The sequence below is a fragment of the Glycine soja genome, chromosome 20 (genome assembly GCF_004193775.1).
Source record: "Glycine soja cultivar W05 chromosome 20, ASM419377v2, whole genome shotgun sequence".
Classification (NCBI taxonomy): domain Eukaryota; kingdom Viridiplantae; phylum Streptophyta; class Magnoliopsida; order Fabales; family Fabaceae; genus Glycine; species Glycine soja.
In genome coordinates, this window is record NC_041021.1 from 27,329,042 (window position 1) to 27,473,220 (window position 144,179).

Below are 144,179 nucleotides of genomic sequence, written 5' to 3' on the forward strand. Positions count from 1 at the left end.
AACGCTTCCCACATGATGAGAACACGCGCCACGACTCGGGGTGAACATCACCAGCGTAGAACTTCGGAAGAACCGCACGTGCCACTGACTCTATGCTCGACACTTTCATGCCAGCCATTGAGGCAAAGATGAGAACCTGAATGCCAAAAAAAAATGGTATAGATCGAAGAGTTTTTAATTTAATATAAATGTAATTAAATCTCGAATCAAAGATTAGTATTATTGACTAAAAAATCAAAAACTTATGAATATATGAGAGATGTAAAATAAAAAAATTATAAATATTGTAGATAATATTATGTAATATAAGGAGAAATAGAAACAAATAACGACTGTTAACACGGGTATTTGGAAAAGTGAAATGTTCAAAAATCTTAGTTCTAACTTTTATAATAATTCTTTTTAATCAAGTTCTCCAAAAATTAAATTATATGAGTTGATTTTATCATGAAAAACTCAATATAGTTTATCTTCTAATTTTCTTCTCTGATAAGTATTTACGGGAAAAAAGAATTATCTAACAATCATAAACAGAAAAGAAAAAAGATGATAACCTGAATGCCTGCGGACTCAGAGATGAAGTAATAAAGCAAGGCAGCAATAGGGGAAGCCAAGACATAGAACAAAAGCCTAAGAATTCCACCAGCCTCAAAGGCCACGAGAGCAAAATAAGGGAAAGAACTTCGACCTATGAGTAAAGTTCCATCCATGTCCGCAACCACCGTGTGCTTTTCCCTACCAATAGAGGTACACTTGTTCACCGTTGGAAAGGTTGAAAGTGCCATGGTATGGAGCACCTAATTAATGTTGTAATCAATTTATGCTCTTGGTATGTGTACCAAGAATTAATTAGCAACTAATTATTGAGATTGGTTGCATGGTTTTGTGTTTTGCGGGTATATATATATATGTACACTTGGTCACATAGAAACGTACGTGGAGAAGGTTAGAGGGTGAGAGACAAGTTTAGGTTTGGTATGAGTGACTGTGTGAACAATGACAATGGTGGCTCGGAGATTTCCAAAAGCGATTGATTGATTGATACCGATCGATACAACCGAGGGTTTAATTAGCTATTCTTGTTTTTGGAAAGGTAACATAAGGTGGGAAATTTGGGCATAGTTTGCTCCGTCAATTTTGTCTTCCATGTTCACTTTGCCATTGCAATTGCCATAGGTTATTCGAATATTTGTTTTGATTTGAAGGGTTTCTTAAAGAAGATCTGAGTACTCAAAGACCAGGAGTGCACTTTAGTTAAAAACTAAAATATAAGTATAAGAGAGTTGTTATCATAGCCACAAAAATATAAGTTTTGGTATAGTTATTTTATGGATAAATAATTGAATGAGTTTGAACACAGGACTTGTCAATAGCAATATCAAAATTTTTAATTCTTAAATGTTTGGAAGTATACCATAAAGCCTCTATAACTATTATCACCGATTTAGATAAGTTAATATTGTAATTATTGTTATTTTATAGAAAAGAAATTAATATACATGATAATTAGAAAATTATTAAAATAATATTTTTCTCGACTTTAAACTAAATTCTTTTTTTTAGATTCAGAATTAGATTCAAACATATCTATCATCGGTGGCCGTAAAACTAATAATCTCTCAAAAATGTAGAGTACTAGTTAATAAAAAGAACTCTTCTATTTATAAGTGTGTTACTCTCCTCACATACCCAGAAATTTAATATAATCCATATCAAATATTAGCTTAAAGAGTTCAAATTACTAATTACTTGTGCCATACACAACAGAAGGGTAACCAAAAATTATAAAATACATAGCATAGGCTAAATTCATTTCATGCTATGCAAAATGCAATATGCGACACAGAAAAATGCTCTACGCGTTTTTCATGCATGGGGCATGACGCTCTTAATCAAGGAAAGCTTCTGCATTTATTATATTGTGTTGGCTAACTCCACACGTTCCTTTCGCGAGTTAGCAGTCCTGTGATTTAGGTACATTGAAAAAAAAAATATGTAAATATTGGGATTCAAATCACATGACGGCTTTTCATGTTCCATTTCAGTCCCTCCAATTGAAAAAAAAAAAAAGAATATTCTATTAAAAAATTCTCTTTCAGAAGAGGACGTTCTTTAGCTTAACATGCATTTTCATTATTTAAACATTAAAAATTTGGTATTATAATACCATATGCTATACAATTATTTTTATCACTGTTTTCTTTATACTAATACATCTTAAATATAATTTAAAAATCAAATTTTGTGTTAAAAACATTATCCTTAACTACGTTATTTGTTTTACACCTTTTTCGTCAGATATTTTTAAATTAGAAAAATAAATAAGTAATTTGGTCATTTAAAAATAACCATCGCATAAACTTAAATTTGTGTATTATAAATGCATTTAAATTGATATAATTGAATTTTTTAAAGCATAAATTTAAGTTCTTTTTTGAAATATTCTTGCATACCATACCATTTTTTAAATATTTTTTCTTTAATGTATGATCCAAAAACATATTTATCCATTTTCAAATGACAAGATGACACAAATATCTTTTAAAAAAAATAAGACTTTCCCATGAGTATTTATGATTTTATACCTATATACAATGTAAAAATATAAATTTATATGCCATGTATTTATAAATATATTTGTGCAGATGTTTTCAATTTTTTAAAGCATAATTTCTATTGTATATTTCTTCATAAATTACTATTTTAGTCCCTAAATTTGTATGATACTATTATATTAGTTCTTGAATTAAAAAGATTGATGAAAATATATTATGCCACACATGGACCGAAATAAACAATTAAAAGTAATTAAGAAAAAACAAACTTTTTTCTTCAAGCTTTTGACAGAGGTTTGTGGAGGTTTCTGCCTGTATCCTTCAAATCATGGTTGGCAGACTAAAGTGATTTTTTTTCTCTTCGAAACAAATGTGCCTTTCTAATTAAAAAAATATGCTTACAAATTTTTATAATAATTAGATGGTTCTAAAAACAGACATAAAAACTGTTTTTGATTTACTCAAGTGTTTTTCAAATCAGATAATAAAGAAAAACCTTAAAAGAAACATTGTTAGTGTTTTTCTCAAAAATTTTATTTAAAAATAATAAGAAATAAGTTTAATTACTCATTTAGTCTCTATAGTTTTTAAATTTATCATTTTTAGTCCTTGTGAATTTTTTAGTTTCTGAAGTTTAATAAGTAAATTTTTTTTAATCCCTCAAGTTTACATTTTAAATTCCAAAAGATCTTTGTCGTCAAAAACTTTTAACCCTATTAGTTAAAAAATTTTAAAAATAGAGATCTTTTGAAAATTAAAATGTAAATTTTAGGAACTAAAAAATCCACTTATTAATTATATAGATTAAAATGGATAAATTTATAAATTTTAATATAGATTAAAATGGATAAATTTATAAATTATAAGGACTAAATAGATAATTAAACCTAAAAAATAAATAAACTTAATTCTTCAAAAGTGATATCTACTTTGGACAATACGGAAGCTATAACCTAATAAAAAGTATTGTTATACATGTATGTACATATATTTAATCACAACATTTTTTTTTTGTTTAGATTTTTCAATCCACAGGATTATAACTGCTCACTTTCCCTATAAAGTGTATGTCTTACTTTTGAAAAACTTATTATTATTATTATTATTATTATAATAAAGACTCTTTAAAAGACTTTATCCAATCACCCCGAGCTTAAATACCATCCCTTTTCACACACCTTCTATTGTAACTAAAAGCAAAATCACTTGAAGAGAAGACATCAAGAATCATGGCCTGCACATTTTATGAAGCTACTAATACGTACCGACAGCTCCACAATGCAGCTAAAATCATTTTTTTTTATATGCAAGAATCAAAGTGTTGTTAAATGGAGGCACTATGGCCGCCATGGAAAAATGATATGACAGCTTTATGCCAACCGCCAAAAACAATTTGTGAAGGGAGGTCCATTATGGTGACGCCATAGGCCGCATTGGCATGCTTATATGGCAGAATTTTGTCCTTTTGTTATGTTCTGTCATCCATCATTGATAACATTATCAAATACAGGTATTAAGGATTTACAACAACTCACATATTCTACTCAATTAAATGAGTTAAACTCTCTTAATAGTTAAAATCTTTTATTATGACTTATGAGCGTGCCATGATTCTTGTGCTATAAAGATAATAAAAGCTGACTATTTAACTGAAATCTCTAGCACACAAGCCAATTAAGTAACAATTGGAATCATAACAAATGAGATAACTACTTAAGTTATACAATTTCATAAATAATGACAATTGTTGTTAAACTAATCACATAGTTCATTGGTCTATGTCATGCAATCCTCAATGGAGGGGAAACTAATATCACCCTGTCTCCCCTAACAAATTGGAAAGGAACTATCCGCTTTGTAGTCTGCAATACGAAGGCATTGATGTACTTCCAAAGAACACCATCACTAATTGGGCCCAATGTTCCAGCCCCTCTCTTCAAAGGTGCTTCTCTGTAATGAAGACTGATAAGATTCAAGGGGACATTAGAAATTTGACTCAAAATGAGCATGAGAATTTACTAGAAGTCTGGGAAAGATTTCAGGAGTTGCTCACATCATGGGTTTAGTCAATAGAGGATAATGCATATTTTCTATAGAGGAGTGTCGTCTCAAAATAGGACTAGTCTTGATGTTGCAAGGCAATCTAATGTTGAAGCCAACACCTGATGCCATCAAGATGATAAGGGACATGTGCTCCAATCCCTACAACAATTATAGGAATAGGAGAATCATGAAGAGGTCGATCAACCAAGTGGAAACTAAAGCAACTACTTTTGCCCTTTGACAACATATTCAAGCATTGTCCAAGCAGATTAAGACTTTGATGAAGACCTAGTCTTAGGTTTCTAACTTTGCACCTCCCTACCACACTTGTGGTAGGTGTGGATGTGTCCATGGGCCAAGAGAATGCATAGTGGGTGGTGAGTTGTCCTAAGCCATGGATGTGATTAACTTTGTGGGAGGCATAAATGGTGGTTATGAACAATACTCCAACAACAACTACAATCAAGGGTAGAATTACAGGCAAGGTTATAATGAAAACTTGTATAGGCCACCACACTTGCAAAATCAAGGGCTTATACAAGAGGAGAGGCGACCTAACATGCAGGAGACACTAATGCAATACATAACTCAAAATGACCAACAGATGAAGCTCATGGAGGCTTAACTCTCTAACATACTAGCCCTTGTATCTCAAAGAGTTCTTGGCACACTTCCTTCCCAAACTGAAGTCAATCCTAAGAAGGAGGAAGTGAATTTTTTAAGTAACAAGAGAGGAAGTCCTATGACAAAGTTGAAAAAGAAGGAGAAAGTCAATCCACCATAAAAAAAAAAAGAGGCTCTTACTGAAGAGAACCAAGGGGAAAACTAAGAGGGTGTGAAATATGTATTAACATCTCATCAGGTAAATGTTCCCTTCCCTCAAAGATTAAAAGACAAGAGTAAGGATTGGTAGTTTTCTAGATTTATTGAGATGCTTAAATAGATGCACATCAGTTTCTCATTTGCTGAGGCAATTGCTCAAATGTCAAAGTAATCCAAATATTTAAAATAAATTCTTTCAAATAAAGGAAAGTTGGTGGACTTTGCTACAATTGGTCTCAATGAAGTGTGTTCTGTTGTGATTTTAAGGAAGTTCCAACCTAAGTTTATGGATCCAGGGAGTTTTTCAGTCCCTTGTACTATTGGTAACTTGAAAATTGATAAAGCTTTATGTGATTTAGGTGCTAGCATTATCTTATGCCTTATTGTGTCTATAAGAAGTTAGGGTTACAAGAACCCCAACCCATTAACATTTTTCTTTTGCTGGTAGGCATGACTCTTACTTATCCACGAGGAATAATGGAAAATTTGTTGGTTAAAGTGGGAAAATTCATTTTTCCAATTGATTTTGTGATTCTAAACATGGAGGAAGTTGAAGAAATTCAAATTATTTTGGGATGACCTTTCCTCTACAAAGGAGGGGCTTTGATTGATGTCCAACAAGGGAAACTTATTTAGAGGCTAGGTGATGAGGAGAAAGTGTTTAGAGTGTTTGATGCAACAAACAACTCCTTCTTCTCTCTTATGTGTAATATTGTGTAAGCCACAAACAAGATAAAGACTATTGTGGCTAAGTCTCACCCAAGTGTGGAAAAAGAAGACCCTCTAAAAAGGAACATCATTCCAAAAGATCCTGGAAAGACTATGATGAGTATGAAAAAGGGAGTTGGCACCACCATTCAAGCTCTTGGCTATGAAGTGGGTGATTATACTAGAGAATCATTGCAAAAGGGAAAATCACCATGTTCAAGGGTGGTTTAGTTTCTTTGCTTTTTAATCTGTTAGGCTCGGGACGTTAAACAAGTATTGCTCAGGAGGCAACCTGTGGAATTATGGGTTTGGTTTTTATTTTAGTCTTTTATGTTTTTGTCTTTGTTTTAGTACATTTTCCATTTTCGTGCTTATTTTCATTTCTAATTTGAATGCATTAAGGACACTACATTGTGTAAGTGTGGGGAAGGTATCACTATGTTCCCCAACTTTAAGCCATACCAAGATGATACTCATGCATTATTCTGATTTCATCTTGGTTTGATGTGTCAATTTTTGCATGAATTCTGTTTTTAGAAACCTCATTAAAAAAAATCTAACTTGCAACTTGGCATTCAAATTTTCTCCAAGGGTAGAACATTGAATAGGCTAAATGGTTAGTTTTTTTTTCCATTGAGTCTAGCTACATAAAGGAGAGCTTTGAGTTTGTAATCCTTTTTCAATGTTTGCAATGGTCCACTTGATGGCACGATTCTATTTTCTATTATGACTGCATATCCTTGAATGATTCTTAGCATTTTTTTTTTTTTGAACTGTTGAGCCTTTAGTGGGCATTCTTTTGAACTCAGATTTTGTTTGAATTGTAAGATGCAATTTCCCTTAGTTGCCTAATTTGAGCCTAGTGAATATTTGTTGGCACCTGTTTTGAATTGTGTTGAACTTGATGATGTAAAGAAAAGGGGGAGGATAATCAATGGCAAAGCATTTTGTCCCATAAAGAGTGTTCTTCTTTTTTTGAGAATGAATAAAAAAAGGGTCAAAGACCTGTATGAATTCCCTCTCAATAAAAAGAGAGGGAAAGAGAGAAAGAGAATAAGGAGAAGAAGTGAGATTTGAAAAGAATTGACAAAAAGTCAAACTAAAAGGTTAACTAAAGAAACGATAATTGTTCCCTTGGACCTTATGTCATTCGTAACTATGCCATGGTTAGTGGAAAAAAAAATATGTTACCACTTTCATATGTATTAATAGTTAATTTATTTTATATCTTTCGTTTATTGTGAAGTCTATCAATTAATTATATATACACTCATTTTTCATTAAAGTTGATGCATTTATTAGGTATTATAACATCCTATTTTTCGTAAATAAATTAAAAAGTTTTTTTAGTTAAAAAATAGTGAGGTTTTTATAATTAAATAAATAAGGAGAAATAACTGTATTAAAATAATAATTTGAAGGAAAATAAAAAAATATTTGATTTATTCATTTGATAGAAAATAAAATAGAGTTCATTTTTATAAAATAATAAAAATAAATAAATAAAGTAAATAATAGATTGTGAGTATCCTAGCTATAAATAGAGATATGTTAGGTCAGTTTTCAGACTCACATAGACTCTACGCTTCCTTTTCCTCCCAATTTCGTTTTTTTTTCCTCCCAAAACCCTCTCTTTTTCCCACATGCACTCAAACCTGTCTTAGTAAAACAATGATCTTGGACTGATTAACCGTTGGATCGTCGTACTATTTCAGCAGCAGGTTGGCAACTCATTTACAAGTATTCTCACCGTTGAAGATTGTGAAAAAAAAGTCATAGCTAAGATAAATGTCCTTCGCATCGTAGCTTTCTCTTTTCCCGCAGAGACTCAAAACTTATCCAATAAAACTTAGATCCTGGACTCGTTAATCGTTGGATCGTCGTGAAATTTAGAAACCTGGTTCAAAATTTATTTATGCACACCTTCACCATTGAGATTTACGAAATAATATTCATGGAGAGAGAAAAGTGAATCGCACGAAGACAGTACAAAATGAAGGCTTTAATCTCTTCTCCTTCTCTCTAACACTTGGAAACCCTATGAGAGCAAATTAGAGGAAAAACTTGAGGAATCTCTGGAAATTTTTAGGGATGTCTCTATCGCTATCAGAATACACACGTGAACCCGCTTAGAGGTATGAGATAAGTTTATCGCAATTGGGGTTAGAATGAACATGTGTAGGAATTCTTAGGGGATCAAATTGGGATTTATTTTGGGATGTTTATTAAATTATAATTTTTCCTTTGTGATTATAAATACGATATTGTTGTGTTTGATGCACCAATTGATGTCCTGATTCGAATTGGTTGATAAAATTGAGTACTCTTGGTGTTTTCGTGTTTTTGACATAAGATTTTGATTCATTGATTTTAACATGATTATGTGAAATTGTTTGAGGGGTTGTACTCCCCATGTTGTGAGAAGAATTTTTGTATAAACTGTTATATTGAGATTATGAAATGGTGATTCAAATTGTGAGTAAGTGACAAATTGAACATATGATGAATGGCGAAATACGTGTGTATTGAGATATTGTGTGTATTGAGTTGTGAGCTATGAACTGTGCAATCACACAATTGTAAGACCCTTTAAGGGCGACGAGTATTGTGATGGGATCCACTATGGAAACCCGACGAGTTTAATTACAAGCATGACGAGATAAAATTATTTTGAGAACAATTGAGGAATCGTGTGTATTGCAAGTTCATAAGTAAAGTGCATATGATTCATGAGGTATGATAACATGTTAAATTGAGATTATACCATTGTGATTGAGACCGAGTGTATGTGATAAATTGAGTATGTATTGACTTGTAATATATATGTGCATTGAAATGTTGTGTGCATTGGGTTGTGAGCTATGAATTGTACAATCATACGACTATAAAACCCTTTAAGGGCAACGAGTTAATGCGCGACGAGTATTGTGATGGGAACCACTGAGGGGACCCGACGAGTTTAATCATAAGCGCGACGAGATAAAATTATTTTGAGAACAATTGAAGAGTCGTGTGTTTTGTACGGTTCATAGATAGAGTCTGTGTGTTAAAATATTTTCTGGGTTGGACCTGAATTAGGAGGGACAGGCCCTGACGAACTCTTTGGAATGTAGGCCTTGGGGGTAAATACACCCGATTTGAGTGCTCCTCTAAGCCTATGCCTATCCCACATGGTTGGAGCATTCTCACAAAACAACGTGACCCTAACTGGTCTCCCTATGATTTTACCTAGTGGGAGTGACCTGACTCACTAGTGTGTGATTTGTCTTGTCATGTACTCCTAGGCGCCTGACGAGATTTTTCATTGACATAGTATCACATTGCATATAGGATTGAGTCTTAGTGTATCTGTTGCATAACACTTGTGTATTGATCGATATTGATTGACTTAGTGATGTTGTGTTTTGATCATTGAGTATGTGAATGTTGTGAAAATGAATGAGACGTGTTGTGTTGTGATGTGATGTTACGCGACAAAGTGGTGGAATAACATGAGCTATGTTTAAGTAAGTTGTATCTCATTTATATGATATGTATATATATGTTGTCCCGTTTCTCTCTATTAGTTAGGAATGTGATAACTCACTCCTTGTGTGTTATTTGTGTTTGGATCCTATGATGATCTCGAACTTTGTGTTCGTGAGAGCAGATGGTTAGGTGAATGGCTATGGAAAACCTCATGCTAGAGGACGCGGGAACACAATACTCTAATAGGATGTAACATTGGGGTATATGTTCCTATATTAATTGCATGAAGTCTTAGACGACCTTGTTTGAGCCGAGATGATTTTATTATGTATTTGGACAAGTTTTATTATGATGCGAGAAAAGTGAATGTGAGTTTTTTACCCTTTTGAAAGACTTTTATTTAAATGTGTTTTAAAAACTTTTAATTAATTATAATTTCTTATTCATTTTATTATTAGTACATATATGTATTGGGTAGAGGGTGTCAAAAGTATTAACAGCATGTCATATTCATTGTTTGAAAAAATTATTTCAAATAGTGTTATTAAATATAACTAACACCAAAGGCAGACTTACACTTATTCGAGGGTGGGCAATGCACCCCTCATTTTAATAAAGTTGCATATATTTATCTTAAAATTTTATATTTTGTACCCTCTAATTTTATATGTTTGAATCCCCTTACCTATTTTTATTGAGAAAAATAAATGCATCCCTTATTTTAATAAAATTATAAATATTTATCTTAAAATTGATAATAATTATTAAAATTATTTTTTAAAATTGTTTGCCACCACTAACCTCAGGTCTTAGATCCTCACTAACCACCACTAAAAGCCATTGGGAAATAAAACTCTACTAAAGGTGATTAGACAAATTTTTAGTGGAAATTAATCATCAAAAGAGCTAGTAAATATCCCACATCAATGCCATGAGGATAAAAAAAATCATTATCTTTTTATTTAGAGGATATAATTAGCACTTATATATAGTTTATTTCTATGAATATTTTTAGAATAAAATTAAAATTTATGACATATTACTTAAAATTAGCTAATGTAATTGTTTTTATTGATTTTGATGAAATAGATATTTAATTTTTACACACAAGATCAAAAGTAGCATTATTGCTATTTAATTCTTGCACGGTGAGTATGGGAAGGGTTATAACAATTTTTTTTTTCATTTAATATAAAATTTTGTCAGAATCATTTATGGGAATCTAAACCTAACCTGGTCAAAATTCAATAATATAATTTTTTTTAATTAAAACCCAATAATATATGAGATAAGAAGAGATTAAAAATTTATTAGTAAAATATATCAATAATAACATTATTACATATTAATGAAAATTCGCTTTCATTGATAGAATCACAAAGAATATTTACGATTGGAACATTATTAACTATTTATAATATAGTGTTTTGTATTTTAAAATGTAAATTATGTTAGTTTCAAAATGATAGAAGGACAAAATCAACCCAAGTTTAAAACTAAATTTTAGTGGAAAAAAAATGAAAAATCAAATTATATTTTAGTGATGTATTATTAAACTCTTACAAACTTATAGTCCTTTTAAAATGGAATAAAAGAACGAGGGATGTGTAAGTACGGCCAAATCTGCTAATCTAGAGTTTACCTTGTCTTCAATGATCATAGATTTTGCAATTACGAATATCTCCTTAAGCCGCCTCTTATTCGCAACAGAGGTCATTTTCCCTTGCGCTTACTCTTTCTCTTTCTTCGATATTCATCAAATACGAAGTTTATACATAGTAAAAAAAAAAAAAAAGAAGACGAAAAATAATGAAGCATGGCAAATGAGACGGTTCTGGTGTGGGTTTCTCTCATTTCATTAAAAAATAAATAAATAAATCAAGTGTATAAGATGCAAACCATGTTATTTCCATATGTGCATCTATTTGATGGCAATTTCTGTTGTCGCTTTAACAATTTAGATTGAGAGTTACTACTAGTTAAGGATTTTATAGGTTAGATGGTTTAAATTTTACATTGAGCAGTTTGGAACATGTTATTATGGTAATTGATTTTTGTTTTAAATTGTTGCCATATGATATGTTCATGTATCCTTTCAAGTTTGAATAATCAGAATGTTAATGTGTTTCCTGTAAGTCTACAATTTGTTCTCTATTTTTAAATTTTCACAGATCACCTTTGATTGCCCACAGTGTGGAACTTTATTGCAGATTCAGTGTATGCATAAATCTATTTGTGCAGATGTTTTGAATTGTTTAAAGCAGGTAGCGTCATGCTCTTTCTTCTTGTATATTTTTTAGTATTTCCCTTTTTCTTCGGATGATTTTTTAGTTTTATTGATATTTTGACTTAAGATCCCTGTTTTTTGGAGGGGTTGAGTTTCTACATTTTCAATACCACATTGGGTATAACATATATGGTTAATTAATAACAAGCTTGAAGATGAGCTCCTAGGGGTATTCTATTTTAGGGTTGAAACTTGAGTATATTCTTTTGAGTTGTTACTGGTTTCAATCCCAATTGATGAAGCTGTTGTAAAATTTATATTTTTGCCTTGATACCCTACTCAGATTAGTTTTGTCTTTTATTTGTTAAAAATATTAGAGTATTCAGTAGTAAATAGTATTAACAATGTTATTGAACATCATTTATACTAGTAATAGAACACTAGTAATTGACCTAGATTATTATCAAACAATTAGAGCTGTGAAGCCTGTGTTTTGTGCAACAATCCTGAATGTTTCTTTATTGTTTTTGTGACAGCTTGTACTAGTTATAGAATGCTTGTACTTGACCTAGATCATTAGTGAAGAATTAGGGGTGTGATGAAGCCTGTGTTTTGTGCAACGATCTGGGGAATGTTACTGTACTGTTTTTGTGACAGTTTTTTGTGAGTCTTTGTTCTTATACTTGGATTAGAATTTAGAACTGGGTATGTTCCGGATTCTAGAACAACAAAGCTTAGGACTCTGAAGCCTGAACTACATTATGTTGAACCTAAGCTAGTGGAGAATTTGCAGGTGCCTACTCGTGAAGATTCTTACCAGGTTAAGTTTTGGGGATTTCCAGTGGTGTAAAAGAAAAGAACTTATGGACCGACTCAATGGTTCTGCCAATCTAATGATAGTGTCCGATCTTGATTTCACAATGGTAGACATCATAATTTTGATATGTTTTTGGAATAATGCTTGGGTGAAATCTGGTGAAGTGTGTGTAATCTCACTGCAGGTAGACCATGATGATCCGGAAAATCTTGCTCTTCTCAGGTTCAATGCGCTATGGGAAGCTTATTATCGTCATAATTCTCTTCTAGTTTTCTCCACTGGGAGATCGCCTACTATATATGGAGAGTTAAGAAAACAGAAACCTTTGTTGACTCCTGATATAACAATAATGTCTGTGGGAACTGAGATTACATATGGTGAATCCATGGTACCTGATGATGGTTGGAAACAGTATCTAGATCATAAGTGGAATAGGGACATAGTTATGGAGGAAACAGCCAAGTTTCCTGAACTAACTTTGCAGGTATGTATCTATCTTATAATCTATTTAATTTATAAAATTTAACACATGTATCTGAATTTTTATATGTTGAATCATGCTCAAGAGAATGAGCATAAATGAATTTATGTATTATCTATTCAAGAGAAGTTTTGGTGTTTATTATCAACTTGTTTTCTTTAAAATTTCTGGAGTAACTGCAGTCAGAAACAGAACAACGGCCTCACAAGGTTAGCTTTTATTTGGAAAAAGGGAAAGCCCCGAATGTCACGCAAACTCTCTCAAAACGTTTGGAAAACCGTGGGGTAAGATTATAGTTCATACACAAACTTAATGACAGAAATTGGTCTACTTCATTTGAAAGCTTTACCTACAATTTTTTGGATTGGCGTTTAAGACCCTCCATCCTTTCTCATCTGTAAAGACTAACAAGTATACATAGATAGCTGATCAGGTAGTCTTGATCTAATATTTTATTGCCATGATACAATTTCATTATATTTATATTATTGTGACTTGTGAAATTACTCTTCTCTTTTCCAGTTAGATGTGAAAATAATTTATAGCAATGGTATAGCTTTAGATGTATTACCCCAAGCTGCTGGAAAAGGACAGGCCCTAGCTTTTCTACTTGAAAAATTGAAGGCTGATGGACAAGGACCAATCAACACTCTTGTTTGTGGTGATTCAGGGAATGATGCTGAACTGTTCACTGTACCTGAAGTTAATGGGGTCTTGGTTCGTAGCATTATAACAATTACAAACTTCACCTTACAGCTGTGTGTCTTGTCTACAAATTGTGATTGTACTGTGAAAAATGATCATTCATCTCCTGAATTTTCAGGTCAGTAATGCACAGGAAGAATTGCTTCAATGGTATGCAGAAAATGCAAGGGGAAATCCCCGAATAATTCATGCAACTGAAAGATGTGCAGCTGCCATTGTGCAAGCCATTGGTAACTTCTCTCTAGGTCCAAATGTGTCCCCAAGAGATATTGGAGATTTAATGTCCAACAGGAAAGTTCATAGTCCTAGCCATGAAGTGGTGATGTTCTACATATTTTATGAGAGATGGAGGCGTGGTGAAGTTGAGAATCCTGAGCAGTATATACAAAAATTAAAATCAGTCTTTGTAAGTTTCATCCAATTTTAAGATTCTAATTGCACTCGCAAAATTGGTTAGAAATCCACTGCTAAGCCTGACCAGAGATGAATCTTTTGCATGCATGAGTAATAAATGTGACTTTTGGAATTGGAATAGCTAGAACTGTTAGGGTATTGAAACAAAGCAGAGATAAGTTTAAATTGAGTGAGAAAAGACTTGGTGGCTCTGACCAGACATATTGTTTTATTGTAGTTAAAGAGTGAAAGGAGTAACATAACATATGAAGTTTGAGTTGATTGTTGGTCTATGAAGTGAAGACTTCTATATCTCCAATTATTTTCTATCTGATTATATGAAAATTTAAATACGGGGAGATCGTTTTACAATTTGAAACTAGAGGGACCTTTTAATTTTATGTAGCTTTTGAATTTTGATAACCTGAAGAGGTCTGATGCTTTTTTTCTCAAATTTTTGTTTATCTGTAGCATTCTACAGGAAATTTTGTCCATCCTTCAGGAATTGATCAACCTATGCACCAAACTATAGATACCTTAGCAAAGGCTTTTGGTGACAAGACGGGCAAAGACTTTCGAGTGTGGGTTGATTGTATATCTTTAGCAGAGGTTAGTTTGGGTTCGTGGCTGGTCAAATTTGACAAGTGGGAGTTATCTGGTGAGATTTTGTTTTAATTTTAATTCATTAATCTTAAGTTCTATTCTTCATGGTCTTTCTTTTTATATCTTTGCTTCTTTATTTGCTTCATGACATTCTGTTTAATATGAGAGCATCTGGGCTTGCAAGAGCAGGTCTAGTGTTGTAAGAACACTGGGAGTTTCTGTGTTAAGATTTGAGTTTTTTTCATTTTTGAGACATTAAATATTAAAGTAAGTGAATATGAAGAAAATTTATTCAATAGAATTCTCTTGTTTTGGTATAGGTTTGTGTGGTCAGCTTGCCTCTTTCATCAACATTATTAAAGTAGTATTTTATTTTAATTAAAAATCTTGACATTGTTAAAATCCAACATAAATCGAGTAATCTTCTCTCCATAATCTAGCTTTTAGGGTTGAATTAAGTCCTATTTGTTCTCAATTGTAAAAGATGTGAACAAAAGATTACATTTGGCCACACTATTCATGACTTTAGAGGCTTACCAATCTATTGCCACTTTGATATGCGTAGGCCTATTTTTAGCGATTCTACTTTTACAACATGAGGATATGGTCAAAGATGAAAATTTGGAAGATATCTGATCCATTTTATAAATTTCATACGATAGATAGAAGTTGGAAAATTCTAGAGGGGACAAAATTCCACCATAAGTAAAATGGATGTACTACATTTTTTGTCATCTTCTTGCTGCATAGAAGCAAAGAGAAGTGATAGTTCTTTCATTCCTTCCACATCTTCCCTTTCATAATTATCTGCCCTTGTGACCATTTAAAGCATTTTCGCATCTATTTCAATGTTTTTCCATTGGAGTTCAACAATTAATCCCAATTTTCTCATCATCATTTAGATAGATCTCAACTTATTTGTATATGATTACCTGTTGTGTATACAAGTGATAGAAACTGGATCAGGACTACAGAAAGAAAACTGTTTACTTGCAAAACTTCGAGGGTCTGCACCTCCCAATGCCCAAAGGCCCCAATTTTCTCACAAATAGACAAGATAAAATCTCTCTCAACTACTCTTCCTGTTTAGGGAACTGCCATTGGAACTACCTGCTTTTGCTAATGGCACTACTCACATGGTTACTTTTTTGTCCATATTCCAAAATTGCCCCCTTAAAAAATGCATAATGGAAGTATGTTTCCGTCGTGCTAGTGCACAACAAAAGCGTACTTCCTTCCGTTGTGTATTTTTTTCACCCCCCAATTGTACAACAGAAACACGTTTCCGTTGTAATTTCTGAAATAATTGTAAGATCGTAGTTTGCTAGTTAATATCTTACGAAGTGATGGACAGATAAACTACAAAAGCATACAGTTATTTTATCACCGATTACACAAATTTGTTATAATTATCAACAAATCGACATTTCAAAGTACCACAGCCAAATTACATAGAGTAGTGTATGTGACCATCAATTTTTTATACATGAGAAATACATCTTTATCTAGTATTTACTTTCAAGGTATCAGTTATGGCCAGCTCTGTGGAGAATATGCAGTACTCAATCTGCAGAAACATATACTGGATTTTATTGCACAAAAAGAAAATGATTGCATGAGTGATAGTGATTTCCTGATTTTCATATGTGATTCTGTTTATAAATTGCCTAACTCAATGTACCATGCTGAGTTTCCATTTCTTGTTTTCAACTTTTGCTCATTTGCACTGTACTTCTTTAGGCTACTCATCTAAGGCACTGTTTAGACAAGTATTGGAAAATTTTCAGTCCTTCTATAAAGTGATTCTATTAATACTCTTTCTATTACTTGCTCTTCATTGGCTTATTAGACTCTTCCCTTTCATCTAATATCAGGTAATGAGTCACGGGGTTGTTCAACAAAGGCTCTGATGAATGCAAAGGTAAGCGCTTGCACTCAGTCTTTAGCTCGTAGTTTTAATTTAGCAATTCATTTTACCTTAACATTCCTGATATTTGTTTACCTATTAATAAGGTTTTGGATTTTGACAGGTTGATGTACCAGATGAGTATACCTGGATGCACTTACATCATACTTGGTTGGACGACGTAGGAGGACAGGATGATGTGTCTTGGTTGTTATAGTTTCGAATCACTTCTGTTAAAAAGTACTCTTTGCTGTCAAACTATTCAGCCAAGGCATGAGGCACGGCAATATGCACTCAAACCTTACATAGCAATAAGGATTTTTCATTTTATAACAGTTTTCACTTTATGAAGAGAGAAGCCATGAACCGAAACACTTTGCAAGGAAAGTAAACCTAGATGTGCAAATGTGGCAATGGAGAGAAGAAATAGCTGCTCAAAGGTTGTGTTTGGTTTCTAGATAGAAAAAATACGTTTGTCATTCGAAGGCAGCATGAACCCATAATACAAAGATAATTTATATCATTCATTATTCTAGCTAGATATTATATTAAATAAAAATAATTTATACCAGTCATTATTTTAATAGTAAATGTCTGAATAATATTTTGTTTGTCCCTGAAGTTTGAGCCAAGTTTTCTTTTGGTTCCCTAAATTTAAAGGTGAATATTTTTGTCGAAAATAACCCACTTTTGTCTTTAGCAGGGACTAAAATGAGTACGAAAAAATAACCTTAAGGACCAAAAGTGGACTATTTTCAAATTAGGAGACAAAAATAATCACTTTTAATTTTTGGGACCAAAAGAAAATTAGATCCAAACTTAAAATTCAAAACTATATTAAGTCTAAATGTTTCAATGTGTGTAAAAATACATAATAATATTATATATTATGTTATAAATTTGAATTCTTTTATTTAATTAGAACTTCAAAAATAAAGTATGAAAATCTAAAATGTGTATATTAAACAGTGCATAAAAATTCTTGTGGCTAAAATTAAATATGGTTAAGAGAAGTATTAAATAACAAGGAATCTGTGACCTATGAACATTTTTATGACCTCATGTTGCAATTGGGTATGAAGAAGTTCTCATATCAAATATAATTTGAAGACCACATAATATTCTAAGAAGACAGGTCTATATAACAGTTTGTTAGCTCTAGTTTATTTTGATTTCCAATTAACTGATACAAATCTTTTCTTATATAGCTCTTTGGCACAATGCGGGTATTACTTTGTGCACCCAGCAAATTGCTGGTACACTCAGCACAAGATGGACAATTCCGATATTTCCTTTCCATGAAGCTGATACGGATTGTGAGTCTTTTGCATTATTAACACGACGCTATATCAACTGAGCTAATAAGTCAAATACATTATAAAATGATTAATGTCACTATATATAACACTAAATTTGTTAATGTATATTCAATGTACATGTAAATTTACATAATAAATTTTATGAAAATTAATTTTGATCTAATAATTAATTTGTTTACATATATTGGGCTTACGGATTGACAATACATATTGGGCTTATGGATTAACAATGCGGATTGTTAATCATTTTGGATTGTATTGTGATTTAAAATGAGATTGTGTGCATTATTTTGGACTGCATATATCTCACATAAGAATACAAAAAAGCACAAAAACAAATTTCAAACCATGAAATTTTCTCCAATTCAAAGCTAATTTGTGGAAGAGCAAAGGAGTGAGTTCAACAGAGATTCCTTTGTTTGATCATTTATCTATGAAACTAAATAAGAAGTGTATAGTTTGTGGGTAATTAATAGAAGGATGTCTCAATGTGTTGCTCGATCTAAGACCATGCAAGTGCATCGCTCAAGGTTGTCAAAATTGAGAGTTTACTTAATATAGCAAAAATGTCAAACCATGCCCTGCATTTTTTTTAGGTTTCATTTCCTACTAATATAGCAGCCAAACACACAACAATTAGTTTTCAGTAATTCACACTTCATATCTGAGATTAACATTATAGGAATAAATGCTTTTATCAAAAGACTTATTTACTCTATCATGTCATATGTATCAGCTACACAAAGAAACCGTGCAAATAGGGACTAGCTAGGTATACACTAATACACAATTGTACTCTATCAGCTAAGCTAGCCAATCAAACCACAAAAGGATCTGTTTATTTACACACAAATTGAATTGAAAGAATAGTCACTAGCTAAACAAACAAGGACTTATTTATTCAATTAATTGGTACTAGATTCCTCATCATCTGCTTCAACATTTCATGTGATATCTTGCACCATTTCTTGTGACTTATGTGTTGCATTCTGCTTGTCTTGTTTCCTATCAAATATAACAAAAACAAATTAAGGGCATGTCAAATTATGTACCTTTTTTCTTTTTTTCACACATACCAATCTTTTAGAAACAAAACTAAACATGTAATAATTTTCTATTAAAAGCTTTGATTAACTCCTTAACGGTGGTTTGAACGTTTTGGACTTAGAAGGTCAAGTGTTCCTTCAGTTTTGGAGTTGAAGGGCCAAATATTGAATGACATCAATGGGTCGTAATGGCTACTAAATACATTCTTGATTGTAGAATGCCTATATATAGCACATGTGTTTGATCCCTGAGCTCACATCTTTCATTTTCGTTTGATACACCATCTACAGCGAAAGAGTGAGAACTTGAAAGAACCAACACAAAGTAGCTTTTTTCATGTCAAACCATGCATTGCATTTCTTTTGAGGTTTCATTTTTTTGTTTGTCATATCACAGGTTTGATCTTTTAGTCTTACATTTGGTATTAGAGTCTTAGTTGCCTTGTTTTCTAACTTTTGAATCATGTAAAACGATGTCCAAATGAGTAAGAATCGACCGGGTTTGTATATGGATCGGATTGACCTACCAGATGTTGAAGATGATGAATAGTGAATTTTGTTTGTTTTAAAAAAATGAAAATAGACCATTTTTGCTCTAGCTGGGTCTCAAACCAACAACCCACAGCTTACTGGACGTCGCATGAACCACTAGGCAGTTTAAGGTTCTTTGATATTTATTCGTTTTCATGTATCTTATATGGTTATGCATTTTTGTTTACTTTTGCAATTTGTGCAGTTTTGATTTATTTTATGCATGAATATATTCTGGAAAAGTTTATTTTGTGCATATGAAATCAAATGCATAATATTATGTTTCAGTTATGCAATTATATATGAGAATTTTATTCATCATTTTATTATATCTTGATCTTGAAATGCATAATATGATTTATTCTCATATGATTAAGTTTTATGTCTAAGTGATATTTATAATTTTGATTAATTATGGATTAGCCACAACATCTATAATTTCATTAAAATTATATATTAAGTTGTTTAAAGATCATATAAGGAATTAGGCATAATATTGTGATTAATTGTACTTTATGTAATGAATTTTATCCCATAGTAATTTTTATTATATATGTATAGTTAATTAGGATAAAATGTCATATTATTTTTCATGGTTTACCCACAGGGATCATGAGACGATGTATAATTTGGTAGTTTTATCATAAAGTAAATATTTGTGAAATAAAATCAAATTATTTTCATGTTGTACCCATAAAGCATGAATTTGAGTATGTAATTTGATTATTCTATTATAAAGTTTAATGGTATCTTATTGAATTAAAAGTTTAGCCCACGGGCAATTTTATGTCACAAGATTCAATTTTATGGTATATTTACATTGATAAAACATACAATTAAGATTAATATGCCTCAAAGTTTGACATAAGCCTTTAGATTTTTGCAACTTCTCAAACGGGAAGTTTTTCTGATATTCAATTTGATGTTCCCAAACTCAAAAGAGATAACTATAAGATACGAGAGAATTTTTCTGCAATTTGGGTGGATGGACATAGACTATGCTATAAGGAAAGGCAAATCACCTGCAATCACTGATTAAAGTACTCCAACTGTTGTTGCACTATATGAGCGGTGGGAGTGATCCAACTGGCTCAGCGTGATATTCATTAAGACCAAAATCTCGACTGGGATATGTGGTTCTGTCGACTAGCATGAAAAGGTTCGATACTTGCTTAAGGTTATTGATGACTAGTTCATCACTTCGGATAAGGCTTTAGCAAGCACCCTGATCATGAAGTTCTTTTTTCTTCGGCTCACCAGTGTGAAAGGTGTGCATGAGTACATAATGCAAATGCGATATATTTTAGCTCAACTTAAGAAACTAGAGGTTGACATGTTTGAATCCTTCCTGGTGCACTTCATTTTGAACACCCTTCCGTCAGAATATGGGTCGTTTAAGATTTTTTACACCACACACATAAGGACAAATGGTCTATCAATGAATTATTGACCATGTGTGTTCAGCAAGAAGAAAGGCTTTTAATGGAGATGGGTGAAAGTGCATTACTGACAACTACTTATGGGAAGGACAAAGCAACTGAGTCCAAGCTAATCAAATGTGGAATAGTAAAAATACCACCTCAAGCTTATATTAAGAAGGTGGCAAAGTGTTTATTCTGTAAGAAGAAGCGAGACATGAAGAAGAATTGCCCCAGATTCTAGAAATGGGTTAAGAAGAAAGGTAAATCAATCTAATTAATATGTTATGAATCTAATATGGCTAGTGTTAATATTAACACCTGATGGATTGATTCTATATCAACAATCCATATTGCAAATTCTTAACAGGGTATGCAAAACCTAAGGAAACCAGTGGGAAGTGAGCAAAGCATTTTATCAAGCAATAAGCTAGGCTTACTTGTGGAGGCTATTGGAACTTGCATTTTAACTTTAAGTAGTGGCTTTATTTTGAAATTATAAAGGACCTTTTATGTGCAAGTTTTTCTCGAAACTTTATTTTTGTTTCTAGACTCATACCTTTTGGATATTCCTTTAATTTTAAAGACATGTTGTTTGAGTTATTTTATAATTCTGAATGTGTTGGGAATGATATCCTGTTTGATGATCTTTATCTTCATGGTTTACAAAATGATGTCACTTATAGTTCAATGCATGTTCAAACTGGTATTAAAAAATGTAATATTAACGAAAATTCCTTTATGTTATGGCACTAGAGATTAGGACATATCTCCATTGAGAGGATTAAAAGGTTAATGAAAGATGGGTACTCAATACTCTATATTTTTCTGACTTTAAGACTTGTGTGGGCTGCATTAAGGGTAAGCAAACCAACATGTCTAAGAAAGGTGCTAATAGGAGTTCAAGCATATTACAAATAATTCATATTGATATTTTTTGTCCATATATGGATGCACGTGGTCAGAAATATTTTATCACCTTTATAGATGATTATTCACGATATATGAATGTTTATTTGCTTCATAACAAAAATGAAGCATTGGATGCCTTCAAAGTTTTTAAGGTTGAAGTTGAGAACCAATGTGGCAAGCAAATAAAAATAGTGAGATCGGATAGAGGTGGAGAATATTATGGCAGATATACTGAGAATGGACAAGTATCAGGTCCCTTTGCAAAGTTTCTTCAAGAACATGGGATTGTTGCCTAGTACATTATGTTTGGTTCTCCAAATCAGAATGGTGTTGCAGAAAGAAGCAACCGAACATTATTGGACATGGTACGGAGTATGCTTAGCAACTCCAATCTTCCTAAATCTTTGTGGGTTGAAGCACTAAAGACAAACAGTGTATATATTAAATTGTGTTCCAACCAAGGTTGTCCAAAAGACGCCATTTGAGTTGTTTAAAGGTTGGAAACCGAGTTTGAAACATATGTGTGTTTGAGGTTGTCCATCTAAGGTGAGAATATATAACCCACAAGAAAAAAAACTTGACCTAAGGACTATTAGTGGGCATTTCATTGGATATGTTGAAAAGTCTAAAGGTTATAGGTTTTATCGTCTATATCATATTACTAGGATTGTGGAATCAAGAAATGTCAAGTTTCTTGAAAATGACTTGATCAGTGGGAGTGAAACTTGAGGGACTTAGGTTCTGAAATTGATCATATAGAGTCTCAACCTTCTAGATCAAGTCAAAGATTGGTTGTAATTCATACCCTTCAAGTTCAAAGGGATGATGAACAACAAATGATTGATATTCCATAACCTGTTGTTGATAATCTAGTACATGAGTTGATCATCAAATTCCTGAAAATGATGAACAACCAGTTGAACAACATGATCCACAAGAAAATGTTGATGCAGCATTAAGAAGATCTACTAGAGTAAGAAAATTAGTTATTCCTAGTGATTATATTGTATCTTTGCAAGAATCTGATTATAATATTGGAGTTGAAAATGATTCCAAAACTTTTGATCAAGCCATAAATTGTAAATAGTCAAATTTATGGTATGATGCCATGAAGGATGAGATGAATTCCATGTAGAGTAACGGAGTTTGGAACCTTGTAGAGTTTCCTAATGGGGAAAAGGCCATTGGTTGTAAATGGGTATTTAAGACCAAAAGGGATTCATTAGGCAACATTGAGAGATACAAGGCAAGACTCGTCGCTAAGTGATTTACTCAAAAAGAAGGAATCAATTACACACAGACTTTTTCTCTTGTATCTAAGAGAGATTCTCTTCATATTATCTTGGCATTAGTTGCTCATTTTGACCTTGAGTTGCAACAAATGGATGTAAAAACAACCTTTTTTAATGGTGATTTAGAGGAGGAGGTTTATATGAAACAACCTGAAGGCTTCTCCTTTAGCAGTGGTGAGCATTTGGTTTGCAAGCTTAAGAAATCTATATATGGTTAAAAACAAGTCTCCTGTTAGTGGTACTATAAGTTTCATGGAATAATTTCTTCATTTGGTTTTGATGAAAACCTCATGGACCAATGCATATACCACAAGGTCAATAGGAGTAAAATATGTTTTCTTGTTTTATATGTAGATGATATTTTACTTGTAGCCAATGATCGAGGTTTGTTACATGAGGTGAAACAATTTTTCTCTATGAAATTAGGCATGAAGGATATGGGTGATGCATCTTATTACATTGGCATCAAGATTCATAGAGATAGACCTCGAGGTATTTTAGGTCTATCACAAGAAACCTATATTAACAAAATTTTAGAGAGATCTCGAATGAAAGATTGTTCACCAAGTGTCGCTCCCATTGTGAAAGGTTATAGGTTTAATTTGAACCAATGCCCAAAGAATGACTTTGAGAGGGAACAGATGAAAAACATTCCTTTTGTATAGACAGAGTAATCCAGGTATGCACAAGTCCTAACATTGCTTTTGCAGTTGGAATGTTAGGAAGATATCAGAGTAATCTAAGTATTGACCACTAGAGAGCTGCAAAGAAAGTGTTGAGGTACCTTCAAGGGACCAAAGGTTACATGCTTATGTATAGACAGACAGACCAGCTAGATGTGATTGGTTATTCAGACTCAAACTTTGTTAGTTGTGTTGATTCTCACAAATCAACATCTGGGTACATTTTCATGATGGCTGGTGGAGCTATTTCGTGGAGGAGTGTTAAGCAGACTCTGACTGGTACTTCTACCATGGAAGCAGAGTTTGTCTCTTATTTTAAGGCTACATCACATGGTGTATGGCTTAAGAATTTCATTTATGGGCTGAAGATAGCTGGTACTATTTCAAGGCCTTTTGGAATTTTTTGCAATAACTCAGCTAGTGTCTTTATGACTAAGAATAACATAAGTGAAAGTCAAAGTAAGCACATCGACATTAAGTACTTAGCCATTAGAAAAAGAGTAAAAGATGAGAAAGTGATCATTGACGATATAAGCACTCAGCTAATGATCATTGATCCTTGGACCAAGGACATGCCACCATTTAAGTTCAAGGTTCATGTAGAGAAAATGGGACTCAGTTCAACTTTATGATTTTATACATACAGGTTAGAGTTGAAACTATTATATTGTGATATTTTCTCATATTCATGTGCACATTGATTTATTTGAGAAAATTTATATTTTAGACCAAGAATAAACATTGGCTCCCTGAAGATACATATATAATTTTAATTTTTTAATATATAACAGATCAAATTGAACCAATTACTGGTTCATTGGTTGAACTACTGACCCACTATCTTGGTCAGGTCAATGACCGGATCGAGTTTTATAACATTAATAGCAAGTTCATCTAAAAGACATTTTAAAAATAATCATATTTTTTACTTAATATTAAAATTAAATAATGTCAAATAACTTTTTTAATTAATATAAAATTAATTATTTTTATTTATATATGAGTTCACTGGGAGTAGTTACTAATAATAAATGTATTTTGATTAAATTGAAATTGAATTCCCATAATTTTTATGTGTATTGTACTTGTCTTTCTATTGGTACCTATCGAAGAAACTAAATTAGAGCGGAGGTGACTAATGCATGAATGTTAACAAATCAATGGTGAATTTTATAATAATTAATAAGTAAATGTTCGAATATATATTAGTGTAATCGTAAAAAACATTATTTACTCAAATACTCGTCCCTCTAAAATATGTACCAAATACACTCATCTTTTCTTTCCAAGAGAGATTTTGGCTTTGCAAAAAATGATTTAGTTAAAAATTATCGGCAAATCTGTTTAATTAGCTAAAAACAATCCACATCCTCTTAATAGCACTGTGCTGTCATCGTTCACCCCTCTCCACCTTTTTCTTTTTTCAAATTTCTCGTATGATTTTTTTTTTTTGGAGAAACTATATATTAAATGTTCAAGAACAATAAAACAAATAAAAATAGATAAATTAAAATACCACAGTTCATATTTCTTTCTTTCTTTTTTGGCTTAAATGCACTTTTTGATTCCTCAAGTATCACGGTTGTGCAACGTTTGCGTTCTGGATTTCAATTGTGTCCCTCATGTAACACAAATGTGTAAATTTAGTTCTCAACTCAATTAGGTCCCCCTAAATTGCAAATTTTATGATTTTTGTTTCCAAATCAGTTAGAATTTGTTGGCCTTGACTGATAACATATCATTTGCCATGAATTTGTGACAGACTAAAACAATATAATTATTATGGAAGACTCAATTGACGTTATTAGAATATAAAGAATTATAATCACATGTTTGTGATACATGAGAAACTCAATTGACGCATTTAAAACATTAGACAAAAATCATCAAATTATGATACCTAATCGACTAAAAGTGTAATTAAGTAATTTGAATTTGAATTTCTTTCTACAAATTTTTAATAGCAATAATATAAGAATAAAAAAATAGTTTTCTTCATGTTGACCACAATTTTTAATATAAAATTTACCTGAAAATAAAGATAAAAATTGGAAATATTATTTCTTGATTAAGTGATAAAAATAAAATATTAAAAATCGTTCTTTATAAAAGAAAATAAGCTATGAAGTGTAAAACAATTTTAGTCAAACACAAATTACTTACCATGCATAATAGATTTGTTGACTTTTTTAATAATTATCTCAAAAATCATAAAAAATGAATTTTAATTTTATTTTATATTCATAATTGATTAAAAATATTGTGATTGTGATAAAATAAATAACACAATATTATAAACATGATATTAAAAAATTAATAACTAAATTATTTAAACTCCGTGCATGACAGATAATAATACTCGGTCATGGTATTGGATTCCTAGCATAAACTTCTGGCGGTTTGAAATAGCTGGAACCTAAATTTAATTTTAAACAAGGCTCCAAAATTTAAGTGTCGGTGACTTAACAAAACATGACACTAAATAAAAGGGAGAAAATGAAAAGGCCTACCAGCTAATAATCATTCACAGATTGCTAGAATTGTAAGTTATTTGACAATCAGCTAAGCCATAATAAATTCATGCCTATTTCTGGCTATGATACAAGTAACGAGAATACAGGGATTTTGTGAACGTAACTGACCAAATCTTTTGATCTGGTACTATATGACCTAAAACCATTACAAGTACAGCAGATTATGTTCAACCATATCATACTATTACAAAATTGTGAAAAATTATGCCTTGCACTCTAAGAAGCAAGACAAATGAGACTGACAACCTTCCATTTGCATCTGATGATTTGCTTTTCGTAGCGTCGCTTGTCCAGATTCCTCCTAACAGGACACAAACTCAGGAACCACTCCCCTTTAGAGCTTATTAATTCGTAGCATTAATGAAGTGCAGCCTGCAGCAGCGACAGAAATAACAATTTTCATAAACAAATAGTCTTACTTCTTCCGCGGTCTATTATGCCTAACTTTCACATATTTTCGACCCGCCTTGTCAGCCCCACCAGTGCCCAATGAGAAACTCCCTCCAGCATTAAACTCAAGACTGCCAGAAGCCTGAAATGGAGATGGATTCTGTGGAGCAATGTTCTGTTGAGTTGCGAAATGGAAAGGACTCACTCCTGTTGGAGCTAATGCTCCAAATGCAAAATTTGATTGAAGTGGGGCAGGTTGTTGACCAAATACGGGAGTTGCGGGTGGAGTTGCTTGAACTGTGTCCTCTGCCATACTGTCCTCCATGCTCATCTGATCATTATTAACAGGAGCTAGAGCTGAACCACCAAATGTGAAAGCAGGAGTAGAACTTCCAAAAGCAGGCTGTGTGTTGGTAGTAGCTGTAGCAGAAGTGAATGAAAACTGAGGAGTTGATGCAACAGCAGATGATCCAAACATCATGGGGGAACTGGAAGAAGTAACAGAAGATGTGGATGTTCCTCCAAAGGAAAACCCCGGGGTAGATGAAGACGATGAACTAAAAGAAGAACCAAAGGAAAACCCAGAGGAAGGTGATGATGATGAACTAAAGGAAGAACCAAATGAAGACTTGCTGGGCTGCCAACTTGAAAGCCCAAACACAGAAGAACTCATGCCACTACTGGAGCTAACAGGGTTGGTTTCTGAAGAAGCAGCAGGGGTACTTTGCCCAGAAGTTGTACCCGCATTGAAATTGTTTGGGACGGAACTTGAAGAAGAAAACAATGAACTCCCTGAAGAAAAAGTTGTGCTCCCAGTCAACCCAAACAATGAGGCTGATGCAGATGAACCAAATGCCACCGACTGACTCTCAGATGAAGTGGAAAAACCACTAGTACCAGAAGATACCTGAGTACCAGGGACAGACCCACTTGTAGTGCCAAAGACAGAACCCAGAGACTGGCTATTTCCGGTCATTGCTGGGGTACTAAACCCAAAAATGTCACTCCCTGTGCTTCCAATTGCAGCAGAAGAGCTTCCAAAAATGACACTCCCTGTGCCACTCTTGTTTTCTAGCGGTTCTGAGCCAGAAGATGACACAAGTAAACTTGTTGGTGCTGAAGGGGTAGATCCAAATTTGAAAAATGAAGTTGTGGGAGATGAAGATGAGACTTGAGTGGAGGAACTGCTATTGCTGGCAGCAACTACAGCAGGGGTGCTAGTTGCCGTGTCAGTGCTAGTGGAGGTTACATTTGCACTAACGCTGCTGATGCTTCCTGCAAGGGATGAGCTACTGAATATATTCTGACCCGTAAAATTGTTTGTCAGAGGGGGGAATGGAGAGGAAAATGTAGGGCTTGAAGCAGCAGGTCCGTTATTTTGATTTGAATTGTTGCCAAAGGTAAATACATTTGCAGGTGATGTCAATGACGGCATCAATGCTGCAGAAGAAACAGCTGATTCAGATGACCGATCAGAGAAACCAGCTATTATATTGGTCTTAGCACCAGCATCATCTAAATCAAGAGCTTTTGGCATTGAATCAAAAGCACCAGCAACAGTAGTTGAGCTGCAAATGTAGAGGACATTTAGTAAATTGATTATTGCAGTAGCACTTCAGCATATGTGATGTAGCATGCCCCCATATCTCTTTTCTAATTTCATTTCAGCAGTGAATCAACATAAATATGATAAAGCAAAGAAATCAAAATCAATTTGCAAAAAGTAGACAAAAAAAATTCAAAATTCACTTTAAAAATGAGACTATACAGTATACAACCAAAATTCTAGATATCAGAAAAACATGGCATGATACATTAGGTGAATCGTCTACCCTCCAACCTAACGCAAAAATGTCTCTTGTAAATCAACCGATACCAGAACAATAAAAAGGGAAGAATGAAAAAGTATTAAATGAACATATAAGCTACAGTAGAAAACACAGTGAAAGGTAGAAGTTATCTGTGATAAAAAAAAAGATATACTCCAAATGAGATTTACACATTGAGACAGATTATTTTTATTACTGACAAAAAGTAAACAGAACAGGCAGAACTGAGAACACAGACACATTCTAAATAAACGATAAAATAACCTATATGAGAGTAAAGACTTACTTTGAGAGTTTTAAAGCAAGCAAAAATTACATACACTAACCTGATTGAGCTTATCGGCTTTGAGTCAGAAGAAGAGCCAAATTTAAACACAGCAGATTCACCAACAGATGAAGAGAAAGTAACTGGTACTTGTGAAACATTGCCAACATTTTTGTTGAACCCAGAATTAACAAAAGGAGCATCAGTCCCTGGCTCTTTTGACAATGGAACCTTCTCCAAACCAAATAGTGAACCTGACTTGGTAGAGTCCTGTGGTGGAGCATCAGCAGCCGTCAGCTCCATCGATGGAACAACTTTATTCCCAAAGTTAAATAGGGGAGGATTAGCAACTGATCCATTTGGTGTAGTAGATTGGTTAAAGCCTAAACTTGTGTTAGAAGCTGCCGTAATTGGCTTAAAAATAGGATCAGAGACGGATGAAGTTATAGAGGTTGGTACATCAACCTTCTTTTCAACTTTGGACCAATCAGCTGTCCTAACTTGAGGTTTACCATCTATTGTAAAACTTTTGGATGGCATTAGCACAGATGAACCTGGGGGCTTTTCCAGTACAGCTGTTTCAACAGCAGAGATAGTTTTATCAGCCACAGCAGTGGAGACTGTTGTTTCTTTCCCCGAAGTAGAGAAAGGAGACACAGCTCCATTAGGAAGGGCATCATCATCCAGCTCCAAATAATCCTTTACAAGAGATAGAGTAACAAAAACAAAAATGAATAATCATGATCACAGATTGAATCATATTTTTTTCATTTGAAAAGTCAATCACTTTATTCTGTCAAATCAAAATCAAAAGTATCTAAGGAAAAAAATCCTGACAGCTGCTTAATCATCATTATTTGGGAGTTAAATGAAAGAAAGAAACAGGTCCCTATGAACAAGATAAATAGTACCAGCTCTGTCAGCTAAGATATAAAACAATAATCACATTAAATTTGCAAATACTGAAAATCAAGATAACTAAATAAAACTATAACAGAAAATAATTAAGTAAAATCGCAAACCTCAGGTGCACTCATATGGAATGCCCTCTTCTTTTGTGGAGGATGAGAATTGGATTTTGTTCCAGAGGAATCTCCAGATTTTAAAATAGATATATCTTGCTTCTTAGGGGCTGTAGCATATGCATCAACAGGAACTAATACATCAGTAGGAGCAACAAGTTTCGATTGACCACTCTCAGTTTCATCTATCTTTGATTTTAACTTTTGAGCACCAGCAGACAAATTTCCATGTGTGCCATCCAATCCATTATCCCATACATTATCAAGGAATTTTGATGAATCTACTGTCTCCATACTTCGAAGAGCCTGTCCTCGTAACATGGATGAGGACAACTTTGTTGGAGATTTTTCTTTAGGAGAAACCAACTTATCAAGCTGCATCAGTATTTTTGAGGCCATCTCACTAGATTTTGAGGGTAAAGGAGGAATACTGGTACTAGGCATGATGTCATCTACATTTTCTGCAGACAATTTTGTATGCCTATGCTTAGCTTCACCCAACAGATTAGGCTTCTGCATGGAAGATGAAGGTTGCTGAGCAGCATCAATGCCAACTCCACTCCTATCTATAGCTAGAGCATTTCCCGAATAAGGTAAGGTCAAGCTTTTAGTAGATAGAAGATTAGACTTGTGACGGATTCGGCGTATAGGACCAAAGGATCCTATATCATTATCTAATACAGAACTTCTACGTTTTAATACCTGCAAAAATGGGGAAGGAAAAAGGAAAATCCAGTAAAATATCTGAGAACTCTAAAATATACACTAAAAATTATAGGACCTGTAATCACAAGTATGTGTACCCCGTGTTTAGATCCAGAAAGCATATCATGATCAATCACATGCTGAGCTGAAGATGACGGATCACCTTCAACAGCAACCCCAGCACCCTAAGAGAGACCACATGTAAATTTCAACACTTTCAACATCATGATAAAAAAATATCATTCAGTCAATGGCAAACCTTGGACATAGAGCCTGGATAAACTCTTGCATATGGCGTTCGAGCCATACTATATATGGCTGATCTTCCATGAGATCTTGGGGTCACAAAACCATTTTCATGAACCCTAGCAAGGTTAGTAGCCTTCGGCACAATTGACTTAACAGGGGATTTCTGAGCAACATGCTGATTTTTTAGTAGAAATGGATCCTCCCTGGGAGAACTTCGCAATCCTAACATTGAAGGGGACAACTTTGAAGGCCTGCTACCCATGTAAGCCTTGGCAAGCTCCGCAGGGGAAGCAACATCGTCAACAGAAACCTATAGACATTATGTATACATGTCAAATGGATCATGACAGGTAACTAATAATTTCACAAAGACAACCAAACATTCAAACATATATATGAAAGATAGGTATGAAGCAAATGGTCATACAGTGGAGATAGCCTTAGTAACGTATGGGGTTGAAACAAGCTGGTTTTCAATCGCATTTTCTGGATCTGGAGTTTTGGGATATTCTTCCTTTTGTTCACGAGGCAAATTTGGATCTGATGGAACCACTTCTGTGCTCGTCCCTTCTTCCACAACAGATGAACCCACAGTTCTTGAACGCATAAGTTCTGTCAAATGCTCTATCTCTGATCTGTGGAATAATAAAGACTTATCACATGCAGAATCAACAAAACACTAGTCCCAAAAGGAATGCTGTCAAAGAATACAGAATGACATGAATTTAAAATGGACAGTGGAAAAAGCAAATTGCAAGTTTCAAAAAAAAATTATACAGGAAGTGCAAATTACACAACAACAACAATAAAGCACTATGAATGAGGTTGGCTTGGCTATATGCATTAAGCAACAACTTTGGCTCTATCAAGAACCAAAAGATTTTACCATCTTTCACCAATCCACATCATAAAGACACAACTAAGTTATATGTTGGCAGCAAACTACCAAACACAGACCAGCCAACCCAATACCAAAATCAGTGATGCCACATAAAGTCATGCACATCATACAAAGGATACCTGGTGAAAGTCTTCTGCTTTAATAGCTTCTCAAGTTCAGTTAATCCATCTCCATCAGAACAGTTAATTTGGACACTAGTTTCACCTACTACTTGCTTGGCAGAGGATTCATTTGCAATCTGTTCCTCCTCAAATAGCAAACAACAAAAAAAATGACAATCACAATAATAATATTAATAATAATAATAATAACAGAAATCAATATCAATAAACTTGGCATAATAGACAAGAATCAAAATACTAAGTAACAACCTCAAATAGCAAACAACAACAAAAAATGACAATCACAATAATAATATTAATAATAATAGTAACAGAAATCAATATCAATAAACTCGGCATAATAGACAAGAATCAAAATACTAAGTAACAACCTCAATCCACAAGGAGTGAAGTTATTCAACCAAACCAACATATAAAGTTTAAGAATTTCCGGTGGAAATTATCCATCTTGTCAGAACTTTACAATAAATACTATTGTCTTGACAGGCACATTTAAAATTAGTCCTTTGAAAACAAAAAATAAATTCATTGAACTGTTTCAGAGCTTTCAAAGATGATTTGTCAATAATAACTATTTTTTATTTAGTACTACTATATTAACTATCAAGAGAGAAAAGTAAAGCTTCATTAATACTCAACCTTCATAACTGCCTAATTTTAAGTTGTAATTTAATAATGGAATCAAAGTATTATTAGTATCACAATGGAAGCATAAATGATACACAATTTAATTTAAAAACAAATGCATGCTCATTAGTCATCACACCCATAATACTATTCCTAAGGAACTGATAAAAAAGATACTATTCCTAAGGAGATGCAAACACAAATAAGGTATGTTAAGCATGCATACTTACAATGAGAGCTGTTTCCTGGTGATGGTCCCTCACTTCCTGTACTGCTTCTGTGCCAAAAAAACCCATAAAATAAGAACATGGAATGTCTTACTTAAATATCACAGAACAGCACACAAATAAAAAGGAAATTTAAAAAAAAAAAAAAACTGAAAATTCACATTACAACTATCAACAGAGTCACAGACTATTACCATAAATTGTATTGTACACAGAAAAATAAGGAAAGCAGCACGTTGAGATAAAATTTTCATAGCCATTATTGGTTCCCATTTACACTATCCTACTCTCAGCTTCACAAATTAGGATATGTAAGCCAAAAACTTCATTGCTGATAAACAATACTGTTTAAGTGCGCACATTATACCATGTTAATCATGCTATCATATATGTTGTTTACAAACTAATATCCTCACATAACGGGTAGGAATAGGAAGGAAACCACTGAGGCACCGACTGAATCAACAACTATACATCCAATCCACCATTTTAACTTCTTGTCATGCACCAACCTGAAGTCAAGTCAAGCCAAGCCAAGTCTGTTCATTGATGTAGAGCAGTCCAAAAAACCGCACACGCACTCTTCACGAGAAAACAATGAATTCCTATAAACTAGAAAAACAACCTCACACCCCGTGCTCCATCCTAACATCCAAAGTAAATTTATGTGTTTCCCACTTTCCCATACCATTCATCTCCATGTTTCCATGCTGAGTTCCATTCTATCCTTTCACCCACATCATTAAAACGCCAGGCTCAATTTAATGTCGCATTTACGTTACATTTAATTACAGCACCCTCTAATTACAAAGCCGAAAAACGTACAAGACATAACACAAGCCTCTTTATTTACTATCAGAACATACATACATAACAGTGCTATACCTCAGCAAAAGTCTCAAGCTTTCAGAAACATGCATAACGTAACACACCCCGCAGCACGGGAACTAAAATTCAGTTAGTTCCGAAACGCACACACGGTGACAATAAATATCCAAATGCCGCCTTAATTGCTTTCAAAATTAAACACATTGACATTATCAATTATCAGCAACAACACCGTAAGTATTATATTCACAAAATTAAAAATAGAAAACCTAAAATTATAAAGTAGCCACTTCCGATTACAATGAATCGAAAAATATTTTAGTGAGAGAGAGAGAGAGAGAGAAACCTTGTGGTGGAGGAAGGCGTTTGCGGAAAACGGAGGCGAAGAGTTTGTGAGCACTGGAAGCGATGAGCCTCTGTGCGGGATCGACGAGCTTTGATAACCAACCGTTGTTTCGGTTAGGGTTTCGGAGCGCTGTGGGTGGACGATCGTACGGCGTCGTTTGGCTTCTGCGGAAAGGCCGTTTTCTGAATTTGCCGAATCCGCCGTCGCCGCCGCCTTCATAAGGGTTCTCTTCACGGGCTGGCGCCATAAGAGAGAGAATCGCAGAGAGAGAGAATAGCAGAGAGCGCTTCGAATTCGAGAGAAATTAGGGTTTTAATCACAGAGAGAGAAAGCGGAAGAGAGAGAAAATAAAATTAAAATAAAATAAAGGAAAATAGAAGGGGAAATAAATAAATAAATGATAAATACGGTACTCGTAACTCGTGGGAGGCAAGACAAATTTTGATGATCTAAAATTTAAATTTAGTTTTTCAATATATAAAAAGTATAATAGACTAGTTCTGTAAATAATTTATGATAAATTAATTTTTAAATTTTATAATTTATTATTAAATTGATTTTTAAATATTACGACTGATAAAAAAAATTTAATAACAAAATTAATATGTGACACATTTGTATATTTAAAACCTAAATTTAAATAATTTTTCATTTTTCAAAAAGAATTGATTTATGATTATTTCACAATTAAAATGGCGATGTACATATAAATAATAAATAATTGTTATTGCAGAATAATAAATGGACGGATATCCCATGAGAAAGGAAGAAAATCTCACACGGTACTTTTGTATTTTTATTTTATTTCTCTCTCATTTTCTTTGTTTATATGATGACTTTTAATTGGGTAATTCATTTTAATCATATAATTGAAATATTTCAAGGTAAAATTACACATTTTGATAAATCATTAGTGTGTTTGATAAGATAATTTAACTAGTTAATGTATTTTTTATAGAGAATTAAATATTTTTTATTAAAAGTAACTGTTTGGATATTTTAGTAAAAGGAATTCAAAATTTTAGAATTTTAAAAGTGATTTTAGTTAGTTAAAAGAATAGAATTTCAAATTCTATCTTCAAGGAAGTGAATTTGGAAATTCTGACTCTTGAACTTCCTCAATCTGTCGCCGCCATTCCCCTCCTCTGCCACCTTCACATCGACAGTAACTTCTTCTCCGGCCAGATCCCTCCCGAGTACCACACCTGGCAGCACCTCCAGTACCTTGCCCTCTTCGGCAACGAGCTCGCCAGCAATATCACCCCCGAGCTCGAAAACCTCTCCGCCCTCCACGAGCTCTACATCGGCTACTACAACACCTACTCTGGCAGCATCCCGCCCAAGATTGGAAACCTGTCCAACCTCGTCCGATTAGACGCCGCCTACTGCGGCCTCTCCAGCAAGATTCGGGCAGAGCTAGGAAAGCTCTAGAATCTGGACACGTTGTTTCTTCAGGTGAATGCGCTCTCTGGCTCGCTCACCCCCGAACTGGGGAGCCTTAAGAGCCTCAAGTCCATGAACCTCTCCAACAACATGCTCTCCGGCGAGTTTTAAGGAGCTGAAGAATCTGATTCTGTTGAACCTGTTTTGGAACAAGCTCCACGGCGCGATTCTTGAGTTTGTTGGAGAGTTACCGGCTTTGGAGGTGTTGCAACTTTGGGAGAACAACTGAAGAGAGGAGAATTAGGGGAGAGAGGAGAATTTGAGTTTGACTTGTTGGTTTTGGTTTGAAATCTGGGGCGGTCATTTGGTGGTAATTCTGTGATTGTTGAAGAGAGAGGTTGTATCCAAACACATAATTTTAAAAATAAAGGAATTTAAATTGAAATATTTAAAATTCTCAGAATTTTAGAGAAATTGAATTCAGTCATTTTAATAAGGAATTTTATTCAACAGAGAATCAAAGAATTGAAATTCTTTGCAAAAATGAGAGAATTTCAATTTCTTAGAACCTCCTCTCTTCAGGCTGGTCTCCTTCATCACTCTTCACCTACACCTCACTTGCTTTCACTCATTCCTCTCCATCCCACACGCTCTTCCTTGTGACCCTAATCGACTCTGACGACTTCGAATCGAACACAACATCGATATTCGGCATCAAATCCGTCAAGGCGTCATGCAAATCCAGAATCTTGAACAACTTCTCCGATGACATACGACTTATGTTAATCACCTCGGCTAAGTTGAAGAGCTGAATCGCGAGACCTTTCACCATCTCCATGAAGAAAGCATCGTCGATGGAAGTTCCGATATCGTCGAAGATTTGCTCGTAGAGCTTCTTCTCACTCGCAAAGAGAGTTCTGACGCAGACCTTGGCGGCTTTTATCCAGCGTCTGATTTTGTTCCCGACCTGCTCCCACTCGAGGCTCTGAACGTCTCCGATGCTGAGCTTTTCGATGTGGAGCTTGAGGAAGCTCGTGTCCATAGAGGATTTTTGCACGCTGCCGTAGACCTAGATGCACTCGCGGAGGTAGCCAGAGGAGAGCATGCGCTCGACGATGCAGCGGAGGTCGTAGACGGTAACTGCTAGTGGAACGGTAATTGCTGCTATTAACAGAGTTGACGAAGGTAATATAAGAATTCAAAAATAGAAGGAATTTAAATTGGTTTATCTAAACAAGAAATTTGAAATTCAAGGAATTTAAATTGGTTTATCCAAACAAAGAATTTTAAAAATCCAAGAATTTTAATTGATGCATTTTAATTTCCCTGAATTTTAAACTCCCTAGAATTTTAAAATACTTCATCGAAACAGACACTTAATGTGTTTGATTTTACATTTTAAACTTGAGTTTTTCATGGGTTTTTTTATCAATCGAATGTAATTTTTTTCGCTTTTTTTCAAATGGAAGTACTTTTTAAACTATTTCCCAAGAGGGGATAGGTCTAATAGACTTAAATCATAACACCTGTTACGACTTTAATTTTTTAAATGAAATCGTAAATAATTTTTCGACTTCAGTATAATTTTTTTTTATGACTTCAAAGTCGTAAGTTTTTTTTTTGCTTTTACAACTTTGAAGTCGTAATTACGACTTCAAAATCATAATTTCTTTTTTTCATGCTATTTTTTTGTTTGTATTTTTTTGGTTTCAATTTTTTAAAAATTGTAAAAAAAATTATTTATTTAATTATTAAATAAATATTTTTAATTTTACTTGTTATTAGTTTTATTTAATATGTTGTATATTTTTTATGGTTTTATTTAATATGTTATATATTTTTTAATGTTCTTTTATTTATTTATTTTTAATATTTTATTTAATATATTTTGTATATTTAAAATGTAGATAATCTTGTAATAAAAATAGATACTAAAATTGTTTGAAGTTGGAGAGAGAAAGCTCTAGCTTATGACAACTTAATCCTTATGACTTTGTGATGTCAACTTTTTTACCAAATTAGATGATTTTGAAAATTATTTATCAAAGATGAGTGATTTTGATTCTTGACATCAATTATAATTAAAATTGATGTAGAAAAATAATTTTCTACATTGATTCTGGTTATAATCAATGTCACCAATCACTTTTCTACATCGATTATATTTACAACTGATGTTGAAAGTCAAAATCACTTATATTTGATAAATAATTTTCGAAACCACTTACTTTAGTAAAAATGTCTTGTGATGTCAATACTCTAACATTAAGTAACTAAACACTAAAATATTTATGGCCTTTTAAGTATGACTAAGTCAACTCATAAGATTAATCTCTTTCCTAATCAGGTGGGTTTGATTTTATTTTTTTCTTCATAAAAAATCAAACCCACCCATTCTTATGTTATAAGCTATTTTTTTACACCAATTCAATTTGGATTCAATTTGAATAACTTCAAATCGACCTACATTTGAAATAACAAAAGGAAAAGAAAAGGTGTTCTGTCCAACTTGATCCAACACCTCTCCTTTTTCCTTTTGTTATTTTAAATGTAGGTCGATTGTCAAGTTGTTGCTCATTCCTAAATTATATATTCAAGACTTAAACTTAAGATCACTACTTAAGTTAAAAAAATTCATATCAATGGATTCACGCACTTCTCAAGCCACCTGATTTGCCACATCTAGATCATTGCAAATGAAACAATTTTTTTTTTTTTTTATGTATGTACATAATTTTAGCTTATAAAAAAATAGAATTGTTACCTCCGTAACTCATTTTCTTTGCTTTTATTTCCCTATAAACAATTATTAAGAAGTTTATCTTAACTCACTTAACATAGCAAACATTAGAGTGTTGTATGAAATTCATTTTGTAGAGTTTTGTTCCTTTCTCGAATAAGGATCCCTATATCATGTTCACCATAACACCTCTTTTATTTCTTGCATGATATAAATATTCCCTCATAGTTAAAAGAGTATAATGAAACTGACCATGTTAAACCATCATTTCAGGTGTTTGCATTATTATGTGTCAATTCCATTGACAAATAATCAATTTCCTTTCTCACAGTAATACTCCACCAGATATCTCTTTTCAATATATTCTCGTAATTACAAAAATCCATTTAAATTGGACAAACAAAATAAATGCAAAGATGAAAAGGCCCACCTAAATCCCCATGCAAACACTTTGCACAATGAATAAAAAATCTTGAACCTTCAAAGTGAAAAGGAGGGATGTGTGGTAATAAAGAACACAAAAAAAAAATCTCAATGCTGACAATGAACACTACAATTTTAATGCTTCCCTGAATTTAATGCTGAAGCTATTTTCTAGGCCCTTCTTACCAACCGCTGGAAGATTTCCCTTCTGCATCATAGCCACAAACTCATTGTAATCTATGCGTCCATCCTGCATATGATAAAACATAGCTGACATTAATCATAACTCATAAGTGTATAGATTCTATAAAAGCATCAGATTCTTGCTAAAGGGAGTTCAATTTTAGAGCAAAACATTGAACATGGCACAATACATTAGTGTGATGGGTTTCAAAGTACACGCTAACAACAGGAACATCTGCATCATGATGCCACATTAATGATGTCCAAAATAATTAGCAACAGTGATGAATTCATTCAATTGATGCCTCCTTGGTTTTTTGTAGGTCAAACCAATTCTCTAAAGGAAGAGCGTTAATTATTTTTTCAGTCCTTCAATTTGGGGGTTCTGTTTTTTTGTCCCTGAAATTAAATATTTGGTTTTTAGTCGCTAAAATTTGAACATTGCACTTTTTAGTCCCCCTGTGATAAGTTGACAATTTGTGATGGTTTTAAAATGTAAATTCCAGTGGTTAAAAATAAAAAATCAAATCTTGTCATATAAAAACTGCCACAAATTGTTAATTTACCATGAGAATGACTAAAAAGAGCAATTTTCAAAAAATCAAGGACTAAGAAAAACAAATTTAAATTTCAAGGACTAAAAAAAAATCAGGATCCTCAAATTTAATGGCTAAAACAATAATTAAGCCAAAGGAAAATAAGATTAACTGTCAGCTGCAATAAATCTACTACAGAATTCATCAGTGTTCCTTTTTCTTTTTTATAATACTAATGTTCCTCTATTTTATAGGGTTAATGATGTTTTTAGTTCTCGTAAAATTTTAAAATTTTGGCTTTAGTCCATATATTTTAAAAATACCCAAATTTTGGTCCATGTATAAGGGGAAAATGTGTTGGCTTTGGGAACTAAAGGTTATGTATTTTAAAAAATACTTGAAAGTAGGAGGCTAAAAGAAAAATTTAGAAACTTTTAAAGGACTAAAAACTAAACATCATTAAACTTTTTTTTTAATAATATTAGTGTTCCTTTTAATCAAGGGAAATCTTGAGCTGAAGATATTAGAGGGGTTAGTTAGAAAGGATAAGAAAGTCAGGTAGTTCATTTGTACTCAAGTGAAATGAGTAGAAGAGGAACCATACAGAATTGTAAGGCACTTACATTGTCTTCATCAATTTCCTTGATTATCTCCTCCAGGCGGACATCTTTTATGCCAAACTCATCACAAGCCTGTTGAAGTTCTTCCTGAGTAATATAGCCACTTCCATCTTTATCAAAGTAAGAAAAGGCTGCAAATAGATTATCTTCTCTTTCAATTTTGTTGCGGTGCAATGTTGCAGCAAGGAACTCGCCGTAATCAATTGTCCCACTGTTATCAACATCAGCCTACAGTTTCAATGCATGGCCATTTGTTAGAGATTTGAGTTAGCCTAATAAACCAAATGCATTATTACTATGAATCTATGATAAAGTAAAAGTTCTAAGAGGCCATAACCCTTCTTCATACAACTTTGATTCAAATTTTTCTTTCATGTAAAAAAACAGCCAAAATGTATGGTGAAAATTAAGGCCACGTTTAATTACAGAAAGCTTAAATATTGTAAAATATATTCACTTCTCATTTATTTTGTGCACCATAATCTATGTAATACCACTTGTTTCTTTTTATTTTATAAAATAAGCTTAAAAAAAACTTACCGCTTGCATTAAATCATAAATTTCAGACTCCTTAAGATTAGCACCCACTCTTTTCAAACCAGCTTTAAGTTCTTCAAAAGTGATTTGACCACTGTTGTCTGCATCTATCATCTTGAACATTTCTTTTAAGCCAGCTATTTCTTCTTCAGATAAGCTCTCTGCGATAATCTGCAAAAAGTAAAATGATTAAATGAAAAGGTGCAAATTATAACATCCCATTTTCATCTTGCAGTCAGAAATTCATATTGGAGCACTATATAGTGCAAGTATCTCCATACTCAATTATATGTATCAATTAAGTCCAAATCACATAACAAATGACTTTCAAGCTTCCACATCCAGATACTTACTATAAGGGCCATTTTCTTGAGCTTGTTCATAGCAGAAAATTGCTTTAAGCGACTTAATACAGCAGAATCAAGTGGTTTGTCAGGAGCTACACCATCAACTTGAATCCAAGGATGACCTACAGAGAGTCAAACATATATAAGAAAGAAAAAACAGTGTTTCTTGGAGTGCCATATTATTTCAAATTTGGTAATGACGATTGTAAAATTTATGTCAGCTTGGGCTTTCCTATGAACCATAGAAATGGTTAATCCATGATAGCACCGAAGAACTATTATATTTCCCCTATTAAGGAGAAGCCCCATCAATCTTGTGATACAAAAAGGGCATAACCAATACACAAGCATCGCATGTTGCAGAGACATTATTTTAGCGCTAATAATACTAGTAAATGTTTCTATTGGTATATACATACACATATTAGAATGTTCTAATGTACAGAAGTGTGTTAAAATGAGCACTTGATCTATTATCTATGTCAAACATACTATACTTTTTTTAACACTGATAGCACTATAAACAATTAGAATGCACTGTTTACACACACACAATATATAATAGTCTTTATTGTTTCTTCTAACTACCATCGGATGATAAAAAGTGTTCAACATAAATTAAAGATCCAGAGGCAAAAAATGTTATGATATGACATGTCAAGAACATGGTTTCGGAAGTTAGTATATTACACAAATAAATCTTTTCATAGTTAGCACTTCTGGAATCTGGAGTACTGAGACTATTCAATGTCAAAGCATATTAAGACTTGTATGCTAAGAATCATAAATGGTAAATGTTAATATAGCTATTTTTCCCAGGCAGATATCTGGTAGCTATTTTACATAGATAGATAATTAGGATTTTGGCCTGGAACATAGAAGTTAGAGACAAACATGGAATATAAGACCTTTTCTTCATAAGTGACTAACAGCAATTGTCACAAGAGGTCCTTGCCAAACCACAAAATTTAACATCAGTATTGTTCAACACTTCAACCAACTCCTGCATCCTTGTATATAAACGAAAGTAATGCCAAGCTCATGACTGAATAATCAATTAGCAAAATAATACTTACATAATACTTGATGTGCAGTCAGCCGCCTTCTAGGGTCGCGAACAAGCATTTTCCTTACTAAATCTTTTGCACTTTCAGAAATTGAAGGCCAGGGATCAGAAGAAAAGTCAAGATCACCACGCAGAACTTGTTCAAATATTCCTTGTTCATTTTCTACACAACCATATGAACCACACAAAGATGGAGGGAAAATTAATAATCATGAAAAAAGGCATAAATTTATAAGAATAAAGGTCAAAATTACACTGTCCAAATAAATACAAAAGATCTCACCAGCCCAAAATGGAGGTACTCCACTCAAAAGAATGTAAAGGATAACACCAGCACTCCAAACATCTGCCTCAGGACCATAACGCTTTCGCAAAACTTCAGGGGCAACATAGTATGGGCTGCCCACCACATCATTAAATATATCACCTGGAAGTGAAAGATCATCGGTTTTTCTCCATGGAATCAAATTACTTCTTCAACTTGTACAAAGCTTCAGTTAAAATAATGAACAAGTTCATGACTCACATGATACTAGAAACCTGATAAACTGTATATCTATATCTATCTATCTAAGTGTTATTCATATACTTAAATTAATAAAAAAAAAGTAATGAAAATAAAAAAATTTCAATACATTTTAAACTAATGCCTAAATTGCATTTTGGATCTTCTTTTAATTTCTAATTCACGATTTTAGTCTTCAAATTCTTTTCTGCAATATTGGTCCACACCTTTTAAAAAGTGTGCAATTTTGGTCAATTTTTATATGTATGTTTTTCTTATATTTTAATTAATTAAATTATTTATTGATGATACTTTAAGTGAGTATGTTAGATCTAGGGTTCAATTTGACTAAAATAAAAGAAATAAAATGTATGCAAAATTAAAGATTGGACCAAAATTATAAATTTTTTAAAATTGGGATATAAAATTGTGTAAAATAGGAGACAAAAATCATAGATCATGATTTAAAATGAACAAAAATTACAAATTAGGGTAGATTAATTTAATAGATAAAAGATATTTCATGTAATTAAAATAAGAGACAATAAAAATTCTACATTATTATAGATTATGATTCAAGTTGTCAATCTACAATTTGTAAAATAATATATTAAAACAAGCACAAACATAATTTTACAAAACTTAACAAAATATAATTTTTTTTATTCTAGATACATATAATCCTAATTTATAAGACAATAATAATTAATAAAAACTATATACCATTTAGTATAGTGTCATGTTAAGAGTTTAGCAAATTCTTTCAAAGAGATTTAATTATTTAAGAGAGAAAATTTGTCTTATCTCTTCGAATAGATTGAAAAAACCTTGTTATTTTCTTAAAAAGCACTTATCATTCACTAAAACTAAATATATATTAATATATTAAATAATATAACATGGAAAGTTATGTTACTTCTGCCATCTACATTACGCATATGTTCACTTTCATTTTTATAACTCAGCCACAAAGTTCCCTTCACTTTTTTGTTTAACCATATGTTAAAAAAATATTATATGAAGGTGGGGGCCAAGTATCCATACTTATATATAGTTGGAGATTTTTTTGAGAAGGAGGCCACCGCCTATATATATATATATATATATATATATAAAGAAAATATGATTTGCAGTTCAAAAGATTTCATATTATATATGCTAAAAAATAAATGAAGAAAGATTTGGAAAATTAACAGCTCATCAGATCTAACACTAACTGCAGTATACAGAAGTCTACTTAGTGCATGTTTGGAAACCCTGCAGAGTGCAGAATCAATTCCAGCAGCAAAAATATGGTGGATAATTGAAAAAACAGAAGCAACAAGAGTTGCTTCATTGTAACCGTGAAAAAAAATTGCAGGCTTGACAGTAAATCTCAAAGAAAAACACATTTCAAATTTAAACTAGATAGTAGATACATATAAAATTACGGTAATTTTCTATGAAAAATCCATAGCACTTTAGCAAGTAATGCTCACAGAAGTCCTCAAAATCTAAGTAGGAGTTTCTGTTCTTGATAGGAACCTAGCATATAGTAGATGCAGAAGTCTTCTAAACTTCAAAAGATTTTGAACGGTCAACAAAAATTACTGATCCCTTTGAAAACTAAAAATTCTGTAGGACAAATGCAGTTAACAATTTCATATACAAGCAATAGCAATGCCTAGCATATCCTCAAATGCCAAGCACCTTGAAATATTAATTTAGTTCTATGAAAAATATTGCACATAAAAGATTCAGCAAATAAAAAAATTCAGCATCTGATGATATCTCCATCCCCACCTGTACTCCAGTCCTGTCTGAGTGTATGTGTTCAAATAAAAATTTATTGGAAGCTACCATTTAGGTCTTCAAAACGTATGCGTTTTCTAAATTTGGTCCCTCAAACTTTTAATTTTATCAATTAATTCTATAAATGTTTCAATTTATTACAACCTAGTCGTATTACTTGAATCTTAATGTTTCAATTCATCTCATCTTGCCCATGTTCATATAAATTTCCTACTCTTCTTATAGATCTTACACCATAAATTTGCAGTCAGACTAAATTGAGATAAACTAAACTTTTAGGGACCAAAATGGTAGCTTCTCTGTATTTATTTAAGGGCATCGTTAACATTAGCACTAAGGACTAATTATAATGAACTAAAATTGGAAGTTTTAATCCAAAATTTTTGTATTTCTAACATAATAAATGTTTTATTTCTCAATAAAACAGTTTTACTTTTAGTTGCTTAAAACCATCCTTAAAGACTAATGTTAACAAAACCATTTATCTAATCACAATAATATATAGTAAGACCATCCGGAAATACCTGGCTTAAAGAAGACAGATAATCCAAAGTCAATGGTTTTGAGAAGTGAATCCTCGTGCTGATTGATGAAGAGAAAGTTCTCAGGTTTAAGGTCTCTGTGCATAACACCAAGAGAATGGCAAGCTTCCACAACCCCAACTATAGTCCTAGTAAGCTCCGCTGCCTGTCTCTCGGTATAATGCCCACGCTGAATAATCCTATCGAAAAGCTCTCCACCTGCACATAGTTCCATCACAACGTGGACAGCCATGGCATCCTCATATGCACCCTTGATGGATATAACATTAGGATGCCCAGCCAAGTGGTGCATTATCTGAATTTCTCTTCTCACATCCTCGACATCATCATCGGTGACGAGCTTCCTCTTTGCAATAGATTTACAGGCATACTCCTGTCCTGTTGCCTTCTCCACACACAAGAATGTTGTCCCGAACTGACCCTGTCCAAGTTTTCTCCCAAGAGTGAAGAACTCCTTGAAATTATCTGTCTCTCTTTGCAACACAGAATCAACACGAAGCCCTGCACTAGAAACTCTCTTCACCGAACCACGTTTCTTCTGTTTCTTCTTATCCTGTTCCGGTTTTATTTCTGATTTTCCCTCTTGTTTGGCTTCTGGTTTCGGCATAGTTATCTGCTCAGGAGGTTTGTTTTGGACAGGCAAGGGAGATTCGGGAACATTAGTTGCTTCCTCTTTTACAGATTCTCTATTAGACACTGAATCTTCAGGCAATTGGGACCGCCAAATCGCCGCAGAAACTGATTGAACAAAACCATTTTTTGAAATGCTTGGACCAACACATGTGTTTCCCATATTGCTTCACACTGAATAAATTTGTGTTACTGCTAAAAATATCCAACTTTCATCCCTCGGATCTAAGAGCCTACATCACCTGTCAACACAAAATACAAGATCTGAATATGAACTTCAAGTCCTTGTTAATGAATATCTAAGTCAAACCCCATATACTGAACCAAATTTTTTGCCCCAAGCAGCAATAAATCCAAAGATTTAACACCATCCAACAAAAGGAGAGATATCTTGGACATGAAAGAAAATCTTTTTAATAAATTCAAAGATTTAACACCATCCAAAGAAAATCTTTTTATCTTTAGAAGAAGATTAAAAAATATTTAATAGCTAATGATTGATATTAGCATAAAGAAGGGATAAAGTAATGAAAATAAAAATAAAAAATAGCCAAAAGCAAGTAAGACTTGAACATCCAAGTTAGTGAAACGAACAAAGAATCGAACTTTATAGAACTTCAAGAGTAACCCCTTTGAAAGAAGAAACAAAAAATGGCATAAGAGAACAAATCAGAAACTAGTAAGACCAGAAATGAGCTGAATAAATTAGAGAGTAGGGTGGCTAGAAGAGAGAGAAAGAGAAAAAAGTAAAAGAATGAAGCATAAAGAAAGGGTAAAAAGGTGGGAACAAACTAGAGTTTACCTGGTCAGTTGAGGTTGATGATTGGCTTAGATGGATAGATATACAAAGCCTTCTGGTTTGGTTTGTTTGGTATACTTTGGTTTTGTTTGTGTTGTCTCTCTTGGACCAGGCTCCACTACTTCGTTTCGTTTATTTCTATGTCATGTTGGCTCGTCATTTTTATATATTGTTCTTTTTCAACGCTTATTTTGTATTGAAACGAGAAAAACTAAATTGGAAATGAATCTTCTCCGGATTCACTTTCTCTTTTTCTACAAAAAGTGAGATGTGAGATAATGAGTAAAAAGTGCGTTATTTTCTGTATAACGATGAAGGGATATTAACACATATTTTAGTCTTAAAAAAACTTTATTTAATATTTTTATTTTTAATTAGATTAAAATTTTCATTATATTTTATAAAGTTAATTGAAAAATTAAATGAAAGTTAAAAAATTATTTTATTGAATCACAAATTTTTGATAAAATTATATGTTAAAATAATTAAAAAAATATTATCAAGTTAATTTATTCCTAATTATAAGTAAAAATGATCAGTTTTTAAACATGAGTTCAATATTTTTTATATCTTTAATTTATTGTTAAACTCACTCATTGAACTATGAGTAATAATATTAATGATACTATCACTTATACTTATAATATATGAAGATTTTGGGAATAAAATTTATAATATATGAAGATTTTAGGAATAAAATTTAAATTTATGTTAATATTAAACGTGATCACTACTTTTTTAGTCTTGATAATATGTATTATGTTACTTATATAGAATTACATGAATAAATCTAGAATTTTACATTTAAATAAAAAAGATTAAAAATAAAATTTAATAAATGTTCAAAAATAAAAAAAAATAAGTATAAATATTAAAACCTAATATTTTAAAAAAATATTATTTTAGCATCTAAAAAATATTAAAAGTTAGTCGAAAAAATTCGTTTATCAAATCATTAAAGTAAAAAAAAGTTAAAAGCTAATTATGTCTCAGCAATCACCTCTATATAAAATAATTTATGTTTACTTTAAATCTACTTTTAACTTTTATCAAAAAATAAATTAACTTGATAAAAATGTAAAATTAATTGATTTTTAGTTAAAAATTACTTTGATAATTTATCTTTAAGATATTAAAATGTGGCATTTCCATTTGTTTCTTATTGTGAAATTGTCCTGATTATTTCTCTGTGTTAAAAAAAAAGTGCATGAGAAGCTAGTGGCATTTCCATTTGTGATATTCTAATATTTAAGACATTTGACTTGTTTAGATTAGCCTCACCTCATTACTTGTTTTTTGTTTAATTTAAGGTACCGCGTCCACCACCATGCCATGGCCCATCACATTGCATTTTCAGATTTTCCCTACAAACTTCGTTCAATCAAATCAATAACGGTGTATTTGACAGGAGGAAAAGAAACAAGTTAGATGAAAATAAGAAAAAAAAATAGAATACAATGAATAAAAACAAGTGAAAAATATAGTACGTTTGAAAAAAAGAAAAAAGGAGATGATAAATAATTTTTTTACAATCAATTTGATAATCAACGATTATGTTATAAAATTGATTTTTTTACATAAGACAATCGATTGTCGACAAAAATAATTAATTATTAAAAGTAAGAAATTAGGGGTATGCACTATGCACAAGTTGCACTCATTTGGCTTATGTAAAATTAATTCTAAATCAAATATAATTATCACTTTACATATATCATTAATTTCTTCACTTAAATATAATAAGAAATTTAATAATAAATATTAACAAATTAAGACATTTCATAACATTAGATAAAATCATAAATAATTAAAATAAATAAAAAAGAAAGTGTTCACGTTAGAGAACGTCATTGCCTAGGAAGGAGACCTCAAGTGAAACCTCTTAGTAAGCTTGTGTCCTAATGTGAACCTTGAGCAGAATATTGGCACCTCTCCAATTATCGTGGTCTTCCTCTAACAGTCAAGTGTGATCCCCCTATTCCTAGAATGCCAAGTGGTTATTGTTCATTGGTAGAGGATAGACAAGTGGCAATTATTCATTGGCAGAGGACGTTTATTTGTGGGCGATAGGATTGTTCTTTCACCTCAAGTGTTAGGATCTTGTATCAACCTTGCTTTGCTGCCACGTTACCATGCATGTACTGTGGAGTCGTTTTGTCACTAATGTGTCAGGGTTTATAGGAGTTAGAATGTACTATTTGTCAGGGGGGGGGGGGCGACTCTTGCTATATGATAGGTCATCCTTAGGGTCATGTCATTTTGTGTGTCTTTATCTTGTTTGTCCTTGTGTATTGAGTCAGCCTCCTAGGGATGGGAGGATGTTCCACATTCCCTAAATTGCTAAGGTTGCTAATATGAAAGAATTTAAGTCATGAGTTGGTCTCCCAGGGAGGGAGGATGGTCCATAGTACCTTAAGTGCTAAGATTACTAAGGCATAAGCACTTTAGTTGTCCATTCTTACTGATGAGTTGGCCTCCCAAGGACGGAGGACAATCCATAGTCCCTTAAGTGCTAAGACTACTAAGGTGTAAGTACTTTAGTTGTTCATTCTTACTAATGAGTTGGCCTCCCAATGAGGGAGAAGGGAAGATGGTCCACAATCCCTCAAGAGCTAAGATTGCTAAGGTGCAAGCACTTTTAGTAACTATTTGTCACTACCTTTTTTTTTTAAAATTTGAACTCTACTTTTATTCCCTGTGCGCATTTCGTGTAATGGTCGTCACTTCATTGTCCCATCAATTTGCATTGGAAATTTAAATCTGTCTCATTTTCTGCTGATTGATTAAGATGAGCATTAGTGGGCTTTTGAAGTTGGGCAAGGGTTGCTGATTTGGTATTGGAAATTAAAAGGGAACTGTTGGATTTTATGTCGTTTGGAGTGGGAAGCATGGATGACCATTGGATTGTTCAATGTCCGCTGAACAATAAGTAGTGGTCTAATTAAGGATGTGTCTTTGGTTCTTTGAAAAGGAGTGAGAGAAGTGCTTGTGTTATACGCTTTTGGATTTTAGATGGTTTCACTGCAGAAGGATTTGTTTCTACTGGTAACCATGGCCAAAGGTGCGTGTTTAGTTGTTTGTTTTTGGTTGTTGGATTGTGTTATTGGTTTTGTGAGGTTGATCTCCTCCTTCTTTTTGCTTTTTTTGATGGTATGTTGGAGTGGGTGACTAGGTTTAGGGTTCGAGTTCTCTATTTTTAAATGCTTGTAATGTAAATTTTGTTTTTAAACTCCTTGGGTCGTGATGTTGGATGGTGCACATTTTTCAGACGACGTTGTTGTGGGTAGGGGCGTTAGTAAAAGCGACGAGTCTAGTGGGAATGTCACAGTGTCATTTTTCAAATCGATGGTGTAGGATTCTGCTATGAATGATGATGAGTAGATGCCTAGCAGTGGAGGAGATGTCACCGATGAGGAGAGAGTTCCTTTTAGTGTTGGTTTTTATGAAGGGGGAGAAGAGTGATAGGGAGGATGATTCCGACAAGTATGGATGGGTAGATAAGGCTATTTTGAAATTCATACGATGTTTACATCAAAGGGTCTTTTAGTAGGTATGAGGGAGCAGATAAGTAAGGGTGGGGATGTTAGGGTGTGTGTTGAGCCTTGTCGCCTAGACGAGATAATATGTGAGATGCCACCGAAAGGCTCTGATGATTCCACACACATACACACACACACACATGAAACGTTAAGGCAAAAAATTAGGTATTCTACTTCTATTTACAAAGTTTCAATATTCTGTTTAGGAAGTGTTGAATTTTGCACCCATACAATTGCTTTTGAATGCTTGGGCCTTTGTTCGTGCTTTTGAGATTTTGTGTAAGGATTTAGGCCAAGTTCCCACTGTAAATGTGTTTTTCTATTCTTTTTTTTTTTTTTGTGAAGGATATGAGGAAAGTTGGTTGGGTCTCCTTAACTAGTCGTCGTGGGAAGGGATTATTGCAACCTTTTCATGGGAGTTTTAAGGGCTATAAGGATAAGCTTTTTAGAGTGAAGGATGGAAAAGGGTTGTCCTCTTTTGTTTACTGATATTGATGGGCAAAGGAATTTTCCTTTGTAATGGACTCGCGATCCTATTGTGCGCATGGATGTCAATTGTCAATTTTTGGAGGATAGTCAAAAAGTGTTAATTGCTACTTTGAAGAAGCATCCTATTGTGTCATGCAAAAATTTGATTAAGTGTGATGGCAATTTATCTTTGCTCTTGTGCATTCTAATTGTTTACGTTTTGACTTGACTTTTCTGTGATTTTGAAATGTGATTATCGTGTTTTGTAGGTGTTGTTGCTTCGGTGATCAACGATGCAAGGTTAAGAAAACTGAGTAGAAGAAAGGAGAAGGTCACTACCTTTAATGCAGGTGCTACTGTGAAACAACATTCAATAATTGATTTTTCCCTTTCGCGTGTTGTGGAGGAAAGGAATAAGAGGAGGAAACATAACGACTCTATTGATCGTGAGGTGAATTCAAGGTCTAAGCCACATCTTTTGCAAACTCAATTTTCTTTCCCTATTATAGATGGTGATGTAAGTTGGCGTGAGGCTTTTGCTTTTGAGGAATTTGAAGGTGAGGAGGGTGTGCGCTCTATATGGAGTAAGACTTTCCCTATTCGTGAGATCTTAGACCAAAATTTTGTGGGGGTTAGTGATTTGGCTAAACTGGAGAAGGTTGGATTTAGTGATACCTATAAAGCCTTGCAACATATTGGTGTTGGCGTGGGGGTTATGTCTTGTTTGATGGAGTAGAAGTATGGCGACATTGAGAATCAGAGGAAATTGGTGACAACTCAAGTTGGAAAGTTAAATGGTGAAGTGTCAAGGATAAAAGGAGAGGTTAAGAAGTATAAGGAGGAGGCCTCTTCTTTGTCTAATGAATTGTCTACTTGTAGGAAGAATGTTGCCCGAGTTGAAGAATTAGAGCAATCATCGGTGGAAAGGCAAACCAAGTTAGAATTGACCACTGAGGATTTTGAGAATTATTCTACTAAAAAACTTCGTCTTGAGGGGAAAGAGGCGAGTTTATATATATATATATATATATATATATATATACACACACACACACACACGTAATAAAAATTTCATTTGGAAAACTATAAATCTTTATGTTGAATTAAATAAGTGCAAATATAAAATGATGTATTAGTCTCCATACATAAATAATGTAACATAAGTAATGTCACAGTAAGATAAATACAGATACAACTCATAAGTGTCTAAAAGTAAATGAAAAAGTTATACATAGCTGCTACAACAAAATGCATACACTTGGAGAAACCATCCCTTAAAATACATCAAAATAAGGAAAAAAAAAAACTAAGACCAGAGCATACTACTACCAGCCTTAAAGTACCGAATTGTATCTGGAACATGTCCTCGGGAAGATTGTCATACTCCTCAAATGAAGGCTCTATTTGACACAATAGTTCTTTGTACTCCTAAATCTCCTCGAGCATCATATTAGAATGGTCTCCTTTATCCTTGATAACTTTAGCTATGCCCATTGGCTCATGCGGTAGTTAAGAGCGTTGCCCTATTTTTTGCACCACACCGGAGTTAACAAGAACTCCAAGTCATGACAAGGCTCCTTAAGTCGAAGGTAAATGTGAATGTCTTCATTGTAGCGAAGCTTTGAAGAAGATGTGAATCCCCACAAAATGTAGTAGGTTATAGTATAGTCAATAGTATTGAGTGTCGCATTTCGATGTTCTACTAGCACAACATGTATTTGGGTGTGACATGTATAACACGTAGTACGTGTTACCTCACACATGGTCATACCTATTCCCTTTGTGAACTATGTTAGGCTTGTAGGGGCACCAACATTCTCGACGTCATCGATACTTGAAAACTGTTGGTTGTAGGGGTGAGTGCTCTGCTCCTCAAAACGCCACAAACAAACAAACAAGGAAATACAACCTACTTAAGCACTACATGTGGTTTTTCTAGGAAAACAACACTCTCGAGATCCTAAGTGCATAACTAACACGCTTGCCACATAATAGGGCCTAACCTTTACAATTACGTGGATGACAGTTGGAGTGATTACCACATATGTATACAACTCCCAACTCCCAACTCAAAAAGCATAGTCTCAGAACCCGTTAGGAGTAGCAAAGTGAGGCTTGTGAGTTCCCTATGCCAAATGAGTGCATCAAATGTTGGATGGTCACCACTAGCTAATTCCCTTAGGTTCTTTGAACCTCTCCATCCACTATAGTCCAGTGTATCTTTATCCACCATCCAATTTCTCAATGAAATCTCACCTACTCACAAATGGAATAGAACCATCAGTTCCTTACTCTCGATTTAGTGCTCTTGACTTTTGCCACCGCATCGTGTGTGTAGCCCTCATGTCACATACATCAACAATCTCATACATCTAAACAAAAAAAAGAGAGAGATTAGACTCAGGCCTATGTACAACTCTCAAAGAACCAATCTTTGCCCTCAAGTGGTAGAAACCACTTGTCACACAAATATATTGAACAACATAATGGCTATAATTATAACTATCTAACATTCATAACAAATAATTTGCCGAGGATTGGACACCCCCTAACCTAGACCACAACACGTACAAATAGAATAGCAATATACGTATACAACATAATGTAAATTCGCACACCACACATAATTTGTCAGAGTTCACACTCTGCTGGTCTTTATCATTCAACAATAACAACAATTATTTATATGCATTTTGGTAGCTCTATTAGCAGAGAACTACCACAATTCCAAACATACAACAATCATCAGGTTTTACAATTTATCCCAACAATAATCTAGCAAGTTGACAAACAATTCCAGAATAGATAATCATAAGGTCACTTCATAGGTACAAATTACTAAGCTTTCATGTTACTAGTTATTCTTCCAATTTCAACAATTGTTTGTCTAAGACTATTAGTTTACAAATATGTTTGAAACTATTTTTAGCCCTCCCTAATATTTCCTTAAGGATTTTCTATGTTCAAAAACCATTTTTGAGCTTAGAATTACTAAGAGAGTCATCTACTGTCTGAAATTAAATTGCTGTCCAATTTTGCAAAGTTTTGCTCCTAAACTTATTTTCAATTTTCTAGGTGTTCTGAGATCGGGTTTTCATAAATTTTACATGCTACCCTATATTTTCACACCTATTAAACTCATTCTTGAAGGCAAATATTTAACAAAAACAGTCTGTATAATCATAAAACCAGTTTATTTTCGTGGCAATTTAGTCCTAAAAAAATATTCCTTAAACTTGTTTCATTCATAACTTTTACTAGAAAACTTTGATTTAGGAGAAATTTAAGGCTAACCCTAAGTTTTGACATTCAAGGAACTCATTTTTAACCTTAAAATTTCAAGAAAAACAATACATCATACAGTTCCAGCCAAGGCACTAGCTACGAATTTGAACATCAAAAAAACATTCAATGAAGCTGTATTTGACTTGACCTTTCTTTGACTCTTATTTTCTCACCTTAACTCAGTTTTGGTATTAGGAAAATAATTGGGCTTAATTGATAATTGTTGCTTATTTTCATAATTTTGCTAGACTTATATGCCTTGTGTAGGACCTATAGGATGCTATAAAACTCCAAGTGGAGCATATGAGTAGTCCATGGAGAGATAAGAAAAAGAGCTACAATTATGTTAGAGATGAGCTTGGGCTAATTCTTCCGTTTTTAGGGTCATTTTGAGCTTGGAATTCGGATCCTCTGCACTTGGATTTTGGGCTGAAAATTTTGGGCCTTTGCATTGTGTGATTAGCTTAATTTGAGAGATTAGTTAGGCCTAATCAGAACTTATCCATTACTTCTTATTAGTTAGAGTATATATTAGTTTACTTAGTATATTTTCAAATTTAGTTAGTTAGTTAGAATCATTTTGTGCAAAACTGATTTTTAGAAACTTTTAGTGGAAGTTTTAGATCAAACTCTTCTCTCCTTTTTCTCACTTTTTCTTTGTATTTCTTCATCTCTTCAACTTTTTTCTTCTATTCTCTTGCTCAATTTTCGTTGTTCTTTCATTGGTGATGACTATGGAAGGCTAAATAACTAATTAATCCAAGGATCCGATTCAAGCAATGATGAATTTGAGTTCTAGTTAAGTATTTCGAATTTTGTTGTGAATGTTCAACCTCTTCTCTCATTCTATTTTCGTATTCATTAATTTGAATATGTTTAAGACTGGAAATGAATTAGCTAATTGATTAATTTCCTAATTCAAATCCTAATTACAAATTAATTGGATGATACTTCAATTTGATTTGTGATCTCAATTTAATTAGGGATTAGTTTGATTGAATTACCTCTAATTAGATTGACTAAACCTTCATAATAGGATCATCATCTTTAGAAACTATGACAGTTCAAATTGCTTGGATTTGTTGAATTGGATTTATGCTTCTTAAATCTATTTCATAATCCTATCAAATTTTGTGATTCTATTTCTGTATTTCAATTATCTGCAAACTACTCGACGAAATCCCTTGCTCTGATTTATAAGTGGATTGAAGTTGGATCCTAATTGGATTATGTCTCTGAGTCTACCTAGGTTATGCCTATACTGTAGAATTGTTGGAATTCTAGTTTGTTTTGAGAGGATTCGACAATCGTTATCAGGTAGGCCTAGTTTTTATGTTGTATTTCTTTTGTTTACTACCTTTTGAGTATACTTGGGAAGTATTTGGCATTATTTGTTTTGTGAAGAAACCTTTGCCTATTGTTAAGGCCTCTTGTACTTTTATGAATTCATGACTTGCAACGACTGTGTTTTTCTACTTCTCGCTAATGTCTTTATTGACGTTATATCTGCCTTGCGATACTTTTCTTTGGGTGAGTGTAACAACCATCAGCTACCCATTAATTCTTATTTATTGTCGGTAGGTGTTAGGACTTTTGGCAAGCATACCAATTATAGTTGTAGGTTTCACATTTATAAAAGAGTTTGTCTCCATAGGGACTTGAGTTTACTTAATTCATTCGAATAAAGGTGTTTAATAGTTATGTACAAATTTAATTGAATGTCATTGGTTTTGATTTGATTAACTAAAGACAACTTAAAGTAAAAATAATGGGCTTACGGAAATAACGGATATACAAAAAATACGGAAGTTAGTGTGTTGGAAATACGTAAATTATGAAAATAATAATAACGACTTGAATCAATTTAAGAAAACATAGGATTAGATTTCATTGTTCATACCCTTAGTATCCTAATAAGATTAACATATATAAATCATTTTCTAACATTATTGATGCACACATAGTTATCCCAAGTTGATCCCTCGCACTTGGAACCCAAGAATATTTACTAAATATCAATCCCTCGCATATGCAGTAAATACCCCAGCTTTACAATTATATTCTCACGCTTTTTGCAATCAAAACGTTATGCTCTGTTCCTATCAACGTAACGTAAAGAGTAAAATCATTCGGTTCAAATTCTAAGATTACTCCCTAGTCTCACTTAAAATCGAATTTCATGACACTAGTGATCAAATAGAATCAAGCATTACGAGTAGAATGAAATTACCAATAATGAGTAGAAAAGATTAATACATATATAATATCAAAAGAGATACATAAGGGTACAAAGATTACATCCAATTCTTAAGAAAAACTAACTGATCATTGCGCATAGCACAAGACTAACAAGAGAAATGACGATGGAAGTGATCCACGGTCATAACTCTGCAGTGCCTTAACTCCATTTTTCCTCTTCTCTTTCTTTTTCTGCGTTTCTCTATGGTTTTTACTTCAGCTGGATTTTGGTTCACTTTAACCATGCATGGCTATTTATAGAAAACAACCAAGGAGTGCAGGGAAATTCGCCCAGGTGAGTTGTAGCTTGCCAGAAAAATTGTGGCTTAATGGTGAAGGTATCCACTCGCCCAGGCGAGTTGCTTGCTTAAGGCTGAAGTTACATCTTAGCCCAGGCGAGCTGGATGCTAGCCTAGGCGAATTTAGTGTCAGAAACCTTCATGAAAAGACCATTTTGTCCTTCCTTTTGGCTTTGTTTTTGAATCTAACAAACAACCTTCAAAACCTACAAAATCATGAATGAATCTTTGATAAGTGCCAAATTTTAGTTTTTTTTTGGGATTAAATTGTTAGCACTTATGCTTTGATTGTAATAGTTTTCTTATAAACTACCCTTAAATCTAGTTGTTTATATATATATTGTACATTTACTAATATAGTTGTTTAAATATGAAAGATTCATCCATGACTTTGTAGGTTTTGATGGTTGTTTGTTAGATTTAGAAACAAAGCTAAAAGGAAGGGCAAAAAAGTATTTTCATGAAGGTTTCTTACCCCAAATTCGCCCAGGCTAGCATCTAGCTCGCCTGGGCTAAGAGAAAACTTCGGCCCCAAGCAAGCGACTCGCCTAGGCGAGCTCCAGCTCATCTAGGCGAGCTAATACCTTCAGCCCTAAGCAAGCAGCTCGCTTGGGCGAGGTTCCCCTGCACTAGATGGATTTTTCTATAAATAGCCATGCAGTGGAAGAGAAGAATATATACCAGTAGCCTGAAAACCAGAGAAAAATGTAGAAGAAGAAGAAGAAAAGGAAAAGTGAAGCTGATGCGCTACAGAGTTGTGACCGTGGATCACTTCCTTCGTCATTTCCCTTGTTAGTCTTATGCTCTGCATAATGATCGGTTAATTTTTCTAAAGGATTGGATGTAATCTATGTACCCTTATGTATCCCTTTTGATATTATATATGTATTAATCTTTTCTACTCATTGTTTGTAATTTCATTCTACTCTTAATGCTTAATTCTATTTGATCACTAGTGTCATGAAATTGGATTTTAAGTGAGACTGGAAAGTAATCTTAGAATTTGAACTGAATGATTTTACTCTCTACGTTACGTTGCTAGGAATGGAGCATAACGTTTTGATTGCAAAAAATGCGAGAATATAATTGTAATGTTGGGATATTTACTGTATATGCGAGGGATCAATATTTAGTAAATGTTCTTAGGTTCCAAGTGCGAGGAATCAACTTGGAATAATTATGTGTGCATCAGTAATGTTAGAAAATGATTTATACATGTTAATCTTATTAAGATACTAAGGGTATGAATGATGAAATCCAATCCTATGTTTTCTTGAATTAATTTCCATAATTTCCGTATTTCTGGCGCACTGAATTCCGTTATTTTCGTATTTCCGTAAATCTGTTATTTTTAGTATTCTTTTACTTTCAGTTAGTTAAACCAAAACCAAATGAAATTCGATTGAATTTGTACATAACTATTAAACTGATAACTTTTATCTGAATGGATTAAGTAACTCAAGTCCTTGTGGAGACGAACTCTTTTATAAATGTGAAACCTACAACAACAATTGGTATGCTTGCCAAAAGTCTTAACAAGTTTCTGATGCCGTTGTTGGGGACTTGAGTCATCCACTTAGTTCTTTCGGATTTAAACTCTTAGTTTGATAGGCTAATTTCCTTTGTAAATTTCTTTTGATTTTGTATAAATTCCTTCCTTTATTTTTTGTACCTTTGTACTTATTGCTTTCGCTTTAAATTTTGTATAAATTTTCTCTTACTTTTATTTTCACTAACCTTATTGCTTTCGGGTTATTGTAGTGTGCTCTTTTTTCCTTTATGCGAGGTAAAAAGCTAGAGGATAAAATGCCATTTAATCCGGAAATTACCAAGACTGGAAGGAAGAATAGAAAGAAAAAGAAACAAGCAAACACTAAAACACTAGGTAAGTCTTCTTCTTTTGATTATCTTTCAACTGATAAGCCACTAGTAGAAAATAACATGGCTAAAGATTTTGGCACAGACATTTTGGCCTTAGATTTAGTTTTTTCTCAGTACTCCAATCCTGTGGGGGAATGGTCAGGGACAGATTTATTTGTAGCAATGGGAGCCTTAGCCACCCTCACTTTCTTATCGTGCATGTAATATTTCTTACTTTAGTCAGAAAAATACTTTATAATTAGAGTGAGTTTGGTTATAAATTAAGAGTATTTTGCTACCTTTTGTATACTATTTTTTAATAGGTTGTGTACCTTTTGTATGTTGTGTATCATCGCTTTTCAATCAATGATAATTATTTAAATCCCATTTTTCTTTTTTCACACTTCATATTTCTAAAACAACTAACTAATGAAGACAAAATTACTTTGATATTACAAGTTAACACAATTTTACTCAGCCAATTATTTGAGTTCAAAAACACTTAATTTCAGTTTCAAAATTTTGAAAAATAAGTTAAACATTGTAAATAAAATAATTTTACATTATTTTCTAATTATAATTCAACATATATAATAAATTAAATTTATTAATTTTTATGATAACTATATTATACTAATCAAGAGCGGAACCAGGTGTATGTGTTTAGGGGCAGCTGCCACCACTAGGATTTTAAGGCTCTTAATGTTTATAGTTAAGAAAAAGAAATCGCCCCCCCTAGGCAGTCCCTTATAATATTTATCAACTTCATTGAGACTTGTCTTTTGTGTTATTATAGTATATCTAATAATTCGGTTAATATTTTTTTACCACAATTTTGTTTTACATTCTATATGACCAAATGGATTAATTCCAATCCATTAACTCAAACTCTTTTTTTTTTACTCTTAGACACTATTTCTTATCTTGAATTTAATCTACTTTATAATTAATCAAATATTTAATGTTTTAGCAATCATTTAAGTCACCGTTTCAACATTCTAATCTAATTCATATAAAAGTCCTTTGCTTAACGTTGAATTTACATATAAATATTACATGCTTTGATTTTAATAAACTTCTATATGAAAAATGGTTTACGCAATATTTTCTTAGGACCTAAATATTATATTCAACTTGCTATTCTAAAATAATTAAATATTATTTCAGTCTCAAATATTGGTGTATTTAGACTAAAAAGTTAATGTTATTTTATCTTGACTTACTAAATTAATGTTTAGATGTTAGAATATCATGCTTACTATAAATTGTTGATGATGATTTCTGATATTTCAAACAGAAAAATTAGTTTATTGGATGCAGTACTTTGTGCATTATTTTGTTTTTTTTTTTGGCTAAAAACAATATTTTCAAAAGTATCTAATTTGGTAAATGACCATTTGTTACAAACTTGGCAATGTTTTCAGGAGAATATTAGACGTTGTGTTTGCATAATATATGATCCATCAAGGTCCGATCAAGGTGTTCTAGCGTTAAAGGCCTTGAAGCTTTTTGACTCATTCATGGAACTCTATCACAACAATAATTTTACTAGAGAGAAGTAGTAATTTTTTTGGATGTCTTGTGTTTAAGTTGAATCACTTGATTTCTTATTTTTCTATTTTTTGAAATAGATTGAGGGAGAAGAACTTATCATGGGTGGATATCTTTGAGGAAACACGGGTAAGCTTTTCTAAAATTTGTCTTTCTCTTAAGTGGGTTTGACCAAATAGTCCTTCATATAATGAATTATTGTTTTTTTTCTTTTAATTTTTTTTAATATGGAATGCTTGTACTTACTAAATCTTAAGAAGTAAGTTGATTGAAATTTTGAAATGATTGTTAAACACATCTTTCATGGTGAATTAGAATGATAATAGTATGTCACTTTTGTTAACACAACAATTAAGACTGAATTAGACATGCTATTGGCGTTAAGATTAATAACTTTTTCATGCATATTATTGTATGGAAGTGTATTGATTAGATTTGGAATATTTTTGTAAGTCGTTTACTCAGTTTGTGATTAATTTTGATAATGCTTCATATATAGTTTATATCTAATCAAAGGTTCAAATTCTGCTTTTATCAGTGCCCTTATGACAGAGCTTGAACCTAATACTCTAGTCAACCAGGTGATTTATGATCTTTAGTAAAAATTCTTTTTGTCGTTTTATATTTAGTTTGTGTTTACATATGTTGTGCCATTGCAGTGTGATTATGATCATTTGCAATTGTCAACTAGTTCATTAATGGAGAGGAATACAATTTTTTTTATTCAATGCATGGATGACTTGTCACTAGAACATCAAAAGGTTATATTAAGTCTTCATTTATTTTGTGTGTTATTGTATTTAAATGGATTTTTTTTAAAAAAAATCATTCTAAGACGATTCTCTGAAAAACTATCTTAGAAAGTGTATCATTCTAAGATGATTTTTTAACTAAGAACCATATTAGAAAGATACCCTTCTAAGACAATTTTTAGCTAAGAATCGTCTTAGAATCATATCTTTTATTCTAAGACGGTTGTCTATGGAACCGTCGACATCTCCTACGACAATGATTAATAACCGACGTAGAATGCACAATTTAACCGACATATAAAGTCTTTTTCGTAGTAGTGAAACAACATAAAAACTCTTTATAAATAGGAACTTTTCATCAATATTCGTCAAACAATCAAAAACCCCAATATCAAAACCCAAACTCAAACTTTCATTTTAAACAACATGATTCATTCTGAAGCAACCTTGAAACCAATCCATAACAACTAAGCATAGAAAATAATAAAGTTTCCCTTACCTATCAAACCCAAAGAACTTGCTTTGAGATGAACAAAAGGAAGAAATGAAGGAACTTTGGATTCGAGGAGGAAGCTTTCTTCAACTCCACTAACAATTTCACACCATCCATACCACCCAAACCCCAAAAACCAACAGAAACCACAACAAAACCATGAAATCAAACACTTTTATGAACTTCCAAAAGTGCTCATAGAGGGAAGATGAAAATAGGAAATGAGAGAAGAGGAGGAAATTTCCTTACCATTGAACTAGTCCCAAAACCCGAAAAGAGCACCACTACAAGGTCCCTTAAGTCAAGAAAATTCAAGGTCTCACACTCTTTAATGGTGGATTATCTTAGAGAGGAAGAAGAGAGTGAAATGAAAGAATTTTGTGTTTTGGATCAGATTTACAAAGGGTTTGTGAGGAGTGTATGACTCTCTCACTTCCCTCTCTTTACACCTCACACTTCACTAAACTCACCCTTCCATTTCTCATGACTCTAGGTCCATCCACTTAGGTCCAAACACTCTAAAACTCATCAAAACATGCATGACATATGCATAACATAGACATAAATAAAACAACTCATCATCTCATAATTAATTACAGACACTTAAATTTAATTTAATTGCTTTTGCAATATAATTAAAATGCTTAATCAAACATTATAGAAATTACAGTGTTACACTTCCTTAGTCGATAATACACTTTTCAAATTGTGTAGAAATCTAGGAGTAGATCTTGAAGCAAAATAACTACCCTGCCTATCCATCTCAATTGTAGCTTTCCTTTTGCTTTGCGATGTCGTTTCAACATTAAAAAAAATAAAGATTTAATGTTTTTTCTCTGAACCATGTGAACCGTCCAAACTGCCGATTTTCACAATTCTTGGATAGTTCATCTGGTTCTATAACAGTTCGTTACTATAGCATCTTGAGAGGTTGAACGAAATAGACAAGCCATCGGTTCCGATTCGGTTCTGACAACCATGGTTTAGGTTGCAATTTTTGGGTTGGCTTGCTCAGTGATGGCTTTTGTTGTTGGGAAGGTGAAAGGAGAAGCCACAACACTGAGCAATGCAACCTAGAAAACACAACCCGAAAATTGATGATTATTCTTAGTCATCACATTTGTCATTTGGCAATAATGAAGACATGTTGCTTATTTTGACACAATACGTCAATGACACACCACTACCAAAACAGAACTATCATCATCGCCCTCACATGACTATAGGGAAGAGGAGGAGAGGTTGCAATGTCTCCCCCCTAGTCTTAAGAAGATCTCAAAAGACATTGGCTAATTGCTCATGACTCTATAGCAGAAAAATGATGATAATAATTGATATAGGTGAAGGCAAAGCCAAAACCAAAATGGCAAGGAAGTGGTGGAGGAAGATTCATTATTTGTGGAAACTATGGTATAAATGTTTTTTAATTTTAATTTGGCTTAGATGTCTTTTTAGTCCTTTAGTTTAGGTATTTTATGTTTTTAGTTATTTTGGTCATTTTAGTCCCAATGATTGTTTTTATTTTTGGTCATGATAAAATTATTTTCTTCATTTTTAATCTTGGAAATATATGCCTACATACACAATTATTTAATGGAACTTTACTAATGACAAAGACTAAAAAACTCCAAACACATTTCATGAATTAAAATGACAAATAATTTTTTTTGAACAAAAAAATAAAATACCCAAATTATAGAATTAAAATGATTTTAAGCCTTAAAAATATTTATTTCTTTTCTCTCTTCTCCCATCTTGTGTCTCTCTCCCTCACAATCAACTTTTTTTCTCTCCTATTACTCTCTTTCTCCTTACTCTTATATTTATTTCTTTTCTCTCTTCTCCCATCTTGTGTCTCTCTCCCTCACAATCAACTTCTTTTCTCTCTTTCTCCTATTTCTTTCCTTTTCTCCCTTTCTCTTATCTTTAATTTTTTAAATAACTTTTAAATTAAAAAAAATTAATTCATAAATAGATATTTAAAGAGTTTCAAAGAAGCAAATCAAATCCCTATTGAAGGAGGTGCTCACATTAGTTAAGTTTTGGCATGTATCTTATAGGGGTGTTCCTAGGTTGGTTCAGGCCGATTTTGATCAAATTCAGGATCCAACCCAATCAAATTTGATCGGTTTGGTTCGATTCGATTTTCATGATTTTTTTAACCCAATCCAACCCAACCCAACTCATTCATGAACAATTTGGTTCGGATTGGTTTTCATGATTTTTTTTAAACCCAATCCAACCCAACCCAACCCAACTCATTCATGAACAGTTTGTTCGGTTCAGACCAACGAGTTGCCCATCTAAATTTGATATTTTTTTCTTAGAACTACTATTTTATATCATGATTCATCCAAATATCCAATATAATTAACACAATATCATAAAGTAGTAAAATTGATTCATTGAATACCATCAACATAATACTCTAAAATAGACTAATACAAATTGAAATAAAATATTCTTTAACGAGATTTACTATAATTTGAATCATAACTATTTTCTACAACTTAATTTCTTGTAATAAATTTTGCATCAACCAGATTTGCTACAACTAAATTTTTTGCAACCAGATTTGCTGAAACAAATTAATAAAACATGATCCATTAATATTATAAACATGACAAAAAAAGTAAATATGAAAAAAGGTAAAACATATAACAATGTACCTCAAAGTAATACCTTAAGAAGTTCCAACACTAGTAGTCCCAACACCTAAAATTCCAACACTTGGAATCCCAATATTAGTCATATTTAAAGTCAAACCAAACAATTCTAAATTTTGATCGGTTTTGAGTAGTTTGGTTTGGTTTTGATTGGATCTATAAATCTAAACCCATGACCTAACCTGTACATGAATAATTTTGATCGTTTTGGTTCAGTTTTGACCCTAATACATAAATGACCCAACCCAAATTGTTCAGATTGATTTAGGTCAATTCGGGTTCGCACGTGACCCGTACGCGTGAACACCCCTAGTATCTTAATCAGGATTTTTGTAGAAAATACTAATTTTAATAATTGATAAATTTAAGATTATGTTTCTTAACTTAATTTCTTTTTTTATTAAATAATTTTAACAAGTGAGGTAGGAATCCACCTTTAAATTCGTCCATATTAGTAGAATTAGAAATCAACCGAACCAACTTGAACATAGTTTAAAACTCGATTAAATAACTAAGTCATTGAACTTGATTCATGAATCAAATAAGTTGAACTTAAGTTAAAAAGTTGAGCTCGTTAAATAAACGAGATAAATTGAGGTATGTATAACTCAATTTGTTTGGTTCATATACCAACTCAATAATTAATTTTATTGTACAAAATAAGTAAACAAAATATGTAAAATAATTAATTTTAAATTGATTTAAGCAAGCAATCTGTTCATGAGCTTAAATTAAGTCAAATTTAAGCAAAAAATAAAGGTTTATGTCGAACTCGAGTTGAGTTGTGAGTCAAGTCATGCCTTATCAATCTGAGTCGAGCTAAATCAAGTTTGGTTCAAATGGACTCATGATAACTAAGTGATTTTTTGTGTAGATTATGTCGAGTTGCAAGTTAGTATTACGTCGCGCCTTAGTTTTTTTTATGACTAATGATAATTAACTAATTTTTTTGTGTAGATTATTAGCACTTTTGAAAGGGTTATTTGGGTTTTCCTGGTGTATTTCTCATATATTATTTCTAATCTATAATAAATATGTGTAGGTGTTAGGATTAAGATATGTGTTAACTTCTCTTGTATTTCTCCTTTGCTAATTTTACTTTTTCCCTCCGCTTGGATTGAACTATTTTGGTTTATTTATTGTAATAGTTTTCTTACTTGGGTTTGCTACTGTAAAGACAAAAATGACAATTGGGGGGGATTGAATTATGGTTTATAAAATTTTCTCAATTGTTTTTGAAAACGAAGACCATTGTCTATTTGATAAAGAAAGAAAATGATAGGTTTTTCAAAACACAATAGATTCAAACAATATTTAAATGAGATGAAAACATTGTGTGAAAACAATCACGAAGACACCCCGTAGTTAGTTAAAAAGTAGAAGAAGATGCACACATAAATTTATATTGGTTTTTCAGTTTTTGGTATGCCACCAAATTTCACTAACTTTTATAAAGTTATTATTCATTGTCATTTTTGACTCTTACAACAAGTTTATTCCTAAGCTTGGACACAGCCCCAAATATTCCTTTTTATCAAGACACTTCTAGCTCTAACAACAAATCATAAGATTTGTTGGATTACAGGTGCACACTAACCAGTGGCGGATCAAATTTTTTTTAGTAGGGACAAAAAATAGTCTAGCATTTTCTAAAACAAAAAATTATATAAGCTTTATTAAAAATGGTAATAAAAAATTAAAAATAGTAAAATTAAAGGGTTGAGTAAAATTAGTATCAATTTATTCTCTTTTATTTTTTACAACTATTTACATTCATCTTAATAAAAAAATTATCTTGTGGGGACAAGATCTATTTTTTATGGGACAAAAAAAAATATTTATTCAATATATTCAAGTAAAAAACTTACTTTGTAGGGGCAATTGCCCCCATTACCCTCCATGTAAATCCGCCATTGACACTAACTATCTATCGTCTTACAAACGATTATACAAGATCAAGCTTACAATTTTTTTTTCTCGAGATTTTCAAGGTGTTTTGAAATCCTTTTCTAAGTTAGAAAATTTGTGAGAGAAATCTTAAGGAAAGAATATGCAGACCAGTTCCGAGCGTGTATAGCACTACAAATCTTCTCTTATTTATAGTCTTCATCAGCAAGTAATCGTTGTTTCAAAACCGTCTTTAAATATTATCCGGAACTTATATTGTTGGGGCATTAAATGTGAACAATAAATGCAGGTCAACTCCATATTGATAAAGAATTTTACTTATCTTCCTTGAGCAACACACCTACACTTGGACTAAATAGTCACATCAACTTTTGTCTCTCTCTCCCCCGTATGACCACATCAATTAGATTTGTCGTTTTCAAAATTTTGTCAAATTTTATAAAGCATTAGACCTTATTTATTTGTTCCCGCCAAAAGAAGAAGTCACCCGTTTAGGTTAAAATGTATATTAAAAATGTTTAAGTTAAAATATAATTTTGGTCCCACATTAATTTTTTTTATCAATGATTGTAGTTTTTTTTCTCTTGAAATTTAGTTCCCACATTTTAAAAAATATGTAATTTTAGTTCAAACCTAAATTTTGCATTTTTTTACATTTTAACTAATTAAATTATTTCTAACTAATGGCTTTGTTAGATTTAGATTGCGTTTATTTCATGGATTATAAGTTCATACCTAAGAATAGGGATGAAAATGAGTGATGCTTATCAGAGGCCTTTGGCCTAGTCTAACTTATTTATTATAAAGGTTAGACTAAAGCTTTTTGAATAACCTATTAGGTCTGTTAGGCATATATATAACTTAAAAACATAAATCAATCTTTTAAAAAATGTTTCTTTAACTTTCCTAAACTGATTTAAAGTGTTTTGTAAAATTAATTTATATTCTAATAACATTTTCCCTTCAAAATGAATGTAGATGAATAACTTCAACAAATCACATTGAACATTTGATGATATGCTGGCTTGTTGCTTTGGGAGATGTCCTGGGAACTAAAATTTTTATTCTTCTTTGTATTTAACTTGCCTTGGTTCTTTTTTCTTATTTATTTTAGTATTTGATATTAAGACTAGATTATCGAATGAAACTTATGGTAATTTACATAGCTAGCTTATTTTATTTACAATATTTTGTTGAATACTTAAGTGTTTCGATTATAATTCTTACTTAGGTAATTATGATTAGTGAATTTTAATCTCATATTAGAGTGCTCTAATTAATTTTAACTTTTTTTTTCAAGCACAAATTAAAGGGATGTATGTGTTTTTCTTTATATTAAATTTTAAAAAGTACAATACGAATTCTCAAAATCTCACTCTATAGTTATTGGATTTCTTTCATATATAATATTTATTGTAAAATAGGTTTTTTAATAGACTCGTAAGTCAAGTTAGACTTTCAAATAGGACACCAAGCCTAAAGAAAGCATATGATAGGAAAATAAGTCATGCCAAATTTTTAATTCAGGCCAAGGTCAGGCCTAGCCAAGTCTGATTGGACATGTTTCCATCCCTACATGAGAATGTAACAAGGATATATTACATACCCATCTTTGTTACAAGTTTTAAAAATTTATTTTTGAGTATTGTTGATACCAAGGAATTAATAAGTTTCTTTTTTTAATCATATTTTTTACACTTTTATTTTAATGAAGAGGGACTATAATGAGATATTTCCATGGAATAAAAAAATTATTTTCTAAAATACCATTAATTTCTTTTTTATGTATTTTTTATTTAAATTATTTTTAATTTTAAAAGATATTCACAGAATATTAAAATATAATCAAACAGTTTTTATTTTAAATACCAAGAAAGATATTTTCATGTTGTATTTATGGAAACAACATTCCTGGAAATCAAAAACTATTTTGTGAAACAAGCGTCCCATTAGAGTTTAATTGGACAAAAAAAAAAGTATGTAAAATTAACAATTAGACTAAAATTGAAGTTTTATTTTTAAGATGCGAGAACTCAAACTGCAAATTAGAAATTAAAAATTAAAAATTAAAAGTAGATCAAAATTACAATTGAGTCAAATAATTATATCAAATGTAATTTCTTTTCTATTTTTTTAATGAGAATCTCTAAAAACACATCGGTGAGTGAGACTAATATTTAATGAAACATGATATTAATATAACAACTTGATTTGAATATTATTCTACTACATAAAACAAACTTTTGTCACATTTTGCGCATGTATTTTTTAAAGGATAAAATATGTTTTTTTTCCTCGTAAATATAAAAATATCTGGAATTTGTCACTATAACACTTTTAATATCTTTTTTATTTTTACAAAATTGAAATGTATCAAATTTTGACTTGGAGTATCCGAACTTGCTTGCATTATTTGTTTTACATTGGTTATATGCTGATGTAAAAAAGTAACGTTTTACATCAATTAAATATAAATAATCACATTTACATCAATTATTCATCAATGTAAAAAATCATCATCTTAGATTCAAATTACCCTAACCAACGTTAAAACAAAAAAATAACATTTCAATTTTATGAGGACAAAAAATATAAAAAAAATTGTAGAAAAGAATTTTGAATATTTCCATATTTTTTGGACATAAAATATATTTTAACCTTTATTTTTTAAGATGCACATGGGATTTTAATATTTCTTTCATGAATAACTTGATATCAACTTCATGTAGATAACCCAATTCATTAACTTCATAATTTTCTAGTTAGAAAAAATTAATTCCATTATTCATCTATAATTAACGAAAATATAACGATAGTATGACATAACATTACTAAATTAGCAAAAGAAAATATTTAAATACTTCGAAGCGCTCAAAATAAGCATTATTTTTCTTGTTTATTTTTAACCAAATATTTTACATATTTTTTTCCTTTATTAACTTATGTTACCTCTAGACCTAAATATTAGCAATAAAAACAATATTTTTCAACTTAAATATAAACAAATTTTAACTACTTCAATTTTAATATTTATCAATTAATCATAACTATAATTATAGCTTCAATGGCCTCTTTTTATTCTTAATATGAAGATCTAATAAAATACACTTTAGAAAAAAAATACTTTTTAATAGTATTTAGAAGAATTAAAAGACATTATTCAACTTTCTTAATCCTTGTAAGTTACTTATATTTAGGTATGGAGATACTCTCTCCAGCCTCAATTACAAGAAAAAAAAATCATATTTCACACTTAATAAGAAAATTGATTGACTTTAAGATAATCTCATTAAATAAGACAACAAATTGAGATTTGCTTATATTTAAGAAAAAAAATAAGAGACTATTATTTGTATATGAGATATTGATGGAGTAGGACAAACCAATGTTACTTTATACTTAATTAAATTGAGGCATAAGATTTAATTTTAACAATTGAAAAACATATGGTGTAATGGGGATATTTTCCCCCACCTATTATTTGTGTAGTTCTCACTTTTTGGGCTTTTAATTTTTAAGGCCCCATAAATACCAAAAAAAATTAAGGAGACCGAATGGGTGCACCTAACAAAATTTATAAATGGCAAAAATGCCCTTGCCTTTTTTTCTTCTTATAAAAGCTTTTTTTTTTTTTCTGGAAATGCACACAACTCCATTTTTGTTCGCTGTTTTTCTCTGCTTTTGTGTTTTTCGTGCGGCATTGTCTCTGGTCCATGGGTTCGTTGTGAACGGTTAGGTGCGGTGTAGGTGAAGGTACCGGTGTTGAGCGTTGCGGTGGTCGGCGGCGGCATCCGAGGTATGCAGAAGGTGGTGTTGTTGTCGGGAAGGTACGGAAACGTTACGGATCAAGTTGATCCGGAAGTCACTTACGGATAAACTTGATCCGGAAGTTGATATGGTTCTCTTCAGGATCAAGTTGATCCGTAAGTGACTTCCGGATCAACTTGATCCGGAAGTTGGTATTTTTTTAAATATTTAATATTTTTGTAATTATATTAATATTTTTTTAAAAATTATTAATTTGAGTTGGTTAGATGGACGAAGATGAGTGGATGCATGAAATAATGTCTGAACAAGCGGATATGGATTATGAAAATGAAGAAGCATGTGGTGCAAATGAACCACATGTTGATTGTTCCGATGCGTTCTATACTTCTCAGGTTATAATGTTAATGTTTGTCACAGATTTAATAAAATGAATACTGGTAGAAAACTTAAGTTATGTGGATTGCTTTGTAGGTGTTCGAGTACCGAGAGGATGTTTTCCGGTGGGCTTGATCCGTTGCTCATGAAAATGGATTTGTGGCGGTGATTTTAAGGTCGGACACAAACAAAGGTAGTAGAGGAAGGACTACGTTTGTGTTAATTGCCTGTGAAAGGAGTGACGAGTATAGGTGTAGGAAAAAAGAATTTATCAGAAGAGACACTGGGACTAGGAAATGTGGGTGTCCCTTCAAGCTTCGTTGCAAGCCAGTGGTTGGAGGAGAAGGCTGGATGGTGAAGTTGATTTGTGGAGTGCATAATCATGAATTGGTCAAGTCATTAGTTGGACATCTATATGCGAGGCGATTGACTAAAGCTGAAAAAACACTTATTGCTGATATGAAGAAGTTCATGGTGAAGCCAAGAAACATTCTGCTTACTCTGAAGGAACACAATGTCAATAGCTGTACGACCATTAAACAGATATACAATGCAAGAAGTGCATTATGTTCTTCCATAAGAGGAAGCGATCTTGAAATGCAACATCTGATGAAGCTTCTTGAAGACTCTTGGTCGGTGGTCCGCAACCATCTGCTTAAAGAACTTGCCAAATTCTCAGAAGACTATATCAAGCTCTTTGGTGGCATGGAGAGATTTGAGGAATTAAGGATGTCACTACTTGTTGATGGGTTAACCAAGGTATGTAATTTATGTATTTGATTTTTAAGACTTAACTTTGAAATTAAGTTTGACGTGTATATTTGTTTCATTCAGGTGACTACGGATAAGTGGATAGATATAACGAACATGGGATATGTCATTGCATCAAGGTATAACGTAATCGTTGTATCCTTGTCTAAACAACAAAGCATGACATTCTTTCCTCTTAGAAGTCAACCGCTGGCAAATTCTTCATTGCATCGTATAATTTGTATCGGTCATGTGTATGACAATCATTTTGTTGAGGTACATTGTAGATATGAAGTGTTTTTTTTATATTTATGTAATGAGTTTTGTAGGATTGAGTTAACACTTTTTTCACAAGTACAATAGGTTTATTTAAAAGAACGTTGTCCCTTACCGTCTGTAGCATTGTTATGGTCTAGCAATTGTCATCCTCAGGCTAAGTCGTGGCCAAATCCATATATTAGCAGAATGCAGCATACAAGAGCTTTGTGATGTTCAAGAGAGACTATGTTGACATAAATAATGATTGAACATGTAATTTATAATGTCTAATTGTTTTGAATTGGATATTCACATTTATGTGTCTTTGTATATTTGTTACGTCCACAACAAAATTATTACTTAATTCTAAAAAAGCATGTATGATATATCATTGTCTGAGTTGACAACACATTGTGAAAGAACGTGTATGATAAATTGTTGTCTGCATTAACATAAAGCGCGTGAAAGGACCTTGCACAACATGACTACACATGTAGATCTGATGCAAGTTAAAGCATGTCACGTCATTGGTGTAGTTGACAACACATACAGAAAGCATGTTCATGTGTATTTTTAATCTTTAAAAAATGCAGCACTGATATTAAAACTCATCTGTATATATGACACAACCTAACATTGTAGAAATCCACAAGTTTCAGTCGTAACCCAACTCTTACAAAAAACTATGGCATTCTTAGGAGAGACAAGCAGTCAGACAGTTGTGAACTCCACATTAGGTTTTATTTTTCCAAATGGATCCATTGTTCGCAACAACAGTGGTGTTTCCTTTCAAGCTTCCACTCCAGTTCCCATTCGAGTACCTAATAGGTGTGATTTTCAAACATTAAAAACCATAATACACAATACCCTTAAGCTATCTGACAAGAAATTTTTGGATGAAATTTACTACCGGCAGCCTTTCACATATGCAGGTAATCGGATTCGGTTTCAATGTATGCAATTGAAAGATGATGCTGATGTTAACACAATGTTAATGTGTAATCATGAATTTTCGTTTTTTGGTTTGATTGAGTTATTATGTAGCATTGCTAGAACCCCAGATGATATTTTAAACTTTAAGCTACTATGACCCTTACTCATGATGCCCTGCTATATTACAATGGGAGGTGGAACATGTCACGCCAAAATGAATTTGTTGGTTACTCATTCACAGGAAAAAATCCCAAAAAGTTTGACATTCCCATCGGATGTACCATGGATGAACTGAAGGATTTGATCAAGCAAGTTACGCCTCATGGGATTCCCCCTTATGGTATTGATGAAACACAAATGGTAAAGCGATTATTTTTCGAAAACCAAGTCACCATGAGTATTCTGAAAAAGTTATAAAATTTGAAATAATTAAACTTAAAACCAATGATGACGTGATGAAGGTGTTGATTGAGTCTAACTACTGGAAAAAGATTGAGCCAATAGAAATTTTAACTGTTTTCAGTAAACCTGTACCGGAAATGGAAGACTAGTTGTCCTTGTCGCAAAATTAGCATGAGTTAGTTGTAGTATTTGATGCAAATTTAATTTCGTTCGACTATGTTGAAATTAATGTACTGTTTGAATTCATGTATCGCATAATCATTTTTTTTTCTGGAAATGGAAGATGAATTGTCGTTCTCTGTTAAATTTGATTTCTACTACTTTCATTTTTTTGTCAGTCTTGGAATTTTATTTTAAATATAAAAAAACAACTACAACAAACGAAAAATAACAATTAATTATTTAAACTCGAGTAGTTCATTTTTTTAAAGAAACTACTATAAAATTAAAATTTAATTAAAATATATTTTGTCATCAATTAAAAATAATTTAATGTTGAACTAATTAAAAATATTTAACAAAGTACATTTCACTTTGATGCAAAATATGGAAATGAAGAAAATAAATAAATTATATGAGTCAATTATTAATTTAATATGTTGTATAATGCTTCAAATGAGAAGGTTTTATTTTTTTAGTCTCTCAAATTAGAAGGTTTTATTTTTTAGTCTCTTAAAATAAAATATAAATGTTACGCTTAATTATAATGATGTTGTCGTTATTACCTGGCAATGAGGGAGAGGTGTGGAATGTCGGGTCCAAAAACAGTGGCGGTGGCTTTAGTCACTCTCCATCGTGTGGCCATAGTGTTAGTGTTGAAGTGAGTGTGTGAATAAGGATAGGAAATGACAACATGATAGCATGATAAATACAGTTAAGTTTTAGAATGAAAGAAGTATAAATCTTAAATTAAGATATATTTTATAATATATATTTTAAAATAAGTTATTTTCAATGAAAATCATTATATTTGAAGTATAAATTCACTAGAAAATGAGTTATTTTCAATGAAATGTATTGGTGTAAAGATAGACATGATCATGATCAGATATCCATCTAGGGTTGGCAAAAAAATGTGGTTTTAAGTAGTATGTATAAGGTTGTAGATTCTAATTTCTATAAGACTATTGTACACCAAGAAGAAAAAAGATCTAAACATATTTTAAGTATTGATTCTTTTTTTTTTATAATGTATGTTCATCATAATTTTTCTCTTGTTTAAGGGGGTGAAAATATTCTAGAAAAAATAAACCTATAAGTATATGGATTATATGCTACTTGGAGTAAATAAACTATACGTTGAGCTTAATTTTGACTGTTTCAGATGATGAGCCTATCATTAGTTTGATTTTTTATTAATTTCTTTTGTCGAGCCCTTGCATATTAAAAAAAACATATTTAATAGGCAGTGAGTTGATCACAATCCTATAATTATACCTAGTATAGCGATAATTAAATTTTAAAACATTTTTAAAAACACACTTTTCAAAAAATTATTTTATAGGCAGCGAGTTGATCACAATCCTAATATCATCCATTAAGCTAGATTAGGCAAAGGGAATACACAATGATCATGATTATAAATAAAACTAACATTACTAATGGAAATAAATAAAACTAACATTACTAATGAAATGAGTTCAAGTACAATAACTATATATACATTGAATATCAATATAAAATATGTAAATAAACTATGTCTGATCCATGCACCGCCTGCGTCGAGACCTAACATATACTAGCTGATCCTGTGTGACACTCCTAGCCATCTTGAGGCATTCTTCGATCACCTCATGTGTCGATGAGCTTGGGGTGACCACCCCTAGGCTCAAATGGCGCTCCAACCTCTCAGCAATCCCATAGCAAACTTCCTGTTAAATACAAAACAAACACATTAGACAAATTATTATGAAAATATTGACGTAAATGACGTAAATGGTTAGTATTACTTACCACTGCATGTCTAGGCTCGTCCACAGTGGGCCTCGCAGATGTCGATGGTGCTCCTGGCTCCGGCACGTGAGGGATATCTGTCTCTGGGACCTGAGGGATGACTTGGGGCTGCGGAGCATGACCATCTGGCAGAGGATTTGAGGCCTGGCCTGGTGTCATGAAAGGATGCGAAATGCGAAAGAACCATATGATCCGAATAGTGCATCCACCTGTCGTGTATATCATCATACGACACCCATGAATCCACAGGCGGAGTAGGAATGATCTGAGTGTATCCAAACTGCCGCATGACCCTCTCTGATCGTAATACATAACAACGGGCACCCAGCGCAGGAGACCAGAATAGCATGAAATCATATGGAAGTCCCGGACTGGTCGGTGCTCCCCATATGGGATCCAACAGACATCCGAAATCCGGAGTCGATCCAGGCGCTCCCTGTACGTCGGTGTACGTATGTTCTTCACGGTCTTCTTCGTAGCAATCCACCTACAGGAACGCGGTGAATCCTCGTCGTAGTCCGAATCAGCAATGGACTCTGCGACTGAGGGAAAGTGCTCGTATATCCAGCACTACAAAGGTAACATGAAAATCATAAACATTAATAATGAAAGTCTAAAAAAATTTAAAGTTAAACATTGTTGAACCTCAACGAATGAAAAACATGTTTGTTACCTGCAGTAGTGCGATGTAACCGTCAAGCTGTCGGTTGTTGCTGATAGAAGCATCGTTCAGGTGGTCGTACATATGCACAAGCGCAGCTACTCCCCAGGCGTACCTCTCGGTCTGATTGAGGTCACGAAGGGCCTCCAAATACACAACATGAACATTGATTGCACTCTTGTTAGCAAACAGAGTGCAACCCAGAAGATGAAGAAGATACGTGTGAGCCACAGCTGTCCAATGACCTGCTTGGCATCGACGCTCATAGATATCACGTACCCATTGCAGGCGTACGTACGGTCCACGACACTGTCATGTCTCAGCCCCGACAACCTCTGCAAAGACCATCAATAAGTCCACCAGCATCTATATTGCATCATCCACGTGCAAGGGCTGAAAGGCATGCAAGTCGCCAACCACGGGCAGATGTAGAAGAGATGAGACGTCATCCAACGTGATCGTCACCTCTCCCATAGGGAGATGGAAACTAGACGTCTCCTGGTGCTACCGCTCGACAAACGAAGACAAAAGTCTCCGATCGCCAGTGTCTATCGAACACGCGATCAGAAGACTTAGTCCTGTTCCAACAACTAGCCCCTTAATGGCAGGGATAGGCCTGCCTAAACTATGGACCTTCCTCCCGTGAGAGGATAGCTTCAACTCAGGACGCTCCTGAATTGAAGTATAAAGGAACGCACAATTCATTAACATCATCTTTTAAAGTAAAACAAATTTCAATCATAAAGTATAATTAACAACTAACTAAAATTCAATATTATAAATACCTCTCCCGTCCATACACTGCCTGCAACGTGATCCGCATACTCGGTCAGCACGGATGGGTCGCTCGGACCACCCAAAAATCCCTCAGCCTCATCCTCAACAGCCTGTGTGCCTGTGTCTGCAGGAGTGTCTGCCCCAGTGTCATGTACATCACCTCTTGCCATCGGCTCATCTGCATATACGATAGGCTCAACTGAAGCTCCAACAGCCTCTGTCACAGGGACCACTGGCTCATCGTGCTCAGCTGTGATAGCTACTCTCTGTCTGCGTGCGGATGCGGTAGACTGTGGACGCTGCGGAGCATCATCGGAATCATCACGATCTCCTCTGCCTACACCTCTGTTAGTAATGTGACCTAAGACACAACCTAATCCTCTGGTCCTAACCATGATCTGCAAATCAGTACCGCAAATTCCATCACTGATTTCATTCACTCAAATTTCATTGGTCTAATGCAAATTTCATCGACTCAAAGTCACACAAGTTGTCAGGATTTCATTGACTGTAGGACTGTCATTCAGTCAATTATTTATTTGCAAAGTTGTCAGGATTACATTTATGTATTTGAAAAGTTTAGTATAAATGTGTATTTTTTAAAAATTTTAGACAATTAAAAATCTATCAAACCCAATGTTAATATTAGTTGAAGTTAAATTTTGAAGGTGCATTTATAATACTGGATGTATTAGAGGTATGCACCATATTCACCAAGCATAATATATGCCATTCCTCGTACAATTGGTAGTGGCTCAGTTCCTAGGATTTCCTTTGAGAGGAACAGTTCTTGGGGTTGCAGTGTTAGAGGTATGGCGGATTGATTTTTGAGCAATCTGAAGTAGCCTAGCTCTGGGTAGAGGGTATTGTATTTTCCTGAGTTTTCCTTTAAGCAATCCAATATTATTCTCCCAAATTCATAAAAAATTACTGCATATTAGTTTTTGTTGCTGTTTCAATTCCAGGTTTCCATCAGTATTACAAAAGTCCCATCAAGTGTATAGATAATAAGTTTCAAGGAGTTGCCTTTTCTTTTGAATTAGTTTTTCGATATCACATTCAGTTCTTTTTCCTCCATTCACCAACCATGTTCCCCTCACCATAATTTTAAATAGGCATATTTCAGTAAACTCAAATAAAGATAGCCACTCAAATGAAATCATAAATTATAGTATGATTACAAAATTGTATAACAAGAAAAAAATCAGTTGATAGAATGAAATTGTGGAGGGTGGTTACATGAATTTGTAACCACCCTCCAAATGTATAACAAACATAGAGAACATGTGCACACACATACATGTCAATATTTATACCATTGTACAGAATCCAGATCTTGGGTCAAACTGGTCGTAATTCTTAAACTAGCCATATTATTAGTTGGGTAAAGATCAAATTGTGTAGTGTCAAAGTCAAAAAGATTGGACTGCACAAAAATGAATTTCCAAACCTAACACAATAGTAGTAATACCCTTCTGAAAGGAGTGCAACCTTCTTAGTCATTTTCTTTAACCTCACACCCTCACCTAAGGGTTTTTGGCAGCCTTTTCATTTTAAATTTAAATGAAGTATGAACACTGCAACGCTATATTTGTTTATTTTCCTCATGAAGCATACATAAACAAAGCCAAGAATTCAAGTTCGAGAGGTGATGCCATTCTGGCAGCAGATGCATTAGGTAGTCCCCAACTTATGATGCTAAGTGGCAATTACATAAAAGACAATTACATACTTGCATTAAATCAAATTAAAACAATTGATATTCTCCAAAATGACACTATTTATCAAATATTTAGCATAGATTCAAAGGTGATCCTAATAACCAAAATTCCTAATTTAAAAAAAAATCACTATTTATCAAATATTTGGCAATTTTTAAAATTAAGATTGAAGATTATGAATCACCTTCATCCGTAAACTGCTCGAAGAAAGTTTACGGATCAAGTTGATCCGTAAATTGTTGAAGATGTTTCCAGATCAACTTGATCCGGAAGCATCTTCAACAACTTACGGATCAAGTTGATTCGTAAGCATCTTCTGGATCAACTTGATCCGGAAGATGCTTACGAATCAACTTGATCCAGAAGATGCTTACGAATCAACTTGATTCGTAACACACATCTCCACTTACAGATCAACAATCTACCCTATCGGATCATCCTAACTCTGGCAACAATGGTGGAAATGACATGGTTACGACACTTACCTCGACGATGGACGGTGACGAAGCTCCCTCGACGGTGGCGGTGGCGTTGCTCTTTGCGGAAGCCTCCTCAATGCACCACGGCAACCTCCTATTCACAACAACAATGGTGGCAAGCTCCTCAACGAAGAAGAAGAAGAACCTCTTCCCGCAACCTCCTCTTAACGGCAACAACAAATGGAAACACCGATGACGTGAGCAACAACAATACGAAAATGCAGGAAGAAACGAAAATGCTGTGAGGAAGAAGAGAAGAAAACCGCAGAAAGAAAGAAGCGAAAACGCAGGCGGGGCGAGAGAGAGAGAGTCTCACATTATTTTTTTAAAAAATAAGTCAGGGGTATTACGGCCTTTTCACTACAAGTGCTGGGTGCACCAACAAAAATGCTGGGTGCACCTAGCAACACTCCCGAATATGCATTCAAACAGAAATAAAAACAAACCCAAAAGATTAATATAGTATATAAGATCCCGTTGCCATAAATGAAAATGATTTATTTAATAGAAGAACTTGCGTTCGATTCCCACTGTATGTAAAGTTTTCTTGAACTAACGACAAACATGCACCGCGAACAGAATTAATTTCTAACCTAGTGAATTAGGAGACATTTGTAGTTTCTGACCAACGAAAAAAAACTCACATAGAAACAAAGTTTAATTAATCCTTAAAATTATAATAGTGGTCCATTGCATTTCATCCTATTTTAGGATGCTGGCAAACAAACTAAATCACAAGTTCCTCATTTCTTTAATTTTGGGTATAACATAAAGTCCTCTCATTTACAACAAAATTAAATGTCATATCTATATATCACATGAATATACAAAAAAATGCTATAAGAAGGATATGATTCAACAATGAAATTTGGTAGCTACTTGTGTTCTAGGTCCTTTAGTTGGTTTTTTAAAAGTAAATGTTCATACCGCATCCTTTCAAGCCTACTCTCAACCATGTACATTTCATCTTTGAGGTGATGAATTCTTTTCTCCAACCACGCTATGTCTGAAGGACTTCTAGTGACCTCATTGTTCATCCTATTCGTGATGTCTACAGGAGTGTTCATATGTATGTGTTGAGGTCTAGCCAACAGCACAAGTATGCTACACTGCTGCAACAGAATAAAGAAAGGATTAGCATTTCGCAGTTACTTAAAGTGTAAACTAGTTGACTTGCAATTATAGTGGAAGATAAATCATTACAGAGACCTTAAATCCAAAACATTACAAATTTGAAATTATAAAATAATTCAGAACTGGTAACCAAGCCAAACAAAGATGTTTGAAGCTAAACAAGAGAAAACATGTGAATAGAGGACGGGGATGATTCTCTTATTATTATATCATTGTTACTTGACAACTGAAATACAAATTTTAGATTCTTGAATTTGCTTTTATCATGTGAGGAACACAGGTTTTAAAGAAGGGAACCAAAATATGTACATTAGTGTTTGAGCAGTCATTCAGAACTGAAGTGACTGAATGCTAACTTAAAGCAATTTGATGCCAGTAACTGCAACAACTTTTTATGAACAATTTTATTTTCGTACCATACACACAAGAATTGCTAGTCCTGAGTTCCTTGCAGAATTTTATAACTAGTTCACGAAGTAAGAAAAGGCATAAATCTACCTAAAGTTCAGGTTTAAAGTACACACCTGAATGAAGAAAATCAGAGCGACAACAGTAATAAGGAGCAGAGAAAGATTGCTATGACTTCTCAAAGATGATCTGAACTTCGTCATAAACTCTTTAAACAGTGGAACAGATGATGGTTCGATGAAATTTCCCTGCAAATGAGAGCCGACATTGTGGGTAGTAGCATCAAAGGCATTGGAAGTAGCTAGTATCTTTGTATGGTTACTTTGCTCCTGTGACCCTTCTGAAGATTCTCCAGTCTTCACTTCTCTATCTAAATTGATTTCACCATTTTGAGCTACAGCAACAGCAGAACCAATGAAAAATAAACCATAAATCCTTAAAAGTATGATATTTCACAGAACACCAGTGTTGTATGGAACCCAAAAGGAACTTTAAATTTTAAGAAAATATAGAAATTATGAAAGCCAAACCTTGTTTTTCAAGGTTCTTCTGCTTCAACATTTCATGTGCCTGAAATTTCATACATTTTCAAATGGACATTTGAAAGAAAACTTGGACCAGCAGCAAAACAAAATACATATAATACAAACACAAACACAAGAATACCATGTTTATCCATGTCGCATAAGCATCTCGACATTCTTCAATTGTTGATTGTATTATTTTGCCTGTGATTGTTCCCACATGAAAAGAAAGTTCAAGTTCGTGACAATGACAAAATAGAACACACAGCAATGCAACTCAAACTGTGTGTCAGGAGAGAGATAATTTGTATTAAACAAACTCCTAAGATTCAGTTATGCTAATGTCTCTGATTTGGAATAAATTAGAAGATCAAAATAACAAACATAAAACATAAGGAATGGTAATGAAAATCTTTTGCTATAAAAATCAGAATTTCACCTGTAAAACAGAGATTAAAGATAGGGCATTTAACAATGCAACTGAAACATTGTGTGTTGTGGGGTGGGGGAGGGGGGAGATATCCATATTAAACAATCTCCAAAGATTCAGTTATGTTAATGTCTCCTATCAGGAATAAATTAGAAAATCAAAATAACAAACATAAGAAAAAAATAAGGAATGGGATTATCAATATTTTAAATCTTTCATTATAGACATCAGTATAACAATCTCCAAAGATTCAATTACGTTAATGTCTTCTATAATCAGAATTTCACACGTAAAACAGAGATTAAAGATAAGGTATTTAAGAATGCAACTCAAAACTGTGTGTGCAGAGCGGGAGAGATAATTTGTATCAAACAATCTCCTAATATTTATGTTAATGTCTCCTATAGTCCTATTTAGGAATAAATTAGAAGATCAAAATCAGAAACATAAGAATAAATAAGGAATGACATTATCAATATTGAAAATCTTTATTTATAGACATTAGAATTTCACATGTAAAACAGAGAATAAAAATGAGGTATTTACTCAAGATCGAACTTTGTTAAGAACAGAAGGATGTTTTGTGAACTATTCACCGCTAAAGCCAAGTGTGATCAATTAGGGACTGATTTTGGGTTTGATTGCTGGTAATCAGAATCATCCTCTTATCAAAAGCAGCTGATTCAGTTGCCTTCGTGCTGAGATAGGGCAGAAAACTACCTCACCATCAGAAATGGCCAAGGCATAGCAGGTTTGATTCTGGAACCTTAATGCAACTGCATCAGGGTAATGCAGTTGCTGCATCCTCAGTTTGATTATGGTTTGCTTGCTAAAAATATCATAATAATTGATTTCAGGAACATGTTTCTAAAATGTAAGGTCTTCAACATATACAAGTGTTCATGGTATAGATTGAAGACAATAAGCAGCTAAACATAACACAACCAACATAGGAAAAAAAATGCAAAGTATAAAACTGATTAATTCACCTTGATATAAAAGGACACAAGTTATGAATCAACATCATCTAAATTAGAAATAAAAGATTAAGATACAAATCAAGGAAAATGTTCATTAAGGATACTTAAAAAGCCACACCTTTCCAAATAGTTTTTTTAGAAAATGCCACATTCACATATACCCGCAAAAAGCAGCATTCTTTTGATTCATCCTTGTCTCTCTCTACACTCCACAGTCCCTGGTAATTCACAACCATGCACAAGTAAAAACTGACAATTCAATGGGAAAGAAAATTATAAATTTATAATGTTACTAAACAGAGAACTAACTGAAGATTGATTCATAAATAAAATAAAACTCAATAACAACCTGATTGTGTCGCAAACTTTGGTAATTAAATGATAGTCTTTTAACTACATATATCGGTTTTACTCAAACAAACAATTCATTCACGGCCTGTTTAACTAGTGGAGTGGTATTGGGAAAAACTCAAGTCCCACATCTGCTAGAAATAAGGCCAAGATAGAATATATAAGTGGGGGACAACCCACACCCCATGAGCTAACTTTTGAGGTTGAGTTAGACCCAAACACATTATAAGAAGTGTTAACATAAAATGCATGTTGTCGAATCCTGATGTTCAGAGTATCAAGTTGAACGTTAAATATAATGCAAGAGAAGATAGTGGAATAGTAGTTAACTATTTACAAACACTAATCAAACTCATTCTTTTGGTTAGACACCCAGAAATGGAAAATAGTCTAAATATTTGTAACCTAATTCCTGAAGTCACTTATTATGTTTAAAAATAACACACTACAAACCAAATCTTTGAGTAACTCTTGCATCTTTGTCAGTAAAATGTACAAATTATTTTCCAAGAGCAGTGCCAAATAGAAAAGTAATTGTATCTAGCCCAATTCTAATGTCCAATCAACAGGTGATTACAGATTTTAGTTGCAAAAACAGCATCTCTGCTCATGGGTAAGACAGCATAAATCTAACCCCACACAGACCTCATAAAGGTTGGAGCTTGTGCAAGGCCGCAATCAAGCAGCAGTACTGATATAGACCCAAGTCCCCACCTTACATTTCTAAACAAGATGATGTCTAAGGTGGGAAAAACAAACATGTTTCCCACCATGGGAAAGATTTTTTCAACCCTTAGATATTTTATATTCTGATCTGATGGCTAATTTATTTTGCTTTTTTTCTTTTCTTTTTTCTCTTTTTTTTCTAATTGTTCCTGATTTACCCCTTCTTTTCCTTCCTCTTCTCTCTCCCCCAACTTCTTCCCCTCATTCTCTCTGCTGCAGATCACCTTCTTCTGCATGAATGATGGTGTACTGCACCATATATTCTGGAAAATGAACGATTGAAATTTTTTGAGATGTGCAAGGGAAAATATGTGTTTTTGAAGAAAGACGGAAGAAAAAACACTGCAACTGCAATTCAAATGAACGCAGCAACACACTTAATAATTGCCAAAAATACTTAGTTGAGAGATGTGAGTTTAGGCAATTATCTCATCTTTTCTCTTATTTAGAACTTTGTTTGTGCCTTTTTAATTATAAATTTGTAAATATGTAGTTTTTCTCTTTAGTTTATCATTTTGATAGGTTACATGTGCTTATTGATGGATTATTTTGTAGGAATTTGAATTGGATTGAAAGGCAACTTGGAGCAAGGATTGAGAAAGCTTGAAGTGGAAATTGTAGCAAAGTGTGCTTGAGCCAGGAACTTTGAGCCTAAGCTAAAGTGCCTTTTTGAAGAAGCTGCAGAAGAGGAATCCGCTTAAGCCTGGAAGTTTTGGCTTATGCGGAAATAGGGCAGAATGTGTTAGTTTCAGAATTCACTTAAGCCTGAAATTTTTTGGCTTAAGCAGATTTTCATTGAAGTGCAGATTTTTTAGGATAATATAAATAGTTTGTCTGCCTCTTTTGTAGCTCATATGGAAGATAGTCTAATAAACAGATTAGAGGAAGACTAGAGAAAATTCTAAAAGAATCATTAAAAAGGGCTTTTGATCTAAACAGATTTCCAAATATTTGGTTTTTGACAGAGCATAATGGCATCACTTGATCAAAGTAGCAGACCCCGCCTAGTGGATAGGAGACTTTTGTTGTTGTGTTCAATGAATCATTAGTGCATCCCATGAATTAGGACCAGTTTCTGATTATTAGTTTATGTCTTTATGAAGGTTTGTGTGTAAAGCCTTTGTTTTTATAGCAACTGACTTTCCAAGCTATTTTTAGAGCATTTGATTAGAAACTGATTTTAATTTGTTAAGAAATTTCCTAAAAAGTAGGAGTGGGTGGAAGTGATGTACCTTTGTGTAAATTTCAATGACAATATCGCCTACTCTTTTTGGTTGTAGTAAAAAGTAAAATATTGGGTATTTTGGGGGAAATTGACAACATCACCTATTCTTGTATTAAAATCAAAATATTGGGCATTCAGGGATGGTAAATATAAACACCAAGTGGGAATCTAAATTTGATAATAGTATAAAAGAATAGATGAAAGGGGATTGGACAGTCATACAGTGATAGAGATATAATATAAAATCATTCATATAATCATATGTCTTCACCTAATAGCTTAAGATAGTTGATTAATGACTAGGTGTGAGAGCCCTAGCCTAAGTGGACTACAGTTTGAGACTTTCTGCCTCTGCTCACAATTTCTAATAAGAAATTGAATTTCAGCACAAAGTAGGTGGGCTATTGCTATATAAAATCATTCAGGTATCATCACCTAACTTCACCTTGTGAAGTAATTGGTTCATGACGGAGAGACTTCTTGTGTCGATGGCATTATTCACTCCTACTCTTTTTCTTTTTGTTCCTCCATAGAAGAGTATATTTTTTCCTTGATCTCTTCAATCAATTCTCCACCCCCGCCCCCCCTCCCCCCAATACCTTCCTTTTCTTCTTAACAAAAAGTAACCCAATAACAACTCTCTCTAACATTCTCCCTATTATTGGCTGTAATTTATTGGAAATCACAAGTTTTGGTGGGTCTCACTTCTCAGTTAATGAGTCTCCTAATTTAAAAGTGAGACCCAACAAAATTTGGGATTTTCAATAAATTCCAACCAATAGTAGAGAGAGTGTTAGAAAGAGAGTGTTAAAAAGAGAGTGCTAGAAAGAGAGTGATACTAGCATTCCTAGAATTAAAATTACTTAAAAGTTCATGTGCATAAAGATTTAATGTTTCAAAAAAATTTGTACCTCAACCCGGAAATAATCTGCGTAAGGTACATCACTGACTTCTTGCGACGTCTCTATAACCAAATGACTGGACGAAGTAACAAATACATGTCAAGATAACACACAGCACTTTAAAAACACTATATTTCATGTAGCCAAAGCAGTAACTTATTTTTAGAATAAATAATTAATAATTAACATAAAGAACACAAGAAAACAGATAGAGGTAATAATAAAATGCACATGGAAGCAAAAGCAACCATTTTTATTATTCAAAATAACATAATAACAGCATCAACCTCCTAGTCCTACCAAGTTTTTCTCATCCGAGAAGAGAAAAATTAAAACAAACCTAAACAAGCCACCAACGAGCTTCTTCTTGTATTTCATGTTGTACACCATTCCAAACTAATGCTTGTTTGAAACAATTAATTGTTCAGTTTAATAAATATATCCCTTCTCTCCAGTACTACACCAGCCTCTCAATCACAAGTGTTCTAGAAAAGCAACTCACTCACAGGACCCACACAATTCCATTTCCATCAACTGCATAAGCTCTGGCACCACAACAGCGTTATCTCAGGCTACACAAAACAGCACAAGAGACTTTTCTTCCAACATCTCACCACTCCTTTATCATTGTCTTATTTCCTCAGTTTCTCCCACTTAAAGCCATAAACCAATAAAACAGGAAAATATGTTATTGCTACACATCATTACGTTATCCAACCCACCCCACAACACCCTAAGCTACTAGGGATATTCATCCCCATAATTATCCTCCATCTAGCTTCCTTTTTATTAGAAGCTTCCTGAAACCTTTACCTTAAAAAATTATTGAGAGTAGAAGATGAACTGATTTAAAACAAATAAATTGAGAAAAAAAAAGGTCATGGTAAAATACCTGTTCCTATAAACACGAAATTTCTGGACCTCATGGCAGCCACCAAATTTCGCTCCTGAAAAAGAAACACAATCATGTCCACTGGCAAATAGACAGCTCCCCTAAAGTTTTGAAAATTCATTGGAACACATCAGAGAGAGAAGTTTTTAATGCCCAAAATATGATGTAAGAGTATGGCTCTATATTTTTAATAGACTATCTAGTCTTATACATTTAGCTTTGATGCTCTTCAATTACTAATAGAACACTGATCTGTGTGTCCCATTCACTTCAATTAGGCCCACTTTGCACCATCTTATAAAAATGTGTGTTTCTAGGCATTTATTCCTTCTTAATAGCTTTATTCACACATATATCTAGTCAACTTCATGTTAATAACTTGTTGCAAAATTTAGATCTCATGCTTAAACTTATTCCTATAAAACTAAAGAGTTTGATAACTCATGATTATGTCAGTTATATGTCAATGTAAATTAGTTTACAAGACTACTGAATAGTAAATAACCTATACAATTAATGGGCTAACAAAATCAAAGTCAGAACAAGAATTTATACAGTGCACATCAAAATAAAAGCAGCAGAGGCATACCAAGATAAATTTTTATTGGATGTTGAAATGACAGTTCACGAGCATACCCAAATTTCTCTTGAGGATGCCACGAAGAACACCTAAAGTCTGAAAAAAAGGGAGAGAAAAAAAATGTATGAAGAAAGACATCATTTATTGGCTTATTGTTATTCCTTCCCTAAAATCATATTAAATGACAAGGAGGAGGATAGTCAACAATACTAGAATATGAAAAATGACAATTGAAATGCATAAGTTTAAAAGTTTCATGCTGGCTACCTTTATCACCACATTTTTGGCGAAAAGACTCAAGAAAATTTAGAGCATCATCTGAGAATAAGTACCTAAAGAAGTCTTCAACCTTTATCTGCAATGTGCAAATTCTAAACTTTCAAGAAAATCTATAAATTTTTAAAATTAAGATTGACCAAATTAGCAAAGGAAAACTTAAAAAGTAAAAACAGATCTAGTGATTTTCAAGTAAGATTATACCGGAAACACTGAATCTGCAACACATGTATATGCTTCAAGGACTGCATTTTAGAAAATAAGTTCAAACCCATCAGATTATTTACACATATACGGTGAACAAATTTAAAACAAAACGGGTATTTACACATGAAGTGTTTTTTTATCTAAAATTCAAACACCTTTCCCAATCCACTGTATCAAACATCCCTTGAACAATTTAAAACAAAATTGTTGAGATGTTTACCCTCAGAACAATTTCTAATGACTACAAACATTTGACTAATGAACATGAGTCACACACACACACACACATATTCCCAAACTCACTTGATGGGGCATCAATATCCTCCTCGTTCCACTTCCAACTCACACTTGCAGCATTTGGGGCATCAATATTCAATTCAGGTTCAGCAACCTGTTTTACACTGCATTGCTTCGCTGAATCTTCCGTCAATAATGGATCATCTACAATGGATGGAAGCGCCGTATCTTTGCTCCTGGTTCACACACATAAGCCTAAACGAGTAGCACAGAAAATAATCTATTCTAAAGCAAAACCCATTATAAACATGGACATACAGATCAGTAGAAAGTGATCCGTTGTTAGTTATATAAGAACTTTTGACATTTTCAACAGCTACAAATCCATTCTCTTGGCAGCTGGACTCTGACATTGATTCCTGAAGTAAAATAAATAAATGAGGGCAACAGTACAACTAATGCAATTTTGACCAATTAATTTGCATTTTAAGATCATATTATGCATCAATGATCCAATTTTCCAAAGAAATTGAATACTGAAAATAATTAGAGGAACAATAATTTTCAACACATGACAGGTATGGAATGCATCTGTGAAAGACAGTCTCAGGTTCACAAGAGGAAAAAAACAATGAAAATCATTGCAAAATCTAATTATCAGAGACTGAGTTACTACTTTAGTTTGGCAATTATTGGATGCAGTGCAATTTTGTACTATACATAGAGACAAAGTTGCACCTTGGTGACCAGTTGGTCATAGTTTCGAATCTGGAAACAGCCTCTTTGCATATGCAAGGGCAAGGTTGCATAGAATGACTGGGAACTGGGATACATAAGTTTATGGTGACAAAAAGACCATAGCTAAACACTGATCCATATAATGTAGAAAACCTCCTGAAATGGAGGTAGATGACATTCCCTGTGTGGGGAAGCCTTTTACTTGAGTTAGGCCTAATGGTTCTTGCAAGAGCAAGCTAGATAGAGTGCTAGTCTCTGATGATTGGTTATCTAAGTGGCCTGATAGCTCCCAATTCAACCTTGAAAGGAACTATTCAGATCATCACCCCATCCTCATGAATTCTAAACACACTGATTGGGGCCCTAAGCCTTTCAGGGTCTTTGATGCTTTGCTGTCTAATAAGGATTACACTAAGGTGGTGAGGGACTGCTGGTCTGCAAATCAGCCTATGGGATGGGGGAGTTATGCATTAAAATGCAAACTTCAAAACCTCAAGCATAGGCTAAAAACCTGGAGCAGAGATAATTGTGGAGACTTGGGTAACAAGGTGAAGCAAACCCAGAAAAAGTTGAATGATCTGGAGAATTCTCTCACAGCTCATCCCTCTGATCAGCAAGTCCAAGAGCTCAAGAAAACTCAGTCTGACCTATGGGAGCAGTCTTTTCTTCATGAATCAATAGTGAGACAGAAATCTAGAAGCAAGTGGATCAAAGAGGGTGATGGCAACACCTCTTACTTTCACAAAATTATAAATTTCAGTAGAAGGAGGAATGCCTTGAGGGGGTTGCACATTGAGGGTAGTTGGGTAGATAACCCTGCTGTGGTTAAGGCTGCAATTCTCCAGCACTTCCAAGGCAGATTTGCGGAACCTTACTTGCACAGACCCAATCTAGATGGGGTCTCCTTTAATGTCTTATCTCTTAACCAGAGAGACATGATGGTGGAACCTTTCAAAGAGGAGGAGATCTCTAGTGCTATGTGGGCTTGTGGGAGTGATAAAAGCCCAGGGCCAGATGGACTTAACTTCAGGTTCATAAAGCACTTCTGGAACGAGCTGAAACCAGAATTCCTAAGGTTTTTTCTCAGAATTTTATGTGAATGCAGTCTTTCCTGAGGGTCTCAACTCATCATTTGTTGCCCTTATCCCCAAGATCAAGGACCCCCAACTTATTAGTGATTTCAGACCTATATCCCTTATTGGCTGCGTTTACAAAATCATTGCTAAAGTTCTATCAAATAGGCTCAGCAAGGTCATGAACCACTTATTAGATGAAAGGCAATTAGCCTTTGTTAAGGGCTGACAGCTGCTTCATGGAGTTTTGATTAGCCTTTGTTAAGGGCTGACAGCTGCTTCATGGAGTTTTGATTGCTAATGAGGTTGTAGAGGAGGCTAGGAGATCTAAGAAGCCTTGTCTAGTATTCAAAGTGGATTTTGAAAAAGCGTATAACTCTGTGTCTTGGCACTTCCTCTACTATATGATGAGAAGAATGGGGTTTCATGAAAGGTGGATTGGCTGGATCAAGGGTTGCCTTTCATCAGCATCCATATCTATCCTAGTGAATGGAAGCCCAACTGAAGAATTTAAGCCTCAAAGAGGCTTGAGACAAGGAGACCCATTGGCCCCCTTTTTGTTTGATCTGGTTGCTGAAGGCTTGACAGGTATGATGAGGGAAGCTGTGTCCAAAAATTGCTACCACAGCTTTATGGTAGGCAAGAAAAGGGTCCCAATCAACATCCTTCAATTTGCTGATGACACTATCTTCTTTGGGGAACCATCTATGGATAATGTTACAGCTATTAAGGTTATTCTCAGAAGCTTTGAGATGGTATTTGGCCTTAGAATTAATTTTGCTAAGAGCCAATTTGGTGCAATTGGCCAATCTAAGGAGTGGTGTAGTCTTGCTGCTGACTACCTGAATTGTGGCCCCCTGCAGTTTCCATTCATCTACCTAGGGATGCCTATAGGTATTAACCCTAGAAGGAAGGTGGTGTGGGAGCCTTTATTCAGAAAATTTGAGGCCAAATTGAACAAATGGAACCAGAGAAGTATTTCTATGGCTGGCAGAATTACTTTAATTAATGCTATCTTGACAGCTTTGCCCTTGTTTTATATGTCTTTTTTCAGGGCCCCTTCAGCAGTCATTAAGAGGCTCACTGCCATTCAAAGACAATTTCTTTGGGGTGGAAATGTAGAAGGAAAAAAGATAGCTTGGGTTGCATGGAATCAAGTGTGTGCTCCTAGAGAAAAGGGAGGGTTGAGAATCAAAGATATCAAGGCTTTTAATAGAGCTCTTCTTATCAAGTGGAAATGGTTGATGTTCCAGCAATCAGATCATCTATGGAGCAGAATCCTCACTTCAAAGTACAAGGGTTGGAGAGGCTTGGAAGAGGGTCCTCCTAAGCAGACTTTCTCCTTTTGGTGGTCTGACTTAAGATCTATTATTCATCACAGCAGTATGGTTGCTGTCAATAAGCAGTTTCTTTGGAAACTGGGCAGTGGTGATCAAATTCTATTTTGGGAAGACTCTTGGGTGGGAGATGGAACTACTCTTAAAGACAAATATCTAGAATTATATCAAATATCATCTCAAAAATTACAGACAGTGGCAAGCATGGGGATCTTTGGTGAATCTGGTTGGGAGTGGAAATTCTCCTGGAGAAGAAATCTTTTTGACAATGAGTTGGGGGGAGCTTCAGCTTTTATTGACCAGACTGCAGCAATAAGCACTAATGCAGCCTTGAAGGATTCTTGGGTGTGGGGAGCTGAACCAAAGGGGATCTTCTCTACAAACTCTGCTTATAATTGCATCAAAGCTGATCAGCTATCTCATCAGCAAAATAGTGGCTTCAGACAGCTGTGGGAAATCAAAATCCCCCCTACAGCTCTATCTTTTGCTTGGAGATTACTCTGGGATAGGCTTCCTTCTAAGGAAAACCTAATCAGGAGGCAGATTGTCCTTCAAAATGACCTCTGTCCCTTCTGCCAAAGCCGAGTCGAATCTGCCTCTCACCTCTTTTTCACTTGTCATAAAATTATGCCTTTGTGGTGGGAATTTAATTCCTGGGTCAAGGAAGATAGAGTTTTGCACAGTAAGCCTATGGACAACTTCTTCAGCACTGCTCCTTGGCTGGCTCGAGGAATTCCAACAGAAGGAGGAAGATCTGGTGGATAGTAGCTACAAGATCTATATGGAACCTCAGAAATGACATGATTTTTAAGAATCAGCCTTTTGTCATCTCCAAATTGGTGGATAATGCAATCTTTCTCACTTGGTCATGGCTGAGGGGGTGGGAAAAGGATTTTAATGTTCCTTTCCACCAATGGTCCTCAGCTATGTCTTTGTCTTTTACCTAGTGTGTGATCTGTAGGGTTGGGCATTGTTGTTCTTTGTTGGTTTGTTATTTGCTGGTTATGTTCTTGTGTTTTAGGAGATATTATCTCCTTTGTTTCCTTGTAGTACTTCTGGTACTATTCTTATCATATACATAATATTATCTTTGGTCATTCAAAAAAAAAAAATGTAGAAAACCTCGGAAAGATACTTAAAATGAAAAAGAACAGAAGAATTAGTATTGAACATATAAAATCCTATAAAAAAAACTTCTTATACAAGATCCTGCTGTTGCCTAATGATTGGGCTTCTTCCTTGGCTTCCTCACTAATTCTCAAACTAGTACCTGCTATTTGATCCAATATCCATTTAACAGATTACTATAAGTAGAGGGGTGTCATCCATTCCTAAAATCCACCACATTACCAATGTAAAAATTTATAACCTTACATACTACCAAGAGAACAAAAACTAATAAACAATTAGTATCAAGAGAGGGTTCTATGGTAAATACCTTCTGTTCCATAATTGCTATGGCTCCATTGCCATGTCGCGACCATCCCTCATTAATAATCCTGAAAGCTTCATCACGGGATAGGAAGGATGCAAAGAAGTACTGCAAAATAAATAAGTGGATTAAGACATTACAGCACAATAAAAATACAAAAGTAATGTTCAGGGCATAAATTCATTGAAATACAACTAGCTTAAATGTAACTCCATGTCCAACACACCTTCTTGTTTCCGGCTAGAATCTCAATGGCATTGGGAAAGAGCCCAGCCGTCTTTGCCCTCCTTACACTTGTGACTTCAGGGAATGGGATTATTTTCTGAAACATAATCGTTGGCAATTCCAACACATGGCAAAAAAAAAGAAAATTAAAACCAAAATTACTAGCAGATGATCAACATAGTAGATTAAGCATGTACATTGAATAACCTAGATATTATATGTAAATATAAATTTAATTCCTCCCATCAAGAGTTTAAAAGAATGTTTAAATGCATAGACACTTTACCTTTGTCTCATATCCAAATATGTTTGAGTAGAAACAAATGAAGTTGACAAAGAGGTACATATGACCCTACAACAAGCAATTAATAAATCATTAGGAAAACAAATGAAAATGCTATATGTTCAAACAGTTTATGCATTTTAACTTAAGAAAAAATAGAGTACTCAGTAATATTCTTCAAATTCAAAAGATAATGCACAGTATTTGTGAGCTAATAGTATTAACATTTACCGATAAATTGTGGGCAGAATATTACCTGAATAAGTAGGTTTTCCTGGAGGGCACAATTAAAATCTTCAATGAGGACCTAAAGAAAAGGAGAACAAATAAGAATTGTCTTCATTAACAATAAAACAAAGAAATCAAATCACAGTAACTCAGTTCTCATGTAAGAGTTCCCAAATCTAAAAAATGTGCATATTCCTGACAACTTTAACATTATCAATGTGGTTCATCTAAAATTGTGACAAAAATTAGATATGCTTAAAATGTGTAAGGAAAAATTGTTTGAAGGTGTGAGATTGCCTAAATAACATATGATCCATTGAATTTTTGGTAAATATGTTAATTAAAACCAAATCTGATCTACCCAAAATGCATTTGTGGGGCAGGGGCTGAGGAGCTTCATGAGTTAAACTCTACTTTAACCTTATTGAGGGTCACACCAAAGGGCATTCTACACTTCCAGAAAACACAAACATGGAGAAACACGATCATGAAGAAGAAAGGAATACAAGACCTCAGATGCATGTGATTAGGGAAACATGCCAATGTGAATAGACATACAAGATTGCCAACTATTCCATTATAAGATGATACTGACTAATCCAACTAACAACCGACAATGTTAGACATTAAAATATTTATCTTAAAGGTGGAACATCACTCACTTCCTCCAGTGGAAGACGGAACAATTGGCGATACTCTTCACTCTTCAATATGTCTGGAGTTTGTAACTAAGAAAATAGAAACAATCACAGAAGCAAAAATATAGCGTGATCAATAACACGTCGAATTTCAAAATAATTTTCAATTAAATGTGTAAAAAATTGAAACATTCCAGAGGGCAAAGTCATCCTATTACATCAAAAGACACAACTCACAAGTTTCACTGAAGCCGCAAAAAAAAAAAATTGAACTATTTCGAACAATTCCACACTCAAGCTAAACAACACTTCAACTAACTTTAAGTGAAATATGAATTTCAGTTAAATGTATCAAAAATTAAAAGATTCCAAGGACCAGAGCCATCCTATAACGCCAAAAACCACAATTCACAGGTTTCACTGAAGCTGCAAAAAAAAAAAATTGAACAATTCCACAATCAAGCTAAACAACACTTCAACTAACTTTCAATTAAGTGAAATATATAAATTTCAGTTAAATGTGTGAAATTAGAAGATTCCAGAGAGCAAAGCCCTCATACAACATTAAGAGCCACAATTCACAGGTTTCACAGAAGCCGCAACAACAAAATGAACTATTTCGAACAACATTTCACACTCAAGCTAAACATTTCTTCAACAAGTTCCAATTGAGATATAAATAAATGACACTTCACAGAATCAATCAATTTCGAAGAATCGCAAATGCAGCGAACACACACGAAACGAAGTACCTGAATTTCAGTGTCGGAGAAGTGGTTGGGAGAGGAATTGAAGGAATCGCTCCGATCAGCGACGTCGGGGGAGGACGACGCCGAAGGATCCACCGGCTGCCGAGGCGGCACGTCACTCCTCACGGCGGCCGCAACAACCGTGGAAGCCATCGAAGAGAGAGAGAGAATCGTAGATCTGAAAATTTAGTGAAAAGAGAAAAGAGAACGGTGGTTGAAGGTTTTACGCTATTTTAACTAACGGCGACGGAACCGAAGAAGAAACGTTGTTAAAAGGAATGTCGATGTTATGGTCTGAGCTTTGAGTCAAAGTCGGTAGCTGCACCGATAGAAAAAAATTAAAAAGAAAATTAAAAAAAATCATTATCTCATACGCTATGTTGATGTTGACTCTACGTGACTATTCTTCTGTTATGCATTTGTCATTTATAGTCTGCGTGGCTTTTCGGGATTTTTTCACAGAGATACAAGATTTTTTTTTTTTTTTACCAAAACATATAATTTCCTCAATTATATATCTATACATATATATTTATTATTCACATGGACCTGAATTTATACTATATTTTTTAAAATTTTTTTTGCAAAATTCATTGAGATTTCGGATCCTCCCAACCTCAATTCTTAACGTAATTTTTAATTTTGTTTTAGAAAGATTTTTTAAAAATAAAAATAAAGAAAATTAGTTAAAAACATTATCATTGAAGAATTTTTTTGAATTTGCATATAGTGTGAAATGAAATACATTGATAGTAAAAAATAAAAAATTTACTTAACAATGTTTCTTCTTCAGTTCCGTCGCCGTTATTCAATTTGTAGGCTTTCGGATCAAATTGAATAATGTTATGGTTGAGCTATTTCTCCCATCCATATTAGTTCCTATTCTTGTTATTTTGGTCTACCTTTTTATTTCTCCTCATGGCTAGATTGACACATAATTGTGGTCCTACTAACGGGACTTTTTAGACACTTGACACTTAATCCAATGTGTATACTAAACTAACATATTGCAAATAGTTTATGTTGATGTGCTTACATGCAACAATGACATGTGCACACGGCATGTGTAGCTTTTGAGACTTTCCACAATCAAATGTTCTTTGATCTAGTCTCATAGTGAACTTCCCCATTCAACACCTCTTTCTCGAATTCACTCTATTCTCAACTTGAAACTGAAATATTTGGCGGTCAAACTATTGAACAAAGTGAGTGTTGGACTTAGTTCCTTCTTCACTAATGAACTTGGCTGCAATGAATGTGTAAACTTGTCCAAAGGCAATCACTGCATCAGCTTGAGTTCCACGGTCAACAAAAAATTTGTTTAACTTCTTATACGTGGCTCTGACCAAGGCAGTGATTAAAATATTTCTCATTTTTTTGCGCACCGAGTTGAGTGACTTTTCCAAATTAGTGGTCATGTGTCCCCACCGCTTTCAATCATCCCATGTCATGGTCCGTTGCTCCCTTGGTATTTGATCAAGCCAGGCGATGTCGTATGGGTTGTCTTATGTAACAGTCGGTAATGATGAAAAAACTATGATTAGGTTATGGCATACCCTGTGGTTTGAAAAAAAAATTGTAAATATGATTGTTAGTTTAATTTAAAATAATAAAATATTGTGAATTAAAATTTTAAAAAATATTTTACCCATACTTAAGACGCATTTTCTTTCGTCCTCACTTTTGAATTGTTTTTTTGTAATTTGAACCAATGTGACAAATACAGAACACATGTAAGGAGTTGTCTATTGTCCACCCACTATCGGGTCGTCTGCATGCACTTTTGATTAACTCGTGCCTATCAGAGATTAAGCATATATGGTGTGATGTGGGTTCCCAAGTTTTGCAAAAAAAAGTGCTAACCATCTGGAAATATGTTGTTAGTCCTATCTTGTGCAACTACAATTAATAGCATCCCTTTGTAATAGTATGCATGACACATGTGTGAGGCCCTTCAATCATTCTAATTTCCCTAACTTTTAAATTTTTTCGTTCAAATGTTCTAAGTTTTCATTGACACCCCTCAACTCGACAACATAAGACCCACGTATCCTTTGCACACCTCTTGTGTTTGAAAGTGACATGGTTCTTAATGTGCCACATTTTGACTGCATATTTGAGGTCCTCCAACTAACGGAATCGCTGACCAACATATAGCTCACCATCCTGCGAGTCAGATTGTTGTTGTTGGTCCAAAAAATGCCTATAGTCGGGGTTCTCAGCCACTTGGTTGTCACCAACATCAATGCAATTTGGATATGAACGATAAACATTTTTAGTTGTTGTCGGTTGGAAAAGAAACTGTATGTCATTATCGTCGTTGTCATTAATGTTGTTGTCGTCATTGTCCGCCAAAATTTTGTCTTTGTGGTCACTAAAGTCACCAACTACTTCATCCGAAAACTTGTTTTCAGCATGATAGTCGTATGACATTTCTTTGCTTTAAGATTGAGCAACGTGGATTTCAGTAGTTGGTTAGGCATTTAGGTGGGTGGGCTCATTTAGGTTCAAAAGTTAGGGAGTCATCACATAGTACTTTGACGATCCACTAAGCAGTTGTGTGTATGAGCTAATGTGTGGATCAAATTTAGTGGGTTCCAAATTGGGGATGTAACAATCATGTGTGGGCATGTATGAGATTGGTGTGTAAGAAGATAGGCCTTCATGGTAGCTTTGAGTATGGTAGTCAATATATTGTGTTTGGTAAATTTGTGGTGATGGAATGGTTGTTTCAACATTGGTGGTAGAAGAAGGTTGTTGTTCGCATTGTACGAGCAACTGAAAGCCACTTAAGCATTGATGTCAGTTATAGACATTGAACATGCCTCAATATCCTCATCTCATTGATGGTAACAACCCGATAATTGAACATGCCAGACCCTGCAGTTATGGGTAGCGATAAATGACTATGATTATGGTTTGACCTTGGTTTAGGCCCATCTTCCGTTGGATTTTTGTTTTCAAGGCTTTGAAGGTCATGCCTCTCTTCATTGAAACAAGTACATTTTTTTGGCCTTAAACTCTACGCCAACATTACACTCGGCTACATAGGCATCATCGTAGTGGACTACGGCAATGACGTTTTCGTTTGTGCTTAACATGGTGATAATATGATGTGATGTACATGAATAAGGTATATGTCTGAAAGTGAATTGAAATTTTGGTGGTGAAGGGTTTTATGTGTGTACAATAATACGTTTCAAGACAAATTTATTGTGCCGTGGTATGAGAATTTATTACGGATAGATCCAACGGTCGTCATCACACCGACAATTTTGGTGGCCAAGATTGCGTCTACAGTATCATAAACAATGTGTTTGCAAGAATCCTGATGAGCACAATGACGTGCATAGTGTCTCTACAAGATTCCTGACAAGCATAGTGACGTGAACAGTGTCTCTGCAGGAGTCTTGACGCGTACAGTGATGTAAATAGTGTCTCTGCAGGATTTTTTACGACCACAATGACGCACGCAGTGACATGAATAGTGTATCTGTAGGATTCTTGATGAGCATGATGCAACCCTACCCCCCCTAAGGGCATTGGATAGAAGACTCCAAGAAGATTGAGTCAGAACTACTGAAGAAGACCTTAGGATTCTCATAAGCCTTAGGGTAGATTTTTGGCCCATGGGCTAAGTATGAGTCCACTTATCTTTGTACATATTAGATTAGGGTTTCATTATTTTTGGGCCTTGTATTTAGGGCTCCATGGTGTAGGAAAGATACCCTAATAATGTAGGATTTTTCAGCCCTTGTATTTTAGGGCACCTAAACTACTTTTTGTATTAGGGGTAGTTTTGTAATTTCACATACGTTAAGTGCACTATTTGATGTGTGTGTTGAGAGAGAAATTTAATTGAATTGGGAGAAGCCCAATCCAATTAAATTTTGGACCTTTCTAAGGGGGAGGTGAGCATTTGCTTGCTACACCCCATTGTCATATCATATAGTCACACTTTGTGTATGTCCTTCATGCTTTACATGCCTCATGACACCTAAGCACACTTAGTGGAGAATCTTGGACTTGATCTTGGATTGGTGGGCTGAACCATAGCTAAAATTAACTAATCATAATTAGTGAAATTTTGGCTCCAAATTTGGCTCCACAAATTCAAATTCAAGTGAAATTGAATATAAATTCAAATTTCCCTCCAATTTTGTGTGACACTTAGGCTATAAGTAGAGACCTTGTGTGTGTATTTTTTGAACTTTGATCATTTGCGAATTACACTTCCAAGTTTAGACCTCATTTGAGGCATAAATTTCTTTCCCCTTCTCTCCCTCTCCCTCCACTCATCTTCTCTTACCTTGAAGCTTTTATCTATGGCTTCCTATGGTGGTGAGCTTGTTCTTGACTCATCTTCTCCTTGAAGTAGCGTCTCCAATCATCTTTCTTCCTTTTCCATTCCACTGCCATTGATCTTCAAGAAGCAAAGCACTCCATTGATGAAGAAGATCCAAGGCCTACAAGCTTTACATGGAGCTATATCATGTGGTATCAAGAGCATTTTCATCTAGGTGATGTTCTTTTGATTCCTCTATCTTTTTGTTTGGTCAATTCACTTTAATTCCTTGTTCTTCATCTTCTTCTCCATGTATCTCCTCAATTTTCTTGTAGTTTGGTGTTGTTTAGTGTAGATAAAAAAAAATAAACCGATTAAATCTTAGATCTACACTTGCTCTTGCATTTCTATGGTTCAAATTTTATAGATAAACTCTTGAATCATGTTTTTGTGTTGATTTTAGGTTCTATCATTTTTTAGTCATAATATTCTTGTTTTGAACCATTAGATCTCAATTTTCTTGCAAAATATTGATTAGAAAAGAAAACAAAAAAATCCAAGTGTAAATCACTTCATTCATGTTGTCTTAGAGTCATGTTTAGTCATAATAATTGTCACATTATGTTCTAAGTTTGAATTCAATTTTGATTTTGTTGATTGAATTATAGATACATTTGTTCATGTATTCTTGCAATTCTTAGCCTATCATTTGAATTTTGAGTCTAATTCATGCATGTTATTTAGTTCATAACATGTTCTAAATCAATTCCTAGAAGTAGTCTTGTTGTTGAACTTTTTTTTTGTTTTCTAAGTTTCCTATATGATGCCTATGAAGAAATTGAGTTGTGGTGTTGAGTTGTGGCTGGATTTGTGAATCATAATAAGTCTTTAGTTCTCTTGAATTGTGTTATTCAAGACAATTGAACATAAGCAAACACAAATTGTAACTATCCAAGCCTTAAGCAACATAAACATTACTCTTGATTTCTAGGTTGAAATTCTGACTGTTGTCAGTTTTGGCACACTGTCTTCTTAACTCCACCATGGCTTGAATACTTTGACTTTTGAGTTGAAATTTTTATTGAATTTTCTAGACATCTGGAAAACAATTGGAAAAAAGAACCAAGTGATTTGGATAAAAGGAAAAAAAAAAAGAAAAATCACACAATATGGCAAGAAAATTAGTGTCTAAGAAAAAAAAGTGAGAGGGAAGTGTGCTTGTTGTTTTAGCTCAAAACTTTTTCTATAATTGGTGTCTATTTTATACCAATCTTACTTCTGAAATTTCAATTGAAAAGTATTGTGAAAAAAAGTGTCAAAACTAGAGGTTTCTTAAGTCTCTTTTTGTTGTTTTTTTGTACTCTATTGTAGAGCCATTCTAGGTTTCTCTTTGAGTCCTAGCTTGCTTTTATGTGATTTTCATTGCTTTAATTGTTGAATAATTCTTGAAAATTTGTCTTGTTAAAACTATATTGGTTTAGCTTTAATTTCATTTTTGTTTTTTGGTTATTGCTTGTCTCTTTGTTTCCTTGTTTTTTAGTTGCCATATAGGAAATTGGTGCTATCCCTTGAAGAATTTGAGTCAAGAAGCAAAGGGCTAACCACCTTAAGAGCTATTGGAATAAGAAGCACTCCAAATTGAGTGAAGCACCAACGAGAGAACATCCACAAACATTGAGGACTTTTTTGTAACTTTGTAATTGGCAATTTACTTACCTTCATTGCTTTCAAATTTTATAACAAAAAGGCCTTTCATTGGAAGTGTGTTGGGAGCCTCCAATAGGTTACCAAAATTCCATTTGTGTGTAATAATTTTAGGCAATTTTGTCCTTAGGATAGTGAGTGTTTTGTTGGGAACCTTAAATGTGATCATCCAAACACTCTTAGGATCCGCCTAGTTTACATTTCTTGCTTACTTTCATAGCTTATTTTCTTTAATAGTCACACCTAGTTTATCTTGTTATTTCATAATACTTTCTTCTTGCTTATCAGGCTTATCTTGAGTTCTTTTGAACCCTAGATTTTACCTTTTACAAACCCCCAACAACAAAAAACCACAACTTAGGAACCAACATGAGTCATCATTCATCTAGTGTTAATGATGAGGGTACTAGTCATAAGGACCCTATATTTAGAATCTTAGATGAGTTGAGTTCCCTCAAGTTATGAAAAGAAAAACTAGAACGAAAAAGGGAAAAAAAGGGTATAAATAAATCAAGATGAGAGGGAACAAATAAGGGAAGAAGAAAGAAGGAAAATACTAAAAGAATTAAGAAAAGAAAATGCCTTCTATAGTAGTCATGACCCTTGCAAGAGCCTAAGTGAAGAACTTTGTGACTATTATGAAGGAAGACATAGGTCACATCTTAGACCTCACTCCCATAGGATAGAAAAGTAAAGATGTTAAACAAGTGGTCTCAGTTATCTTAAGAATGGGGGTTGAATTAAGATGCACAAGCTATCCCCCAATTAAAATTTAACTCTCTTTTTTATTAACAATGCAATCCTTATTATGAATTACTCTAAGAACAATTCAAAAACAAACTTCTTTAAAGCAAAATATAAACAATAATAAATAACAAAAGTTTAAGGGAAGAGAGAATACAAACTCAATTTTTATACTGGTCCGGCCACGCCCTGTGCCTACGTCCAGTCCGCAAGCAACCCGCTTGAGATTTCCACTATCTTGTAAAATGCCTTTCACAAAGTCTGAACCACACATGGACAATCCTTCCCTTGCGTTCAAGATTCCTTACAACTTAAGAGACCGTCAGTCCCTTAATCAATTTCTTTGAATGAGAAGAAGAAGAAGAATTCTCTCTTTAAGAGAAAGATATTACAATTGAAGATCACTCAAGATTCCTTATTGAATTTGAAAGTGTTTTGGACAAGGAATTCTTTATGAGAGTTATAAGAAAATTTGGTATTGAGAGGATAAGACAATCTGTTCAGGAAAATTCTAAGGAATTTCGTATCCCAAGTCACCTATTTATAGGCCTTTGATGGTCATTCAAAAACTTTTTGAACAGTTGTGACTCGTGGGAGTTATTTTCGAAGATCCCTTACTGGTAATTGATTACATAACTGTTGCAATCGATTACATAGTTAGTTTCTGAAGAGTTGTGACTCTTTAGACTTGAAATTTGAATTTTCATGTTTGGTAATCGATTACACATAAGTTGTAATTGATTACAGGCTTTAAAATTTAAATTCAAATTTCTAAAGGCTGTTATAAAACGTTTAAAACTTCTGGTAATCGATTACAAGCCTTGTGTAATCGATTACAGGCTTTAAATTTTAAATTCAAAATTTGCAAATTTGTTTCAGAAATGAATTTGGCCACTGGTAATCGATTACATCCTCTGGTAATCAATTACTAGAGAGAAAATACCATATATTTGAAATCACAAAAAGCTTTTGTAAAATTTCCTTTGGCCAAACCTGTGCATCATCAATTAAGAAATGCTTTCTAAGATTCTAGAGACTAAGTTCATCATTTTTCTTGAATTTCTGAGTTCTTGACTAGGATTAAACTTGAGAAGCACTTATCTTTGGCATCATCAAAACTTCATATAACATATGCTTCTACAATCTTCCCTTTTTGATGATGACAATAATCTAAAAGCAAGATAAATGATATACAATTGATAATGCATGCTTACAACCCTTACTCCCCCTCAAGATTGGAATTTATGCCTAAGTTTAAGATAAATTCTACCCTTGTTATCTCCCCCTTTGGCAACATCAAAAAACCAAAAACGTCTAAAGAAAAGAACTAAGGCAATGGCAAAAAAAAAAGAAAAACCATAGCACAATCCATCCATAAACTAAATCAAACCATAGAATAAACCACACTAGGCTTAAGTTATCAAAACAAAATCCAAACACAAAGCAAAACAAAACAGTAAACATTCAAATCAAAGTACTAAAGTAATAAACGCCAAAATACAAGGCTGAAATACATATAAAACTAAGGAAATATAACATAAACTAAGAGTCAGTCGAGGGATCGAAGCAACGTCTAATGAAGCTCATATCATCTTTGACTCGAGTGATCCTCGTATCCATCCCATCAAAGCGAGTATCCATTACATCAAGGCGAGTATCCATCGTGTTAAAGCGTTCACCCACAAAAGCTCGAAAACCGTAGAGTTCTATGAGGACTTCAGACAGAAGAGAAGTGGAATCACCCCGTTGTGGTGGAGGAGATGGGGTACGCTCGTCAGGAATAGGCTGAGGCAAGTCATGTTTGTGAACCCACTGACCATCAACATTCTTTCGGTAACCAAAGGAGGTAACCGCACTAGCACCAATAGAGAAAGACCTTTTGACCTTGACAAATGGTTCATCATCCAAAGGAACATTAAAACGATGAAGAAAAAGAGTAACAAGGTAAGGATAAGGCAGAGGTGCATTGGCCCGTAATGCCTTATGCATCCAGTACCTAACTAAATGGGCCCAGTCGATCTGACGACCAGAGGAAGCAAAATACGAACAATGATATAGTGCATGATGCGACAATCAAAAGTTAATGACCCAACAAGTAATCTGCCAGTCATGTCAGCCTAGTCATTGCAGACCATGCGGCGAGCATCATGACTAGAATAATCAAATTTCCAGTCATCAACAAGGGTGTCATCAAAAGGAACACCTTGACTGGGCAATTTAGTCAAGGAAAAGAATAAGGACTAATCAATAACAATGGGAATATTTTGCACCTCAAAGTAAAGAATACCATCCTGAATTTTCAAATTATTATAGAAAACACTAACTAATTTAGGAAAGTAAGGCAGTTTCAGAGACATAAAATCAATCAAACTAGAATTTTGAAACACTTGGTAACAATCAAATGTTTCTCCATCAAAGAATTCAAGGTCAAGGTACTTAGGGTTTAGAATGACTCTATTACAAAATTGAGAGTAGTATCTTTGACGTTGATTATCCGAGGAAAACAATGTGGATGATCTAGGAGATGAAAGAGAAGGAGGAATTGGTGTAGGTGGGTTTCCAAAGGTTCCTTGGCGGCGGTGGCCAGCAGCAGTGGTGGTGGAGGAAGATCCTTTTCGCTTCTTTGATGATTATGCCATTTGAAGATGTTGCAGCGGATTTTGATCGGTGGGTTTGAAAGAGAATTGAAAATGATAAAGATTGGGATTTGTTTGAGATGATTTGGTTAAGAAATGATTGAGATATGAAGATTTGAAGATTTGGGAGCAAGGGGCACCATCACACGAGAATGGGGGATAAGGGTTTTGCGAAAAATGCAAATATTTATAGACAGGGATGCCTTGTAATCGATTACAAGCCATTGTAATCAATTACAGGAGTAACCTATAACTAAAGAAGCCTACTGGTAATTGATTATAGGCTTCTGTAATCGATTACAACCTTGTTGTTCTAATGTAATTGATTACAGGGAATGGTAATCGATTACCAGACCCTTAAACAAGGTTTTTTCACTTAAGGCTAACTATTTCTAAGTCTAATAAACACCTAATTATGATAATCAACCATAATCAAATGCATTCTAATCAATAAGCATAATCAAACACATTCAATTACAAACACAATCAAATACATTCAACCATCAATCATCAATCATCAATCACAAACAAATCTAATCAATTTAATAATTACTTAACTATTCCCAATAAATTCTATTCCTATAAAATAAAATTCAATCAAAGGTAATGAAAGATAATTATTATATGATAAACAACAGTTAATATAAATATTAATAACTGTTAACTCATTGGCAAGTGTACCAAATTTGTCACAAGTAGTAAAGTACTCGGAAGTCCGAGTGTCGAATCCACAGGGATTTTGTGTTGTACTTATCTTGGATACTTTTCAATTTATAAGGGAATAAAAGAAAAAGTAGAAGACAGAATACAAGACAATAATAGTAAGTTATAAATAAAAAGCAAAAGAATTAAAAGCAGAATAATTAAAGAGAGAATTCAATGGAATGTGAATGTTAGGACCTAGCATGCCTTGTTTGCCTAGGATGTATGAGTTTATGATTTTTCTTTATCAATTTAGGGAATTCTATTCTACCCACATCTGTTCATTTACTTGCCCCTGATTCCTCACGATGACAAACCTATTTTATTCATCTATCTCCCAAATTCCTTTGCAAAGAATCAACAAATAAAATGCATGAAGTATGAATTCTAGATGTTTTCAAGAATTCATGGGCATAAAATTATCATTCTATTCCTAGCAATGACTTTCTTATGAAATCCTTTCTTTTTGTTCTATTAGAAATTACCCTCTTCCGAGTGTCTAACCCCTAAAACTAATGCATGCATATTTTCTTTAAGTCTTATTTAGAAGTTACCTTCTCCCGAGTGTCTAACCCCTAAAAGAATATAAAGATGAATAATGCAAGATAAAAGCAAAAAAGATAATAGAATAGAAAAACCTAGAAAATAATCCTGTTGCATTGATAAATATGAAGTACATCATACATCTCTTTGGCTTTATAGGCCTGCCAGGTCCTAACTAAGGGTTTAGCCACTCATGGCCATTGAGGGCTTTACAATGGAAGGGGTGAAAGAAAGATGATAAAAAGATAGAAGAGAGTAAGAATTCTCAGGCTTTAAGTAGTAGTGAGAGTGCTCTGAGACTTGGTGTGTTTTCTCCTTGGCCTGACTCTCTATTTATAGCTGATGAAGTGGACTTGGGCTTGATTCAAAAAATCTTCCTTATCTATCTTTTTTATATCTTTTAGATCTTGTAAATCTTATTTTTCCTATATCTTCAAGTCATAGATAAGAAAAATATCAATTCATATCTTTTAAGCCAAAAATAACTGCTAAATAAATATCTTTTAAGATATTTTCAAATTAGCTCATATTTAGCAATTATCAATATCTTTTGGATCTTGTAATCTTATCTTTTCATATCTACAAGCCATAAATAATAAAAGTATCAATTCTTATCATTTAAGCCAAAAATAACTGCTAAATAAATATTTTCAAAGATATTTACAATATATTTTTATTATAAAATATCTCATATTTAGCAGTTATCAAAATCCCCCAAATTAAAACTTTGCTTGTCCTCAAGCAAACCAAAATAAAAGCAGGCTCTGAATGCTTCAACACTTTCAATGGTTGCAATTTTTCTCAAATTCCCTTAGCTGGACCATCTTGCATTTGTCATGATCTTGCAATGGAAGCATAAACAAACACTGAGATAGAATTGGTTAGTGGCAGAAATCAATCAAGTCAGCTTGCCTCACTTTTCCTCACAAGGCTTTAGTGTTTCTCTCTGCACACAAGTGTCTTGAATGAGTGTTTAAATTTATACGACCTGCAATTAATGTTCCCAATTTTGCACTTCATCTCAGTTAAAGTTATCCTGCTTACACTTGATCGATCACTAAGGACTTTTATTGACTTGTAATGTGGCCTGGCTAAACAAAGAAATTATGGTTTTTCTGGGATTTCAAAAATTAGGGTTATAAGAGAGAATTTATCATAGAAAAATTCACTTATTTAGCCTAGCGTTTTTTTTAACAGTACTTATGGCACCTATTTATTTTCTGCCCTTATTATTCTTCTTTCTTTCTTTTTTTGGAAAGAAACTTTTAGGCCTACAATTTTTTTTTTAGGAAAGAAACTTTGGGCATACATTTTTTTTAGGGTGCCTTAATTTGTGCTGTTTTACCTTCCTGAGATAATTTTTACCTCAACCCTCCCCCAAATTAGGAGCATATCATAACTAAGATCCTTAAGCTCTCTTAAACCCTAAAACAAGGTAGGAAATAATTAAAGTAAGCTTAAGGGTTTTTTTAAAAAAGAAACATGATTATCATTTTTGGCTCAAATAGGGTGCAAGGGATAAATTATCATCAAAGGTTGGCTTTTTGGCTAAGTGGTTGAAAATAAGAAGAAACATGGCCTTGATCATTTCCACCTCATGTAATTAATCAAACAGTCTAAGAATGATGCAAAAGTGGGAAATTAAAAACAGACGTTCTCTCACAAGTAAGTTTCACACAACTCACCGGGACAAAACAAAGTTGTTGGCTTACCGCACATGATTTCTTCCCGACGGACTAACCTTTTCCTCTCTTTGTTGTGATTCATACTCCACTACTTGAACTGACATTTGCCTTCATGGAACCAGCATTTTCACAAAAATTGGTATGCAACATTTCAAGTGTCTAAGTCCTTCAGAAAAAGCTTAAAAAGTGACTTCATAAATATCATGCAATTTTTATTCAATGACATAAAATGACTGAATTTAAACTACTGGAATTAAATTGCTGAAATTAAAGTAAGATAAAGAAAAACAAAAACTAAAGACAAGAAACATAAAGAAACAAAAGAAAAGAAGAAATCTTGATAAGAAGATTTGGGTCTCAATCTTGTGTGGGCCCTAGATCCCAATCAGCTGCTAGATATGCAATATGGTCTCATCCTTAATTCCGACTTCAGTGATATCTTTGACCTCAGAGGGCTCACCCCCCCCCCCCCCCATCAGTAGAGGGTTGGACTCCTGGGCAAGCAACCTGCTGGATGAAGGCCTCTGAGTCATCAATTGTGGATACATCCCAAGTGGATTAAGAGTCCACGAAGATCCTAAAAAATTCTATTTTTTTTTAACATAAAATCTAACTTTATACAAATGTGTTGGATTGCCTCCCAGCCAGCGCTTAGTTTATCATCTTTAGCTAGATGTTGTGCCTTCCTTCAGGGGTTCTTCAGGTAGTCAACACTTGTCAACCTCTCCAATTGTTCGCCATTATAGATCTTCAAACATTGTCCATTGACTATCCATCTCCTCTCACAGTTGTCTCCTATAGGGTCTATCAATTCTACCGCTCCATGAGGTCTCACTTCTTTAATCACAAATGGCCTTGACCACTTTGATTTCAACTTTCCTGGGAATAATCTAAGCATGGAGTTAAAAAGTAAAACTTGTTGGCCTGGCTGGAAGTCTTGTCTCTGCAATTTCTTGTCATGATACGCCTTCATCTTTTGCTTATAAATTCTAGAGGACTCATAGACGTTCAGTCTCATTTCTTCTAACTCCAACAATTGTAATTTCCTCCTTTCTCTAGATGTGGCTTCATCGAAGTTGAGCAATTTGAGAGCCTAATAGGCCTTATGCTCCAACTCTATTGGTAAGTGGCAAGCCTTCCCATATACTAGTTGGAATAGAGACAATTCGATGGGGTCTTGAATGCTGTCTTGTAGGCCCAGAGAGTATCGTCTAGCTTCAAAGCCCAATCCTTTCTCGATGTTGCCACAGTCTTTTCAAAGATTCGCTTAAGCTCTCTGTTAGAAATTTTTGCTTGGCCATTTGTCTGTGGATGATAAGGTGTAGCCACTTTATGTCTAACATTGTAATGCTCAAGGACTTTCTTCAATTGGTTGTTGCAGAAGTGCGTTCCCCCATCGCTGATTAGGGCTTCTAGGACTCCAAAACGGGAGAAAATATTTTTCTTCAAGAACTTTATTACTACCCTGGCATCATCTTTCGGAGTGGCTATGGCTTCCACCCACTTTGACACATAGTCTACAACTACCAAGATATAAATATTCCCGTATGAAGAAGGAAGAGGTCCCATAAAGTCAATGCCCCAACAGTAAAAAATATCTACCTCCATCATATTCTACAACGGCATCTCATTTCTTCTAGAAATTCCTCCTGTTCTCTGACATTTATCACAACAACGCACAAAATTGTGAGCATCTTTAAAGATAGAGGGCCAAAAAAACCTGATTGTAGCACTTTTGCTGCAGTCTTGTCTCCATTGTGGTGACCACCATAAGGTGAATTATGGAAATTCCAAAGAATGCTTTATGCTTCATCCATTGTAACACATCTCCTCAGTAGATTATCAGCTCCTGTTTTGAACAGATGCGGGTCATGCCCCACATAGAAGCGGGCATCGTGCAAGAATTTCTTCCGCTGACTCCAATTGAATTCTTCTGGAATGATCCCCGTGGCTTTGTAATTAGCCATATCAGCAAACCAGGGTCTTGTGGCAACCTGCAAAAGAAACTCATCAGGAAATTCTCCTTTTACCTTCGTTCTTCCTTGGTTATTTCATCATTCTTTAACCGGGACAGGTGATCAGCTACCACATTCTCGGATCCTTTCTTGTCTTTGATGACAATGTCAAATTCTTGTAGAAGCAGGACCCATCTAATCAACCTTGGTTTGGAATCTGCTTTGGTGAGAAGATGTTTAATGGCAGCACGATCAGTAAAAATTATTACCTTTGAACCTACCAGGTAGGACCTGAATTTCTCCAAGGTGAAGACAATGGCTAGCATCTCCTTCTCTGTAGTGGCATAATTAACTTGTGCTTCATTGAGGACTTTGCTAGCATAATAAATGGCATGAAATACCTTGTCTTCCCTTTTTCCTAGAACTGCACCCACTACATAGTCACTGGCATCACACATCAACTCAAATTCTTTACTCCAGTCTGGTGCAATCATTACTGATGCTGTCGTGAGCTTGGTCTTTAGGGTCTGGAATGCTGCTGAACAATCATCGTCAAAATTAAAAATCACATCCTTATTCAACAAATTACTTAATGGCCTTGCAATCTTTGAGAAGTCCTTGATGAACCTCCTGTAAAAACCTGCATGCCCTAGAAAGCTTCTAATTCCTTTTACATTTGATGGTGGTGGCAACTTTTCAATTACTTCTATTTTTTCCCTATCTACCTCAATCCCTCAAGCTGAAATCTTGAGGCCCAGAACTATACCTTCTCGAACCATGAAGTGACATTTTTCCCAATTCAACACCAGGTTAGTTTCTACACACCTTTGTACTACCATCTCTTAGTTCTTCAAGCAACTTTCAAATGAGGGCCCAAACACTGAAAAGTCATCCATGAATACCTCAATACATTTCACCACCATGTCTGAAAAAATGGCCAGCATGCACCTCTGAAATGTGGCTAGTGCATTACATAACCCAAATGACATTCGTCTATAGGCAAAGACACCAAAAGGGCATGTAAAGGTCGTCTTCTCCTGATCCTTGGGGTCCACCGCGATCTGGTTATAACCTGAGTATCCATCTAAGAAGCAGTAGTATGCCTGTCTCGCAAGCCTCTCCAGCATCAGATCCATGAAGAGCAAGGGAAAGTGGTCCTTCCTTGTGGCTTCATTCAGCTTGCGGTAGTCGATGCACATTCGCTAGCCAGTGACGGTCCGTGTTGGTATCAGATTGTTCTTCGTGTTCCGAATGACTGTCATGCCCCCTTTCTTTGGTACCACCTGTACTGGGCTTACCCAAGCGCTGTCAGAGATGGGGTAAATAAGCCCAGCCTCTAGAAGCTTAAGCACCTCTTTCCTTACCTCTTCCTTCATTGTTGGGTCCAGCCTTCTCTAGGGTTGTCGAACTGGCCTATAGTCTTCTTCCATCATTATCTTGTGCATGCAGTAGACAGGGCTAATACCTTTGAGATCTGATATATGCCACCCAATTACTTCCTTGTGTTTCTTCAGAATTTCTACTAACCTATTTTCTTCTTTGGATGTGAGTGCATTGCTGATCACCACAGGCTTAGCCTCATCTTCTTCCAGGAAAACATACTTTAGATGGTTGGATAATATCTTTAATTCTTCCTTCTTCTTCTCAGATGGAGTCTTGCTCTTTAGTTCCTCAAATCTGGTTTCCTCCTTAGGGATGCTATCTTATCAATCCAAGTCTTCTAAGCAAGCCTTGAGATCTTCTTCTTCTTCACTGGTTAGGCAATCTACCGCATTCACCATGGCTCTTTCCAGTGAAGTCTGTGGTGTTTCAAGAGCGCCAACGTCTTCCTTGATAATTTCCTCCACCTTGAAGCACTTCCATCTCTCTTTTGGGTATTTCATTGCTTTAAACAGGTCGAAGGTTACCTTCTCATTGTCAACACTCAACTCTAGATTTCCATTCCCCATATCCACCACACAATTGGTAGTCAGCATGAACGATCTGCCTAAGATAAGAGGAATCTCCGTGTCTTCTTCGATATCCATAATGACAAAGTCCACTGAAAAAGTGAAGTGGCAGACTTTGACTAGGAGGCATCAAGTTGATAGGGTCATCCTGCTAGCTGAAGCGTCATCCTGGTTGGGTCTATCTTCAGATCACTAATTCTTCTGCACATTGATAGGGGCATCAAGTTGATACTTGCCCCTAAGTCAATGAGGGCCTTTCCTATCGACTCCTTCCCTATGGTGCAGGGGATAGTCACACTTCCAGGGTCCCTGAACTTCTGAGGTAGCTTCCTTTGGATTACTGCACTGTAGTTGCCTCCTACCACAATGTTCTCATTATCAATATACTTCCCCTTCTTGGTGAGGATGTCCTTTATAAACTTCGTGTAAAGTGGCATCTGCTGTAAGGCTTCCCCGAATGGCATTGTTATTTCCAGCCCCTTGAATATTTCCAAGAAACGCTTGAAGTAACGCTCTTTATTCTTCTTTGACGGTACCAAAGGATATGGGGGCTCCTTTAGAGGGGCTGGTGGCTCTTCTCTCTTAGCCTCTCGGGCTAGCTGGCTTTTGGTCTTAGGAGTTAAGATCGTCTCTTCTTCTTCTCTTGTATCTTCTTCTCTCTCTCCTCCTTTGTCTGTCCTTTGTTCCCCAGACTGATCTTCTTCTGCTTCACCCTCCTCTTGTGCTCTCTTTTGGCTTTTGGTCAGAACTTCCTTGCATTCTTCCTTTGGGTTCGTCTCTATGTTGGCCTCGAAATTTCTAGTGGGCCTTTTAGCTTTTTCTTGAGCTAATTGGCCCATTTGAACTTCCGAATTCTGAATTACTGCATCAGTGCTCTGAGACTTGGTGTGTTTTCTCCTTGGCATGATTCTCCATTTATAGCTGATGAAGTGGACTTGGGCTTGATTCAAAAAATCTTCCTTATCTTTTTTTTTCGATATCTTTTGGATCTTGTAAATCTTATCTTTCCTATATCTGCAAGTCATAGATAAGAAAAATATCAATTCATATCTTTTAAGCCAAAAATAACTGCTAAATAAATATTTTTAAAGATATTTTCAAATTAGCTCATATTTAGCAGTTATCAATATCTTTTGGATCTTGTAATCTTATCTTTTCATATCTGCAAGCCATAAAAAATAAAAATATCAATTCTTATCATTTAAGCAAAAAATAAATGCTAAATAAATATTTTAAAGATATTTTTAATATATTTTTATTATAAAATAACTCATATTTTGTAGTTATCAATAACACAAGCAACTAGACTCATAGGCAATCTATTGATCATAAGGAGGATAAAACTCAATTTGAGTTACCTATTGTCTAGATCATTGATATCTAAAAGACCTAATTTTCTCCTAATAGCAAAGAATGTTTCTTTAGGGAGAGGTTTTGTAAATATATCAGCTAATTGATTCTTTGTATCAACAAATTCTAGAACACAATCTCCCTTTTGAACACGATCTCTCAAGAAATGATGTCTTATTTCTATGTGTTTGGTTCTTGAGTGCTGAACATGGTTCTTAGATAGATTTATAGCACTCGTGTTATCACATCTTATAGGAATATGATCAAGTAATATTCTATAATCAGAAAGTTGTTGCTTCATCCAAAGAATTTGGGCACAACAACTGCTAGTAGAAATGTATTCCGCTTTTGCAGTAAATAAAGCAACACTATTCTGTTTCTTACTATGCCAAGAAACTAGAGCGGATCCAATGAAATGACAAGTTCCACTTGTGCTCTTTCTAACAGTTTTAGAACCGGCAAAGTCAGAATCAGAATATCCTATTAAGTTGCATGTGAAATTTTTAAGATACCATAAACCTATATTCATGGTGCCTAACAGATATCTTATAATTCTCTTAACGGCACTAAGATGTGATTGTTTGAGATTTGATTGAAACCTAGCACACATACACACACTAAAAATTATATCTGGTCTACTAGCAGATAAATAAAGAAGTGATCCAATCATACCTCGATATTGCTTAATGTCTATTGACTGATCGATTTCATCTTTATCCAAATAGCAAGCAGTACTCATTGGTGTAGCCATATGCTTAGCATTCTCCATCCCAAATCTATGAATCAATTCCTTGCAATACTTTGATTGATTGACAAAAATTCCATTCTTGGTTTGCTTGATTTGCAACCCAAGAAAGAAATTAAGTTCTCCCATCATTGACATTTCAAACTCACTTTGCATGTCTTGAGAGAATTCTTTGCATAAAGAGTCATTAGTGGATCCAAAGATAATATCATCAACATAGATTTGAACTAATAAAATATCATTTAATTTCTTCTTAATGAAGAGATAGTATCCACTTTACCTTTAGAGAAATCCTTCTCTAAAAGGAACTTACTCTGATGCTCATACCAAGCCCTAGGGGCTTGCTTTAAGCCATATAAAGCCTTTTTCAATTTGAAGATATGACTGGGCTTATCCGATTTTTCAAATCCAGGGGGTTGATCTACATATACTTCCTCTTGGATAAAGCCATTCAAAAAGGCACTCTTCACATCCAGTTGATAAAGTTTAAAATCCATAATGGATGTATAGGCTAATAACATTCTTATGGCTTCTAATCTAGCAAATAGGAGCATATTTTTCCTCATAGTCTATCCCCTCTTCCTGATTGTATCCTTTGGCTACTAACCTAGCCTTATTTCTAATAACTATGCCATTTTCATCTAACTTGTTTCTAAATATCCATTTTGTTCCAATAATTGGGTAATTTTGAGGTTTCTCAACTAACTCCCAAACATTGTTCCTTTCAAATTGGTTTAACTCTTCCTACATAGCTATTATCCAATGTTCATCAATTATGGATTCTTTCAAATTTTTTAGGTTCAATCATAGAAACAAAAGCCATATTATTGCATATATCTTTAAGAGAATGTCTAGTGGTTACCCCTTTTGATATATCACCAATGATGTTGTCAAGAGGATGATATCTAGAAGCTCTCCATTCTCTTGGAAGATCATCATTTGTTTTGATTTCATCAATTTGAGAATCTTCATTATTTCCATCTCTTTTTCCTTTGTGATCTTCTCCATGAATATGCATGTCTTCTAATGATTCTGAAATGTCATCTAGTATATCTTTTCTTGGCAAAATTGCATTAGATTCATCAAAAGAAACATGAATGAATTCTTCAATAATCATAGTTCTTTTGTTATATACTCTAAATGTTTTACTTTGCAATGAATACCCAAAAAAAATACCTTCATCAGATTTAGCATCAAACATACCTAAATTATCTTTACCATTGTATAGCACAAAACATTTACATCCAAATACATGAAGATGTGAAATGTTAGGTTTTCTTCCATTATATAACTCATATGGAGTTTTCTTCAAGATTGGTCTTATTAAAGCTCTATTCATGATATAACATGCAGTATTTACGGCTTCAACCCAAAAATATTTTGAAAGAAAAGTATCATTTAGTAAAGTTCTAGCAATTTCTTCTAAGGATCTATTTTTCCTCTCAACAACTCCATTTTGTTGAGGAGTTCTGGGTGCAGAAAAATTATGCTCAATGCCATGTTCATCACAAAATGATTCAAAATCTTTGTTTCCAAATTCTCCTCCATGATCACTCCTGATAGATGCAATTTTAAGATTTTTCTTATTTTGAATAACTTTGGCATGTTTCTTGAATTCATGAAATGCATCACTTTTATGAGAAAGAAATAATGTCCATGTATATCTAGAGTAATTATCAACAATAACAAGAGCATAATAGTTCCCTCCAAAACTCATAGTTCTAGAAGGACCAAACAGATCAATATGCAATAGTTGTAAGGGTTGAGTTGTTGACACAATATTCTTAGATTTAAAAGAAACCCTTACTTGTTTTCCTTTCTGACATGCATCACATAATCTATCTTTTTCAAATTTGAGTTTTGGTAAATCAATAACTAAATCTTTTGAAATCAGTTTATTTAAATGTTACATGTATATGTGGGCAATCCTTCTATGCCATAACCATGGATCATCATCCTTACTAAGAAAACATTGATCATGGTCTTGTTTTTTTTATTTAAATCTATCATGTAAACATTATTTGTTCTATAACCTATATGCTTTATATTCCTATCATGCTCATTTTTAATAACACATTTATGAGAATGAAATGATACTAGATAGCCTTTATCACATAATTGACTAACACTTAGCAAACTGTGCTTAAGACCTTCAACCAGTAGAACATTCTCAATGGAGGAAGATGAGTTTGTACCTATTTTTCTAACTCCAAGAATTCTACCTTTATTGTTTTCGCCATAAGTCACATGTCTGCTTTTCTTGGGAGAGATATGAGTGAACTTTGATGCATTTCCCGTCATATGTTTAGAGCATCTACTATCTATGTACCAACTCTTCTTCAAGGATACCTATATAATCATATTTGTGACTTAGGTACCCAAACTTTATTGGGTCCTTGTGTGTTAGTTTTAACAAAAGATCCTTTGGGGACCCATATCATTTTAATATTGTTGCTATTTTTCTTAAAGTAGCATGTAGATGTACCATCTGCTATCTATGTACCAACTCTTCTACCATCATGCATAGTAGAAGAATGAATTCTATCATTTGATCTTAAAGTTATAACTTCAGTCTTAAGATTTTCTAATTCTTTATTTAATTTTAAAACTTCTTTTTATAAGTCTGAAATTGTTTTCTTAGAAGATGAAACCAATTTTACAAGTTTAACTGATTCTTTATGTAAATCAGCAAATGCATCTTGTAATTCATCAAATGAAATGGATAAGTTGTTATTGGAAGATGTTACCTCTTCATCGCTTTCATAATTCTTAGCCATTAGACTCAGGTTTACAACTTTGTTTTATGAATCTTCATATGAGTTCATATCATTGTCATCCCATGTAATGTAGGTCTTCTTTGCCTTCTTTTCATTAAAAACTTTCTTTTCAGATTTCTCTATTCTTTTCTTGAAAATTGGACAATCAACCCTCAAATGTCCAGGTTGATTGCATTCATAACATTTTGGAGTAGAGGATGAATTGTCCCGGGAAATATTCCCCTTCTTAGATACAAAGTTTGGGCAGCATGGCGCTCGACGTATGTATTTAAGAAGGCGACACGGACCCTCCGTTGGTTTGCCAAAGTGAGGGGATCAAGACGAGACCCGTGCATGATGCATATGCGAAAGGTATAACGCGGGGATGTACATAGCTCGACAATATCCACAAACAAATATAATCAAAGGGGTACACGACATTTAGGACTACATGCATGGCAGTGTAAAAAATGGCACGCAGCGTGTTTGCTTTGTGCCCCTACTAGCAACAATATGTTATCAAAGAGAAAAACTCTAGATGAGGGTTCACTGTAATCAAGCAAGTCGGAGACCTAGCATGACCACAAATTCACCTCTACTCCTTATGTTCCCATGGACCCGGGTATAGGGCCCCTTTTCAACTCACCGTGTGTGCAAATAGTGTTGGTATTTGTGTGCATCAAGTGAATAAATATTTACCACATGCATACATTTTAAAACACACTAAAAGCATCAAAAGAGTTTATATATACAAGAACATAAGAACGAAAAGACAAAGAAAAAGAACAAAAGGGAAGTCATAGTAAGGAAAGCACACTGATTGATTGGCCTAACTCTCTAACAATAGTCCCCAGTGGAGTCGCCAACTGTCGCAACCTACCCTTCAACGGGAGGGCGACGCGAGACTCGTGGGTGCGTCTTCCAAGAAAGGAAAATACGCAGAGTCGCCACCAACGTTTATTTGAGGAAAACGTCAGAAAAATCGGAAAAGGCGTGATCTACGAACTTTAAGTGTGAAAGGTTCGGGAGTTGTATTTACGCACGGGGAAGGTATTAGCACCCCACGCATCCGTCACAAGGGACAACAGCCTTTAATCAAGTGTGCAAATATGACTTCAATTTGTTTTATCTCCCCTTTTTTACACTTTTTATGTCCTTTTGTGCCTTTTGGATTTTTTATCCTTTGGTGGTCGACAAGGGTGTTTCCCTTGCTCCTACGTATTCCTCAATTGTGATAAGGAAATCAGACCTACGTAGTTCTTTCAGAACTAAACGTTGGTTAAGTTGTTTTTATCCTTTTTTGCAAGATATATTTTGATTGAATAAAAGGTCATTTAAGGCATTGGACCATTAAACGATCTTTCGATTCTTTTGAAGGGAGAGAAAACATAAAGGCATTGAACCATTAATGATCTCTTGGTTTTTTGAAAGAGGTGGCAAAGCTATGTATTGATTTTAGGCTTTTAAAAATCCATGTTTAACCAATTAAAAGCGAAGAGGACCATTTCAAGGCGTTGGACCCTTTAAAAATGGTTTTTAAGTGATGACAAAAGTTTGATTTATGAATTGATTTTAGCCTTAGTTTCACTTTGGTTATTAGTCAATTCGATTAAGAAAGAAAATCCCAAAGAAAGATGTCCGATTGATTTTTTTAATTATTTTATTTAAAGATATTTTTTTATTATTATATTATTATTTTGCCTCTTTTTGGTTATAAACGTGGTTACGACGTGAAAGATCGGTCGAATTTTATTCTAACAGAAATCAAAAGATGTTACAACTCAAATGATCGGTGAAAATTTATTTTATTTTTGATTAGGCGAGAAAATGACTTAAATAAATGACTAAAGCACGTCAAAAGGGGATACGAAAAGTAAATGAAATAAAAGTAAAAGCACGCGAAACAAGTGGGGACCACTAAGGGTACATAGAATGAATTGAAAGGTTCGATTTTGGGAACTTACTGGTTGAAGACCGAAGAACGAACGAAGAACGATGAAGAACGGTGGAAAATCTTCATGAAATCGCCCACGAAAACGTCTCAGAAGCGTTACGGAAGCGCCTCGGCTTGGATTTTCTTCACGGAAACAATTTTCCTCACTAATTTTAAGTGAATCTCTGATACCAAGAGGGTTGAATGAATTTGTTCTGCCCTCCTTCCCCTATTTAGAGGGGAAAAGAGGGAGGTGGTTGCCGCCCAGCTCGTCCAGGCGAGCTGGGTTGCTTCCACCAGAAGGCACCGCCTTCTGTTGGAACATCCTGGAAGGCCCAAGTGGGCCTGATTGTTATTTGCACCCACCTGTTTACTAAATACACCCCCTCTGCCTTTTTTTTGTTGATTCTTTTTCCATAACGTTACGGAACTTTACAAATTACGTAACGATACTTATTTTCTTTCCGTAATGTCATGAAACCTTGTGGATTATGCAATCGTCCCCTCTTTGGCTTCTAGAATGTTACGGAACTTTACGGATTGCGCATTAACGCTTCCTTTCGACTCCCGACATGTCGCGAAACTTCACGGATTGCCTAACAATGGGTGTCAAGTACCTCGAAGTGGTCAAGCGAAGGTCGCATCCCAATAAACAGATGGTCCCCGGACAAAATTAGGGTATGACAGTTGCCCCTCTTTACTTGTCTTTTATTGGAGATAAAAGGGAAGTAAAGATAACAGACTAATTTCGTTCGAGCGGAACATCATTCGGCCGGTCAATATCCCCGCCAGCGGAACCTGTCGTTCAGTAAGAAAAGAAAAGGCATCAGAAGCGTCAATAAACTTCAATGTTTTGAAAACGACAAAGTTGGACACCGCGACACTTCCCTTTGCCGTTGCACCCAATCGTCTCTGCCCAGCAGAGAAGAATTCCTCGCGTCGCTGGACTTGAATGTTTCCGGACGACGAGAGTGAAAAAAACCTGCAAAAATTTTGAAAATGGTCATCACCGAATGACCAACATCATCCTGATACTGCCGAATTCATTCCTGCCGGTCAACGAAAGGCGCGGATGACCATAAGGTATCTCCGTCCACCGCCTGACTCGCTGTCCCTGAATGACAAAAGGTGCAGAAGACGACGTTAGTCTCTGCGTGTTATTAGGCATCGAGTCTTACAGATAGCAAAAGGGTGCGGATGACCATAATTTGTCTCTGCATGCTATCGGACTTGATTGTCTCTAGATAGTGAAAGAAAGGGTGCGGGACCATAAGGTTCCCCCGCATGTCATCGAACCCGCCGCCTCTGGATGACAAAAGGTGAAAAAAAGTGCAGGACCAAGAGGTTCCTCGCATGTCATCGGGCTTGCCGCCTCTGGATGACAAAAGGTGAAAAAAAAGTGCGGGACCAAATGGTTCCCCGCATGTCATAGGGCCCGCCGCCTCTAGATGACAAAAGGTGAAAAAAAGTGCGGGACCAAAAGGTTCCCCGCATATCATCGGGCCCGTTGCCTTTGGATGACAAAAGGTGAAAAAAAAGTGCGGGACCAAATGGTTCCCCGCATGTCATCGGGCCCGCCGCCTCTGGATGACAAAAGGTGAAAAAAAGTGCGGGACCAAAAGATTCCCCGCATGTCATCGGGCCCGCCGCCTTTGGATGACAAAGGTGCAGAATGACCATAATTTGTCTCTACGTGTCATCGGGTTCGCCGCCTCTGGATGACAAAGGTGCAGAATGACCATAATTTGTCTCTGCGTGTCATCGGGCCCGCCGCCTCTGGATGACAAAGATGCAGAATGACCATAATTTGTCTCTGCGTGTCATCGGGCCCGCCGCCTCTAGATGACAAAGGTGCAGAATGACCATAATTTGTCTCTGGGTGCCATCGGACTCGATCGTCTCTGGATGGCAAAAAGGTGTGCGGATGACCATAATTTGTCTCCGCATGTCACATGACCTCAGGGTCAGATTGTGGGGCGACCGACAAAAGTGAGGCTCTTGCTCCTACGTATCCTCAATTTGTAATGAGGAACTCAGACCTACATAGTTCTGGATAACTGTGAGACTAAAATAGTCTCGGTGTTCTCTTCACTAAAATGCGAACATGCTTTAGTAAAGAGACAAAAACTTCCAACTGATTAGAGCAACATATGCTTTTTGGATGAAAAACAATGTGTCTACTGAGGAAGGAGACTATGCTGATGAAATTTTCTCATAACCATAAATGAGATCTTGGATGTTAGCATTTCGTTTCTAAATGACCATTTAGAGGAAACACTGGGTCCGACAAAAATAGAAGGAAATCACTCAAAGTGTATCAATCTCACACGATTAAGTGTTTCATCCTAATTCCGAACCATAGATATGTCATGACTTGATTTTGCAAATCATTTCCTATCAAATCAAAGATTACATGCGTGATCATGGATCAATAGGACTTTTTCTTGGGAATGGTTTGTTTTCTAGTGGGGAATGTGGCTTTGAGTGTTCTTGCCTTTTCCTTTTCTATTTTTGTTTAGTGTGGGGCGAGAAAGTCACTAGCGCACAAGATTTTGGTTGGCAATCAAAGGGAGAGGACCACTTTAGGTTGTGGTTTCCTTTCTTTTTCTTGTTTACTTGGTGATAATTCTGTATTGTTCAGATATTGTCTGGTCCAAAGACCTTTTTGTATATTTCTTCTGTTTTCTTCTGATCTTTGATTGGGAACTTTCTTTCTTTTTTGCTTTCTCTTAATCTTTGATTGAGAATTTTCTTCTTTTTGTTTTCTCCCGCTCTTTTGATTGGGAATTTCCTTTCTTTTTTGCTTTCTTCCGAAGCCAAGGATTGACATTCTCATCCTGGGTCAAGGTTTATGGTAAGTTGGGATTTTGGCTCATGGCTGGTAGAAAGGCTGGACATGACATATGTCAGTTTTGGCCAGCGGTTTGGGGGTAAAGGGGATGTCCCATATTATTTCCATGATACACATACAACAATGATGATTAGGAAATTTTATGCAAAACTGGTCATGTATTCACCTATGTGGACACTCACGCATCAAATTCTTATGGTCATGTGATACTAGGGCTCAAGTTTCATTTTCTCTATTTTAAGCAACCCAATGTTTCCAAAATATGTTCTTTTATCAATTTATGCATTCATCCGAGTCCATTTTGGGTGTTCGGGAAAATTTCATAGCATTCACCCTTCAGGTGCATACACATTATTTTCAAAAACTGGTTATGATCAGTGAATTTTTTCAAAGAAAAGCCGGAAGTTATTTCTTTTTAAAAACGTGCTGGCTTTTCAGCCGAAAGATATATTTTCTCTCTGCATTATTTCTTTGCCTTTTTAAGTTATTATCATTTGTTTATTTCCTTCTTTTTCTTTTCTTTTTCTCTTTGAACAGGTCATGCGGACGAGGGCGCACACTACCTACTTACGTCTAACCACAAGGTAAACGAAAAAACGCACAAAATGGTAAGTCGTAAAAAAAAAAACGGTGATGAAATAACTGAGAGCCATAACGCAAAATTCTAATAGAAACAAAAAACAAAAAATAATAACAGCAACGTTAGTAACCATATAGACAATAACGGAAAATAGTAATGTCAATAGCAACATAGGCAATAACGGAAAACAGTAATGTCAATAACAAAAGTGCAGTGACCTCGGTCACGTGGCTCCGCTTCCTCCCAAGAAACCGAGCAAGTCAGTCATATCTTCATCCATACGGGCCTCCTTTGCCCCATCGGGGGATCCTGCAGGCTCCTCCCCTGCCTGGGCCTCGGGCCAGTCTCTGGGCCATGCGACCTCAGCCTTAAACTGCTCTGGAGTGGGGCATGCAAAAGGAGCGGAACCCTGCCCCTGCTGACTGAGGCTGAACCGGTAGAGACACTCATGTATCTGCACCTGCCCACGGTGGTTGGCCGCCAGCTGGCGAACCAAGTGCTGTAGATAACGCTCCATGCCTAGTGATCCAGCGGGATCGGCCTGCTGAGGTGGTGGCGGTGTGTCTACGGCCTGATGTGCATCACCCTGCGCCTGTCTAAGCGTGCAGTACTTCTCGATGAAGGCCCAGGTGATCGGCGGTCGGATCACTTTATTGGGGGCGACGAGAACCCCGAACGACTGGAAGAGGCCCGTGATCAATGCCGGAAACCCCAGGGCCTTGTTAGACTTATCCGGGTCCAGAGGGTGCCTGGTGGGTGGCATACCTGCAAACAAATAGATGGCGTCAGCAATCACCTGGGCCACGTGGACGCTCATCCGTGTCAGGATGACATACACCAACTGGCACTTAGGCAGAGGGAGATCAGAGTTATGATCGCTAGGCAAGACATTGCTGAGCAGCAATGTCATCCACGTCTGGGTCAAAGTGGTCATGCTGGTGCGCATGATCCGCACCCGCCTCCCTGCAGCGGTCTGGGCGAAATCCTACCTCGATGTGCATAACAGCTGGGCAATGGCTTCCTCGTCGAACCCGTCGACCCTGTTCCTCCTGTGGTTGAACTCACATTGCTGGCCTTCCACCAAAACTAGCGGGTCACCCAGGAACTGGCTAAGAGCATCTGCATCAAAGGGAATCCACAGACCCCTCACCCATGAACGCATGTCTCGCACTCCCTCCTCTTTGGGCCAAGCATTTGCATAGAACTCCAGGACTATCTCAGGGTCAAACTTAGCCATAGGAGTCACCAGCGACGTCCAATGTTTGCGAGCTATCTCCTCCTGAAAGTCTGTATACTCATCCTCCCTGAGCTGGACACGCCTCTCTCTGTGGAACAACCATCCTTTGATGGCCTCGAAGCGCTGCTGGTGCTCGGTGCTCCGGAAACGATGACTATCAAACTCGGGGGCGGCACTGGACCCTTCTCCTGTGGTGTCTCTTCTAGACCTCTTTGTGGAGAGTTTCTTCGGAGCCATTTCTTGCAAAAACGTTTAGAAAGTTAGTTCAAGAAAAACTTAATCAAAACGAAAGCCAGATCAAGCCAAACAGCGTACCCTTTTTCCAATAAAGCATGAACATCCATATGAATTTGAAAGGAATGCTTACACATTAATGTGCGGGTTCTCCTAGGATATTCATTCATTTATACCTATTTTCCCTCGATGAACGACACCCTACCAGATGCACCTATTTTTTTGGCAAATAAATTCCTTACGCTTATGTGTCAAACTATCCATACATACTTTCCAAGGCTTTTGCTACCCACCTACCCCATTCTTTTTGCTATATGTTCACGTTTCATTCACATATATGTTCATACATTTGAGATGCAACTTCATGTTATATATTCGCACATGTTTACACTCATTTGAAAACAATTTTATGTCGCACCTTCATTGAAAAAGCAATTTTTGTACTACTCATTCACATTCTTGAAAGGCAATTTCATATTATATGTTCCTACTTTAAGACGCATTTTCGTGCCATTTTCAACATATATGCACATTTGCAAAGCATTTAGCTATCTATTCAACATACATATGTACATGGTGAATGACATTTTCACACTATCTAGGCACAAGGAAAACATGGTGCAGCCCAAACCAAGTGCTGGCCTTAAGGGGAAACCCCACCAACATGCTCTCACTCATCATGCCTTCTTGTATTTCAACAAACAAAAGCTTGGGCCCCCTAGGCCTAAGTCATGTTTTGGCATTTATCCTAATCCTCGCAAGTTGTCCGCATCCAAAAAATGGTAATCATACATACACAAGTCCAATCTAAAAGCCATTTTTACAAACTTAGGCAAAAATACCATTGAGGCATTTCACCGAGCACTTGGTGGGCGCACTTTTGGGTACCAACAACAAGGGAATGGGGGAAATGTGGCTTGCCCCATCATCTCAGAACACAATCTAGGCCTAAAGCCATCCCCTACAACCCCTCAATTCAAAGAAACAAAGCATAAATTTGCTCCAAATTGTCTCACGGAATTGGTCAAATCATGTACCATTCAAAGCATAAAAGGCATCAGTGGAAAGCTAGAAACCAAAGGGTAGTGCGTTTACTTGTATGGAGTGACCAAAGACACTAAAAAGGGAAGCAAAAGCGCAAAAATGGTGGCCTAGGGGCGAAAATATGCAAAACCCGTGGGTGTTTGCGTTTTTGAATGAGGGAGGGGAGTTTTGGGTGGAGAGAAACTCCCCCTCCCCTCATTTTTATGTTTCCAGGTGCAGGGGTGCTCGCCCAAGCGAGCTCAGCTCGCCCTGGCGAGCTAACCCTGTATTTTTTTTTAGGGAAGACACAGGTATGCGCTCTCTATGGGTTGGCCTTCACTTATTGGAACCTCCCCCTAGGGTAGATTAGGCATCCGACTATTACCTTAAAGATACAACATTAATAATAACTGGGAATTTAAAGGATACTAGGTTGCCTCCCAGCTGCGCTTCCCGCTTGTCCGGAGCTGGGCATGGGCCGACGATCCATCGATCATGGGCCTAGCCTCTACTCGCGTCCGTCCCTAAGTACCTGAAAGCAGGAAACGACATTATGCAGCAAGCTATGGCCGCATTACCGTTTACCTCGATTTGTCTCTGTCTTTGGATTCGGCCCGACATTTGACCATCGCCTAAGACGATTCTGCTCCTCTCATAAGATAACAAATATGCATGCGTATGCGTATGCATGAGCGTTTTCAAATGCAATAATCTTTTTATCTTTTTAGCGAAAGCTGGTCGGGTTTAGTTTCAATTAAGCGCTTGGGGCATCCCATGGACTGAGCGAAAAGGCTCAAGTTATCAAATACTACACATATTTTAAAGCACAAAGTGAGGACCGGAACCTCAATCCCATGTTCTTTTCTTTTAAAAGACTGCGGTGAGAAGATTATAGAGGACATGAATCCCTGGGGGAAACCAAGAAGTACACATAAAAATAAAAGAACATGCAGCGACTTCCTCAATTGCCCCAGATCCTAAGCGTAGTATCGCTTGACAACATCGGAGTTCCTGGGTGAAGGTAGCTCCTCGCCATCCATGTGGGTGAGCACTAGGGCCCCTCTAGAGAAAGCTCTTTTTACAACGAAAGGCCCTTCGTAGTTCGGTGCCCACTTCCCTCTGTTGTCTTTCAGATCTTGGGAGACTTTCTTCAACACCAAGTCCCCTTCGCTGAACCGGCGCGTACGTACCTTCTTGTCAAAAGCGTTCTTCACTCGTTTCTGATATAAACGCCCATGACTCATGGCAGCCAAACGCTTGCCTTCTATGAGATTAAGCTGATCGAAACGTGCTTGGGCCCATTCCGATCCCTTTAATTCGGATTTCGCCAAGATTCTTAATGACGGGACTTCCACCTCAAACGGTAGCACAACCTCCATTCCATATACCAACGAGAACGATGTTGCCCCGGTTGACGTGCGCACTAAGGTTCGGTAACCGTGTAACGTGAATGGGAGCATCTCGTGCCAATCTTTGTATGACACGGTCATCTTTTGGATAATCTTCTTGATATTTTTATTGGCTGCCTCCACGGCTCCGTTCATCTTTGGTCGGTAGGGCGTGGAATTGTGATGTTGGATTTTAAACTCCTCACACATTTCCCCCATCATCTTGTTATTCAAGTTGGTGCCGTTGTCCATGATAATCTTCCTCGGCAAACCATATCGACAGATGATTTCCCTCTTAATGAACCTGACCATCACACTCCTGGTGATGCTAGCGTATGACGCGGCTTCGATCCACTTAGTGAAGTAATCGATCGCCACTAGGATGAAACGATGTCCATTTGCAGCTTTGGGCTCCATGGACCCAATCACATCTATTCCCCACATGGAAAATGGCCACGGTGCGGCCAAGACATTCAGAGGCAAGGGCGGAGTGTTGACATTGTCTGCAAATGTCTGGCATTTGTGACATTTCCTCACATGGAGACAGCAATCGCTCTCCATGGTGAGCCAATAGTAACCCGCCCTTAAGATCTTTCTAGCCATGGCGTGCCCATTAGCGTGCGTACCAAAAGAGCCCTCATGGACCTCCCCCAGCATGTTTTCTGCTTCGTTAGCGTTCACGCAGCGTAGTAGAACCATGTCATGGTTTCTCTTGTATAGTATGCTTCCACTCATGAAGAAGCCGACCACCAATCTCCTCAAGGTCCTTTTGTCGTTGTCGGAAGCCTCCGGTGGGTACTCTTTGCTTTCAACATATCGCTTGATATCGAAATACCAAGGCTTACCGTCCCGTTCCTCTTCCACCAGATAACAATGTGCGGGTCTGCCACGACACCTGAACTCAATGTACGGTAGGTCCCCGTGCGGTGTCAGCTGGAACATGGAGGCTAAAGTGGCAAGCGCATCTGCCATTTGATTTTCCTCTCGGGGAACGTGATGGAAGGAGATCTCATCAAAGAAACCAGCTAATTCCTTGATATAGGCTTCGTAGGGTATCAGCTTGTGGTCTCTAGTTTCCCATTCTCCTCTCAGCTGGTGAATCACCAGTGCTGAGTCCCTGTACACCTTGAGTAGCTTGACATTGGAGTCAATTGCTGCCTGGACGGCCAGGGCGCATGCTTCATACTCAGCCATGTTGTTGGTGCGGTCGAACCCCAGCCTGGCTGTGAAAGGTACACATTGATTGTCCGGAGAGACCAATATTGCCCCAACGCCATGGCCTAGAATGTTTGATGCTCCATCAAACCACACGATCCACTTGTCCTGATCCTCGTCTAGCTTTTCCTCAAACAAGGCCATGATGTCCTCATCCGGGAACTCGGGATGCATGGGTTGATAGTCGTTGAGAGGCTGCTGAGCCAAATAATCTGCCAAGGCGCTTCCTTTAATCGCCTTTTGGGTGACATAGACTATATTGAACTTGGATAGCAAGACCTGCCACCGGGCGATCCGCCCTGTGAGAGCAGGCTTCTCAAAGATGTACTTAACTGGGTCCATCTTGGATATCAACTAGGTGGTATGGCTCAGCATGTATTGTCTTAAACGGTGGGACGCCCAGACTAAAGCACAACACGTTCTTTCGAGTAGGGAGTAGTTCATTTCACAGGCCGTGAACTTCTTACTCAAGTAGTAGACAACGCACTCTCTTTTCCCGGACTCGTCATGTTGCCCCAGCATACATCCCATCGACTCGTCCAAAATCGTCATATACAAGATGAGAGGTCTTTCGGGTACCGGCGGCATAAGCACGGGAGGGTTCATGAGACACTGTTTGATCCTCCCAAACGCCTCTTGACAATCCTCGTTCCAGCGGACAGATTGGTTTTTGCGTAAGAGTTTGAACAACGGCTCACATATAGCGGTGAGCTGTGATATGAATCTGGCAATGTAGTTCAAACGCCCTAGAAAACCTCGGACCTGCCTCTCGGTACGCGGTTCTAGCATCTCAAGGATGGCTTTCAACTTTTTGGGGTCCACCTCTATCCCTTTCTGGCTTACGATGAAACCTAGTAATTTCCCTGACTTGACCCTGAAGGTGCACTTAGCGGGGTTTAACCTCAATCGATATTTCCTAAGCCTTTCGAACAACTTCCGCAAGTTGACAAGGTGTTCCTCCTCGGTCTTAGACTTGGCAATCATGTCGTCCACATAGACCTCGATTTCTCGGTGCATCATATCGTGGAACAAGGCCACCATAGCCCGTTGATAAGTTGCCCTAGCATTCTTGAGCCCAAAGGACATCACCTTATAGCAGAACGTCCCCCATAGGATGACGAAGGTAGTCTTTTCCATATCCTCTGGCGCCATTTTTATCTGATTGTAATCGGAGAACCCATCCATGAAAGAAAACAGAGCGTAATTGGTCGTATTGTCCATGAGGAAAATTGTCCTTGGGACTGGCTCGATTCAAGTCCCGATAATCTATGCACATTCGTACCTTCCCATCCTTCTTAGGGACTGGTACAATGTTGGCAACCCATTCTGGGTACCGAGCGACAGCCAAAAAACCAGTGTCAAATTATTTCTTTACCTCTTCTTTTATTTTCAAGGACGTCTCGGGCTTCATCCTCCTCAGCTTTTGTTTTACCGGGGAACACTAAGGATTTAGAGGTAATCTGTGCTGTACGATGTCAGAACTTAAACCGGGCATATCTTGGTATGACCAGGCAAAGATGTCTTGGTAGTTCTTTAGCAGGGCCATCAATTCTTCACGGACGGGTGCGGTCATACCCGTGCCTATCTTTACTTCCTTTTTCCCACTGCCGGTTCCTAAGTCCACTAGTTCCGTCTCTTCTTGATGAGGCCCCATCTCTCGGTCCTCCTGAGCGACTTTTAGGCCCCGTCGACTTGTTGTCCCAATTGCGAACCTTGGCTTCTGCTCTTCCTTCCCGCGACACTTTTCCTTATGTCCGCTTGTGTGGGTTTATAGCCTAATCCAAACTTCCCGCGGTTTCCTCTGGCACTTACCAGGCTGGTTCTGCCGTCGTGGTTCTTTCCTAAACCCATTCCGGGCTCGTAGCCATTCCCCAACATCACCCGGGCCACCATCATTGTCGTATCAGACAGGCAAGGTTGCCCAAATAGGGAATCTACGGAGGCAATGCTTACTACCTCAAAAGATTGGAAGGCTGTTTCCAATGACTCCTCCGCGGCTTCCACATATGGCATAGAGGACGGGCAACTTACCAAGATGTCTTCCTCCCCCGATACAATGACCAAATGCCCCTCCACTACGAACTTCAGTTTTTGGTGGAGTGTAGAGGGAACAACTCCCACCGAGTGGATCCACGGGCGTGCCAAAAGGTAGCTGTAAGCTGGGTTAATATCCATTACTTGGAAGGTAACTTGACAGGTTTGGGGGCCTATCTGTACAGGGAGGTCAATCTCTCCCCTCACCTCTCGGCGGCTGCCGTCGAAGGCATGAACCACCATGGAACTTGGCCTTAGATGGGAAGCGTTAAATGACAATTTCTCCAATGTGCTTTTAGGCATTACGTTTAAACTGGAACCGTTATCGATGAGAACCTTGGCCACAACGTGGTCCATGCATTTGACTGACACATGCAAAGCCCTATTATGCCCTCTCCCCTCGGCAGGGATTTCTTCTTCAACGAAGGCGAGATAGTTGTTGGCAGTGATGTTATTGACGAGTCCTCCAAAGCCTTCTACGGAGATGTCTTAGGCTACATGAGCTTCGTTCAAGACCTTTACTAGCAAAGCTCGATGAGGCTTAGAGCTCATGAGCAGTTCCAAAAGAGAGACTCTGGCCGGGGTTTTGTTAAGCTGCTCAATGACCTAGAACTCGCTCTGTTGAATAATGCGGAGGAACTCGCCTGCCTCCTCTAGCGATACTTCTTTCCACAACCATCCTTTTTCTTCGAAAGACCTTTCACTGGGATATTCTTGTTTGGAGTGGTGCTCGTTTTGTCATTTTGTTCTTCTGCTATCTTTGCCTTCCCTTTAACGGTTGCGGGTTGTGCCGGCAGGTCAGAAGGTGCGAACACACGACCGCTGCGGGTCACGCCGCTCAGCCCCGTGATATTGGTTACCTTGGCCGACAACGAGCTGATGTCGGTGGCCTCTTCCTTCCTTTTGCTTGGAGGCGCATACCTCCATGGGACTGTGTGGCTGTTTTGGTATGGAAACGGAATAGGTTTAACTACCGAGGGGTATCGGGGCATTTAGGGAGCTGCGTCTCTGGTGAAATATACCACCAAAGGCTTAGGCCTTCCAAAACTTCCCTCATGCGCGGACTGCATACATATATGCTGCTCTTGACTCCCCTCATCGCCGACTTCTAGCCGGCCTCGGTCTATCATTTGTTGCAACAGGTCCTCCACTGCTAAACATGTTTCCATGTTATGTAGCTTTTCGGGATGCATCAAACAGGAATCTTCCCCGTGCCCACCGTGGGGAATTACGCCCCCCTTTTGTAGGGCCTTGTAGATAAACCTCCTGGGGGTCGTCACATCCTTCAAAGGCTTGGACCTGCGCGGCCTATCCAACTCAATGGCATTAACTGCTCCCCCTCCATGATTGGCGAGCGGGTTCATTTTCACGTTGGGCCGGTCCTTTTGAAACGTCAACCATCTGGCGTCTATCAAATGTTGGACCTTGTATTTAAAGGCCAGGCAGTGTTCGGTGGAATGGCCCGGGGTTTTCCCATGGTATGCGCAGGTTGCGTCAGGGTTATACCACTTTGGGAAAGGAGGCTGGTAGATCTTCCTCTGAGATATCACAACCATCTGATTGGCGATGAGGGATGGCAAGAGGTTTTCGTATGTCATTGGGATCAGGGTGAATTCTGGAGTTGGCCTCGGGGGAAAGTTCCTTATCGCGTTGGAACCGGCGCCAAAGTGGGCATTGCCAGCCGGGCGAGTTGGGGTTGGAGCCGGAGCTTGGGGGGCTACCTCTGGATGGGCGTGGGCGCCCTAGCTTGTACAGGTGCTGAGTTGGGAGAGTCCCCGGCGCGAGCTGAGAAGCTCGGGTGATGTTGCACGTACTGATGGGTACCGTGAGAGGTCTGCGGTGGCTTGATCCATGCGGGCGCTGAAATGACGGCATGGGTATCTCCTTCCTTTCTTTTTGCCCTAGTTGCTCCGATCCTCCTAGCGTTGGTACTTGTGGAGGAGACGTAATTGAACTTCCCTCTCTTCAACCCTATTTCAATTCTTTCCCCAGCGAATACCAAGTCCACGAAGCTGAAGGGCATGTAGCCCACTAATTTCTCATAGTAAAACACCGGCAAGGTGTCTACCATCATGGTAATCATTTCCCTTTCGACCATCGGAGGGGCTACTTGTGCTGCCAGGTCCCTCCACCGCTGAGCGTACTCTTTAAAGGACTCACTTTCCTTTTTAACCATGTTCTGCAACTGAGTCTGATCGGGAGCCATATCAGAATTGTTCTGATATTGCCTAAGGAAGGCAATAACCAGATCCTTCCAAGTGTGAATGCAGAAAGCTTCCAGATTAGTGTACCAAATGACCGCGGCTCCTGCCAAGCTATCTTGGAAAAAGTGCATCAACAGCTTTTCATCCCTAAAATGCGCCCCCATCTTGCGGCAGTACATTTTGAGATGGTTCTTAGGAAAAGTCATCCCTTTGTACCTGTCGAAATCAGGTACCTTGAATTTTGGGGGGATGGTGACGTCCGGTACTAAGCAAAGATCAGCCATGTCCGTGAACGGATAGTCGCCAAAGCCTTCTACAGCTCTCAATCTCTCTTCGATGAGATTGAATTTCCTTTTTTATTCTGCAGTCGGGGGCGGTCCTTCTGTGGACAAGAATATTGGCTGTGCTGGGAGGTTTCGAGGTTCTCCCGTGAGGTTGGGCTGAGGCAGTGTGTTGGGTGTCGGCCCCTCGACAGGGATCGGGGGGTAGAAATCGATGTCTCCTTGGGCATACTCTTTACGATCCTCGTGAACCTCGTCCGACTGTCGAGGAGACTCCCCTTCAAGGATGGGGGAAGGGACATGACCCACGTCATCACACATGACTAGTGGCGTGTAATTAGGTGGTAATCCATAAGGGTAAGCTACTCGGTTATATCCCAAATGGGGGTTGCTGATGTGCCCTAGTGTGCTTCTTTCTCGTCCTACCACGTTTGGGAGAGGATGGTGCGCGGTCGCTGGGAGAGTTGGGTCTGCTTCGGTTGTCGAACTAACAGCGGCAGCGGTGGCCACGTTATTCTTCATAAGTTGTCTCATTCCCAACATGACATCCATCATGGAAGCCATTTGCTCTTTCAAAGCCAACATGTCGGCTTTCATCTGTTCCGGTATCTCCTCTTGGTCACCCATCGTCTTAGATTTGGATCTGGTGCGATAGGGATGCCTTGGGGCGCGTTTAGTTATGGCGTTTTTCCTAAAAAACCAAACGTGAGGAGTACGTAAAAAATGAATGCATGCTAGAGATAAAATGCGGGAGTGATTTGATTCGCACTGATTTTTGGAGTAAAACATGGGACAAACTCATTTTATTCAGAAAGTTATAACTAGTCATGATCTGAGTGACAATACAAACTTCCTAGCAGTTTCTAATTATATGGGCCATTAAGTCTATCATATGCTGACAATAGCCGAGAAGTCTGTGGATCTCCTCGGGGGCGGAGTAGGTGTCCGCCATTGCCTTGGCCTTGGCTAGCAATCGGGGAAGTTCTTGACTCCCGTTCAAAGTAAGAGCACATTGGTCCATCCACATTGTTGCCTCTTGATGTAACGAGTCAATCACCCTTCCTCTAGCCTCCTTTTCAGCGTACACTCGGGCATACTCGTCCGCCACTTTGTGCTCGTGGGCTGTGGCTAGATTTAATTCTTCTTGGTACTTGCTGACGATGGCTAACATGTTGGTCTCTGTCTTGCATAAACGCTGAGACAAGCTTCTCTTGGACCTTAGGCAAACCTTCAACTTATCCTTCAAGATCAAACTGTCTACTCGTGATTGGTCCCTCTCCTCTCTCTGGAGCTTAAGCTTGCTGTTATTGCCCCACAGAGCCCCTCGAAATTTGTTCTGGCCGTGTTCTTCCCTACGAGTCCTTTTGGTCTTTTGTTCCAAGGCCTTGGTGGTAGCTATATTTACATCTCTTAGTTCGGCATTTTCCTTTCGGATCTTGATAGCTGCTGATTTGAACCTTTCTTTGACTGTTTGGGCTTGCTCGAGTTCTGCCCTAAGGGCCTGCACCTCTTCGTCTTCCTCCGGTGCCTCAACTTCCTCCCCTTTAGTGGTTCTCAAACTCAGGAGCCAATCCAAACCTTGCATGTGGGCTTTCAACCATTTACGGTAGCCGTCGATGGGCCCGTTGTTACTGCCTTTGAGTTCTTTGTCCTTCTTTTGCACCATCTCCCACGCCTTGCGGACCTTCTGAAGTGCCTCCATGTTGGTCTTATTGAAACCTCGTGCAATAATAGGTGCGAGCTCTTCCTCTAATGGTGCCCCTCTCATAGGGTAGCCAAGTTGTCTTATAACAAGAATGGAATTGTAACTGATGCAACCCCTTGTCCCCATCAAGGGAACATTTGGAAATCCTCCGCACGAAATAAGAATCCCGGCTCTTCCTTCTTTCCATCAAGGGAACCAGTTGATAGACGCTCCTTCTTTGCTTGCTAAGAGTCGGTCCCAATTTGCCCCTCTTTTCTCTGTGCATGAACGATGGCTTTCTAGCGGGCAAGCATGTCTCACCTCTTGGCGAAAAAGGTGCGAAACCAACCATACATAGAGGGCTGGAGTACGCAAACAATCCTTGTACTGCTCTTTTCACATCTTCAATCAAAGGTTTCATATAGATCGGCTAAGATAGCGACAACCGGGCTTTCCTTGCGGTCATGAAAGGCGAGGAAAGCGTCGATCGCTGCCAGGTCCACCAACCCATCTACACTTGGAAAGAGGACCCCCCCCCCCGAAGATCAAAAGTGTGACGATGTCTATGAACGGGGCCCATTTGCATCTACCTGCCAAGATTCTTGCTTTTGCTTCCAAACAATTTCTCGGTATTCCAACCACCCCATTTTTGACTTGTTTTCTATGGTCTAATTCTTGCGCCGAGATTTGGACTATCTTAGAAATTTTAGCTAATGAGGGATAGAACCTTGAGAAGAGGTATGGTTTCCTTCCCCCTAGAGGACATCCTAGGATCTCTTCAAATTCTTCCACCATGGGTGATAGTTGGAAGTCCCCAAAGGTGAAGCACCTCAACGGCTGGTCATAATACTGGGCGAGGGATGCAATGACCTCCGTGGAGACTTTCGCCATGGCTAGGTGTCATACCCTAATTTCGTCTGGGGACCATCCGTTTTTGGGATGCGACCCTCGTTCGACCACTTCGAGGTATTTGGCACCCATCATTAGGCAATTTGTGAAGTTCCGAGACATGTCGGAAGCCAAAAGAAAAGTGTCGTAGCACAATCTGTGAAGTTCCGTGACATGCCGGAAATTAAAAGGAAGTGTTAATGCGCAATCCGTAAAGTTCTGTAATGTTCCGGAAGGCAAAAAAGGGATGATTACGTAATCCGTAAGGTTTCGTAACATTACAGAAAGAAAACAAGCATCGTTACGAAATTCGTAAAGTTTCGTAACGTTACGGAAAAAGAATCACCAAAAACAAAACAAGGGGTGTATTTAGTAAAAATGGGGGTGCAAATAGCAATTAGGCCCACTTGGTCCTTCCAGGATGTTCCTCCAGAAGGCGGTTGCTTCTGGAGGAAGCAACCTAGCTCGCCTGGGCGAGCTGGGTGGCAAGCATCTCCTTCCTTTTCCTATAAATAGGGGAAGGAGGGAAAAACAAATGTTCAACCCTCCTGGTATCTGAGATTCACTTAAAATTAGTGAGAAAAATTATTTCCGTGAAGAAACTCCGAGCCGAGGCGCTTCCGTAACGTTTCCGTGGGTGATTTCGCGAAGATTTTCCACCGTTCTTCGACGTTCTTCGGTCTTCAACCGGTAAGTTCCTGAAATCGAACTTTTCAATTCATTCTATGTACCCTTAGTGGTCCTCATTTGTTTTCACGTGCTTTTATTTTCATTTCATTTACTTTCCATACCCCCTTTTGACGTGCTTTAGTCATTTACTTAAGTCATTTTCTCGCCTAATCAAAAAATAAAATAAATTTCTACCGATCATTTGAATTGTAACATCCGTTAATTTCTGTTAAAATTAAATCCGACCGTTTGGTCATGCCATAACCACGTTGGAAACCAAAAAGAGGTAAAATAATAATATAATAATAAAAAATATCTTTTAGTAAAAAAATAAATCAAAAAAATCAATCGGACGTTTTTCTTTGGGATTTCTCTTTCTTAAATCGAATCGACTAATAACCAAAGTGAAACTAAGGCTAAAATCAATTCATAAACCAAACTTTTGACATCGCCTAAAAAATCCATTTTCAAAGGTCCAACGCCTTGAAGTGGTCTTTTCCGGTTTTATTGATTAAATGTAGATTTCTAAAAAGGCCTAAAATCAATATGTAACTTTGTTACCTCTTTCAAAAATAAAGAAGTCATTAATGGTCCAATGCCTTAAATGTTTTCTCACTTTTCAAAAGAATCGAAAGATTGTCTAATGGTCCAACGCCTTAAATGACCTTTCATTCAATAAAAACATATCTTGCAAAAAAGGATAAAAAATAACTTAACCAAAACGCTTTGTTCACAAAAGAACTATGTAGGTCTGATTTTCTCATCACAAATGAGGAATACATAGGAGCAAAGGGAAACTCCCTTGTCGACCACAAAAAGATAAAAACATAAAAAGGCATAAAAAAGACATAAGAACGTAAAAAGGGAAAATAACATAAATTGAAGTCATATTTGCACATTTGATTAAAGGCTGTCGTCTCTTGTGACAGACGTGTGGGGTGCTAATACCTTCCCCGTGCGTAAATACAACTCCCGAACCTTTCACTTAAAGTTCGTAGACTACGTCTTTTCCGGTTTTTCTGACGTTTTCCTCAAATAAACGTTGGTGGTGACTCCGCGCGTATTCCTTTCTTGGAACACGCACCCGCGAGTCACGCGTCGCCCTCCCGCCAAAGGGTAGGTTGCGACAGTTGGCGACTCCACTGGGGACTATTTTTTGAGAGTTAGGCCATTTAATCTTGTGCAATGTTTTATCATAACATCCTCCTTTGTTGGTTTCCCTCTATTTTCCTTATGTTCTTATGTATATAACTCTTTGATGTTTTTAGTGTGTTTTAAAATGTATGCATGAGGTAAATATTTTCATTTGATGCACACAAACACCCAACACTATTTGCACACACGGTGATTTGAAAAAAAGGGCCCTATACCCGGGTTCGTGGGAACATAAGGAGTGGAGGTGAATCTGTGATCATGCTAGGTCTCCGACTTGCTTGATTACAGTGAACCCTCATTTAGAGTTTTTCTCTTTGATAACATATTGTTGCTAGTAGTCCCTACTGCTGCAATATCTTCTTCAAAGGGAATGATACCTCTAGAGATCATCAAGAGAAATATAATCACCTTGGGAATTATCACTAAAACCCATTTATCTCTCTCCCATATAGGTCCCTTGAATAGGGGCACGAAGCATACACGCTACGTGCCATTTTCACACTGCCATGCATAAGTGTCATGTACCCTTTTGCTTATATTTTGTGAATATGTAGAAGCAAATGCCTTTAGTGTTTTGATGATGATCATGATGATTTGATGCAAATGATGCAAATAGGCTTTTCAAGTTTATATTCAAGACAATGATTCAAGAATACAAGCCACAACATCAAGATGATCACTAGTATTTTAGGAAGGGAATTCCTAATTGATATAGCAAAAGGTTTGGCCAAGTAATTTAAGTTAAAAAGTGTTTTTCAAGAGATTTACTCTCTGGTAATCGATTACCAGAGGATGTAATCGATTACCAGTGGCAAAAAATGCTTTACAACAGCTACTAAATATTTGAATTCAAATTTTAGGCTGTGTAATCGATTACACAATATTGGTAATCGATTACCAGCAGTTAATAAACGTTTTAATTCAAATTTTAAAAGCTGTAATCGATTACACAAATCCTGTAATCGATTACCAGACAAGATTTTCAGAAAAATGTTTCTAAGAGTCACAACTTCTCAAAATGTTTTTACATGACCATCAATGGTCTATATATATATGTGACTTAGAACACGAATTTGCTCAGAGTTTTTCAGAACAACAAGTGTTTATTCTCTCAAAGAGCAAAATCATTTTATCCTCTTAAGAATTCCTTGGCCAATCCACTTGCAATTCATTAAGGAATCATTTGAGTGCTCAAATTGTAAAATCTATCTCTTTCAAGAGAGATTCTTTCTTCTTCTCTTTCTAATTCTCTAAGGGATTAAGAGACCGAGGGTCTCTTGTTGTAAAAGAATTCTAAACACAAAGGAAGGATTGTCCTTGTGTGTTTAGAACTTGTAAAAGGATTTTACAAGATAGTGGAACTCTCAAGCGGGTTGCTTGGGGACTGGACGTAGGCACAAGGGTGTGGCCGAACCAGTATAAATCCGAGTTTGCACTTTCTCTTCCCTTAAACTCTTGTATTTAGTATTGTTTTATATTTATATTCAGATTGTTCTATTTGAATCAATATTTAAGAAGTTCATTATTAAGGGAATTTGTAACTTGAATAGAAAGTGAAATAGAATTTTAATTGGGGAAATAGTTTGTAATATCTTAATTCACCCTCCCCCCTTCTTAAGATATCTGAGGCCACTTGTCTAACAAGTGGTATCAGAGCTTCATTCTTGTATAAAGTTTAGAACCTTCAAGAAAAATGGCCTCAGCAAACTCCTTATTTCCAGAAGGAAATTCTATCAATAGACCTCCAATCTTTAATGGAGAGGGTTACCACTACTGGAAAACCCGAATGCAAATTTTTATTGGGGCAATAGACTTAAGTATTTGGGAAGCCATAGAAATAGGGCCTTATATACCCACCACAGTAGAAAGAATTACAATAGATGGTAGCACATCAAGTGAAAGCATAACAATAGAAAAACCTAGAGATAGATGGTCTGAAGAGGATAGAAGACGAGTACAATGCAATTTAAAAGCCAAAAACATAATAACATCTGTCCTGGGAATGGATGAACATTTCAGGGTTTCAAATTGCAAGAGTGCTAAGGAAATGTGGGACACTCTACAATTAACACATGAAGGAACTACAGATGTTAAAAGATCTAGGATAAACACACTAACCCATGAGTATGAACTGTTTAGGATGAATGCAAATGAAAGCATTCAAGACATGCAAAAGAGATTTACACATATAGTAAATCATCTTCCAGCCTTAGGTAAAGAATTTCAAAATGAAGATCTCATAAACAAAGTGTTAAGATGTTTAAGTAGAGAATGGCAACCTAAAGTAACAGCCATTACTGAATCAAGAGATTTATCTAACATGTCTCTTGCCACTCTATTTGGAAAGTTACAGGAACACGAAATGGAATTATTGAGATTACGCCAACATGAAGAAAATGACAAGAAAAAGAAGGGAATTGATCTTAAAGCCTCATCTTCAATCCAAGAAGAAAGTGATAAGGAAAATGATCTAGATGAAGATGATGATCTAAGCCTTTTTTGTAAAAAGATTCAACAAGTTTCTTAAAGTAAGAGGAAATCAAAGGCGATCCAATTTTAAATCTAAAAGAAGGACAGAAACTTCATCCTCTACTCCAAAGTGCTTTGAGTGCAATCATCCTGGACATCTGAGGGTTGATTGTCCCATCCTCAAGAAAAAGATGGAGAAGTCTGAAAAGAAAAATTTTAGTGAAAAGAAATTGAAGAAAGCATACATCACATGGGATGAAAATGATATGGAATCTTCTGAAGATACAGAAAATGAAGAGATAAACCTCTGTCTTATGGCTAAAAGTTATGAAAGTGATGAAGAGGTAACATCTTCAAATAACTTATCCATTTCTTTTGATAAATTACAAGATGCATTTGCTGATTTGCATAAAGAGTCAATTAAACTTGCAAAGTTAGTTTCATCTTCTAAGAAAACAATTTCAAATTTAGAAAATGAAATTTCAAAATTAAACAAAGAATTAGATCATCTTAGAAATGAAGTCTCAATTTCTAAATCAAATGAAAAAGTTCTTATCTCTACTATTTATGACAAGAAAATATCAGATTCTTGTAGTTGTTGTGAAAAATATGAAAAAGAAATTAAAGAGTTGAAAAACTCACTTGCAAAATTCTAGTTCTATCACTTGTTTTTACTGTGGAAGAAAAGGACATGGCATATCTACTTGCTACTTTAAGAAAAACTACAGCAACATTAAAATGATATGGGTCCCAAAAGGATCCTGAGTTTACACTAACACACAAGGACCCAATAAAGTTTGGGTACCTAAGTCAAAAACTTGATTATGTAGGTGTCTTTGAGGAAGGAGTGGTACATAGATAGCGGATGCTCAAAACATATGACAGGAGATGCATCAAAGTTTACACATATCTCTCCAAAGAAAAGCGGGCATGTAACATATGGTGACAACAACAAAGGTAGAATCCTTGGAGTTGGTAAAATAGGTACAAATTCTTCAAACTCCATTGAAAATGTTCTACTTGTTGAAGGTCTTAAGCACAGCCTACTTAGTGTTAGTCAATTATGTGACAAAGGCTATCTAGTATCATTTGATTCTCAAAAATGTCTTATAGAACATAAGCATGACATTAATATAAAGCATGTAGGACATAGAGTCAACAATGTATACATGATAGACTTAAGCCTAAAACTAGATAACAATCATTGTTTTCTTAGCAAAGATGATGATCCATGGTTATGGCATAAAAGAATTGCTCACATAAACATGGATCACTTAAACAAATTAATTTCAAAAGATTTAGTAGTTGGTTTGCCTAAATTGAAATTTGAAAAAGATAAACTATGTGATGCATGTCAAAAGGGCAAACAAACTAGAGTCTCATTCAAACCTAAAAATATTGTTTCAACCACTCAACCCTTACAATTATTGCATATGGATTTATTTGGTCCATCTAGAACCATGAGTTTTGGAGGAAATTACTATGCCCTTGTTATAGTTGATGATTTCTCTAGATATACTTGGACTTTATTTATTACTCATAAAAGTGATGCATTCCAAGCATTTAGAAAACTTGCTAAAGTTATACAAAACAAGAAAAATCTTAAGATTGCATCCATTAGAAGTGATCATGGGGGTGAGTTTGAAAACAAAGATTTTGAATCATTTTGTGAAGAACATGGTATTGAACACAATTTTTCTGCACCTAGAACCCCTCAACAAAATGGAGTTGTTGAGAGGAAAAATAGGTCATTGGAAGAAATTGCTAGAACTTTATTAAATGATACTTTTCTTCCAAAATATTTTTGGGCTGAAGCGGTCAATACTGCATGTTACATCATGAATAGGACCTTAATAAGACCCATTTTAAAGAAAACCCCATATGAGTTATATAATGGTAGAAAACCCAACATTTCACATCTACATGTTTTTGGTTGCAAATGTTTTGTGCTTAATAATGGTAAAGATAATCTAGGAAAATTTGATGCAAAATCTGATGAAGGCATCTTTCTTGGATATTCATTACAAAGCAAAGCATATAGGATATATAATAAAAGAACTATGAATATTGAGGAATCCATTCATGTTACCTTTGATGAATCTAATGCTATCTTGTCAAGAGAGAATATGCTAGATGATATTGCAGAATCTTTAGAACAAATGCATATTCATGGACAAGATTCTAAAGGAAAAGGTAAAGGAAACAATGAAGATCCTCCAGAAGAAGTCAAATCCAATGATGAACTTCCAAAAGAATGGAAAGCTTCAAAAGATCATCCCCTTGACAACATTATTGGTGATATCTCAAAAGGGGTAACAACTAGACATTCTCTTAAAGATTTATGCAATAATATGGCTTTTGTATCTATGATTGAATCTAAAAATATAAAAGAAGCCATAGTAGATGATAACTGGATTATTGCCATGCAAGAAGAACTGAATCAATTTGAAAGAAACAATGTGTGGGAACTTGTAGAGAAACCTAAAAATTATCCCATCATAGGAACAAAATGGGTATTTAGAAATAAGTTAGATGAACATGGAATAATCATTAGAAATAAGGCTAGATTAGTTGCAAAAGGATATAATCAAGAAGAAGGTATAGATTATGAGGAAACATATGCTCCAGTTGCTATATTAGAAGCCATTAGAATGCTCTTAGCATATGCATCCATAATTAATTTTAAGCTTTATCAAATGGATGTTAAAAGTGCTTTTCTAAATGGCTTTATTCAAGAAGAAGTATATGTTGAACAACCACCAGGTTTTGAAATATTGGATAAGCCAAATCATGTTTATAAATTGAAAAAGGCTTTATATGGCTTGAAACAAGCCCCTAGGGCTTGGTACGAGCGTCTAAGTAAGTTCCTTTTAGAAAAAGACTTTTCTAGAGGAAAAGTGGATACTACTCTTTTTATAAAGAGAAAATCACATGATATTTTATTTGTTCAAATTTATGTTGATGACATTATTTTTGGATCCACTAACGAATTGTTGTGCAAGGAATCCTCTCATGATATGCAAAGTGAGTTTGAAATGTCAATGATGGGAGAACTTAACTTCTTTCTTGGATTACAGATTAAACAAACTAAGGATGGTATCTTTGTCAATCAATCCAAGTATTGCAAAGAGTTAATCCAAAAATTCGACATGGAAAATGCTAAGCACATGGCTACACCAATGAGCACTGCTTGCTATCTAGATAAAGATGAAACCGGTCAGTCAATAGATGTTAAGCAATATCGAGGTATAATCGGATCACTTCTTTATTTTTCTGCTAGCAGGCCTGATATAATGTTTAGTGTGTGTATGTGTGCTAGATTTCAATCAAATCCTAAACAATCACATCTTAGTGCTGTTAAAAGAATCATTAGATATTTGGTAGGCACTACAAACATAGGTTTATGGTATCCTAGAAATTCCACATGCACCTTAATTGGATATTCTGATTCAGACTTTGCCGATTCTAAAACAGATAGAAAGAGCACTAGTGGAACTTGTCAATTTATTGGATCTGCTCTAGTTTCTTGGCACAGTAAGAAACAAAATAGTGTTGCTTTATCCACTGCAGAAGCGGAATATATTTCTACCGGTAGTTGTTGTGCTCAAATCTTATGGATGAAGCAACAACTTTCTGATTATGGAATCCTTCTTGACCATATACCTATTAGATGTGATAATACAAGTGCAATTAATCTCTCCAAGAATCCAATTCAACACTCTAGAACTAAACATATAGAAATAAGGCATCATTTTCTTAGAGATCATGTCCTAAAGGGAGATTGTGTATTAGAGTTTGTTGATACTAAGAATCAACTTGCTGATATCTTCACAAAACCTCTCCCCAAAGAAGCATTCTTCTCTATTAGAAGGGAATTAGGCCTCCTAGATGTTAGTAATTTAGAAAAATAAGGATTGATTGATTTACTCTTATGATTGATTGTTTATATGTTACTTTGATTGATTTTGTTTAAATTTTTGTTATTATGATAAAATTTATGAATTCCTGTGTGTTTTATAGTTGAATGATTGAATTAAGTGCATTAGTAGTGATAATTAATCACATTAGATGAATTTAGCATAGACATAGTTTTTTTATTTATTTTTAAACTAGCCTAGTTTATGCTCTGGTAATCGATTACCATCTAGTGTAATCGATTACACAAGAACAGGCAGCCTGTAATCGATTATCAGAAGGCTTATTACTCATGTAATCGATTACCAAGCCTTGTAATCGATTACAACTCGTCCTCGTCTATAAATACTCACGAAATCAGAGTTGCTACGCAGCCAAGGCTTTCCCTCGTGCCTCCTCCACCCCTAAAACTTCAAACCTTCGTATCTTACTCAAATCTTCACCAAAGCACGTCCCGTAAAGCCCAATCTTCCTCTTTTTCACTCCTCTTTCACTTCCACCGATTGAAATCCACTAAAACTTCATCAAATGGCAGAACCATCGAAGAAGAGAAAGGGATCATCCTCCATCGCCGCTGCTGCTGCCCATCGCCGCCACGGACCATCCGAAGCACCCACAACACCTATTCATCCCTCTTTATCATCTCCAAGATCATCCACATTGTTTTCATCCGATGATCAACGTCTACGGTACCTTTCTCAATTTTCTTCTAGGATCATGTTAGACCCTAAGTACCTAGATGTAGATTTCTTTAATGATGAAACGTTTTATTGCTATCAAGTGTTTCAAAATTCTGGCCTGGTTGATTTCATGTCATTAAAATTGCCACATTATCCTGAACTTGTAAAGGTCTTCTACTGCAATTTAAAAATTTAGGATGGCATTATTTCCTCTGAGGTGCATGGTATTCCTATGATCATTGATCAGTCATTGTTCTTTTCTTTAACTCATTTACCCAGTCAAGGTGCACCTTTTGAGGGCACCATTGTTGATGACTGGAAATTTGATTATTCTAGTCATGATGCTCGCCGTATGGTCTGCAATGACCAGGCTGAAATGACCGGTAGATTGCTGGCCGGGTCATTAACATTTGATAATCGCATCATGCACTATATAATTGTTAGAATTTTGCTTCCCCGATCTTCAAATTTAGCACAAGCCTCTGAGGAGGATTTGATTCTGATGTGGGCTTTCCTTACCGGTCGTCAAATCGACTGGGCCCACTTGGTTCAGTACCGAATGCATAAGGCATTACGGGCCAATGCACCTCTCCCTTACCCATAATTGATAACTTTGTTTCTGCGTCATTTTCAAATTCCGCTTGATGATGAACCATTTGTTCAAGTCAAGCGTTCCTTTGCAATTGGTGCTGGTGTAGTGACTTCCTTTGGATACCGTAAGGATCGGAATGGTCAATGGCTGAAGAAAGACACACTCCCTCCTCAAGATGAGCGTACTCCTTCACCTCCTCCTCAGCGAGATGATTCAACACTCATGAATGAAGTCCTTTCCGAATTACGAGGTCTTCGTTCTTATGTTGGTGAACGTTTTGACTCATTGGATACACGTTTTGCCGGCATGGATATTCGCCTCACACAACTTGAAGAGGATGTGGGTTACATTCGTCAGAGTTTCGATCTTCCACCACCACCTCCACCTTCTTAGCATTTAGTTTCTAATTCTATGTCTCTTATAAGCCGTGTATTTTGGCTATGCTACTTAGATTATTATGTTCAATACTTTATTTATCTTGTAGTATTTGGATTTCAGACTTTTACGCTTTGATACTATGTGGTTTTTGAATTTTGAACTGTTTGGATTCTGGTTTGGTTATATCTTATTTATGAGTTTGGTTGGTTATGCCTTATACTTTGATATTGATCTGTTTCCACTTCATTAATATATCTGGTTTGATTCCCAAGTACTTTGGCTTTTTGATGTTGCCAAAGGGGGAGAAAAATGGGGTGTAGAAAGGCTTAGTAGAAAGGCTTAGAAATCAAGCGATCATCAATTCCAAAACATAGGGAGAGTGAACCCAAATTTTATATATATACATTGCTTGGTTGAATCTTGATTTTAGGACTTACATTGTCATCATCAAAAAGGGGGAGATTGTAGAAGCAAATGCCTTTGGTGTTTTGATGATGATCATGATGATTTGATGCAAATGATGCAAATGGGCTTTTCAAGTTTATATTCAAGACAATGATTCAAGAATACAAGCCACAACATCAAGATGATCACTAGTATTTTAGGAAGGGAATTCCTAATTGATATAGCAAAAGGTTTGGCCAAGTAATTTAAGTTAAAAAGTGTTTTTCAAGAGGTTTACTCTCTGGTAATCGATTATCAGAGGATGTAATCGATTACCAGTGGCCAAAAATGCTTTACAACAGCTACTAAATATTTGAATTCAAATTTTAGGTTGTGTAATCGATTACACAATATTGGTAATCGATTACCAGCAGTTAATAAACGTTTTAATTCAAATTTTAAAAGCTGTAATCGATTACACAAATCCTGTAATCGATTACCAGACAAGATTTTCAGAAAAATGTTTCTAAGAGTCACAACTTCTCAAAATGTTTTTACATGACCATCAATGGTCTATATATATATGTGACTTAGAACACGAATTTGCTCAGAGTTTTCCAGAACAACAAGTGTTTATTCTCTCAAAGAGCAAAATCGTTTTATCCTCTTAAGAATTCCTTGGCCAATCCACTTGCAATTCATTAAGGAATCATTTGAGTGCTCAAATTGTAAAATCTATCTCTTTCAAGAGAGATTTTTTCTTTTTCTCTTTCTAATTCTCTAAGGGATTAAGAGACCGAGGGTCTCTTGTTGTAAAAGAATTCTAAACACAAAGGAAGGATTGTCCTTGTGTGTTTAGAACTTGTAAAAGGATTTTACAAGATAGTGGAACTCTCAAGCGGGTTGCTTGGGGACTGGACGTAGGCACAAGGGTGTGGCCGAACCAGTATAAATCCGAGTTTGCACTTTCTCTTCCCTTAAACTCTTTTATTTAGTATTGTTTTATATTTATATTCAGATTGTTCTATTTGAATCAATATTTAAGAAGTTCATTATTAAGGGAATTTGTAACTTGAATAGAAAGTGAAATAGAATTTTAATTGGGGAAATAGTTTGTAATATCTTAATTCAACCATCCCCTTCTTAAGATATCTGAGGCCACTTGTCTAACAGAATATTGTCATACTATGTACATTCCCGTGTTGCGCCTTTCGCATATGCATCACGCACGAATTCTGTTTTGATCCCCTCTCTTTGGCAAACCAACGGAGGGTCCATGCCACCTTCTTAAATACATACGTCGGGCACTTGGCTACCCAAAGACGTTGTATCTAAGAAGGAGACAATTTCTCGGGCTCCCGTATTCATAAATTGCATCTATGTCATATGCATTTCTTCATGCATTCATCCATTCCACCCATGATAGATGTCGGAGTTTTGATTCACACTAGATTTTGTTTCACTTTAGTAAAACATGGGATCAAGTCAAACGCCTTCGCTTAAAAAGAGGTTCTATCAAGTCAAGGTCAAGAGCCTAGGAATCACCAGTTTAAAAGAGCTAGGGCAGTTGATGGGTCAGCTCCAGTGGCAAGCTTTTCGTAAAGCTTACAGTAAAATTTGGGACCTAGCCATGGTGGAAGTCTCCACAGAGGCCATTGCCTCCCTCGCCCAGTATTATGATCAGCCGTTGAGGTGCTTTACCTTTGGGGACTTCCAGCTGTCACCCATGGTGGAAGAATTTGAAGAGATCCTAGGATGTCCTCTAGGGGGAAGGAAACCCTACCTCTTCTCAGGGTTCTATCCCTCATTAACTAGAATTTCCAAGATAGTCCAAATCTCGGCACAGGAATTAGACCACAGGAAGCAAGTCGAAAATGGGGTGGTTGGAATACAGAGAAAATATTTGGAGGCAAAAGTAAGAATCTTGACAGGTAAAGGCGAGTGGACCCCGTTCATAGATATTCTCGCACTGTTGATTTTCGGAGGAGTCCTCTTTCCGAATGTGGATGGGTTGGTGGACCTGGCGGCGATCGACGCTTTTCTCGCCTATCATAACCACAAGGAAAGCCCGATAGTCGCTATGCTAGCCGACCTATATGACACCTTTGGCCGAAGATGTGAAAAGAGCAATACAAGGATTGTTTGCTGTACTCCAGCTCTTTATGTATGGTTAGTTTCACACCTTTTTCGCCAAGAGGTGAGGCATACTTGCCCGCTAGAAAGCCACCGTTCATGCACAGAGAAAGGAAGGGCGAATTGGGACCAACTCTTAGCAAACAGAGAAGGAGCATCTGCCAACTAGTTCCCTCGATGGAAAGAAGGAAGAACCGGAGTTCTTATCTCGTGCGGAGGATTTCCGAATGTTCCCTTGATGGGGACAAGGGGTTGCATCAATTATAATCCCGTTCTTGCGAGAAGGCAACTTGGCTACCTGATGAGAGGGGCACCACTAGAGGAAGAGCTTGCGCCTGTCATTTCACGAGGTTTCAATGAGACCAATGTGGAGACACTTCAGAAGGTCCGCAAAGCATGGGAGGTGGTGCA

General features: G+C 35.5%; 7 protein-coding genes across 19 annotated transcripts in view; 2 read left to right on the forward strand and 5 right to left on the reverse strand.

The window, feature by feature from the left end:
- LOC114402972 (glycerol-3-phosphate 2-O-acyltransferase 6-like) overlaps window positions 1-869 on the reverse strand; it is a 3,179-nt gene extending 2,310 nt beyond the window's left edge. The window contains exons 1-2 of the mRNA XM_028365687.1: window positions 555-869; window positions 1-136 (exon numbers count right to left, since the gene is read on the reverse strand). The exon at window positions 1-136 is cut by the window's left edge and continues 245 nt beyond it. Of these exons, the coding sequence (XP_028221488.1) occupies window positions 1-136; window positions 555-785 (367 nt within the window). The 5' untranslated portion in view covers window positions 786-869. The remainder of the gene's footprint in view (window positions 137-554) is intronic.
- A 10,359-nt stretch (window positions 870-11,228) lies between these two features.
- Window positions 11,229-17,299, forward strand: LOC114403740 (sucrose-phosphatase 1-like). 8 transcript variants are annotated; one of them, XM_028366883.1, is made up of 10 exons: window positions 11,290-11,308; window positions 11,789-11,860; window positions 12,617-12,746; window positions 12,825-13,124; window positions 13,304-13,405; window positions 13,644-13,838; window positions 13,945-14,232; window positions 14,691-14,877; window positions 16,697-16,743; window positions 16,853-17,299. In XM_028366883.1, exons 3-10 carry the CDS (start codon window positions 12,687-12,689, stop codon window positions 16,943-16,945), a joined length of 1,272 nt encoding a protein of 423 aa, XP_028222684.1. In that variant the 5' UTR covers window positions 11,290-11,308; window positions 11,789-11,860; window positions 12,617-12,686; the 3' UTR covers window positions 16,946-17,299. The 8 variants fall into 8 exon arrangements, with proteins under 8 accessions (XP_028222685.1, XP_028222684.1, XP_028222682.1 ...); XM_028366881.1 differs by lacking the exon at window positions 11,290-11,308 and adding an exon at window positions 11,328-11,433; XM_028366878.1 differs by lacking the exon at window positions 11,290-11,308 and adding an exon at window positions 11,336-11,433 and having other exon boundaries at window positions 11,768-11,860.
- Window positions 17,300-26,412: 9,113 nt separating this feature from the next.
- On the reverse strand, window positions 26,413-34,327 carry LOC114403799 (nuclear pore complex protein NUP1-like). Of its 2 annotated transcripts, none has more exons than XM_028366960.1 (9): window positions 33,975-34,327; window positions 32,804-32,850; window positions 31,944-32,062; window positions 31,351-31,558; window positions 30,934-31,233; window positions 30,773-30,859; window positions 29,970-30,671; window positions 29,009-29,646; window positions 26,413-28,421 (listed from the first exon to the last, which is right to left on the reverse strand). In XM_028366960.1, the coding sequence occupies exons 1-9, from the start codon at window positions 34,219-34,221 to the stop codon at window positions 26,879-26,881; spliced, it is 3,891 nt and encodes a 1,296-aa protein (XP_028222761.1). In that variant the 5' UTR covers window positions 34,222-34,327; the 3' UTR covers window positions 26,413-26,878. The 2 variants fall into 2 exon arrangements, with proteins under 2 accessions (XP_028222761.1, XP_028222760.1); XM_028366959.1 differs by having other exon boundaries at window positions 31,944-32,071.
- Window positions 34,328-38,351: 4,024 nt separating this feature from the next.
- Window positions 38,352-46,216, reverse strand: LOC114403139 (calcium-dependent protein kinase 1-like). Of its 4 annotated transcripts, none has more exons than XM_028365916.1 (8): window positions 46,080-46,216; window positions 44,630-45,519; window positions 42,093-42,236; window positions 41,820-41,972; window positions 40,750-40,865; window positions 40,400-40,567; window positions 39,863-40,087; window positions 38,352-38,770 (listed from the first exon to the last, which is right to left on the reverse strand). In XM_028365916.1, exons 2-8 carry the CDS (start codon window positions 45,438-45,440, stop codon window positions 38,648-38,650), a joined length of 1,740 nt encoding a protein of 579 aa, XP_028221717.1. In that variant the 5' UTR covers window positions 45,441-45,519; window positions 46,080-46,216; the 3' UTR covers window positions 38,352-38,647. The 4 variants fall into 4 exon arrangements, with proteins under 4 accessions (XP_028221717.1, XP_028221716.1, XP_028221720.1 ...); XM_028365915.1 differs by lacking the exon at window positions 46,080-46,216 and adding an exon at window positions 45,851-46,035; XM_028365919.1 differs by lacking the exon at window positions 46,080-46,216 and adding an exon at window positions 45,884-46,011.
- A 22,983-nt stretch (window positions 46,217-69,199) lies between these two features.
- Window positions 69,200-70,517, forward strand: LOC114401947. The gene is made up of 5 exons (XM_028364515.1): window positions 69,200-69,295; window positions 69,375-69,403; window positions 69,455-70,037; window positions 70,113-70,304; window positions 70,392-70,517. The coding sequence occupies exons 1-5, from the start codon at window positions 69,200-69,202 to the stop codon at window positions 70,515-70,517; spliced, it is 1,026 nt and encodes a 341-aa protein (XP_028220316.1).
- Window positions 70,518-73,195: 2,678 nt separating this feature from the next.
- LOC114401195 lies at window positions 73,196-77,732 on the reverse strand. The gene is made up of 7 exons (XM_028363656.1): window positions 77,219-77,732; window positions 75,021-75,410; window positions 74,744-74,907; window positions 74,481-74,568; window positions 74,248-74,379; window positions 73,575-74,144; window positions 73,196-73,492 (listed from the first exon to the last, which is right to left on the reverse strand). Exons 2-7 carry the CDS (start codon window positions 75,405-75,407, stop codon window positions 73,316-73,318), a joined length of 1,518 nt encoding a protein of 505 aa, XP_028219457.1. The 5' UTR covers window positions 75,408-75,410; window positions 77,219-77,732; the 3' UTR covers window positions 73,196-73,315.
- A 193-nt stretch (window positions 77,733-77,925) lies between these two features.
- On the reverse strand, window positions 77,926-93,111 carry LOC114401194 (protein VASCULAR ASSOCIATED DEATH 1, chloroplastic-like). Of its 2 annotated transcripts, none has more exons than XM_028363655.1 (18): window positions 92,791-93,111; window positions 92,063-92,128; window positions 91,429-91,479; window positions 91,176-91,241; window positions 90,891-90,986; window positions 90,671-90,772; window positions 86,403-86,503; window positions 86,151-86,320; window positions 85,845-85,885; window positions 85,632-85,719; window positions 85,374-85,460; window positions 84,785-84,839; window positions 83,902-83,968; window positions 80,807-80,906; window positions 79,421-79,482; window positions 79,285-79,324; window positions 78,871-79,148; window positions 77,926-78,321 (listed from the first exon to the last, which is right to left on the reverse strand). In XM_028363655.1, exons 1-18 carry the CDS (start codon window positions 92,938-92,940, stop codon window positions 78,088-78,090), a joined length of 1,854 nt encoding a protein of 617 aa, XP_028219456.1. In that variant the 5' UTR covers window positions 92,941-93,111; the 3' UTR covers window positions 77,926-78,087. The 2 variants fall into 2 exon arrangements, with proteins under 2 accessions (XP_028219456.1, XP_028219455.1); XM_028363654.1 differs by having other exon boundaries at window positions 77,926-78,324; window positions 92,791-93,110.
- Between the last annotated feature and the right edge of the window lie 51,068 nt (window positions 93,112-144,179).

Excerpts from the sequence above, each read along its gene's own strand:
- LOC114403740 (XM_028366876.1), top strand. Across the intron at positions 12,747-12,824 it reads CCGATCTTGATTTCACAATG|GTAGACCATGATGATCCGGA; the intron begins GTAGACATCATA and ends ATCTCACTGCAG. Across the intron at positions 14,878-16,696 it reads TGACAAGTGGGAGTTATCTG|GTAATGAGTCACGGGGTTGT; the intron begins GTGAGATTTTGT and ends ATCTAATATCAG.
- LOC114401947 (XM_028364515.1), top strand. The coding sequence starts at position 69,200 with ATGTCTGAACAAGCGGATATGGATTATGAAAATGAAGAAGCATGTGGT. Across the intron at positions 70,038-70,112 it reads TTGTTGATGGGTTAACCAAG|GTGACTACGGATAAGTGGAT; the intron begins GTATGTAATTTA and ends TGTTTCATTCAG. Across the intron at positions 70,305-70,391 it reads ATGACAATCATTTTGTTGAG|GTTTATTTAAAAGAACGTTG; the intron begins GTACATTGTAGA and ends CAAGTACAATAG.
- LOC114403139 (XM_028365916.1), bottom strand. The coding sequence starts at position 45,440 with ATGGGAAACACATGTGTTGGTCCAAGCATTTCAAAAAATGGTTTTGTT. Across the intron at positions 40,568-40,749 it reads TCAAGAAAATGGCCCTTATA|ATTATCGCAGAGAGCTTATC; the intron begins GTAAGTATCTGG and ends TACTTTTTGCAG. Across the intron at positions 38,771-39,862 it reads AGGAAATTGATGAAGACAAT|GATGGACGCATAGATTACAA; the intron begins GTAAGTGCCTTA and ends TATCATATGCAG.
- LOC114403799 (XM_028366959.1), bottom strand. The coding sequence starts at position 34,221 with ATGGCGCCAGCCCGTGAAGAGAACCCTTATGAAGGCGGCGGCGACGGC. Across the intron at positions 32,072-32,803 it reads ACCAGGAAACAGCTCTCATT|GAGGAACAGATTGCAAATGA; the intron begins GTAAGTATGCAT and ends TTGCTATTTGAG. Across the intron at positions 31,234-31,350 it reads TTACTAAGGCTATCTCCACT|GTTTCTGTTGACGATGTTGC; the intron begins GTATGACCATTT and ends TAATGTCTATAG.
- LOC114401195 (XM_028363656.1), bottom strand. The coding sequence starts at position 75,407 with ATGGTTAGGACCAGAGGATTAGGTTGTGTCTTAGGTCACATTACTAAC. Across the intron at positions 74,908-75,020 it reads GCAGTGTATGGACGGGAGAG|GAGCGTCCTGAGTTGAAGCT; the intron begins GTATTTATAATA and ends ACTTCAATTCAG. Across the intron at positions 74,569-74,743 it reads TTGTCTTCGTTTGTCGAGCG|GTTGTCGGGGCTGAGACATG; the intron begins GTAGCACCAGGA and ends GTCTTTGCAGAG.
- LOC114401194 (XM_028363654.1), bottom strand. The coding sequence starts at position 92,940 with ATGGCTTCCACGGTTGTTGCGGCCGCCGTGAGGAGTGACGTGCCGCCT. Across the intron at positions 86,504-90,670 it reads TAGCAATTATGGAACAGAAG|GAATCAATGTCAGAGTCCAG; the intron begins GTATTTACCATA and ends ATTTTACTTCAG. Across the intron at positions 85,886-86,150 it reads GGATATTGATGCCCCATCAA|TCCTTGAAGCATATACATGT; the intron begins GTGAGTTTGGGA and ends TCTAAAATGCAG.